The sequence below is a fragment of the Heteronotia binoei genome, chromosome 9, assembly GCF_032191835.1.
Source record: "Heteronotia binoei isolate CCM8104 ecotype False Entrance Well chromosome 9, APGP_CSIRO_Hbin_v1, whole genome shotgun sequence".
NCBI lineage: Eukaryota > Metazoa > Chordata > Lepidosauria > Squamata > Gekkonidae > Heteronotia > Heteronotia binoei.
The window spans coordinates 4,556,527-4,681,015 of NC_083231.1; the positions used below are offsets into that span (position 1 = coordinate 4,556,527).

General features: G+C 44.5%; 1 protein-coding gene and 1 non-coding gene across 2 annotated transcripts; one reads left to right on the forward strand and one right to left on the reverse strand.

Annotated features, from left to right (window-relative positions):
* Positions 1-18,274: 18,274 nt before the first annotated feature.
* Positions 18,275-101,060, reverse strand: CRACR2A (calcium release activated channel regulator 2A). Its single transcript, XM_060247270.1, has 17 exons — positions 100,866-101,060; positions 91,918-92,029; positions 90,211-90,385; positions 87,487-87,633; positions 84,212-84,302; positions 80,746-80,841; positions 73,951-74,138; positions 62,441-62,512; positions 59,212-59,257; positions 56,580-56,671; positions 53,193-53,517; positions 48,812-48,944; positions 47,760-47,841; positions 46,712-46,826; positions 37,702-37,803; positions 35,369-35,445; positions 18,275-18,375 (listed from the first exon to the last, which is right to left on the reverse strand). The coding sequence occupies exons 1-17, from the start codon at positions 101,058-101,060 to the stop codon at positions 18,285-18,287; spliced, it is 2,139 nt and encodes a 712-aa protein (XP_060103253.1). The 3' UTR covers positions 18,275-18,284.
* TRNAP-AGG (transfer RNA proline (anticodon AGG)) lies at positions 61,819-61,889 on the forward strand. The gene has a single exon. It is a non-coding gene; the product is annotated as a tRNA-Pro (tRNA).
* Positions 101,061-124,489: the final 23,429 nt, after the last annotated feature.

Below are 124,489 nucleotides of genomic sequence, written 5' to 3' on the forward strand. Positions count from 1 at the left end.
TTTTTAAAAAAATTGTAATTCATCTTTATTGAGATTATCTGATCTTTCACGAATTACCATTGAGTTTGGTGAGCTCCTAAAATTCCTAAAACAAGAGCCTATTCTGCCAAGGTAGGAATGGATTTGCCCTCTGCCTGCCCCCGCCCTGCCGGGCCTCAGATGCCCTGGTCCAAAAAGGCCCCCTCCCAGAGCCCCTGCTCGAGCCCTACTTGGCCCTTGCCTTGACTTCACTGCCACGCTTGGTGTGGTCAAGGAGCTCCCCGTGAAGGGAGGATACAGACACAAATATCAGAGAAGACAACAAAGGTAACCTAGAATGAATAAAACACTTAGAATGCACTTCTAACTCGCTATAAATGCCATCACACCAGTTATTATAAAAATAGCCACTATTTAATGCTTCATCAGAGATATTCTACTAAGTGCATTAACACCATATAAATATATATTCTACAGTCTTCCCAGTAACTCCCTTTATTAAAAAAAAATCTTCCATCAGTTTTGCATTAATGAAATTAGCTTTTTAAAAACCATGCTTTTAAAAAGTATTAAATTGCAGTGACACCTTCTTATGAAACATGGTAAAATGCCCTCAAGTCCCCCCTGACTAATGGTGACTCCCCCTTCCCATGGGGCTTTCAAGGCAAGAAACGTTAACAGAGGTGGCTTTGCCATTGCCTGCCTCTGCTTGTGATACAAAAACCGTAAGTCACTGAATACACTTTGAAAGAACGAGAATAATAATAATAATGAATAAGCAGCTTTTCATAATTTAATCCTAAATACCTCCAGTACTTCCAATGCACCTTAAATAGCCATTGGATTAGAGGAATGCCCAAAAGAGAAGGATTATAATATATTGTTACTTAAAAAAAGAAAAATGGAAAAAAATTAGATATTCACAGACATCAAAGACTGTTCAGAGGTATAAACAATGTATTATATGTGGAATATATATAATAATATAAATATAGATATTATATAACTTGTAGAATGTGTATAAATAAAATATAAAACATATTCAAAGATATTACAAACTAATTTTTCCTCAATGATACCATCACTATTATGATTACAGTTACAGTAAAGAGGTATCATAACATTGTGTTACTTCTTAAAGAATTTTATATCGTAAACTATAGTTACAAACACAAATAATATATTTCAATAAAGCCTAGTAACAAAGTATGCATACGTGAGTTACTAGTTATTCTAACTCTATTGAACTTCTGACAAAAATGATAAACAGATGGCAGTATTTCAGTTGAAGCAACCCCCCTCCCCAATTCATAGTGTTTTGCCCAAACACCAGAGCATCACCTCAGATGGCGCTGATGTTATGAAGTCACTTCTGAGTGACATCATCACATGGGGGGGATGGAACACAACACACAGGCACGCACACACCCCAAATCCTCCTGCCAGGACGAAGAGGGGAGCTGGCAATTCTAGTGCAGAGCTCAGACAAGGTGGATTGCTTGAGGCCCTGCATCGCTGGCTCATCTCTTAGCCACTCCTGTACGACTCAGGAATAGAAGTTGTTGTCACAAATGTTTTTATGAGAGTCTTGTGGCACTTTAAGAATGTTTATTCCAGCATTCGCTTTTGGGAGTCAGGTGTCACTTTATCACCTGCATAATAAATCTATTTATCTGCATTACAGCGCGATTTGGATTTCACGGTCGATTTGGATTTCAAAGGCCAACTGTGTGATGCGTCTATATCAAAGGACTACAGGATGCGCTAGCAGGAGGCTCTGGGAGGGAGAGGCAAAGGAGGAGGATTCAGGACCTGCAGCAACTCATGCTGGGAACAATCCCTTCCAGGACTTTCCGCTGCTGACGGGAAGCTGCCCGCTCCCTCCAGCCTGCTTGCGGCACAAAGATCTCTGTATGAATGTACAGTACAAATTATATTCAGTTATTATGAATTTCAGGGTTCCCCCCACCCCATGCATATTGTATTATTTTTCTTACCAGAATAGTTAAGGGCAGAAGGTTGACTGAGAGTGTTTGTTTGTCGGAAGAATTCTGTTGGTCATCCTAGAACTTTGTTTTGTGGTTGGTGGGTTTCCCTTCCGGTTCTCATCGAGATGATACCTGCACTCGATTGCAAACACACTCATATTTGTGGGTCTTGATCGAAATCTGTGAGACGTAGATGAGCACAATAGTCGAGTGGGTGCTTCTCATTTTGCGTGTGCAGAACAGTTTCTGGCTTTTTGTGTGGTGCTCTGTTCTGCATTTTTTGAGAAGTGCTTCAGGCTATATATATACATATAAAGTTAAAATATATAAAAAGCTAAAAAGTGATTTTTAAAGCACAGCTCTTTGCTCTTATTCGTGCTTTGAACTTAAAAAAAACTTCTGGGTTGATTTCTCTTTGCTTGATTTTGCTTTTGTTACAGATAATGACTATTTTTAGATGTCTAACCAAGCTGGTTATAGAGGGTTTTTTTTTGTTTATTTAAGAACACTGTAAAGTTTTGTATCATTTGAATGTGATGTTTATGAATGGAATTTGCATGGGCACCAGTTGAAGCGTAACAAAATGGCCTCTGAATGTTATGTGTATAATGCATACTTTAGCAAAGACCATGTTGCATTTTTTTCCTTCTTATGATATCATTTTGCTTCACAATAAACTCAGACTTTATATTTAATCTTCAGTGGTTTTTCATTGCTTTTTGTTTCTTTGTTTCTGTTTCAACTCAGATGTATTCTATATACATAAAAGCCCAGATGTACTGGTCACGACTTACCACATCAGCTGTTGGCCCATCAACTGCCACTCAAGTTCTGTTGCATTCAATTGGTTGAGCCTGCTTTTCTCTCGCACCCCTGTTGCCTACCCACTCTCTGTGGCATTTGGAAGAGAAAGTAGGCTGTGGCAGAGAGACAGCGAAGAGATGGGGCATGAAGGTGGCATTGCTGCAGTTCATCCTGCTACTAGCCTCCAGGGCAGATGGCTACTCAGGTGAACAGGTGGGCGGGCTTTCTCTTCTCCTCAAAATGCAACTAAGTGTCAAGGCCTGGCTGCACTGAGAGCATTTCTTCAGAGGCCATGGCAGCTGCCTCTTTTCTGTCACTCCCTCTTCTTCTCCTTTGTCACAGGACAGATGAGGATTCGCCGCAGGACAGATGAGAATTGGGCCACTGGGGAAGCTGCTAGGCAATGACTATTGCTAGGCAACCAACCCTGGTTCTGCCAGTAAAAGGCAGAGGGTGGAGGCCCTTTCCAGGCCTATTTTGGCCTCTGAGGGAGAACTTCCTGCGGCCAGTCCTGACACAGGTTGCCAGTTCCAGGTTGGTGGATTTCTCTAGAAAATTGATGCTAGTAAACTTGCTGGTTACCACTGAAGGATATGGTTGGACTATTTGCCTCTCTGATGAAGATTCACTTGGAAATGATGTCACAGGTCAACAGTTCTCATTGAACATATGAACATATTAACATATGAAGCTGCCTTATACTGGATCAGACCCCCAGTCCATCAAAGTCAGTATTGTCTACTCAGACTGGCAGCGGCTCTCCAGGGTCTCAAGCTGAGGTTTTTCACAGCTATTTGCTTGGACCCTTTTTCGTTGGAGATGCCAGGGATTGAACTTGGGACCTTCTGCTTACCAAACAGATGCTCTACCACTGAGCCACCGTCCCTCCCATTAGAAGCTTATATGTGTCCACTTACCCAAAATCCAGTGATATCAGCACATTGAATAAATTACAAGAAATAAGAAATACAGACATTAATTGAAATTTTGAAATACTTTATTTGGACTTCAGAGGATCAGCATCAGCACTTTCAGTGAGATTGGAATATAGCAATTTGATGAATGTGGAAAACATTTGTTTGGAATATTTCTGTAAGATATTGGAGTGCTACATATCTTGAATTTGCATTTACTGTACACATTGCACTTTATTATCTCTAGAATAAACTTCGATATAAACCTTGTTATTAACTTTGGCATTTAACAATATACATACTGCTTTAGTTAAGTATATCCATGGTTTCTGTTTGGATTGTGCACGATTTAGTCTGTGACTCTCTCTTGCTTGCCCACCTAGAGGTTGGCTACCCTCGGCCTCGGCCTAGCCGCAGCAGCCCCCCTATGACAGCCAGTGTGACATGGAGTCAGCACTTCAGAGCAGGGTCTGCTAGACCCAGGTTCTTGCTGTGGAAGCTGACTGGGTGATTTCGGACCAGTAAAAACCCCCAAGGGACCAAAGGGTAAAGACATCAATAGTTATAGAGAAAACTGTTTATTAGTATCATAATAAAAGGTAAAGGTAGTCCCCTGTGCAGCACCAGTCGTTTCTGACTCTGGGGTGACATCACATCATGACTCTTTCACGGCAGACTTTTTACTTTGCCATTGCCTTCCCCAGTCATCCACACTTTCCCCCCAGCAAGCTGGGTACTCATTTTGCCAACCTCAGAAGGATGGAAGGCTGAGTCAACCTTGAGCCGACTACCTGAACCCAGTTTCCACTGGGATCAAACTCAGGTCATCAGCAGAGAGCTTGGACTCAGTACTGCAGCTTTACCACTCTGCACCACGGGGCTCCTTCTAGTATCACAATGCCCCTGTATAAATTGATGGTGTGGTCTCATTTGGAGTAATGTGTACAGTTCTGGTCACCACACCTCAAAAAAGATATAGCATTGAGAAAAGTGCAGAAAAAGGCAACTAAAATGATGAAAGGGGTTGGAACACTTTTCCTATGAAGAAAGGTTAAAGTGGGGCTCTTTAGCTTGGAGAAATGTCGACTAAGGGGTGACATGATAGAGGTTTACAAGATTATGCATGGGATAGAGAAGGTAGAGAAAGACTTTGTCTTTAATGGACACTCAATGAAATTGCTGAGCAGTTAGGCTAGAATGGATAAAAGGAAGTACTTCTTCACCCAAAGGGTGATTAACACATGGAATTCACTGCCATAGGAGGTGGTGGCAGCTACAAACATAGATGGCTTCAAGAGGGGATAAACATATGGAACAGAGGTCCATCAGTGGATATTAGCCACAAGGTATAGATGGAATTCTCTATCTGGGGCAAGTGATGCTCTGTATTCTTGGTGTTTTTTGGGGGGGGCAACAGTAGGAGAGCTTCTGGTGTTCTGGCCCCACTGGTAAACCTTCACATTGTATCTGAGGTTTTTTGGCCATTGTGTGACAGAGTGTTGGACTTGGATGGGCCATTGGCCTGATGCAACATGGCTGTTCTTATGTTTTTACAAAAACATATAAAAACCTTGTAGGATTCCAAGTGAAGCCTCATAAAATCATTGAAATGACGAATGCTCATGAAATATGACATGACACGTTTTGGCCTATGGAGGTCGGAGGTCAAATACAACAAAGTCCCAGTTACACTTATTAATCAATAAACAATCAATATAGGACCCCAAAATGGAATGCTGTGTGGAAAGACTAAGAAAACATATATTATTATTGATTAATATAATACTACCCAATTGGAAAATCCCATCAAATATTGATGATGCATAGTCTAATTTGATATACTTACTTCCAATATGGAAATGAATGGCACAATTTTTGGGAGGCCACAAATGTCTCTGGCCTTATGTCAGCAGTAATTACATATACTGTACAGTGGTGGGATTCAAATAAATTAACAACAGGTTCTATGTCCTAATGACCATTTTAACTATACCAAAAGATATACCGAAAGGTAGTTTAATAATTCACGCATTAAGTACTGCAATAAGAACAGTAAAAGAGGTAAAGACAACTAGATTATGTTTATGTTATTTGCGAAATAAAAGTGTAGCACCATTCCCATTTACCCTCCCTAAGCCATAGAGAAAACCGGCTATAGCAAACAATGTGGCAGATGTGTTAAGCACGGTGATGAGATAAAGTGTATTATCTCACTTTTTGTCCACTTTATCTCTTCACCTGGCTTAGGCTGTGTCCACACTGGCGTTCAGCCGTGCGTTCTCTTCTTGCGTTCACTGCTGCTGCTGAACGCAAGCAAACACATCACAAATCATTCCTATGGGATTTTATTTAGCTGCATTTGCTTCTATTTTCATTTTATTGGAACCCCCCTTCAATTCCCCCCCAAAAACCACCAACCAGGAAAAAGACTGAACATGAACATATGAAGCTGCCTTCTACTGAATCAGACCCTCCTGGGTCCATCAAAGTCAGTCTTGTCTGCTCAGACTGGCAGCAGCTCTCCAGGGTCTCAAGCTGAGGTTTTTCACGCCTACGTGCCTGGAACCTTTTTATTTTTATTTTTTGGTTTTAAGATTTTATTTAGAACATAAAGTACTTTATCTCAATACGTTGTACAGATTGAAGTTGCTTGTGGGGTATACAGACATAGATAATTTCAACTTACATTATCTTAACAACCATTTCAACATTTCAATCCTCTTATTACACACTCTTTCCTCATTTATTTTAATAAATCCAGCCAGTCATGAAATTTTTTCCATTTGTCAATTGCCTCTCTTTTCGATAAACCTCTTATCATGTTAGAGAGAATATCCATCTCCGCAATATTCAAAATTTTTTGTATTAATTCATCCCTTTGAGGAATAATTTTTTGTCTCCAGACCTTGGCATAAAGAATTCTGGCGGCCGTTAGAATGTAAATGGCGGAGCGGAGCGGCAGGACTTCGGGCTAGCTCTGAAACCTGCCGACTTTTAGCCTTCAGGGGGGCCTGTCCGAAGGTCCGTACTCACCCCGTTGGAGGGTGATAGTACAAAGAAGGGGCGAGGGGAGAGGAAGAACCAGGCTGGCTCTCCGTGTATCCCCCATACCTTATTTCCCGAAGGCAGCAAGTGTCGGTAGACGTCTTAGCTTCAGCCGCTGGTCACGGAGGTTGTGCGTGGAGGTCGGATGGAAGAGGCATGAATTTTTTCTTCCTTTCCTCTTTTAAGTTTTCTTTTTGGACCTGATTTGAAAGTGGGGTCCACGCTATTCGGCTGGTGTTCCCCGTCCGAGTGTGTTGGAAAAGACATCAGAAGGGCGTAAGAGGTGGGCGGAGGCGGCGTGAGAGAGCTGCCGTGGAGTAACGCGACAAGGCAACGTGCAGGAGAACTTCTTCGGGTTTTTTTTTTCCTTCCTTTCTTGCCTTTGATTTTTTATGTTTATTACAGCCATAGCATGAAAGCTCTGAATTGTGGACTTTTTTATGTTTATTTAAAGTCAACGGTGAAGGAGCGGTTTTGACTTATGCTGGTTTGTTTGTTTGACTGACTATCTGGGGCGTTGGCTGGAACGCGGAAGTAACAGCGAAGAGGCGACGGTGGCCCAGAGAGCTCAGTCTGAAGCGAGAAGAGCAGAGAGAATAGGACTGTGAACTGTTGAGCAATACTAGTGAAGGAACTTTAATCGAATAAATCTGCCAAGTGGACTATCGGTCTATAGAATAAGAAAAAGGACTTTACAAAAATAGGTTTATATAAGTAGACTGTGTGACGCTATGTGATGCTATTTTGGCTGGCTGGACATTACTCTGTTGGCCAGATATTACTCTGTTGATAAAACCAGTGGGAAGTACAAGATATAAGAACTCTCTAGTGAGCTGTGGTAGTGGGGTTCAGTCCTCCTTGCTTGCTGTATCGAACGCTGGTTGTGTAAGAAGTTTATAAGTTAAGACAGTGAATTTTTAAATGCACTATTGCACTATTGAATACGATTACTGCGTTTAGTATTGTGGAAGGTATTAATTGAAAAAAATAAGCGCTAAAAGAATTTATTTTGACTAGTGCTGATAAAGTGTGATTATAGATTGATAGGATGTCTCAACAAGGGAAATTTAAAGCCTCTCCAGGGCAACCTAAAACGGTTGGTGCGGCAATTGCACAAGAATCAATTAAAGAGCTGCAGCAGAGTTTTGCCGAGGCACTTAATCAAGTACAAGTCTCACTGTCTCAACAGATACAAGCGCTGGGAGATAAATTTGATGGCTTAGACTATAAAGTTACGGATACCAAAAAAGACATAGCAGAAGTGGTTAAGATAACCAAATCAATAGAACATAAAATGAAGCAGACTGAAATTAAAATGGGAGATCTGGAACAGAAACAGAATGAATTAAATAATAAAATAGCCCAGATGGAGATGAGACAGGCTGAATATGTGCTCAGATTTTTAAATGTGCCTGAAGAAAAAAGTGAGTGTCTACTAGAAATGATGGCGGATGCATTAACAAATAGTGTAGGTACAGAGAAGGAAGAAGTGGGAAAGGAGATTGACAGTATTTATAGGGTCAACACACTATACGCCAAAAAGAATGATCTCCCGCGTGAAATACATGTGCGATTTGTCCGAAAAGTGATTAAAGAAAAGGTTTGGAAGGAACTTAGGGATCGTCAACTAATGATAAAAGGAGTTAAAATCAAAATTATGAAAGAAGTGCCTTGGGCAATAAGGATTCGAAGAAAAGAATATTTAAAATTAGCTGAATTTCTGCAGGAGAAAGGCATAATTTACAGATGGTTAATCCCTGAAGGACTATCCTTTACATACACCAACTCCAGATTTAGAATAGATTCCCTTTCGGAGATGGAAGAATTCATTAATAAATATACAAAGAATATCCAGGGAAAGGGTTGGTCAAAAAATCATAGAGGACTACAAGAGGGAACCCCACAGAATGATTCTGATCAGTACTCAAAGGAGCGGGAAGAGGGAGAAGTGGGTCAAGAAGAAGAAGGCTTTTACAGAGAAACTAGGTTGCAGAAAAAGAAAAAATCTCAGTGGAGGGAGTGAAGATCAAAACTAAAAAATAAAATAAAAATAAAGTAAAGGTTAGAATCAACTGAACATAATGAAGATAATCTCAGTTAACATAAACGGTTTAAATCTGCCCCAAAAAAGGAAACGTGTTTTTCATCAACTTAAAAAACTTAGGGCAGATATTATCTGCCTACAGGAAACGCATATAAAAAAGAAGGATGAGCATCTACTATTGAACAAGGGCTTAGGGAAGGCTATTTGTACATCTGAGGAGGGTAAAAAAAAGAGAGGATTGGTAACTTATATTTCAGGTGACATACAAGCGGAATTAATTTTTGAAGGGAAGGATGCCCGTTTTCAGGGCATTGAGATTGTTAGTCATGGTGATAAATTTCTTTTAATAAATGTTTACGCACCCAATGAGTCACAAGGTACCTTCTATAGAGAATTATGTCATAAGGTGAGAAACTGTGAATATGAAAAGATAGCTATTATTGGAGATTTTAACGCTGTGAAAGATTCATATTTGGATAGAAGTGTTTTGAACAAGGATAGGGGGAAAACTAAAAGGAAAGGAAGTAGTGTCCTCCCTCAAAATTTTATTAATTTGGCCGAAGACTATGGTTTGACAGATATTTGGCGTATGTTAAATCCAAATAGGCGGGATTACACATACTTCTCAAATAGGCACAATTCCTGGTCAAGGATTGACATGATGTGGCTTTCAGCTGGTATGGTCAAAACATTACAAGAGGTAGAAATTCTTCCCTCAACGATTGCAGATCATTGTCCCCTAATGTGTGAAATGAGAAGTAAGGAGAGGAGATCTGGTTGGCGAATGCACCATAATTTAACTAATAATAAGAGGTTTGTGGAATTTATACAGAAAGATATGACGTTTTTCTTTCAAGTAAACGCACAGGCTGAGGTGTCTCAAACGACGTTGTGGGAAACAAGTAAGGCTTACTTTAGAGGATTGGTTATTAATTTTCTGGCAAATAAGAGAAGGGAAGACGCAAGATTAAGAACCGAGCTGACTGATCTAATTAAAAATAAAGAATCTCAATTAAAGCAAAATCCCTTACAAAGGGTAATTAAAGAGGAAATTAAGAACCTAAAACATAAACTACATTTATTGATGCTGGAGGAAATGGAAAAGAAAATAGCATACTCTAAGCAACAATATTTTGACAACGCTAATAAGCCAGGAAAATGGTTAGCCCATAGAATAAGGATAGAAAGGGAAAAAAGAATAATTAAAGTGTTAAAAGATAAAGAAGGAAGACCTAAAGTAGGTTTGGAAGATATAAAGATGATTATAAAAGATTTTTATTCAGCTCTATATAAAAAGGCTGATATTCGTAGGGAAGAACAAGAAGCTTACTTGAACAAAAAGCCATTGATGGAAATACCGGAAGATAAAATAAAAACTTTAAATGAGCCAATTACTATGTTTGAATTAGAGGAAGCCTGGTCTAAGTTAAAGAAGAACAAAGCGGCAGGCCCGGATGGTATTCCGGCAGAATATTACATTACTTTTAAAGACCTGATAATTAATCAATTCAAAAGTTTAATACAGGAGGTTTGGTGTTCGGCAAAAATACCGGACTCTTGGAGACACAGTAATGTGACGCTCATACCGAAAGAGAAGGGACAACTGGACGACATTAAATACTATCGTCCAATATCTTTGTTGAATGTAGATTATAAACTTTATTCTTTAATTTTGGCTAACAGGCTTAAAAAGATTTTACACACCACAATTCACCCAGATCAAACGGGATTTTTGCCATCCAGATACTTACGCAATAATATTCGTATTCTTGCTAACATTATGGAATATTTGGATCTATGTAGGGATAAGCAGGCTGCTTTTATTTTTATTGACGCGGAAAAAGCGTTCGACAATCTTGACTGGAATTTTTTATTTGAAACCTTTAAGAAACTTAATTGTGGAGGAGATTTTTTTAGAAATATTCAAGCGATTTATGACAAACAATCAGCTAGGATTGTGGTGAATGGAGATCTAACAGATGAAATAGTTCTTGAGAAGGGTACGAGACAGGGTTGCCCGCTATCCCCTCTGCTATTTATTTTTTCTTTGGAAGTCCTGAGCAATTCGATTCGGATGAATGATAAAATTAAAGGTATTAAAGTAAAAGGAGAGGCGTACAAGATTTTGACGTACGCAGATGATATGGTTTTGATTTTGCAGGACCCTCTTGACTCAGCGGAGGAAGCTTTAACAGAATTAATTAAGTATGGTGAGGTTGCAGGCCTAAAAGTTAATAAACAGAAGTCAAAAATTTTAACAAAAAACATGCCCGGTTCAGCATCTTTGGAATTAGAAAAGAAGATGGGCTGTAAACTAGAACATAAAATAAAATATTTAGGTGTACGCCTTACAAATAGATGTAGTACCATTTACGACAATAATTTTATACCGTTATTAAAAGAAACGGAAATATCGCTTAAAAAGTGGAATAATTTAGGACTATCACTTATGGGGAGGGCAGCACTGATTAAGATGTGTATTTTACCAAAGATTTTATTTTTGTTGCAAACGGTGTGTTTCGCTGCTAAGAAGCCGTTTTTTGCTAAAATGAATAAACAGTTCAGATCTTTCATATGGCAGGGTAAGAAACCCAGAATCAGATGGAAAATTCTGTTGGATAACAAGCAAAACGGAGGTTTGGCCCTCCCGGACCTGGAAATATACCACCTAGCCTGCAAGACTTTATGGCTTAAAGATTGGGTTCTTTTAGAGAACAGGCGGATATTAGCAATAGAAGGCTTTGATCTCCAGGCCGGCTGGCACGCTAACCTTTGGTATGTGGGGAAGCCACAGACTTATTTTAAAAACCACTTGATTCGAAAGTCCCTTTTGGAAGGCTGGATTAAAATCAAAAATAAGATTTACAGGGGGAAGACCCCTAGATGGCTATCACCGGAAGAGGCAGTAGTTCAGCCTAGTTTATGGAAAGTCACAAAACCAATTAGATACACTGATCTCTTGGATGATATGGACAAATTAAAAAATAACGAGGAGCTGGCCAATCAGGGAGTGAAAATTGACTGGTGGTTAATGATGCAGATTACTGCGAAATTTAACAGAGTGCCTGGAACCTTTTTAGTGGGAGATGCCGGGGATTGAACCTGGGACCTTCTGCTTAACAAGCAGATGTTCTACCGCTGAGCCACCAGCCCTCCCCTAAAATATCATATATATGAACATCTGAAGCTGCCTTCTACTGAACCAGACCCCCTTTGGTCCCTCAAAGTCAGTCTTGTCTACTCAGACTGGCAGTAGGACCTTCTGCTTAACAAGCAGATGCTCTGCTACTGAGCCACCATCCTTCTCTCAAAATTGAAACTACAAATGCAGCCCACACTACTCAGGGCAACAAAACGAGGGCTGCAATCCCCTCTTAAAGCTGGCTATGCTTGTAGCCGCCACCACCTCCTGTGGCAGTGAATTCCACGTGTTAATCATCCTATGGGTGAAGAAGGACTTATTTTTATCCGTTTTAACCTGACTGCTCAGCAATTTTACTAAATGCTCGATTTAGTACTTCTGATTGTATTGTATGGATATGTAATGCTATCCCTTGGTTTGACAAGAAGAATAAAGATCTTTGGAAATTAAAAAACAAAATAAAAAAAGAACAGGAAGTGTCCGTCCATCCATCCATGAGGGCCATGAATGATGTCTGCTAACACATTTTCTGACATCCACTGAGTGTTTTTTATAAAGTGGGTAGAGTCAGATAGAGTTTTTGCCTAGCAAGACTTCTGAATGGCCACTGGGTATTTGATTGGCTGAATTAAAGGATCTTCGCTGTGTGACTGAAGCTGTGGCAGCCATTTTGTAGCTGGCTCCATTTTGTAGCTGCCATTTTATGGCAGCTATTTTGTGGCTATGCATCAGAATTTCAAAGGTGTCTATAGGCTCAGGGTTGAGGGGGGGCATGATCTATCTAGGTCACCCAGCCCTACGTTTTGCATTATAACCTAACCTGCCTTAAAATTAATCAAACTGAAAGAAAAGACAACTTAAAACTTTCTGAGCCATAGGGGGAAATTGCAATTCAGTTTGGGGCCATGACTGCGAATTGAGAGGGCATCATCTTTTCTCGACAGCACCAACAACAGCTAACAAATTGTCAGGATTCGGGGGTGAGGAGAGAGCTGGGGAAGCCAAAATACTATTTTCTATATCACCCTGGGAAGTGCCAGTATATTATGAACACGAATCTACAAGCCTCGCGTGGAGCCCTTCAATGAGAAAAATGAGCCTCTGAATGTGTATCTACAGGCTTATAGTACCAGTTTTATAAAACTGGTACTATAAGCCTGTAGATAATCACAGGGATGTTCTGGGAGGGGAAACTCTGAGATAATAACAGGGAGGGGAAACTCCTAGTCAGCTTCATGCCACATGCACTCCCCCCCCCCCCTTCCCTCCATCTACAGCATGCAGGAAGAACATCCCTGTGATTAAAATAAGTGCTCTGCAACTACAATAATAAACCTTAGAGCAGAATGAAATAACTTACATTTAAATAAATACTTCTGAAGGTTGTATTGCATACAGAATACAGAGAGGGGGTGAAACAAGGCACTGGAAAGCTGCTGGAGGAAGGTGCTCCAGGAGATCTGCAGTATACAGAAAGGGGGGAGGGGTGGAGAGCAAGGCACTGGAAAGCTGATACCTTGGAGAAAACTTCTCCATATGCCACTGAACTCAAACTTTGCAGTTTGCACAGACACGAGCTAGAAGGACCCAGCTGCTCCCAGATATGCAGCATCCAAAACACACACACACACAAAGGGGGTAAAACAAGGCACAGGAAAGCTGATACCTTAAGGAAACCACTGACTGGACTCAAACGTTGCTATGCAGTTTGCAGAGAGGGAGGGGGACGGTGGACTCATTTGCTCCCAGGAGATCTGAAGCATACAGAAAACACGCATGGAAGGGGCGGGGGGGGGGGTGCGGAAGCAAGGCACTAGAGAGCGGATACCTTGAATAAGACCTAGATGCCACAGGCAAGTTAGGAAGGCAAGGGGAAGGGAGAGGTGGACCCACCTGTGCTGGGTGAACTTCCAAGCCATCTGCAGCATACAGATGCCACTGGGCACAATCATTGCTTCAGAGTCACACAGAAGTAGGGAAGTGGACTCAAGCAATGAGGGGGTGGGATTTGAATGGGGGAAAAGAGGAAGTAGCTGAGCACAGCTACCGGGAAAAGCCAGTCAGTGGAGGAGGTGCTCATCTATTAGGCAGTAAGGAGTGGGGGAGAGATCGTGGAGGGATGTTCTTCCTGCATGCTGTAGATGGAGGGAAGGGGGGGGAAGTGCATGTGGCATGAAGCTGACTCGGAGTTTCCCCTCCCCCCCAGAGGAGGGGAAGACGTGGAGCCTGAGCTTGGAAAGGGGTGAAAGGATGGGCACAAAAGGTGCTTTGTGCTCGGGGGAGTGGTTCAGTACTTCGGGCCTGCAAGCGGGAGGTTAATTTTGCATGCGGGGCAGCAGTTATCAACGTACTCGGAACTAGCTAAGCTTCTCCTCCTCCTTGTACTACAGCGGCTGCATGGATGCTCAAGCGGCTGCTCTGCCTGGTCCATCCACGCTGTTCTTTGGTGGGCCAGAGCCCTCAACTCACAACCGCGCCCCCTACAAGGTGATGAGCCTGGACTGGGCGAGCAGGACGGCTCCCTTGCTTAGCCCTGAAGGTGTTGCTTCCCTTTCCGGCTCCCCCCTTCCTCCTTTTGGATACTTTGCCAGCCTTTCCCGCACCCCGCCACCTGCCTCTTCCGGCTCAAACTTTCTTAAAGTGGCGTCCAGTTTGGCGCCCCCTACAGGCCGGTGTCCTAGTGGCAGGGAGATGAATCGCCTTATCCACTATATCATGTGATATAATTTGCATAGTGCGAAAGCAGGCACCCGGCCAACAACCGGTTCTGCCGAACTGATAGCACATTAGGTATCGGTTCTGCAGAACCGATGCGAACCGGCTGAATCCCACCTCTGCATATACAGCAAATAATGCTATTGTAAATATGAACCTGGAAATACAAACATAAAAATAAATATCACATTGCAACAATTGATGAAATGTAATACATTAAAACGCATGAAAATAAGTAAATAAATAAATACTTTCCAGTATTCATTTCAGTATTCATTTCCTGATATCTATCCATCTATACGGATACATACTGATGTTACATTAGCCCCGATAAAAGAATTTTACTCTTAGAACCTAAATTGGAAGGTATTTATTTATTTATTATATTTAAAGGTTTATGTTTTTAAATTTATTACATTTTATTTTTGGGTCCTATATTAATTGTTTATTGATTTATGTGTAACTGGAACTTTGTTGTATTTGACCTCTGAAGAAAGCCTCTGTGGACTGAAACACATAGGCTGATGGTTGGCTGGGAAGGAGATAAGGTTGCCAACTCTAGGTTGGAAAATTCCTGGAGATTTGAGGGGTGAAGCTGGAGACGGTAGGGTTTGAGGAGGGGTGGGGCCTCAGACAGGTACAATGCCATATACGCCACCCTCCAAACCAGCCATTTCCTCCTGGGGAACCAGTGTTGCCAATCTCCAGGTGAGAATTACACCTGCTTTCCAGATGGCAGAGATTAGCTCTCCTGGAAAAAATGGTTGCTTTGCAGGCTGGACTCTGTGTCATTATACCCTGCTGAGGTTGCTTCCCTCCTGCTTTAGTCCATAGTGTGGGGAACGACTGTACTTTTTCTAGGTAGAGGCTGCAGGGAGGGGGAGGAGATGGAAAACTGAAGTCAGATCACTTCCCTTACAGAAAACAGCCAACTTGTGGCACATACTTTATGGTATGCCATAACACAACCATGCCAGGCCAAAAACACCAGATCACATCACAAGCTCACATTGATGCTAAATGCCGCAAGGCTGAATATGACAGGAAAAAGCACTGCAAACAAAAGGAATGCTGAGCTTCAACATCTGTGTGACCACTGTCATGCCCCGCCCTACACTCCCCCATGATTATTCTTCCTTATCCCCATTCTGGGCCTCTTTCAGAGCTAGGGTTGCCAATCCCAGATGCAGGGTAGTTGAGAGGAAGAGGTGGTTGGGGTGTGTGGAAAGACAGCAAGGGTGGGGGGGGGCACTCACCGGGGCCTCTTTCTGGAGCTTCTATTTCCCCCCACAACAGGCCTAGTCCTTTGGGTCTCCAATACACAGGGCTACATGAATGCTGCAAGTTTATGGAAGCATAAAAGTGTCCAACATGTAGCCATCCCTGGCCCAAAGGACGTCTGTCTTGCTTCAACCAGGGCCAGGGCCTTTTCAGCCCTGGCCCCAACCTGGGGGAATCAGCTCCCTGTGGAGATACAGGCCCTACCGGATTTGCTACCTTTCCATAGGGCCTGTAAAACAGAACTGTTCTGCCAGGCGTTTGGTTGAGGCAAGTGGGCATCCTTCTTCTCATTGCCTTTACCATTGGCTATCCTCCCCCACAGTGATTCGTCATCTGAACTATTATATCTGGGGCATTGATTATACTCCAACCTGCAATATGAGCCCACCCGCCTTTGTTATATAGTATTGTGTTGTGTTGTTTTTAATTGCATTTTATTGGTTTTATTGTATTTGAGTGGTTTTACTAGGATGTAATCCACGCTGAGTCCACTTGGGAATGAGAGGAATATAAATCTACCAAAATAAAATAAAACAAATAATGATGCTGGTTTCTAGAATACCTATTTTTAAAAAGTAAAACAAGTTTCTGTCCCTTCAAGTTCTGGAATGTATGTGGGTGATAGTAGGGTTAGCTGTAAGAATATTATGAATATGTTTGTTTACACATCAAAAGCTACTTGTCCTTTTTAAGAGGGCATAGATTTTTTTTAAAAACCTCTCAATATTTGAAGGTTTAGTGTTACAATATAAGCATGGTGTTCTATCGAAACGGCATGCCTTGTTAGAATTAGAGACAATAACAAGCCATGAGGCAAAGTAGCAGATGATTGCTGACTGTGTGCATTAAGGCAGGATGGTTGGAGGTAGATATACTTGGAAGCAACACAGTGAGTTTACAATGAAGAGGAAAATATTATAAAATGGTGCATCTATCACCTTGGAGGTTATCAACGATTTCCTTACATTTCTCAGGCACATGTTGGTTTTGTTCTAAAGATGAAGTCAGTTTCCCCCACATGTGATGGTCACGTGACCATGCCTAGAAATCTTGGGATATGGTGGCCAATATAATTTTGAAGGTTTGGGGAGGAGTACTACTCAAGGCCCCAGAGGGTTGTTTTTTTTAATTGTGTTAGGGTACTAGATGTATCAATACAATAAGTGGTAAAATACTTGTTAAAAGCTGGAAAACTGGTCTTAGCTAGTTTGTGGAAGACAAAAGTAACTGGAGTAAACTGGATAGGTTGGGGAAAATTTTGGAGATAATGTAGTCAGTTAAGCTTACTGCTTTGGTTAATAAAAAAGAAATTAAAGGTTGGGAAGCACATTGGATTCTGCTATTATGTTATATCAAAAGGATTGTTGGTGAGTAAAAAAGAAGCTTAATTGTGCATATTGGTCTGTATTGAATTATACTTAGTAATGTAAATAGCTTTTTATCTTGCATTTATTTACAAAATTTATATCCACCTTTCAATGCTCATAAAGGCTACCAAGGTGGTTAAAACATACATGGGAAAAACAACATTTTAAAACCTTTAAAATCAACCCCTCTCAAACACATTATTAAAATTAAAAGTAGAGTTAAAATATGTACAAGATATAAAAGCAGCAATTAAAACATTGACTAGGAAGGAGGGATCGCTGAGGGAACGTCAAATGAAACAAACAAATAAACAAAAAGTCTTTCCCCCTCCCCCACTGGCAGAAGACAGCAAAAGAAGGGGAGAGGAGACAGTCCCAAATCCCCCTGCCCATCTGTAGCTGGAGAACCATCACTGCCAGGGGAGGTCTGTCTGAGAGAGGATGTTTATTTATTAGGTTCCATTTTTAAGCCCCCCTCCCCTGAAAATAGGGCTGCCGGGTCTTCCCTGGCTCTCACAAAGGGATCTTTATCATGCATGCCACAACATGCTCCAGGCACAATAAGGTCATTACCAGCATGTGGCACCATGGGGCCAGTGCTCTTTGGGGGCAGGGCTCTTCCACCAGCCAGTTCTGTGGTGGTGGACTGGGGCCTCCAAATTAGGGCTCCTACCCCTGCAGGGAGGCTGGAAACACCACCTGAAAAATGGAGCCTAGGGCAGCACACAACAGTAATAAAAATGTACAGTTGTAATTGACTGGCTGATTTGTGGAATTTTAACACTGTCAGTATTTAGTGATCCCCTTTAACTTAATCCAAGGGCTTTTTATCTTTCTAAGAAGAAAACAATGTCCGTTAAAATTGCTTGAACCTAAGAATAAACTGGAAGTTGAGTATGAATGTAACCAATATGCTTTCGTATGAGACAAATGTGATAATGTAGACAAAGGGGCCATGATGTTTCCTTATTAAATCAAGGGGGAAGCGGGAAAGATGCCCGTCCCCTACTGTCTGGAGCAACACGGCTTCCTCTTAGAACCTTCATGCAGCTGAACCGTCTTCTCCTTCACTTTGTCTTCTTGTTCTTTTAAAATCCTAGAAAGAAACAACAAGACTAATTTGCCAATTTGTCTTCTTGCTCTTTGCAAAATCCTAGAAAGAAACAACAAGACTAATGGTCTACCTACTCCTGCATTCTGTCTGCAACCGTAACCAGCCATACTCCTCTGGGAAACTCAGGGGAACAGGGCGTGTGACTTATAGCAAGTCCTGTTTTTTGTCTCCAATATTCAGAGGAATATTTATGCATTCAGAGGATATTTATAAAGAAAATTTCCTCTAAATGTCTTCCATTCCTTCAGGTTTAAATGACTGATGCTCTTCTTCTGTAGAGGTTTCTTGAGTCTTCTTAAAAAGCCAGTAAAGCTATTGCCCATCAGGGACTTGTGGTATGGAAGACTCTAAATTAATTACAAAAAGAAGCAGCAAGGAAAGATTGGAAATCCTCATGAGGGCATGCAAAGCATTACTCACAAATGACAGTTAAATACATTCTGTTTCACAGCACATGATGCATATCGGGGCTACAAAGAGGTATTTCTGCCACCAAAGCCCCCTGGACCACCAAAGGCTACTTTTGATGACAATTCCTAGCAGCAGCTCCATCCAATAGACTGTCCCCCCCCCCCCCCGCCCCACCTTCCACATCCTGTCTTTTCTAAGAGCCAGCGTGCAATCCTCCACCAGTCCTTTCCTGTCCCTGAAATTTAAGAGCCTATAATCCATACATCGGAATATTTATGTCATTTATAACTGCATAGATAAATGTGACTTAATCACGTGTACTTTTTTTTCTTGCCTGACAATATGATCTTTCATTTCTGTTCTTCTGAAACGTTCTGTAGATGGTCAGTCCATGGAGTAATATATTGGTTATGAAGTTAGTTACAATGGGGGCAACTAAAAAGGACATGGGCAACTGAGTCAACTTAGTATTTTCAATAATGATATAATAAACAGCCATTTTCCAGGAGGGATTCTACTAAAACGGCCTTCCGTCTCAGTGGAAGGTAACACATTATGTCTCAGCAACAGGAAAGAGGGACAATATTTTGGGACTGTCAAAAGAAGTGTTTAGACAATTCAGATACTTTCTGATAAGATAAATGGAAGTGAATGGGGAGCATTTCTGATCAGCTTTGAATGTTAGGGTATCCCAATCTTTTAAAAATAATTGATTTCATACAGATGGCAAAGATTTTTTCCAGTGAGTCCCTTGAATTTAGGCACAGGTTTAGTATGGCAAGCTTTGAACACTGATGGGAACATAACTGATGCTGTGGCAAAGTTTTTGCAGGCTGTCCTTCTTATACACAGTCATGTATTATAACTTAAACTTCTGTTTGACAGATTGATGTTGACTTATTTTTGTATGGATTTTAGTCCCATTTAGAACGTTCTTTCATTTTGACTCCTGCTGGTATGTTTTATCTATTTGTATGCATATATGACTACCTTTACTTTTTTGCATATATCTATATTTTCTCTTTTATCTCTCTTTTAATGCCAATAAAGGTAACTGAACTGAAATGATGGGAAGCTTTGAGTCATTTGGACTAAGCCAAGTTCCCAACCAGGATGCTGGGGCGCCTCCTGCACGAGAACCACCGGCAGTTCCGGATGGTGGAGCGCTGAGGGGAGGGGTGCCGGTGGGTGGCAATCAACCCCCCCATCCCCAGCACCAGAGGGCCTGGTGGAACGGATCCAAGTGCTCGGAGGGCCGAGGGTCCATGAAGATGTATTTGATGAGTAGGGCGGAGAGGGAGGATTTAAAGAAATTTTTGGACGTAAATTTACAGTGGGGATTTATCCAACCAGCCAAATCCTCACATGCAGCCCCGGTCCTCTTTCACAAGAAAAAGGACAGCAGTTTGAGACTGTGTGCGGATTTTAGAGGCTTGAACAGCATATCCATGAGCAAGGCATACCCCTCCCCCTCATAACAGACCTGCTAAGTGAAGTTTCCCAGGAAAAAATCTTCACAAAGCTAGACTTGAGAGATGCATACTTCCGAGTTCGCATCAGGGAGGGGGATTAATGGAAAACCGCCTTCAACACCCCTTTGGGCCAATTCGAGTATTTGGTGATGCCTTTTGGCTTGAAGGGGGCCCTGGGGTTTTTCATGAACTTGATCAATGAAGTGTTACATAAATTCCTCTACAAAGGCGTGGTCTGTTACCTGGATGACATTTTAATTTATTCATAAGACCTCTCCTCCCATGTCCAATTGGTACGGCAGGTGCTGCAGACTCTCTATGACAATAAACTGCTTGCCAAATTTTCCAAATGTGAATTTCACAAGATGAAACTTGACTTCCTAGGGTACCGGGTCTTGGCGAGAGGTCTGGGGATGGACCCCATTAAGGTGCAGGCGGTGGTCAAGTGGGAAGCACCCAAGACACACAAACAACTCCAGAGTTTCCTCGGTTTTGCAAACTTTTATAGAGTTTATAAACAATTTTGTAATAGTCATCCTGCCCCTAACTGACTTGCTGAAGACCAAGGGCAAGGGCGCCCACACTTCAAAAGCAAACGCCAGCTTGAGTTGGTTCCTGGAGTGCCAGTGGGCATTCGAGGAACTGAAAAACAAATTCATTTCAGAGCCCTGTCTCATCCACCCTGATGAGAACAAAAAGTTTGTTGTGCAATGTGACGCAAGCGATGTGGCCTGAGCAGCCGTGTTGCTCCACGAGGGGGAAGAATGGAAACTTCACCCATGCGCATACCTGTCACAAAAGTTAAACCCCACAGAGCGTTACTGGTCAGTATGGGACAAGGAAGCTTCCGCCATAAAATTAGCTGTAGAAAAATCGCGGCATTAACTTGAAGGGACCAGGGAGCCCTTTGAGCTATGGACAGACCATAGAAACCTTGTGTCACTAATCGCTACCCAAAAACTCACAACAAAGCAAATGCGGTGGGCGGGGTTTTTCCACAGGTTCAAATTCACACTGGGGCACATCCTGGGAAGATTAAACTTTCTAGCAGATGCCTTGTTCCACCTACTGCAACACGAAAGCAAACGCGAAGCGGTGATAGACTTTCTGTTATCCCCCACCCAACTCAGTGTGTTGGTCACTACCCGCGCGCAAGAACGTAAAGGGATGGAGCAGCCTGATTCTTTCCTGGCTTCTCTCAAGGAGGCACTGGTGGCTGAACTGCCTGATAGGGAGCTTGACCCCTCCCCTAAGGGGCTATGGTACAAAGGCAATAAACTGTTCGTACCTGAACCACTACGAGCGAGAGTAATACAATGGGCGCATGATTCCAAACTGGGAGGGCACTTTGGGTTTGTGAAAACCATTAATCTAATTCAAAGACAGTTTTGGTGGCTGGGGCTCCAGAAAGATATAGCACAATATGTTACGGAATGCCCAACCTGCATCATGGCAAAGAAGAGAGGGGGAGCTACCTCCGGCCAGCGACAGCTACTCGCCTCGGCCTCTCGACCATGGGAGTGCATTTCCATAGATTTTATAACTGACCTCCCGCTTTCTCATGGGGAAATGGCAGTGTGGGTTGTTGTTGACACATTTTCAAAGCAAGCCCATTTTGGCCAGTCTCGAATTTATCCTTTTTGGGTAAAATAATTGATAGGGCAGTAGCGCTGGAGTTGCAGAGCTTTCTGGAGGATGCTTCTGTCCTAGACCCACACCAATCTGGCTTTCGCCCAGGCCATGGGATGGAGACAGTGCTGGTCGCCCTGGTAGATGATCTCCAGTGGCATCTGGATCAAGGCGGGTTGGCAGTGCTGATGTTGTTGGACCTGCTAGCGGCATTTGACATGGTTGACCATCAGTTGCTGGTCCACCGCCTTGCTGACGTGGGGATTCAGGGGTTGGCCTTGCAATGGCTCTCCTCTTTTCTCCTTGGTCGGGGACAAAGGGTGGCGATCAGGGGACTATCGTCCCAGAGACATCCGCTTAATTCTGGGGTGCCTCAGGGGGCCAGTGCTCTCACCAATGTTGTTTAATATCTATATGCACCCCCTTGCCCAGATTGTCTGGAGATATGGGCTGGGTTGCCATCAGTACGCTGATAACACCCAGCTCTATCTGCTGATGGATGGCCAGCCTGCCTCTGCCCCAGAAAATCTAATCCTGGCGCTGCAAGCCATGGCAGGGTGGCTCAGGCTGAGTCGTCTGAAGCTGAATCCGATGAAGAAAGAGGTCCTTTGTTTGAGTCATGGTGGTCTGGGAAGGGAAATCCCTCTACCAGCTTTTGATGGGGCACCACTGATATCAGTGCCCAAAGTCAGAAGCTTGGGGGTGCTACTGGAGCCCACAATGGCTATGGAGACCCAGATAGCTGCCACTGCGAAATCCGCCTTTTTCCACCTTAGGTGGGCACGACAGTTGGTCCCCTTCCTGGAGCGCAGCGACTTAGCAACTGTGATTCATGCAACGGTCACCTTGAGACTAGACTACTGCAATGCCCTCTAGATGGGGCTGCCCATGTCCCGGATCCGGAAACTGCAGCTGGTGCAGAATGGGGGAAGGGGAGCTTGGGCAGAATGTCAAGAGTCATCCTCACTGTATTCCTCTTGCCATGCTTTTATGATGTAACCCTTTTGCCTGCATGCTTTTTTGCTGAGCTTATTCCACTCCCTGCTCATCCCCCTCCTGCCTTGTTTTGAGAACTGAATAGTCAAGCTGTCTCTGGAGCCTCCAAGGTCAGACACTAGGGAAGTATAGATTAGACAGCTGGACTATTAATGCTGGGAGGGGAAGGGACCCTGCCAAAATCCCTGGTTCCCGCTTGCTTTTGTCACATTTATGCTTGAAATGTAACGGTTGAGGCAAGGGGTTAAAAGGAGAGTCTCTGGGCTAAGATGTCAGTCTTAGCAAAGATGCTGTACTGCCATAGGATGCTTATGAGATAAACTGCTGAACTATTGGACTGTGTTATTCCTTGACTTGAGGTCTTGACAGGAATCAGCTGTTACTAATTGCAGTAAATATGATAGATTCACAGAGTGATAATCTGAATTGATTGCATAGTCCCGTGCTATTGTTGAAATCTGAGGGAGCCCAAGGCTGAGGGTACACTGGAAGGAAGAGAAAGAATCTTATGGAGGGGAATTTGCTGGAGCTCATCAAGAGGATCTAGTGGTCCACTGACTCAGATTGGGGCAAAATAAAGCAATCTGGGGAGAATGATGGCCTTATATAATTTTAATAGAAGCAGAATAATTTTGCCACCTTTTTGGTGTATTTATTGAGAATGATTAATGTTGTTTGGGTCTTTCTTATGGGTCTTATTGTTGGGTCTTTCTTATGGGTCTTCTTTCTAATTTATATGGGGGTTCCAGGATAAATCACAACTAAACACAACACTGAGATATTTAAACTGTCTAACTAAGAGGTGACCAAACTTGCTTAATGTAAGAGCCACATAGAATAGATGTCAGATGTTTGAGAGCTGAAAGACAAGGAATGGAGGGAAGGAGGGAAAGAAAGCAACTTGTAACTTTAAATGCATTCTCCAAGCCACTGATGGCTTGGAGATGTCATTTAAAGAGAGAAATGCCTTCTCCAAGTCAGCCAATGGGATGTGGGGGAGGGCTTTGAGAGCCACACAATACATGTGAAAGAGCCACATGGGGCTCCTGTGCCGCAGTTTGGTCACCCCGGTCTAACTTCTTTGATAGTTTCTGCATAAATTTGCCAGGAACATTCTTTTAGACACCTTGACAGAGAATTTCAAGATCTTTATTTTGGCGAAGTTAATTGTCAATGACTCTCAAGTTCAGAAGACACAAAAGTCATTCATGAGTTTCTTCAAGTCAATCAGGATTTGGCTGAGGAGAACTAAATCATTGGCATATAAAAGCATTGATAGAAGATGATTTGCTAAATATGGTTCACGTGAGTATTATTTTGCAGATCTGGGAAGAATTTATTATATATAGATTGAATAACTGTGGAGCAAGGACACATTCTTGGCTGTACACCTTTTTCAATTTTTATCAGTCTTGGTGATGAATTTGTATTAAAAGTGTTTAAATGTAGAACATTCTCAGTACAGAAGTTCTCAATCAGGACCAAGAACTATTTAGGATTAGAGGTGGAGTTCGGCTTTTCCCATAAACAAGTATGGGACACCAAATCAAAACCTGCTCCAAGGTCAACAAAGGCAGCAAATAAAGCATCTCCTTCAGTTTTATTAACAAATATTGAGAGGATCAAACAATGTTGTGGGCATTTACAGCCCTTCTTGAGGCCAAACTACTCTTGTTGAATTATGTTGTATTCTTCCATCCATGGTTTAATTTATTTGATAAAAAGGCAGCATATATTTTGTTCGATACAGGAAATAGTCTAATTGGCCCATTCTCATTCCCTTCTTATAAACAGGGATCAGGGCTCTTTTTGTAGAAAAAGCCCAGTATGAACTCATTTGCATATTAGGCCACACCCCCTGACACCAAGTCAGCCAGAACTGCATTCCTGTGTGTTCCTGCTAAAAAAAAAAAAAAAGCCCTGATAGGGATAATTAATGCCAATTTTCACCTTTCAGGAATTACTCGTTTGATTTTTATGAATAAGGAGGCTAATAATTCTGCTCACCATACTGGGTCTAACTGAAGGTATTCAACCAGAAGAAAGTAATAACCTGGTGCCTTTCCAGTTTTCATTTGTGTAATTATAACTACAACTTCTCTTAGGGACACTGGAGACCCATAAGGTGGCTGTGAGGTAGGACTTTCCATGATATCTTTAAACATATCTTCAAAGTAGCATTCTCAGTAGGATATCAGATGCTGAGTTGTCATCTTGCTGGAAAGATCCACCCCCAAGAGGAATGGAGGGATGGGGATTATTGAAAACCCCAAACTCTTGCAGGCCCACATGGCTTCACCCTTTAGCTCAAGAAGCACAAGGAAGAAGCCTCCACCCAGATGCATAGCAAGGCTTGCAATCCCTCAGCCAGCAAACTGAAACAAATGAACAGCTCTAGAAGACTCCTGTGGCTGCTGCCTCAAGCTCAATAAACACAAGAGGAAAGCTTCTACCCGGATGCACAACGATGTTTGTGACCAAGCTCCCTCCTCCTCCTCAATCAACAAACTTAAACAAATAACTCTTGCAGACTCACACGGTGGGGAACAGGGAAGTTCAGCATCCTCACTCTCTGCTCCCCACACTCAGTGGCAGCTCAGAAGGGTGAGGACAGGCAGAGCAGGGGGCAGGGGGGAGAGACATGGTCATAGCCAGCAAGGGCACACAGGGTCATGCCCCAGTCAAATCTGTGCTGCTATCTAATCCCACCCCAATCTCCCCCCTTTAATTCCTATTACTTCAGCAGTAGCCATGCTGCACCAACCCAACCAACGGTAACCTTGATTCCTTCCTTCCTTAGCTGAGAGGGGACAGGGCCAGGAGGGAGAGGAAGCCTTGGGGTGAATGGCATGCTGCCCTCCTCCACCCTCCTTCTTGAAGCTCAGGTTGTGTGCCTCTGGGATTTAATTTAAGTAGTGCATGTAATTTAAATTAGTGACATCCCATGCCCCCCAGCACCCCACCCCACCCCAAATTCCTGGCTTTGGGGCTGGGGAGAGAAGAGAGCCACAGGCAAGATTAAGGCCCAGGGTAGGCCGGTTCTGGCCAGCGGGTCATAGGTCTTACACCCCTGGACTCGAGGGTCACCATTTAGAATCCTAAAGCCTAAATTAGTTACAAAGTTTGACATCTTGATCCCTGAATAATTTATACCAAGGTCTTTAGAAATACAATGAGTAGACAGATCTACCAAATTGGGTGTTTTAACAGTCCAAACATCTGGTTTACTGGCAACACTACTATTGTTACAAATTCTTGTATTGAAATCGCCAGCAAGTATAAATATTGCACTAGGATGCAATATTTTTTGGCAGATTTAGTATATAGCATTCTATTTCTCCTTGCATGGCTCAAGGAGGGAGATATATGTTGATCAAGATTATCAGATTATTATTAATTATTATCTGAATAGAAATAGCAATGTTATTGGTGGAAGATTAACTTTTGTTGTATATATTTCTGAGAAATGTACACGGTTATGCCACCACCACTAAGTTGTCCTTCAGTTCTCAAAGCAGTTACAAAACAGGATTTAAAATCTGTTGGAGGGATCTTGTCTAAGGCCCATGTCTTCTGGATCATCAAACAATCAAATTTCTGAAAATGAGAATTTCTGGGTATTGAAGGGCTCTCTTAAACCCAGCAGCATTCCAGCTCAGCAATGGGCCAATTTCAAAGGGTTTCTCCAACTGATCAGTTCTTAAAAAATCATAACCCTCTCTTGCAACTGTGGTTGAAAAATCTGACTTTAGGGGTTAATGGAGCAGACTGAACTTATTTGGATGAAATCCCCTTTTGGTTTAGTTGGAGAGTTGCTAGCAAAACTGAAGGTTGGGTATGAATTGTTAGCAGTACTTTTAAAATATCAACTGAAGGGTCCACTGCTTGATTTTCTGAGGATGAATGGCTGTCTCTATTGTATTCGTTCTCCTTGGCCTCAACTATTGTTGAAAATTGCTAGAAGATACTAATAGCTTGTCCTTTTTTACCTGATCCATCTGCGATAATTTAGTTTTGAGCAGGACTTTTTTTGAGTAGGAATGCACAGGAACGCAGTTCCGACTGTCTTGGTGTCAGGGGGTGTGGTCTAATATGCAAATGAGCTCATGTGGGCATTTTCTACAAAAAAAGCCCTGTCTGAAACAATGGTGTTGTCAGGGTATGTGGCCAAATATGCAAATGAGTTCCTGCTGGGCTTTTTCTACAAAAAAAGCCCTGGTTTTGAGTAGCCCTAGTTTTGATATCAAGGAGCCTAGCTCCACCTGTAGAAGTACATCGGTAGATCCTGGTGAATTTCCATCTATGTCAATTAAATCCAAGGTTATGGATAATCCCAGGAGATTGAAACTATGGTCTTTAACAGAATGCTGGTCTGAACTTTCCTGCTGAGAGTGTTTTTCTGAAGATGATATAATGTAGGAACGGTTGAGAGGCCCACTTTTGACTATCTTTGATAACACAAATAGGGAAAACTCCATACTTAACAAGAAGCTCTTTAGCATCTAAGACTTGCCTAGGGAACTTGGCAGAATGAAAAGTAGGAATAACCCTTTCATGCTTTGTGGAACCAGAAAGAGAATAAGCTGAAACAAGATCAATTAATCTTACGTTAAGATTCTGCTAGCTATTGATCCAAATGACCAGTTCTCATATTAAAAGAGTAAAAGGTTGTATTGGGAAAATATACAGAGCATAGCTTTGTGTTGTGGACAGCCAAAGCCAAAAATGATGCAAGCAACATGGTTACACAAAATTATAGTCAAAAACGTGTGTGCAAAGTTTCTCCCACCAACCAAGCACTTGTTCCCATGGAAGGTGGCACCTAGAGTAATTTAGAGCATCAAGGTCAATGACCAAGTCCTCCTGCTCCATTGCTAGAGCAACACAATAGCTAGTGAGAACACAACCAACTACAAAGCATACTTCCCCCCCTCCCTCTTAGCTGTTAGATAGATGAGTCTTCAAGCAACTATAGGAAATGAAAGTCATAGAATTCACAGGTTCAAGAGAGGATTGAATAAATATGTGGAGCATAAATCCATCAGTGGGTATTAGCCACAGTGTATTATTGGAACTGTGGCGGAACCGGCCCGATTCTGACTTCAGACCCGGTCCCGTCAGCTCCCTATGGAGTCGCCAACTCCTGGAGGGAGCTATGTCTCCTCCTGCCCCTTGGGCTCGCTGCCACCACCTGCTCAGTCTCAGGGTTCCGATTGAGAGGAACAGGACTCCCAATCCCCCTCTCCGTCTATGAGGCTAGGCCTCCAGGTCCTCTGCCACCCTGCACTTGGGTTTCACAGAGACCTCAGCGCTTCTTTGGGGCACCCCTGGAGGATTGGCACCTTATCCAACTGCATGCCCTCCTCCTTCCCCGGGGCCCCCTTCTCAAAAACAGCGTGGTCTAAGCGGTCGGGGATCTATGTGGTACAGAGATGAACTGCCAGCATTCAAAACAGAAAAAACATTTATTTAAAAGAGAAAAATATAGGAAAAGAAAAACACAAAACAAAAACAGTTGCATTTAAAAAGTTAGCACAGCAAAGCCCAGCAAACAGCATAACAAAATAAAGGTGGTTTTTAAACGCATCGTATTGTCCCTGGTCTATACTTGATCTGCCTAAGAGAATGACTTACTTTGTCTTACTGCCTGGATCCTCCCAGGCAGGAGCCCACAGGCAAGCAGCCTCCCTTCCCGAGCGCCTGCTGCAAACTGAGAAACTCTTCCTGCCTAGCACATGGCAAGAACAACAGCCCTTCCTGCCTCTCTAGGAGACTTTCCCCCTAGCGTTGTTGGTTTGGCTCTGGAAGGGAGGGGGGGAGTGAGGGGAAGGCTACAAAGCCGGCTGAATGGATTTACTGATCCCTGCCTTTTTGGATGAAGCACCAACACTCTCAGATGGCGTTTCTCCACACGTCCCCCTCCTTAAATTCTGAGCCGGAGGGGTTGCCTCCTACAGAGGTGACCCCGTAGCAGAATCCAAACAAACAAGGAGAAACCCATTAACCAAAATAGTACACAAACATTACACAAACATTCAGGTATTTCTCCAATAATACACAAAGTCCAGCACCCTAGGTGCTCATGTCCTTTCTGGACAAAACGTTGCATGCTGCATTCAGAAGGAATGTCCAGTCTTTAAGATGTACTCCTCCGTCTCCCAGGACCACCTCTGGAGTTTGGTGCTCTCCCTCCGTTGCTGCTGTGGCTGGGGTGAGTGGCCCCACATCTGAAGTTGGAAACTGCCCAGTTCCCACACAGTTGCCTCTTTATCCCTCATTGGTGGAATGTTCCCTCTGTCCACTCTGTCCTCCCAGAAAACTACCTCTGGTGCTCCAAACAATTGCTGTCCCAGCTTCTTTTTGTCTCCTTCCTTCCTACCTATGTGCACCACCACGGACCTCGCAGAGAATGGCTGTGGCATATTCACCTGCACCACTTTAACTGCCTTTCCTGTCTTCTCCATAGCCACCACATAAGTAGCCTCGTCTAGGCCATCCACAATCACATGGGGTCCCTCCCATTCCACTTTCCATTCACCAGTATGAAGTGGCAGGAAAGCCAACACCCTATCCCCTGTCTCAGCTTCTGAGAACTCCACTTTCTGGTCCCTTGCCATCTCACACAGTGGATCCAGCCTAGGGTCACTTTGAACCTCAGACAGGAACATTTCTGGCTGCCCCAGACTTCCTATCATCTGTTCCTTCAAGCCACCCCTAGTCCCACTGTTTCCAGAACACTTAGCCAAAGTTGGATCTGGGTTCTCCGCCCCCTCAGTTGCTTTTTCAGTGTCAGCCAACTGAGCTCCTTCCTGCCTGGACGGCTCCACCGCATCCTGCTGCCCTTGCGGAATTTGGCACCCCTCTTCCCATTGGGCACACCCTCCTGCAGGGTTTGAAACAGGCTGGTCCTCCCCCTCCCTGGTTGGTGGTGAGGTGGCTTCCCTAAAGTTGCCCTCCTCCCCCCACCTTCCCCTGAGGGTTTGGCTTGGGTTCTCAGTCCCCTCGGTTGGTTTTTCAGCACTACCCAACTGACCCCCTTCTTGCCTGGAAGGTCCCACAGCTTCCCAGGATTCCTGTCTGCCCTGCTTCAAGACGACCTGTTTTGAGAGCGTCTCGGACGATCCCACTTCCTGATCCACAGCTACTTGGTGAACCGGTTCCAACCTAAGGCCGCTCCGGACCCCCTTCTGGAACCGCTCCCGTTCCCCCAAGCCTTCAGCTATGTGCTCCTCTGAGCCCACATTAGCCTTACTGCTCTCAGAACCTCCTGTGAAATCTCCACTCTCCACCTTGGTCTCTTCAGCATGCACATCCTTTATGCTAGACAGGTTCCCTTCCTCGCTAGGAACATCCACAGCCTCTTGCTGCACTTGGGGAAAGCTACACCCCTCTTCCCCTTGGGAACACCCTACTCCAGGGCTTGGGATAGGCTGGCCCTCCCCCTCCTTGGTGACTGCCCTCTCTTCGTCCTCAGTAACCTGGGTTATTTCCCCCTCCCTGGTTGGTGGTGAGGTGGCTTCCCTACAGTTGCCTTCCTCCCCCCACCTTCCCCTGAGGGTTTGGCTGTGGGTTACAGCATTGATAGAGTACTGGCCAACCAACAAATCCCGGCCCAATATCACTGGAACTGTTTGTTCCTTCATTACCCCACATTCAGGATAGGATTTACCTTCTTGTGGAGCCAAACCCCTGAACTGCTTTCGGGAGTGGTCTGGCCCCAGTTTAAACCTTTTAAATACAGTGGCTTTATAGCCTGCAAAAGTTATCCCCCCATCTTCCATAGGCATGCTGTGATAGATGGCTGAGAGTTCTCCAGTCAGGTTGCTACAGAGGTAAGACATATAGTCCTCCTCTGCAATCCCCCACTGTTTGGCTGCCCTCTCAAAGTTGGAGAGGTACATGGAGGGGTCTTCTCCCTCCTTGTACACTGCAAAGTCTTTGGGGGTGACTTGGATCTCTTTGCTTAGTTCAGCTTCCAGACGTAGCACCTCAAGCTCATGGCGACGTTGCTCTTCTTGTTCCCGTCTGCGTATCTCTGCTTCTTCCTGTCTGCGGATCGCATCCCTCTCTGCTTGTCGTTCCTCTCTCTCTCTTTCCTCCCGTCTGCAGACTGCATCCCTCTCTGCTTGTCGTTCCTCTCTCTCTCGTTCCGCCTCGATACGCATTCTCTCCAGTTCCATCTGTAGCCGCAAGGTTGCTTCTGACTGGGTGGGGGCCACCTTTGCAGGTGCCCCTGCATGCTCAAGATGCTCCAACAGGAGGACTTGCATATCTACTACAGTCAGGTTGTCACACTCCAGCTCTTGCTTTGCGCACTCTTCCTGGAGCTGTGGCTTTGTCATCTTCAGGATTTCCAGTTTCTTAGCACGCTCCATCCTAACTAGCTAAACTTTCCCTACTCCAGTTGACCCGAAAAGAAAACAAAACCGCTGTTGCTTCCTCTGGGTGCTTGCACGTATCAAAAAGCAAAAATGCCTGGCCATTCAAGTTCTCTGTTTGTTCTCATCCCACCGCTGCCGCCAAGTGTGGCGGAACCGGCCCGATTCTGACTTCAGACCCGGTCCCGTCAGCTCCCTATGGAGTCGCCAACTCCTGGAGGGAGCTATGTCTCCTCCTGCCCCTTGGGCTCGCTGCCACCACCTGCTCAGTCTCAGGGTTCCGATTGAGAGGAACAGGACTCCCAATCCCCCTCTCCGTCTATGAGGCTAGGCCTCCAGGTCCTCTGCCACCCTGCACTTGGGTTTCACAGAGACCTCAGCGCTTCTTTGGGGCACCCCTGGAGGATTGGCACCTTATCCAACTGCATGCCCTCCTCCTTCCCCGGGGCCCCCTTCTCAAAAACAGCGTGGTCTAAGCGGTCGGGGATCTATGTGGTACAGAGATGAACTGCCAGCATTCAAAACAGAAAAAACATTTATTTAAAAGAGAAAAATATAGGAAAAGAAAAACACAAAACAAAAACAGTTGCATTTAAAAAGTTAGCACAGCAAAGCCCAGCAAACAGCATAACAAAATAAAGGTGGTTTTTAAACGCATCGTATTGTCCCTGGTCTATACTTGATCTGCCTAAGAGAATGACTTACTTTGTCTTACTGCCTGGATCCTCCCAGGCAGGAGCCCACAGGCAAGCAGCCTCCCTTCCCGAGCGCCTGCTGCAAACTGAGAAACTCTTCCTGCCTAGCACATGGCAAGAACAACAGCCCTTCCTGCCTCTCTAGGAGACTTTCCCCCTAGCGTTGTTGGTTTGGCTCTGGAAGGGAGGGGGGGAGTGAGGGGAAGGCTACAAAGCCGGCTGAATGGATTTACTGATCCCTGCCTTTTTGGATGAAGCACCAACACTCTCAGATGGCGTTTCTCCACAGGAACTCTCTGTGTGGGGCAATGATGCTGTATATTCTTGGTGCTTGCGGGAGGGGGGGACACTGGGAGGGCTTCTAGTGTCCTGGCCCCACTGGTAGACCTTCTGATGGCACCTGGGTTTTGGCCACTGTGTGACACAGAATGTTGAACTGGATGGGCCATTGGCCTGACCCGACATGGCTTCTCTTATGTTCTTATGAGTTCAGAGTTCATAATAAGCATGTTACAAAGTTCTGAGTTTAGCATAAACAATACCAAGCAATACCCCTTGGGTTCATGTCTGGTATAAAACATTGCAGGTTCAGCCTGACATTTACTGATAAATCGCAAATCAATTTTATTACGATCTGAGATCAGAATTTGGGATCAAAGTCATCAGCAAACATTTCTATTAGTTCCATATCTTAAATACACTAGATACGATACACGAAACATAAAATACAATACTGGGTTAAAATATTAATACTGGGTCATACACAGGCCTTGTTTTGGGCAGGAGCTCACAGCAGTGGAGCTCCAGAATCTCTACATTTTATTGTGCTCTTTCTTTCTTAAATCCCCCCCCTCCCTCAATACTTGATTCTGGGCTCCATTGTTCAAACCCCCTGGGAGAATTTTGCTGATAGCTAAGATTTGACAAATTTTCTAATATTTTTCTCCATAAAAAATGGGAAAATAACCCAAACATATAAAGCAGACAGATGGAGATCTTCATCGTGTCACTGTGGCCACATAGGATCTGTGGAGATCTTCATCGTGTCACTGTGGCCACATCGTGTCACTGTGGCCAAAAGTATGATGGGAGTAAGGTTTTATTGTGACATAATTCAAGAAGCATTTTAAGGTAGATGCTGAGCTGATATACTTTCATACACCTTCTGGTGATGTCAGGGGTGTGTGGCAGTTGTGAATGAGCTATGCAAATGAGTTGTGCTAATGAGCTCCAACACCTCTTTTTCTACTAAATGACTCCTGGTCATACGTGTCTGTCTACATACCTGAGCACAGAATCTGTCTGCTTTAAGGTTCATTTCATTACAACAATCTCCAAGGAGAGAAATATAAAACTGATTGGTTCTACTTGGGAAACTGGATAAAATTGGAGTAATATAAATATTTTGAATATTCTGGTAAAATCAACAGTATAATAAAACATCCTCCATTGTCTCCTCTCCCATATTGGAGTGGCCTGGGCAGAGATGCTTCTCATACTGAATTCAAGCAAATCTCCCTCCATGGAGGGCAGATGGGAGACATTCAACTGGGCAAGGATGAAGGCTCTGCAATGATTAGGTTATTCCAGCACATAAAAGTAAGTGAGTGGGGTGAAGGTTTGACAAAAGTTCCCAACAGACGGTATTGGTAAACCTAACAGCGTAGATGGTTCCTTGCTCTCTGCTTGGTTCTCCAGAAGAGATATAAATTATTGTATGGAAAGATATGCACTAAGATCCATTGTCGTTTGGAAAGAATGTATAAATTTGCCAGTTTCTAAATTAGGTGTAGCTTTTTTGAGTTAAAAGGTTTTTGTAGCTATTTTTGAGTATTGCATTTAGGTTCTCACTCATTGTTGTTAATGTGCTAAAATATTTTGAAGAGTTTCTGCTGCTAACAATACATGGGAAGCTAACATATTATAACCAGCTCTCACACTGCATTCATTTAACTGGGATGAGTTATTTAAGCAAAGGCTTAATTTCAGTGTTCCCTGAAATTTAGTATTAGAGCTCAAGGGAGAATTTCTTGCTGAGAACTTTGCTGTATAGGCATCAGATAAGTCAGTTTGCATTGCCTGTGTTTTAAACTTTAGGGCAGATATTTTATTAGTATAATTAATAAAAGAATCTAAAAAGTTTTCTTCCCTTGTTGTAAATCAATATTTTCTTAATACGAGGCTTCACTAATGTTTCAGAGGCAAAAATGTCAGAATTAAATATGCATCAAATTCAATATATCAGTATATAAAATGTATTCAATTTATTCAATATATCACATTTATTAGAGTAGAGAGGGAACATGGATTCAAGTCTTCTTTGCTTTGGTTTTGTTATCTCTGCTGGAGACTCCCTGCTCCATCCTTTACGACCCTTTCCAAATTATTTCAAGTTAAAAGTATTTAATCAATTGCCACCAGCCTTGCAATACCAATTATTGATAAATTATGTATAAAAGAATAAATTTAAGATTGAGATTAGTGTTAAGATTACTATAAAAGTTCAACCAACTATATTAGAACATAAGAACATAAGAGCAGCCATGTTGGATCAGGCCAATGGCCCATCCAGTCCAACACTTTGGGTCACACAGCAGCCAAAAACCTTCAAAACAAAACCAAACCAAACCCAGGTGCCATCAGGAGGTCCATCAGAGATTACAATAAAACTCAGTAAAATAATAAGGTTAAACTTACTACTTAGTATTCAGATTTACTACTTAAAACTTCCTAAGCCAAGAGCTTTTCAACTTGACTTCCAGAATTCATCTGGCGTCAAAGACAAAGGCTTTACTTCTTTCCTTCCTCCTTCAGAGGCCAACATACTTTCTGTAGATTGGTAAGTTTTAAAGTTGTTAATTATGCAGTAACAAACACAACCACAGAAAGATGAAAACAAAAATGGTCTGTGTTTTCACTATAACTGGTTTAGGACTTGAAAGAGGAATGTCGGAAGGTACACCCATTAGTTAGATGGGCAAATTTCTGCCAGCTGAGGCACAGGAGAGCTGACTGCCAAAGCAAAAGGAGTCTTCTAATGAAAGGACTTGAACTCCCAACCAGAGTCCTCCCTAGCTAACTTCTCATCAGGTCCTTCCTAGTATAAATATAGGCTAAAATCAAATAGAAGTGGGGAAGCAACATAAATGCTGCAGAGCAAAGCACAGCTGCTCGGTTACCTCCTCTTCCAGTCTCTAGCACACATTTCAAAGTGCCTGTGATCTTAAAATCCTGCCTGACTTTGTTATCTAATGGCACATCCAGCATTTATGCATAGGAATGCCAAAAACAAAAAAATCACAGTCTGTTGCATTTGTAACGTAAAAACTGGCCCTCAAATTTTGGTGCATCCAGTTTTCTACTTATTGTCACAGTTCAGTGTTCCTTTTCTTACCTTGCCAAATGAGTTACAGATTCCTTGATGTTGTGACCAGACAGGGCACTGCATTCATAGAAAATTAAATTATAATCCTAGACAAAGAATGGGGAGAGGAGAGAGAGCTCATATTAGTCCTCCACCAAGAAATAGTGGGAAATTGCAGAAATAAAGGCTGCAGTCAGACGATCGGCTCGGCACAATCTGGCCATGCCTCTATTTTATCCGGTGTTAGTTGTTCCAGAGATGCTTGTCCGAACATGCCACCCTTAACCTGCCTCACCACATGCTCACTGTGTGGTTGGCCATTCAGATTGTTGCAACCACAGAGTGGGTGATCAGGCAGCATCCTTTTAATTTTTTTTTTAATTTCACCCATGCTCATAAGGATGTATCTGAAGCTTCAGATCCTTTCTGACAGCTCCACAAGCCCTCCGCCAAGAGCTGTGGCCCCTCTCAGCCTTCATTACATTGCCTCTCCTCTTTGGAATACTTGGGGGACATATACACATTGTGCAGGTTTACATGAGAGTAGCCCCATTGACTTCAAAATACTCCATCTTTTGTCAATCATGGGATGCTGTCCAACAGCAACCTTTTTTTTTTGCTTACACATTTTGCCTGGGGGGAAGTGGGATGGGGAGTAGGGTTGCCTGCCCCCCACCCCCGCTCCCTACCAATATGGGAGCCTAATTCAGGGACTACTTCCATGACTTTCCAACCTCAAGAAACAGGAGGGGTTTTATTGGGGGGGGGGGGAAAGGATTGTTGCACAAAAACAACTCTCCTGGGGAGTTGACTTCAAAAAGAGCCCTTGTCTCACTGGGAACTGATCTCTGTCATCTGGAGATCAGTTATGATTCTAGAAAATCTCCAGGCTCCCAGGAAGCTGATTTTTGGCAGGAGGAACAGCAGTCCCTCCCTGGCTTTATTTGAAACAGCAGTCCATCATGCAATCTGGCAGTAGACATGTTTTGGGAGTGAGTAGCAGCTGCCCAATGAATTTGCAGCTAAATCCATATAGCCAAAGCGATGGTATTCCCAGTGGTAATGTATGGCTGGGAGAGTTGAACCATAAGGAAGGCCGAATGCAGAAGAATAGATGCTTTCAAGCTGTGGTGCTGGAGAAGAATCTTGAGAGTTCCTTGGGCTGCAAGAAGATCAAATCAGTCAGTCCTAAGGGAAATCAACCCTGACTGTTCCCTGGAAGGTCGGATGCTGAAGCTGAAGCTCAAATACTATGGCCACCAAATGAGAAGGGAGTACTCCCTGGAGAAGACCCTGATGCTGGGAAAGACAGAAGGCAAAAGAAGAAGGGGATGGCAAAAGATGAGATGGCTGGACAGCATTACTGATGTAACAAACACGAATTTGAGCAGACTTCGGAGGATGGTGGAAGACAGGAGGGCTTGGCATGACTTTGTCCTTGGGGTCGCAAAGAGTCGGACTCGACTGTGCGACTGAACAACAACAAAAAATTCAAAGAGTTGTAACTCTTCATGCCAAAGTTATGGGGACTTCTCCTCCTCCTCTGGGAATGCAGGACAGGGCAACAGCCTTTGCAGCTGCCCACAGCCTCCCTGTGATGGGGATTCCACTCCCTAATTCCAAAACAGACAGTGTGAGACTCCATTCCCTCATCAGAATCCAAAGGGGAACCGGTCTTATAGCTATGTATTGCAGGGTAGGTAACTGTCATGGACATTATTCAGTACCTGGGAAGCACAATGAGAACACAAGTCTTCTTCCCACTGGTGGCAGCATCAAATGCAGCATCCAATGCCTTGTCTCAACAAAGCCCATGTAGCCCCATGACTCACATTCCACAAGGTATCCATAACTCCAGGTCACAGAACAGCAACAGTCATCGACTCAATTGTTGTGCAGTCATTCTCATGTACTACCCATGAGCAAAGGATTTCAATTTTTAATTTAAAGTCTCATATAAGTTATTAATGGCATGTTCATCTGCATCTGAAGAAGAGAGCGGTGTTTCTTGAAAGCTTTGGCTACAATAAAATTTGTCAGTCTTAAAGGTGTTCCTGGACTCCTTACTGTTCTGCAGCAACAGACCAACATTGCTGACTCCTCCGGACCTATGAACATGTTCAGTGTGCCCTTCCTTCATACATGACTGCATTGACCCACGCAGAAAGGGGGATGAAAATTTATTGATTTGGAAATTTGTTATGCCTCCTCTCCAGAAATAATAAAAAGAACATTAAAAGATATTAAAATCCAGCATAAAAACATAGATAATAAAAGCAGTCCACACGCAGCTTAAAATAAATTTCTAGACTAAAACAGTGTTTTCATTTTTTAAAAAACACACCTCTGTGTATATACTGTACCTTGGCTAGATGCTCTCCTAGTCCATTGGGGACTTCCCGCTCTTTCTCATGGTCCGTTTTATTCCCCAGCAAGAGGACAGGAATGTTCTCCCCTGCAGCCTCCTAAGACAGAAGGAAGACTGGAAATGGGCTCTTTGCATAGGTGGGAAATAGCCAAAGGATTCCAGTAGGCAGTGGATCCTCTTATAGATAGTTTTAGATGGAGGAAAAGGAATAAAAGATTTGTGCGATTCAGATTGTGGCTGTTACCCATGATGCCCTCTGCCAGATTTTTTTTTTTAAAAATTAATAATAAATAATAAGTGGCATCTCATTTTAACTGGAGTCATGCAGTATTGTTACAAGTTTTTCAGTTAGACATCACTACACTGAATTGGAAATGGATTTTAATTATAATTTTTATTTGATTGTATTTTTATGTTATTGATTTACTTAATTAATACCACATCTTCCTCCACCCAAAGTAGCTTTCTCTTCTCCGCTTTAGGTGTTAATTATAGCAATTATAACTGTTTTAACTAGAAGTGCATTGGGAATGGAGACACAGCATAGAGCAGCAGCATTTCTCTCGATGTCATCTTAAACGCTAAGAATCATTCTCAATGGCAGAATCACAGAATCAAAGAGCTGGAAGAGACCTCCAGGATCATCTGTTCCACCCCCCTTCACAATCCATGAAACTAACAAGTACTTCCCACTAAGTTCACAGAATCAGCATAGCTGACAGATGGCTATCTAGCCTCTGATTAAAAACTTCCAAGGAAGGAGAGCCCACCACCAGTGTTCCCTCTAAGCTGAGTTAGCGTGAGCTAGCTCACAGATTTAGCCTCCAGTTCACACATTTTTGTCTTACCTCAGGAAAAATGCTCCAAGAAGAAACTAATTTATGCAGTAGCTCACAAGTTTAATGCCAGCAGCTCACAAAACTGAATTTTTGCTCACAAGACTCCACAGCTTAGAGGGAACATTGCCCACCACCTCCCAAGGAGGAAACCTGTTCTACTGAGGAACCGCTCTGCCCGTCAGGAAGTTCTTCCTAATGTTGAGCCAGAAAATCTTCTGATTTAATTTCAACCCACTGGTTCTGGTCCAACTTTCTGGGACAAGAGAAAATAATTCCGCAGCATCCTCTATATGGCATCCCTTCACGTACTTGAAGATGGTGATCCTGTTACCTCTCAGCCACCTCCTCTCCAGGATATACATCCACAGCCCCTTCAACCTTTCTTCATAGGACTTGGTCTCCAGACCCCTCACCATCTTTGTCGCCTTCCCCTGGACCTGTTCCAGCTTGTCTATATCCTTCTTAAAATGTGGTGACCAAAACTGAACACAAGACTCCAGGTGAGATCTTACCAGAGCAGAATAACGCGATTGTCAAGCATGGTAAAGCTCAATGGTAATTTATGGTTTTAGGGCCCTCCATAAAGCTGGTCTGTGAAACATCATGGAGGGTCGGTGTAGTATGGCTCTGTTATTCTTTCCCCCTCCCCCTCTTGCTTTATTGCTTTGTGTAGTGGAATAGTGAGAAACGAAACTAGCAGCGGGAGAAGAAGAATGAACACCTTCCCATGCATTCCTACATGGGAGTGTAAGCCATCTGGGAAAGCATGGACAAGACACTGCAGGGCACATTCACACATTGATGTTACAATTTCGTTCTCAGGCCTGTTGGCCTTGGGCGAGAAACCTCCCCCAGTGCTCAGCCTGAGAAGGCACCACAATCTCTTTCACATATTCCCATTTCAAAGCAAAACTACATAACAAAGGAAGGAAGGGGGGAGAGGAACGTTCGAGCTAGCAGCATTGGCATACAGTGTGGCTTTTACCCAGAATGCTTCCCCCTGAACCAAAGATGGAATACAGACTTGACCAGAGTTGAAGCAGACTTGACACTCATTCCCAGATAAGCCACCCTGAGCCTGCTTCGGCGGGGAGGGCGGGGTATAAATAAAAAATTATTATTATTATAAGATAATTAGTGCCAACTTTTGGCGGGAGTTTTGCAGATTGATGGGTATAGAATAGGGCTTGAGCTCAGCTTACCATCCCCAAATGGACGGCCAGATGGAACGAGTGAATGCGCTTCTAGAGCAGTATTTATGGTGTTACATGAATCACCAACAAACCAACTTGGTGGATCTGCTGCCATTCGCTGAGTACGGATATAACAATAGTGTTCACAGCTCAACCAAGGCTTCGCCTTTCCAGATAGTGAATGGGTACGAGGGCAAGCCCATCCCGTTATTGCCGGGGGGAAAGGAGACTGGAGCCCCCACGACTTTTGAAAAATGGTGGTGAAAATTAGGGAAAAGTTGGAAGATCATACAGGAGAACTTAGAAGCAGCCAAGGAAGCTTATAAAAAACCAGTATGACAAATCACACATTCCAGTTTGGGATTTCAAGGTGGGGGATACAGTGTTTGAATCGACCAAAAACTTACCACTGAATCAACCTTCCAAGAAGCTGGCTTATCGGTATTTAGGCCATTCAAAATCAAGCGGGTAATCAATAAAGTGACTGTGGAACTGGAATTACCCAAACTGTTTAGTAAAATACACCCTGTCTTTCATTGCAGTCTTCTGCACAGAGACCTGGGTGGTACCCCTTGGCACCCTCGACCGCCAGCTCCACAACCTATCCAGATTGGGAATCAGAGTCATCATGAAGTGCAAGAAATTTTAGATGCTAAAGTTAAACGTGGAGTGTTGTATTATTTGATCAAGTGGAAACACTTCCCTGCCGGCCAAAATGAATGGGTGGCAGAGCAGAATGTATTGGCCCCTGATTTAATCACCAAATTTTACAAAGCGTTTCCACATAAACCCTGACGTTGAGTAAAGGGGGGGCAGTATGTCAAGCATGGTAAAGCTCAATGGTAATCTATGGTTTTAGGGCCCTCCATAAAGCTGGTCTGTGAAACATCATGGAGGGTCGGTGTAGTATGTCTCTGTTAATCTTCCCCCCCCTTGCTTTATTGCTTGTGTAGTGGAATAGTGAGAAACGAAACTAGCAGCGGGAGAAGAAAAATGAACACCTTCCCATGCATTCCTAAATGGGAGTGTAAGCCATCTGGGAAAGCATGGACAAGAAACTGATAACATTGTGGGAACGTAGACATTTATGATAGTTTATGTGTTAGCTGGCATTCCGTACCCCCTTCTTTGAGGATCCTTTGAAGTATGCCTTAAAAGGATTGTATCAATGTATTTCTAGTATCACTCTCAAGGTCCTGTACCAGGAGAGCATCTTGATTTAGCAATAAACGTAATTTTGTATCTACTTGACTCGTTCTTTTGAAAATCGCATGCTTGACAGCGATATCATCACTTCTCATGATCTGGACACTATACTTCTGTTGATACAGCCCAAAATAGTATGTGACCTTTGTTCTTGTTTGGAGGTTTTTATTTGGACAAGTGTGGCTGCCAACAACCTTTTTAGCTTTTAGAATAGCTGAATTCACATGTATCAGTTCTGGGACTATCCTCAATTAAAAAAGGTTTCCAGTGTGATTAGAAAGCTGACTTGATTGATAGATAGAAACAGTAGTGAGACCCATCTGTGTCAGAACTGTCTCACCTTTGGGGTGGCCAGTCCTTTATATCTTATCTGGGCCATTATGCAGCCCGCCAAAACTACAGTGCAAAAGCCTGTGCAAAATAGTACAAACTGGTTCCCACCAACACCTTTGTTCATTAAACAGTTAGCAGTTTGTCTCTGAGAAGAGATAAAGCATCCTTGAGACAGAGGCTTCTCTCCCTTCTGTAGTGTAGAAACGGGTACTTGTGATGGTTCCAATGGACAGAGCAAAGCCAAGGTGAAGCAGGCACAGTGCACCTGCCCCCATTCCAAAGACACCCAGCATACAGAAATATAAAAACGGCAAAGCCCCTGAACTCCATGATAACAAGAGAAATTTGTCAACTGGAGGGTAATAAATTTGGAAACAGACATGGTAATGCTTCCCACTTTGGCTTTCATTGACTTTATACACCAGTGGAAATATATCTTAGAACACTGCTAATACAAGGACCAAATTCTGTCTCTGATCTGCATATCTTACCTGGTGCTAGAGAAATATTTGGACTGCTACAGGTTTTTGTATTTTCATTGGGGGTCTCCATTTTTTGCTTCTTCCTCCAAGAAGGCCAGAGGGGCAACCTGACATCTGCACTTTCAACCTGCATCCCTGATGCTGATAGGGCAATATCTTCAGATCATGACCTGAGTTATTGCTCTCCATCCTTTTATTTTGGTAACATCCAGCCTTTACCCAAAAGGGAGGTCTTTGACCAGCCACGAGTTGGAATAAACTTCAGGAGTTTCTTTAGGAGCAGTCAAAAGACAGGTTGCTTACCTGTAACTGTAGATCTTCGAGTGGTCATCTGTGCATTCACACTCATGGGATAGTGCGCCTGCGCCGATCCCCGAATCGGTACCTGAAAAGCCCGGGATTTTTCCACGCTCGGCGTCAATGGGCATGCGCAGGCGTCCCAATGCGCATGCTCACCGGTGCCAGCGCGGGGATCCCGCCAGTTCCTTTCTGACCGCTGCGCTGAGAGGTTTACCTTTCCTGTTCCCCGGTCGGTGAGAGTTTTGGCTTTGCCTTTCTTCTCGTTTTCTTAGCCCGTTTCTTATTTTCCTTAGTGTAGATAGATAGTTAGTTAGTTAGTTAGTTAGTTGTTAAAAAAAGAGGTTTTTTCCCTGTTGTTGGTCGGTTTACCCTTCGGGGTGCTCCGTCCTTCTTTTCCCCCAGTTTTTCCCCTCAGACGACTCTGAGCGTTTTTTTGCGACTATTTGTCTATGGACAGTCTATGGACAGTCGCTGGGGGTTTTTCAAGCGCTGTCGTGCTTGCGGAAAAAAGATTGCCCCTCCAGATGGTCATTCCTTGTGTCTGCTGTGCTTGGGAGAGGCACACCGCGTAGAAGCTTGCCCGCACTGTCTTCGCTTCTCTAAGCAGATGAGGAAGAACCGTGCAGCCCGGCTGTCGGCGGCTCTGACCGAATCGGCGCTTCGCCCGCAAAAATCGATGGTGACCGTTTCGACGGACACCCCGGCACAAGAGCATGCATTGGCTGATGCTGCTCCACTGACTCTGACTGAGCTGCCGGAAGAGCGCGGCTCCACAAAACGTCCCCATGAGGGTTCGGTGGACACGCGCACTATCCCATGAGTGTGAAGCACAGAGACCACGAAGAAGATCTAAGAGGTGCTGGGTATCAAGAACTCGTAACTAAATGATGACCTTTCCTGTATTGGGTTGTCCAACTCCCCCACCCCAGCCCGGTCTTAACTACATGAAGTTTTCCAAGAGTGCTTTGCAATTTTTAAGCATGACAAATTTGGTTTGGAATGAAACCTATCATCATTAGTTAAGTAATTTGTCTGCAGATGTTCTTTATAGCTCTGGTAACTAGCATGAAAATAAGTACTAATTAAATTATTAGAACTAATACTAAATTACTATTAATAAAATTTGCACTCTTCTGCATTCTGAAAATGTCTTGCATGCATGACCTTTAAGTGGCTTGCCTGAGTGGCACTTGTGTCAGATCTGTTCCTGTTTAAGGAATGAGTTTGGCACCACTAGCCTGATGAGTCTGGTCCCAAAGTGTTCCTACATGAGTATTTGAAATGGCTGAAAGACCACGATGTCCAGCCAGGTCTTCTCTGAGGATGAAGGTCCAGTGGAGCCTGACACAGAGTATTTCTCAAGCAGCCAGAATGTTCCAGTGGGGGGGAGGGGTGGATTCAGGCCATCCAGAATAATAGAATCATACAGTTGGACGGGACCTCCAGGGTCATCTAGTCCAACCCCCTGCACAATGCAGGAAACTCACAAATACCTCCCCCTAAATTCACAGGATCTTCATTGCTGTCTGATGGCCATCAAGCCTCTGTTTAAAAACCTTCAAGGAAGGAGAGTCCACCACCTCCCAAGGAAGCCTGTTCCACTGAGGAATCACTCTAACGGTCAGGAAGTTCTTCCTGATGTTGAGTCGGACACTCTTTTGATTTAATTTCAACCCATTGGTTCTGTTCCTACCTTCCAGGACCACAGAAAATAATTCCACACCATCCTCTATATGACAGCCCTTCAAGTACTTGAAGAAGGTGATCATATCACCTCTCAGCCATCCCCTCTCCAGGCTAAACATCCCCAGCGCCTTCAACCTTTCTTCATAGGACTTCGTCTCCAGTCCCCTCACCATCTTCATTGCCCTCCTCTGGACTCGTTCTAGCTTGTCTACATTCTTCTTAAAATGTGGTGCCCAAAACTGAACACAATACTCCAGATGAGGTCTTACAAGAGCAGAATAAAGTGATACCATCACATCACGTGATCTGGACACTATACTTCTGTTGATACAGCCCCAAATTGCATTTGCCTTTTTAGCCACCGCATCACACTGTTGAATTCATTTTATTGATTTTAACCCAGTTTTCACACATATTACTGCTAAGACAAGTCTCCCCCATCCTATAACCATGCATTGGATTTTTCCTACCTAAATGCAGAACTTTACATTTATTTTTGTTAAAATTCGATTGGTTTTAGCCCGGTTTTCCAGCCTCTCAAGGTCATCCTGTATCCTGTTTCTGTCTTCTTCTGTGTTTGCAACCCCTCCCAATTTAGTATCATCTGCAAATTTAATAAGCATTCCCTCTATTCCTTCATCCAAAACATTTATAAAGATGTTGAACAAAACCATCCCAGGACAGATCCTTGAGGCACTCCACTTGTCACTCCTCTCCAAGAGGATGAGGAACCATTCACAAGCACTCTTTGGGTGTGATCTGTCAACCACTTACAGATCTACCTAATGGTAACAGGATCCAAACCACATTTTACCAACTTGTCAACAAGGATAGTATGAGGAACCTTATCAAAAGCCTTACTGAAATCAAGATAAACGATGTCTACAGCATTCCCCTGATCCAGCAAGGTAGTCACTTTCTCAAAAAAAGAAATCAGGTTAGTCTGACATGACTTGTTCTTGAGAAACCCATGCTGGTTCTTAGTAATCACATCCATACTTTTTTAAATGTTCCAGGACCGACTGTTTGATGATTTGTTCTAAAACTTTTCCAGGTATAGACATCAAGCTGATGGGTTGGTAGTTACCCGGATTGTCTTTTTTCCCCTTCTTGAAGATGGGGACAACATTCGCCTGTCTCCAATCTTCCGGCACCTCTCCTGTCCGCCAAGAATTCTCAAAAATAATAGCCAGAGGCGCAGAAATTACATATGCAAGCTCTTTTAGAACCCTTGGATGCAATTCATCTGGCCCTGAGGACTTACCGTATTTTTCAGACCATAAGACGCACTCCCCCCCCAAAAAAAAAGTGAAGGGGAAAGTGTGTGCGTCTTATGGAGCGAAGGTACGTACCTTCCTGGGGGGGGCGATCCGCTGCCTCTGCCTCCGATCCGGCGCTTCCCCCGCGCCTCCCTGCCTTTAAGCATCAGAGGTGGAGCCAGGCAGACAGACAAGGAGGAAGCATGCTGCCCTCTCCACAGCCGGCGCTCGCGAAGCGCTGGGTTTGTGGAGGGGGCGGGTGCTATCTCCTTGCCTGTGTGCCTGGCTTCAGCTGTGATGCTTAAAGCAAGTGCTGGGATCGGATGGCGGAGGAAGCGATCCCAGCGCTTGCCTTAAGCATCAGAGGTGGAGCCAGGCAGACAGGCAAGGAGGAAGCATGCTGCCCCCTCCGCAGCCGGCGCTCATAAAGCGCTGGGTTTGCGGTGGGGCCACGTGGAGCGATCCCAGCGCTTGCTGAAAGAAGATGGAGCCAGGCAGGGAGGCGCGGGGGAAGCGCCGGATCGGAGGCAGAGGCAGCGGATTGCCCCCCAGGAGGAAGGTGCGTCCTATCATCCGGAGCGCCTTATGGTGCGAAAAATACAGTAGTTTCATTTAAAGAAACTAGGTGTTTATGTACTATCCCTATGTTGATCCTAGGTTGGAACTTCATACCCTCCTTATATGTTCTGTTTTTGCCATGTTGAGCACCGTTTCCCTCAGAAGAGAAGACTGAGGAAAAGTAGGAATTGAGCAGTTCTGCCCTCTCTTCATTACCCGTTACAATTTCACTTCCTTGCCCTCGCAAAGGGCCCACCATGTCCTTGCTCTTTTTCTTACTCTGAACATAAGAAAAGAACACTTTTTTTGTTGTTTTTAGCATCTTTGGCCAGCCTAAGCTCATACTGAGCTTTAACTTTCCTAACGTTTTCTCTACAATCTAATTGTTTTGTTTGCATTGTTGAACAATTAAAAAAAATTCAGGCATAGTTAATTGGAATCTTGTTCACAGTCAGCATGGCTGTTTTATTTTTCTACTGCTGATAGTGCTGCTATTTAGATTTGTTTTGTGCTGTTATAATTTATTCCAAATACCTTTTAGTGTCATTGGACAATAAGTTAACAAACGTAATAAGTACAGAAGTGGGAAAGTATAATAAAAAGAGGAATTGCAAGCTCTCCAACTCTAATTCTGAAACTTCACAAGCCCTTAACTAGTTTTAATACAAATGTCAATTTATGAAGCAGACAGACACGCATGCTAAAAAAATAGTGCCTTCCGTTACATTCCATTATAGGGAATCAGTGTGGTGCAGTGGTTTGAATGCTGGAGAAATTATCTGGGGAAATCGCTCTCTCTCTCAGCCTAACCTACTCCATAGATCGATGCAGGTGCCTAGCCATGGGGGTATGTATCTGAAGATGAGCGTGTGCACCCGGAAGCTTCTACCCAGAACCAAACTTTGTTGTTCATAAAGGTGCCAGGCTGGACTTGAACTTTGTTCTACTACTCCAAAGAGTTAGTGGAATTACAGAAAAAATGAAGTAGAGAACAATGATGTATTCATCCTTTACTTCTTTGGGATACCAATGGGACAGAAATGAGCATATAACACATTGTTTCCTGCTTTCTTCTCTGGAGGTGAGACTGTACAAGAAGTCTCAAGGCACACCTGGCCTGCACTGTATTTTATGTCTCATTCATCTTACCTCAATGTTCACCAGCCACTGCTTCACAGCTAGAAATGTGTTCCTTGCTGTTATGTCATACATCACAATGATACCATCAGCTTTTCGGAAGAACTGCTTGGCCATGCTTTGATACCTGCAAATCATAACCTCTTAATATAGTTTATATATTTAAAAATTGCCCTACCTTTCCACCATATATGGATTTCAAGGCAGCCTACAAACTTCATTAAAACAAATGTGCAATACAGCTGACAAGAGCAGCTGTCTTGCTGTGAAATGCTTTGTACATTCAAATAACTGCATTTGGGCAAGAAGCTCAACACAACACAAATTTTTGGGCCCAATATTGCTATTTTTGGGCCCAATCTATTGAGAAGCTCATTGAAGAGGACAAGAGGAGCACCTCATGGTTATCGTTTCTTATTGGGTTCCCAGTCCTTTTCAGACCTGTGGTTAAACTTGTAGAAATTTCATCTTGGGTTTTTCTGCAAGTACATTTCTCAATGTCTGCTATCTGTCCTATAGTCTGAACCTATTATTCAATGTTCAAATGTCACTGCCTTGAGTCTGAAGACATAAGGTAAACAGAAATGCTGAGAGAGAGAGAGAGAGAGAGAAAGAAAGAAAGAAAGAAAGAAAGAAAGAAAGAAAGAAAGAAAGAAAGAAAGAAAGAAAGAAAGAAAGAAAGAAAGAAGAGAGAGAGAGAGAGAGAAAGAAAGAAAGAAAGAAAGAAAGAAAGAGAGAGAGAGAGAAAGAGAAAGAAAGAAGAAAGAAAGAAAGAAAGAAAGAAAGAAAGAAAGAAAGAAAGAAAGAAAGAAAGAAAGAAAGAAAGAAAGAAAATTTTTTAACAGTGCTCCTTCTATGGACTTTGATCTCATGAAGCTTGTGTCCTCCTGGCCCCAAGAAGCCAAATGCCACTTCAATTCTGGCATCCAGTACTTGTGAAAGAATTCGTTTGAAAAGAACACACCTTCTGGATGCCTGAATCCAAGAATCTGAGGGGGGGGAGCTCTATAAATGCACCTTCTAGCTGAACAGGACCTAAGAAATGAGCGTGTTTCCTCACCTTTCTTGACCAGCTGTGTCCCAGAGCTGCAGGGCTACCTGACTGTTATCCACTGCCATTGTTTTCACTCTGTAATCCACACCTGCGAAGGAAATGCAGGACAAATTTCATTGCCACATACTTGGTTTAGTTTAAGGGAATCCGTTTAAGAGAACACAGAGTTTTCCAACATGACACTTAAGCATATCTGCATAATTTGTGACTAACCAAACTGAATGCAGCTCTCCAGACAAGTATTATAATCTGTCAGGTGCTTAAAAAGTACCTTCCTGTGCCATTTTTGCAGTCCCACAGCAAATACATTCAACCCTTCATAGACTTCCGTATGCAGCTGAGGAATGCATTTAAGTTAATGGATCACAAGTGGCAATATCCTCCACTGATGTATCCTTCACACAGTCATGTAAAATGAACCTGCTACCTCCCTGTGTGTGTCCTATTTACAGCCTTCAACTTCTAATTAATTACTTTAAAACATATTTACCTAGAAAGGAAGACAACTCTGAATGTGAGACCACCACCCCTTTAAAAACTTTCATAGGATCAGGTTGTATGTTATAAAGGCTGGGAACTGTAAATCTGTAATCTACAGAGACTATTCAAAATGTGGTAACTATTGATATGCTATATGCAAATGTGACAATCCCAGCCAAAACTCATGAGAGTCCACATGAATGGATGTATTATATAATATAGTGGGTTTGTGATGCGTGTGCAGACTCACACGTAGCTTCTCCATTCAGGGAACTTAAATTAGCTATTTTTAAAAAAAACTTTTAGGATTTTTCTGCAAACCAAGGCTATAGAAATAATTCTGTACTTGGTCAACTGTATGGATTTTTTAATCCATACTCTGTGGTCAAGTTCAGAATTAGCTATAGGATTTCCCACTTTGGAGCCCCTTGTTCATGTGAACACTTTTAAGGCAGTTGCCAACATACCTTTTTTTCCTCAGACAAATAACTTTTTAGACATTCAACACTGTTTCTCTGGGAATGCTGGCAGTTACCCCACTTGTGTGCTCATGTCTTGCCTGTGTTCCTTCAACTTACCTACAGTAGCAGCAGTGCCTAGGGAAAAACGATCTTCACAGAACCGCTTCAAAAAGGAAGTCTTCCCCACACTTGAATTGCCCACAAGAATAATCTTGAATAAGCGATCTGGGAGGGAATGGGTCCGCTTCTCCTTTAAGCAAGCATAAACACGGGCTGTTCAGTCAGGAATATTGTATCTGTGACGTGTTACATTGAGAGATTTTATGAAACACCAGTTTTATTACAGACAGTTGTGTAGCAGACAGCTACTGTGGGAACTGCTAGAATGAGAAAAATATCTGACATTTTTTTCAGGCAGATGCACAATGCCTTGCATGGCCTGTACTTTCCTTAAAAACTAATAAATGGATTGTGGAAAATGTTTTACTGAACCATAGCCTTTTGTTAAAGAAATAACATTTCTCCCTGGTTTCAGGTACTTGAAGGTTTGACTCCATTTTGTTTATAAACCCACCTTTTAACTGCTTTTGCTGCTAGTATCTGCAGCAATCCCCAGGTAAGGCTGCAGACCATTATTTCCCTATGTGTCGGTCCTGACCCAAAAGTGGATTGAGATGAAGGGTGTCTCATTATTCTGCCCCCCATTCACTCCACTCCCTTGACCTGGTATGTTCAGTAACTGCTGGGAGTGAGCACCCGCTGCCCCAATCTTGGGCACTTTTATGGAACCCTGGGAACATGCTCTGAGGCTTATGGGCCATCTTGGTGTGCTTAACTTTGTAAAGCTGTAGAAATGAGGAATGTTTTTATTGTTTTGTCTGTGTTTTTAATTGTTGTTTTTAATCGGGGCCTGCTCCGATCCCTCTGCTCATAATATTTAACAGTAGATTGGACTTGCTAATCAGTTCTTCCACCTGCCAAAAGGGTTGCAGCAATACTTGATGAAGCAACAGCGAGCTGCCTGGCCTCGCTCTTCTTGCCTTGGGGAGGAGGCGGCTCTTCCCACCCCATCCCTGGCTCTCACTTTCACTTCCTAACAGATTTTAGATTTTGGTGTTGGGGACAGGGACATTGCAAGGGGCACAGTGGGGAGGAAAAGCAAACATTTATTTTGCACAACATATCCAGGCAACGGATATTAGCCACAGTGTGTGTGTGTGTGTGTGTGTGTGTGTGTATATATATATATATATAGATTTTTTGGCCTCTGTGTGACACAGAGTTTTGGACTGGATGGGCCATTGGCCTGATCCAACATGGCTTCTCTTATGTTATTATGTTCTAAAGTCAGTATTGTCTTCGCAGACTGGCAGCGGCTCTCCAGGGTCTCAAGCTGAGGCTTTTCACACCTATTTGCCTGGACCCTTTTTTTGGAGATGCCAGGGATTGAACCTGGGACCTTCTGCTTCCCAAGCAGATGCTCTACCACTGAGCCACCGTCTCTCCCCAAGCAGGAGTCAAGTCACCACAACAAAATGGCAAACCAGAAGCAGAAGTCAGTGTCCAAAGCCAAAGGGTCAGGGTGCCAAGGAATTCAAACAGGTCAGGAACTGGAATCAGGAAGGAGCTTGGATGCAAGCCAGGGAATCAACTTGTTGCTTCCACGAGGTTGCCAAGTCCCAGGCATGAGTTATATGGGAACCTCAATCAGCCTGCTCCCTGGGTGGCCATATTTCACCTAGTACTCAAGGCTAAGAGATCGGAAGCTTTGGCATGCTGCGTGCCTGCCTTCTGACAGTGTTTTCCGAAGACGGCTGTGCATTCTTGAGATGGAAGGGGGAGAGCTTGGAGGAGACTGATTGTCAACAGCCTGCGGTGCCTGGAATGTGGGGAGAGTGACTGATGGGCCAGCTGTTGGCTCCCCCTTCTCAGGGCTCATGACAATTTGGGAGAAAAGTGGGGATGTAAATTAAGTAAAATGAAATATTTCCAAAGGCCACACTTGGGGGGGGGGGCAGGTCTTCTAGGGAGGGACTTCACAAAACTGTCTGTGGAGGAGGAGGGGAGGGGTTGCCAGCTCTGGGTTGGGAAATTAATGGTGGCTGTGCAGGGCGGTGGGGTGCAAGTAGGTAGCCTCACCAAGGGTGTCAAAAAGCCGGGCACCGACCTGTCTGGCTGAGAGTGTCTCATCCAGCAGCCTTGCAAGGGAGACTGGGTATCTGAGCATTAGAGACACATGACAGGTTGCTTAAAAGCTCTCTTATTACATGTTCCCTATTGTGAAGATAACCTGGCTTAGGATGTCCTAATTCCCTTCATTTCTAGCTCTGCAACTTCCATCATCATTCTGGGGCTGGTGGCCAGTTTTCAAGCACGTAACATTTTTTTCTGAGGAGTTACGCCTGACACAAACAGGCACTTTTAGCTTCCTTTGCAAAAATCATGGCGGGGGGGAGGTGTCTTGGGATAACCTGGCCCATGATATTCCTATGCCTTTTGTTTTTGGCCCTGAATTTCCTCCAATCTTCCTGAAGCCGGTCCAGTCTGAGAGATCAGAACATTCGACTGTAACATAGTCCTTGACTGCAGATGATGGGTTGTTTTGTATGTTCCAGTTGGTAGCTGGAAGCATGCTGGTAAGCTCGTTTTTTTGATTACTTCACACTGGAATAATAAAATGTTCCCTATGTTCCCTTTTCATTGTTACAGGTAGACATGTTGACTGGGGACATGGATAGTAATTTCTAGAATCAATGTATAGCAAGTGAATGTAACACTGGCAGATGTAAAATTGAATTGAGGCCTTTGTTGAAAGTTGGGGGTATTTTATTGTTGTCAATAATTAATTTCAGCATTTCATCTATTAGGGCATGTCCCCATATCCATGCAAATGTCTAAGATATATATAGATGAAAGACAATTAAAAACTGCTGTAATGATTCCACTATGAATACTAAGAATAGTTATAGTTTGGATAGAAAGAATCAGGAATGGGAAATAGACACACATATTTGGAATCGTAATATACAGGTCCTTTCATTCTTCTTGTTCTTCTTCTTTTTTTGGGGGGGGGGGTGGGGGGGGTGGGAGTTGATATGACCAGTTTTTCTCCACTGTGAGAAGAGAGGGCTGAGAGAAGGGGAACAACCCCTCCTGCTCCCTGTCTTCACAAGACACGACAGCCAGGTAGGAACTTTAGAAGAGGGGGAAGGAAGGGGAGCACTGGACATCCTGAGAAGCCAGAACATCATAGAATCATAGAGTTGGAAGGGACCTCTAGGGTCATCTAGTCCAACCCCCTGCACAAGGCAGGAAACTCACAAACACCTCCCCCTAAATTCACAGGATCTTCATTGCTGTCAGATGGCCATCTAGCCTCTGTTTAAAAACCTCCAAGGAAGGAGAGCCCACTGCCTCCCAAGGAAGCCTGTTCCACTGAGGAATTGCTCTAACAGTCAGGAAGTTCTTCTTAATGTTGAACCGGAAACTCATTTGATTTAATTTCAACCCATTGGTTCTGGTCCTACCTTCTGGGGCCACAGAAAACAATTCCACACCATCCTCTATATGACAGCCCTTCAAGTACTTGAAGATGGTGATCATAACACCTCTCATCTTCTACAACTGGCACTGTGGGGAATGCACAGACGCCACATAGATGAACCACTTCCTCTTTGTGACTCAGTATGTGCGGGAAGACATAACTGCAGGCTCCAGAACCAGACATCTCAACATGTTATTATGTAAACTGGGACTGATACTTTATAATGGAAGAAGAAGAAATTGGATTTATATCCTGCCCTATACTCTGAATCTGTGAAGGTCACAATCTCCTTTAGCTCTCCCCCCCCCCCCATCATACACCCAGGTGGGTGGGGCTGAGAGAGCTCTTACAGAAGCTGCCCTTTCAAGGACAACTTTATGGGCGTTTTCGCACTGACCTTAATCGGCAGCGACGCCCCTCTTTACCGCGCAGGATCTGCGCGGATTTCGCACCAATTGCCGCGGAGCACCCGGAAGAGCCGCAAAGTCCCGCGGCTTTTGCGGCGCAAATGGAAACTGGTTTTTGGCGGTTTCCATTTGTGCCACAAAAGCCGCGGGACTTTGCGGTTCTTCCGGGTGCTCCGCGGCAATTGGTGCGAAATCCGCGCAGATCCTGCGCGGTGAAGAGGGGCGTCGCTGCCGATTAAGGCCAGTGTGAAAACGCCCTATGAGAGCTATGGGTGACCCAAGGCCATTCCAGCAGCTGCAAGTGGAGGAGTGGGGAATCAAACCCGCTTCTCTCAGATAAGAGTCTGCATACTTAACCACTATACCAAACTGGCTCTCTAACAAAAATCACAAGGTCAGTTGAACATGCTCTCACCAGAATAGTTCTCAGTGACATGAGCCCCTCATCTCTATGAAGAGATCTGAAAATATATAATTCACACAGTTTCAAACCTAACCCTTTTGCAAAAGCAAAAAGGAAAAAAACCCATATCATTTTGTTCCTTACATTTGGCAGTGCTTCTGTTCCTACTGGCTGTCCTCTTGGAGCGCAAGGGTCAGAAGATGTTTTCATCTGGATTCTGCTCATTTCTGTTTCTGGTGAGACACTTTCTTCTTCTTCTTCTGGCCATTTAGCTAATTGTCTGTCTCCAGGCCTATCAAGAAGCTGTGGCAGATGATCTTCTTCGATTGATATTATCCTCTGGAGGTGCTTTTTCGTAGTCAGTTGTACTTCAGTAGTAGAGTCAGAATCTAATGACATCTGCCCATTCACGCCAAAGGAATCTTTTCTCCTCAAGACGCTGAATGTATCATCTTCTTCCGAAGACTGGCTAGAAAACGATTAAGGAAGAGGTTGCCAAATATTGCATAGTTCTGAACACCATGATCATGGTGGAATTCCTGATACACCTTGAATGAAAAATCTTGGATTTGAACTTTGAGTTCATATTTTGAATGTGAAATTTGAATTTAGAATGAGATAGTATCAGTATGAAATATAAGTGGTGAATGCTACCGCTAGATTTGACTAGATCCTTTAATGCTCAGTTTCAGTATCAATCCCTGTCACACACACACCTTTCGTAGATTTCAAGCCAGCCTCTGGCCTGGGAGTGCCCTGACTAGTCCTGCAGTTGCTGTTGACACTGCTAGAGGAAGGTGCCATTTTGGCCTAGGCTTCCCAATCCCCAGGTCCCAGAGGGGGATCCCCCGGTTTTACAGGCTTCCCCCCTCCCCCAGCCAGCTGGCCGGTGGGGGAAGCCCCGCCCCCAGAGCCATCATGCACCTCCATGAACGATTCCCATAGGGAATGATGGGGAATTGAACCGTGGGTATCGGGGGCTCTGGGGGGGCTGTTTTTTTGAGATAGAGGCACCAAATTTTCAGTATAGCATCTAGTGCCTCTCCCCAAAATACCTACCAAGTTTCAAAAAGATTGGACCAGGGGGTCCAATTCTATGAGCCCCAAAAGAAGGTGCCCCTATCCTTCATTATTTCCTATGGAAGGAATGCATTTAAAAATTTGTGCAGTCCCTTTAAATGTGATGGCCAGAACTCCCTTGAAGTTCAATTATGCTTGTCACACCCTTACTCTTGGCTCCTCCCCCAATGTCTCCTGGCTCCACCCCCAAAGTCTCCTAGCTCCACCCCCAAAGTCCCCAGATATTTCTTAAATTGGACTTGGCAACCCTATTTTGGCCTCACATGACTTAGCAGCATACCCCGTGTCTTTGAGGTATTCTAACTATTACTGCCTCTCTGGCATGTGGTTACCTGCCTTCTCAGGCAAACTCTGCCCTCCAGGAATCTGCCCCAAGTCCACTGGCCTTTACTGGAGCATTCTCAGGCAAGGTGGCCCTCCTCTAACTCACTGGGAAAGTACACCTATTCAATAGCAATGGTTCGCTTGCCTGTGGCTTCTGGGCATCAGAAACGTAACTGCTACCTTCTATACTCTAAAGCTGCCCTTCTCACCTACAACAGAGGAGTCTCAGAACCCCTCTCAGCAATTTCTCTTGGGAACTGCATCCTCTTTATGGAACGCTACCAGTGAAAGATGGATAGATGAGTGATAATTGCATGGGCCAAACTGACTTCTACTGAATAATTTTTTTTCCTGCTGTGAGCATACAACTTATCACCAAAGGACATTAAGAAACTCTTCTGAAATTTAGATTGTGGCAGAATGGTTTGAAATTCAGATTAAGTGCTACCGTTAAAGAAAACTTGTATAAAATGATATATCATTGGCCTATGTGTAGCAACTGGGATCACTTATCTTGAATGGTAGTTGGCAATTTTAGACCCCTGGTTAAGTGTTTACAGCAGCCTGGCCTTCAGCGGGAGTCCCTGAGGCTGGCGGGCCATCTGTGAGCTGTTTAAAATCAGGTGTAGCTGATTAAGGTTTATGGTTCTCCTTAGAGGCTAAAAGATGGGAAGTTTTCTTCCCTGTTATGCTGAGCTGAGGCTTACGCTGAAGGTAACACCTTGGAACTTATTCTGGTTGGGAAGACTTGGATGTTATATTTTCGAATGCTGTTTTGCCTAAGATCTGATGTGAGCAACCTACCTGCTATACTGCATTTTTCAGTTGTATGGATGGCTGGTGAAACTACCAGGGTAACTGGATTAAAGGAACTTGCACTCCAGTAAATCCTAAGAAAAGACCTTTGGGACTGGTCTCTTTATCAGGGCTTGGCAGAAGCTTCCAGTGGCTTTAGGCCCTGCTTATAGAGGCCTTACTCTGGGACTTTGGATTTGGCCAAGGAGCCTGTTCATAACTCTTCCATCGCCAGAGAAGCAGAGTTGGCTGGTGTCTTCTTCCTGTAACCACCACACCAGCCTGGTGGGGGGCAGCGAATTAACCAACTGTGCCTCTCCTGCCGGGAAACCAGGGGAGAGCTGGAGGACAGCAGGCTGAGCACTACAATATGTATAAAACTGTATATCTTTGGTAGACTGGCTACAACGTATACAAAAATCTTTTAAACAAATGTTGGAAATGTGAGTAGAGTGAAGTGATATTTTATCACATGTGATGGACCTATAACACATTCTGGATACAAATCCATTCATTAATACAGAAGATTTTTAAAAACATCAACATATATATTAAGCCAGAGGCTTTTCTTTTAGGACTGATGGACAGTCAGCTTGAAAATAGTCATTGAAATCTCTATTGTTTTCTAAACAAAAACAAAAATAATAAGAGGCCCCCTCAATTCTGCAGGAGTATACTGCATACCCTGCAGTTATGGACAAGTTTACATTGGGACCACACAACGTAGCATCCAGACAAGAATAAAAGAACATGAAAGACACTGCAGACTTGGCCAACCTGAAAAATCAGCAGTGGCTGAACATACCCTAACTCAAACAGGACACAGTATCTTATTCCAGGACACTGTAATGCTGGACAACACATCCAGTTACCATGTTAGATTACACAGGGAAGCCATTGAAATCCATAAACATAAACACAGTTTCAACAGGAAGGAAGAAAGTTTAAAAATGAATAGGGCATGGCTTCCAGACTTGAAAAACAGACTTGAAAATGCCCTACAGTTTACAACAGCACTACAGATAAGATTAGAATTTCAACAACCAATCTATATACAAAAGAACCCCCTCAGGGAAGCTCCTCCATTAGCATGTCACAGCCCAAGAAGCTCCCACAAGATAATGACTCAGCCCTATACCACCTGCCTGAGTAGATAGAAATTACCTGCCTACCAACTTCTTCTCAATTTGACCCAGAGAGAACTCCAGTTTTCTGGGTTACACCTCAGAGGATGCCAGTCACAGTTGCTGGCAAAACGTCAGGTCTCACAATGCCAAGACCACAGCCATGCAGCCTGGAAAATCTACAATAACCAAAAATAAAAAGACTTACCTCTTGAATGAAACTTTGGTATCCACATATTTGCCAATGATTGAACCTGACCTTTGTTTCCTGTTGGTAGTCGGAACACTCTTCCTACATTTCTAGAGAAATATTATATTGATACAGAATCATATAGTTGGAATGGACCTCCAGGGTCATCTAGTCAAACCTCTTGCACTATACAGGAAATTAAGAGATACCTCCCCACTACACACATACCCAGTGACCCTTTCTCCATGCCCCAGAAGATGGCAAAAAACAACAACCCAACAACTCTCCAGAACTCCTGGCCAAACTGGCCTGGAGAAAATTGTTTCCTGACCCTCAAAGGGGTGATCAGCATTTCCTTGGGCATGTAAGAAAGGGCCATGAGAACTAAGCACTGATGCAACCCTTTCTGCCCTCCCTCTCTTGATCTGTCTAAGTTCACAGAATCAGCATTTCTGACAGACATTATTTACTTTTTGCATTGTCTACTGTCAGATGGCCATCTAGCCTCTGTTTAAAAACCTCCAAGGAAGGAGAGCCCACCCACCTCCTGAGGAAGCCTGTTCCACTGAGGAATTGCTCTAACTGTCAGGAAGTTCTTCCTAATGTTGAGACGGAAACTCTTTTGATTCAATTTCAGCTGGTTGGTTCTGGTCCGACCTTCTGGGGCAACAGAAAACAACTCTGCAACATCCTTTATATGACAGTCCTTCAAGCACTCGATGATGGTGATGATATCACCTCTCAATTGTCTTCTCTCCAGGATAAACATGGCCAGCTCCTTCAACCTTTCTTTGTAGGACTTGGTCTCCAAATCCCTCACCATCTTCCTTGCCCTCCTCTGGACATGTTCCAGCATGTTTATATCCTTCCTAAATTGTGGTGCCCAAAAATGAACTACGTGAGGTGAAATCAGAGCACAGTAAAATGATACCATCACTTTGCTCCAATGTTTCCTTTTTAATAAACTCCCACCCCTCTTGAACTCCCTTCTCCTTAAGTATTTCTGGCCATGGGATTCTACCCAGCATAACTTTAAGTTTGTCAAAATTTGCTTTCCTGAAGTGCAACCTCTATGTCTGACTATGCAGTTTTCCCCTTCCACAAGACTCTAAATTCCAAAACTGGATGGTCACTCGCAACAACCCAGGGAATGTACGTAGACGTATAGACTTGTATGCATGAAGGAGAAATGCTAAGCAGCTGCACTCAGAAGTAAGTCCCTTTTTAGTCGGTGGAAGGAATTCTTAGGATTACAATATTTCCCGCTTTCTAACAATTATCTGTTCCCTGATTTGGGTAGTCTAGGCTAGCCTGATCTCATCGCCTCTCAGAAGCTAAGGAGGGCCAGCCCTGGTCAGTATTTAGATGAGAGACCACCAAGGAAGTCCAGGGTCACTGTGCTTAAAGTTGTGAGGCTCTCAAGTCTGTAAGTTAATACTGTATTGAATTGAAGTGGAATACTCCAGTGGAATACCAAGTCAAGTTCTCCTCTGTTATGTGCCCTGCAGAATGTTGCACTCCTTAAATAGCTCTCTGCTGGTGGTCCCTGGCCACATCCAGTTGTCCTCGGTCAGGGCCAGGGCCTGGCCCAACCTTGTAGAACTCTCTGCCAAATACCAGCAGAGCCCTGTGGAATCTGACACAATTCCACAGGGCCTGCAAGGGGGAGATGTTCTGCTGGGCCTTTGGTTGAGGACAGCAACAGTTCCATCTTGGCTGGCGGCCTTCTCTGTTATTTACATCCACCCTACCCTCTTCCTCCCTGCCCACAAAGAAGGCACCACTTGGAACTGGGATCAACCATTTATTCACCATCTGATTGTTGAAATGTTTTAGTAATGTTCTAATTGGTTTTGTCTTGTTGCTGTTTTTATGGATTCTCTACATCACCTAGAGCTTTGCTGTAGCAGGGACTGGGTGAAACAACAACAACGAGGAGGAAGAGGCGTAGTAATTGTTCCATTTGATGTGGGCCCAAACAAAAAATGGCTTCCACCTACAGTAACCTGCTAAAGTACAGCCAGTGATTCCTTTAAAAAGAACTAAAAATTGACAGTACATGCATCCCTAAATATGATTATGACTGTGCTCTTGAGAAGCTGCTATTCATTTCATTCGACAACTTCATATGGCTTCTGTCCTATGCATGCCAGCCATCTATGTCTGCAAGAAAGCTACCATTTTTGTGCAATGCCAATTTTTGCCACATCTGGGGTCTCAGTGGAAAGTGCAGACTCTCCGGACAGAATGGGGCATGCTGGTGTTTGGGCACAAGGGAAGGAAAGAAAACAGCAGAGACTGAGGAGGCAGGTGGCAGGGTTGTGGCTACACACACAAAGTTAAATCATCTAAAATATTGTTTCAGACAATGCTTCCCTCCCCCAACTGTTGTACATCCCACTGTACCACCATGTACAACCAAAAAAGTAGAGGTCAGAACCTTTAAAAACAGGCATGATGTTACAATGCTTTTTTTGGTGTGTGTGTGTGAGGGGCTGCACACACGGTTGCTTCTCCGAGATGCAGAGTATCTTAACTGCAGTTCCCACATAGTTCCCAGACTAATGAATTGAGGTCAGAGATGGAGTTTTGTGGTCCAAGGAGAGGCTAAACAGAACGAAACAAGACAATGGAAATGGAAGGGGCTTACCTGCAAACACACGTCACGTTCATCTTTTAGATATTTGTTCCTTTCTCTGTAGGGTAAAATCAAGATAGCAGTTATATGTTTGTTTAATTCGATTTATAATATATATTCATCTGCCAGTTGTTTGGGTTTTTCCCTGTCAATAGCTTGAGATAATGATTTTTATTCTTGAGATAATGATTTTTAAAAGAGGCCTAACATGTGAAAATGGGCAACTGAAGTTCTTTATAGCATGATCGTAAATAATATCAACTGATAAATAAAATCTTATTCAATTATAGGGACAGGAGATCTTTTTTCTTTCGGCAGTTGGCAACCCTTAGGGCACATATGAGCAAATCACATGTGCATGAATACAAGTGCACCATCACACACAGGAGTGGCACTGTCCACCATCTGATGTGGTGTTGCTGGTGAAGCATATTCGATTATCATATATAATAATGCATTATAGAACAATACAGGGAAATTTTGAGCTCCTTACAGAAAGGGACCACCAAGGAAGCCCAGGGTCACTGTGCTTAAAGTTGTGAGGCTCTCAAGTCTGTAAGTTAATGCTGTATTGAATTGAAGTGGAATACCCCAGTGGAATACCAAGTCAAGTTCTCCTCTGTTATGTGCCCTGCAGAATGTTACACTCCAGGCACCCTAACCAGATGTGATTAACTGACAGACAACAGTTATGCTTTCTAGTGTATGTTTAGCCAAAAAAACAAACTTTCTCATTGCTTTTAAGTGGCATAACAAGACACAGAATTAATGAGCACTACTTCCCTTTCACCATCCACCTTATAACTGCTATTGAGATATAACTGCTATTATAACCTTATAACTGCTATTGGGAGGGACGGTGGCTCAGTGGTAGAGCATCTGCTTGGGAAGCAGAAGGTCCCAGGTTCAATCTCCGGCATCTCCAACTAAAAAGGGTCCAGGCAAGTAGGCATGAAAAACCTCAGCTTGAGACCCTGGAGAGCCGCTGCCAGTCTGAGTAGACAAGACTGACTTTGATGGACCCAGGGGAGGTCTGATTCAGTAGAAGGCAGCTTCATATCTTCATATGTCCCAATGTTGATGAATGTGTTACTCGTGTTTGTTCTGAGTAGTAACTATTTAATTAAATTAATTAATTCCATTTACATCCCGCCCTCCCCACCAAAGCAGGGAGGTCTCTTATTTAATAAGCCCTTTAAAAAGGAAAAGAAAAGAAAGCAGAGTTGATCTCCAAAGCCAAGGCAGGACAGATGATTTCACCGGACACGGACCCAGCAGCAGCCCCCGACAGCCTGGAAAGAGGGACATTCCATTCGTGGCTCTTGGGAAGAGAAAGGGGGTCTTTTCAATATGCAGCGTTGCTCCCGTTGGCCTATGTGAAATGCTGAAGAGTATAATCGTGCTGTGAATGTTGTCACTATTTAATACAAGATGGAAAAAATATTTTTCTTTCCCCATATTAAAGATATGTCTGCTGCCCTTGCTCATCATAGGCATTATTAATTTCTACCATCTGTGATATAGACATTGTCATGGATGTGAAGCTGTTTGTCCTAAGAAAATACACACATTTATGTGACCCTCGCCATAAACAGCCTTAATTGGCACTCAGAAGGGAAGGGGGAGGAGCGGAAGATGGGATGAGAATCTTGCAGCACCATATGGCCAGGTTGTCACCAGAGAGACAACAGATCGGTTTTAATATCCCAGCTTGGAGTCCTAAAAACCAGGGGTGCAAAATACTGCAGTATTAGGTAACACAGACTGGGTGGGAAGCCCAGCCCAAAGAAAGGATTGGCCCCACAAAGCTCATCCCAACTGGGAGGCAAAGAGTTAAAACCATTGATTTGGATAAATCCTGCTGAAGGATGGGAGACCAGGAGAGAGGCTGCTGCGGTGTGCCCTGCATTGGCCATGCATTGGCTTGGAAGGGCAACCTGTTGTGCCAAGACAGGAGAGCAGCCTTTGCGGAGTTCCTGCCACTTCCTGCCCACTCTTGAGATACAGATCCAGCACATTTTGATATTTCATTTTGATATCTCCTATCACTACCTATATATCAGCTATGAGACCCTGATTTGTATTAATAGATTAAGCAGGAGGCTGGGTGGGATAGAATGATTAGAAAAATAGTTCCTTTTTAAAAAATATCTCTTTTTAGAAGCTTGCTCTGGCCGGGGAGGGGTGGGGGCGGGAATTGAAACTACATTTGGCAAAAGGGCTCTGGGTTCCTTAGCAACACCATAAAAGGTGGTATCTGTCCTGGGAAACAGGACATTGATGTGGGCATCAATCTACATTCCAATAGAGAAGCGCCTGGACTGTCACCAAATGGTCCAGAGATCAAAAGGAGGAAAACAGGAAGGCAGGCAATTTTATTGCCCCTTCTAGGGTATCAGAGCATCTCTCCTGGATGGGTAAAACGAGATCTGATTTCACCAAGCCCACCCCTAGTAAGATCTGCCAATGAAAAGGTGCCAGAACTATGAGGCCTTATTTTGGGTCCAATAATGTTTGCTTGAATGTTTAATGTATTAATGCATCACAAGTGGTACAAAAGTTTCTGCAACCCTTTGTTTCTCTGAAGATCTGGGATATCTTGAGGTCCATTTAGGGGAGGGACAGTGGCTCAGTGGTAGAGCATCTGCTTAGGAAGCAGAAGGTCCCAGGTTCAATCCCTGGCATCTCCAAAAAAGGGTCCAGGCAAATAGGTGTGGAAAAACCTCAGCTTGAGACCCTGGAGAGTCGCTGCCGGTCTGAGAAGACAATACTGACTTTGATGGACCAAAGGTCTGATTCAGTATAAGGCAGCTTCATATGTTCATATGTTCCATTGTGCCTCATGGGCTCAGATCTATCCTATCAGTACTGGTATATTTCTTATTAATAAACCTTTTAGATATTTTTCTCTCTTTCAGGATCTCTCCGTGTGTTCCTTAAATTGGGCTGGGAAACACAACGGGGCACAGGGTTTCTGTGCAACACTCTCAAAGGAGGAGCGCCTTCACAGGGCAAGGGGGCTTTGATGCTCTATCTCGCAGGCTGAAGAAGATCACATCTCCCAGCAGTCATTCCCCACCCCAACCTGCATGCACAGAACAATTCAGGAAGTTCAAACATGGAGCTGACCGAAATCAGCCACCTAAAAGCTCTCTGCTTTCTTTAATCTGCTTCCCTTTCTTCCAAGCACAGACCTGGAGCCCTCTCTCTTTTCCTTCCACAGAACACGTGTTCTTCTTACCTTAAGAAATCCAGCTGCTTCAGGAGACCTGATTTCTCCCTCTGCAATGCTTCGGTCACTCTGTAAACCTCTCTAGAGGGAGAAATAGACGCACTATCAAATGCCACTTCCAGTATTACTTACAGATGATGCTACTAAGATCTGTGCTCTGTGCTGCTCACACTTCCTAGTGTGGCCCCAGTTGCGATAAAACCTAGCTCTTTTTTGCTTCACAAAAAAAGTATTTCATAAAATTTACAATATAACAACACCAACAGCAAAATTTGGAAGTATCTCTTACAAAATGGCAAACCACTATTGTAAGCCTGCTTGTGGGGAGGGCAGAATATAAGCCAAAATCTTAAAAAAAAAATAAAATAGATATCTTTGTAAGGTAGTCATGTATCGTTTTCTCCATATTGCAAGTGAAAGACAGCACCTGAGGTTAACAGAATAGTGACTTGGCATTTTGTAAGAGATACTTCGAAGTTTTACTGTTATTATTAACTTCATTTATACTACCTTTCTCACTGAGACTCAAGGATTACAAAATCTAAAAAGCAGTCCAAAGACTTCTAATAAACCATAGAGTAGGACTAGGCTTAAAAAGGTAAAGGTAGTCCCCTGTGCAAGCACCAGATATTTCTGACTCTGGGGTGATGTTGCATCACAACGTTTTAATGGCAGACTTTTTTACAGGTCGGTTTGCCATTGCCTTCCCCAGTCAGCTACGCTTTCCCCCCCTGGGTACTCATTTTACTGACCTCGGAAGGATGGAAGGCTGAGTCAACCTTGAGCCGGCTACCTGAACCCAGCTTCCACCACAATTGAACTCAGGTCGTGAGCAGAAAGCTAGGACTACAGTACTGCAGCTTTACCACTCTGCGCCACGGGGCTCTTGACTAGGCTTACAGAACTGAAAAAAAACACTGCAAATGAAAACAGCCTCCAGGATGACACATGATAATGAAGCCAGGGGGTTGCCAAGGAAAAGGACACCACAGCAAAAAAGGAGGTGAGTAGGGTGGCTTCCCCCTGGGGGTTCCCATTGCAGCTCAGTAAAACAGAAAAGGAAGGGAAAAGCCATTGCAGCAGGTCCACTCAGCAGCCCTTCTATGGGGGCTGACCCTCCAGCAGCAGCAGGAGGAGGAAGAGGAGGAGGAGGACGGGGGCAGGTCCAGCTCCACATTTGCTGGAGCTTCCAGTGCCACAAAATGACACCCCTACTTTGGTTGACCAGGGACATGGCCTAGCCGTACCCAACCACTCTGGTCCCTTTCACCAGTTGCTCTATAGGCACCCTAATCAAGGTGCCTCCAATTTCTTTTGGAAGGGATTTGTCCAAGACTTCCATATCCCCTTCACTGGTCGCCACATCCCCTTCGAATTGGAAACCTAAAAAAGTTGAACGACCAGTGCCATGTTGAGATGGCAATGCCCATGGGTTGCTCCGTGGCTTGCACTGAGTTTGAAACCTTTAGATCCTTTTTGGGAGGGGCCATTAAAGACCGTCCCAGTTCTACCCCGCCCCCCCTCACCCATCACGTGGATGGTTTCCTGTTTGCAGGTCCAGCAGAGAGAGGGCCCTGCTGTGACTTTCATCCTGCATTTTCCAGGCTTTGGCACAGGAGTTGAGGGCCCCTTTGCCCCCAAATAACCAGTCTCTCTACATGCACCTGGTCTATTAGAGTATTTTGCTGGACTCTGAAGCTGGAACTTTCCAATTGGCTGCCCTGCATGCCCTCATGTCTCTTGTGCTGTCGTGCAGGAAATGCAGGCCCCACTCAATTTCACTTGCAGGGTCGTTGCTCCCGGGAGGGCCTTTAGTGCCCATTTAACTAGGTCCACGGAAGGTGCTGCCCACACCTCACATCATTGTATCTGGATCACCAAGGGCATTAAGGCTGATTCAAACATTTGGCCGCATTCCTGCTCAACTTCAGTGGGGTCACTATTTGGCAGCACCCTCCCCCCAAGCTGGGTTCCTCCTTACAGGTCCTCTCTGATGGTTTTGGCCTCTACTTGGCAGGCAGGAGAGTGCCTGGAAGAATTCTGCCAGGCCTGACATCCTCAGGGACCACACGTGCCTTGAGTTCTTTCCAGTCCTGATGGCAGTTCCATTTGGGGAGATTCCTCCACGGACAAGAAAACATGTTTCTGGTGTGACAGAAGCCAGGTGGGTCACCAGTCACCAAACCTCACACTCGGAGCAGGTCATGCATCTTCTTCATCCTTCAGTGTTTGTCACTTAACGTTTGTTTCTCAGCCAATTATGTTGCAGGCAATTTTCCCTCTAAGCCAGGGGTGTCAAAGATGCGGCCTGGGGGCCGAATGAGGCCCCCGAGCAACTGGCTGTCGTCTGCTTCCTTCTCCCTCTCTCTTGCTTCCTCCTGCATCTCAGCTGGTTTTGCAAGGCTTGCTCAATCACACAGGAGCTACAGAGGAAAACCTCAGTTTTCTCCATTGGTTGAGGCTCCTTCCCCTCCCGGTCCTCTGGGGAAGGAAGGAAACAGCCAGAGCTTCCTTTGCTCAGTTCCCTGGATCCCATGGGAGAAATACAAAGAAAGCACCTTTAAGACCAATAAGTGCTAATGTTTTAAGAATGTTTTAAATTAAAAAAAATCTTTAGTCGTGTTTGTCTGTGTCCTTTAAAAAGTTTATATCTCTGCTACCTAATCTTAAATAGGTACACACATGGCCCAGTCTGACATGGCCTGGCCTGGCCCGACACGGTCTCATTTATGTCAGATCCGGCCCTCCTAACGAATGAGTTTGACACCCCTGCACTAAGCTGTGGAGTCTTGTGAGCAAAAATTCTACTTTGTGAGCTCCTGGCATTAAAGTTGTGAGCTCCTGCATCAATTAGTGTGCTCTGGGGCCATTTTTCCTGAGCGAAGGCAAAAATGTGTGAGCTGGAGGCTAGCTCACACTAACTCAGCTTAGTGGGAACACTGGTTGCAGGTTCAAGTAATGACATTGCACACACATTATCTCTCGCTTTCAGGAAAAGAAGAGGTTTTGACACCTCAGGTGAAACATCACGTAGACTCCTTCCTGGAGGACCGGTGGGCCCTTAGAGGAGGCATCTGGTATTTCAGGGAATATTTAACTCCATCACCCCTTCTGCTCAGAAGTCCAACACAGGCCAACATGTAAAGTTCTGCATTTAGGTAGGGAAAATCAAATGCATAACTATAGGATGGGAAGACTTGTCTGGGCAGCAGTCGTTTGTGCAAAAAGGATGTAGGGGTCTTGGTGGACCATACACTGAACAGGAGTGAGCAGTGTGATGCGGTGGCTAAAAAGGCAAATGCAATTTTGGGCTGTATTAACAGAAGTATAGTGTCCAGATCACATGAAGTGATGGTAGCGCTTTACTCTGCTCTGGTAAGACCTCACCTGGAATATTCTGTTCAGTTTTGGGCACCACAATTTAAGAAGGATATAGACAAGCTGGAACAGGTCCAGAGGAGGGCAATGAAGATGGTGAAGTTCTGAAAGAACTCAAAGTTGAACTTGTGGATCTTCTAACAAAAATCTGTAATCTTTCATTGAAAGTGATTCATGCTACGGTCACCTCGAGGCTGGACTACTGTAATGCCCTCTACATGGGGCTACCCTTGTGCCGGACCCGGAAACTGCAGTTAGTGCAGAACGCTGCTGCCCGGCTGTTATTAGGGCTCCCAAGATGGGAGCACATTCGGCCGGGGCTCCAGGGTCTGCACTGGCTGCCAGTAATATTCCGAGTCCGGTACAAGGTGTTGGTTATTACCTTTAAAGCCCTATATGGCCTAGGACCTGCCTACCTTAGGGACCGTCTCTCCCCACACGTTCCCCAGAGAGTACTACGCTCAGGTTCACAAAACCTGTTGGTAGTCCCCGGGCCAAAGGAGGCCCGTCTAAAATCCACCAGGGATCGGGCCTACTCAATAACGGCACCTTATTGGTGGAACCAGCTGCCGGAAGAGGTGCGGGCCCTGCGGGATCTAGGGCAATTCCGCAGGGCCTGCAAGACAGTCCTCTTCCGGCAGGCCTATGACATTAGCTGACAATGTAAAACATCTTGGATGGAACAAAATGTATCTATAGGCCGCCGGTTTTATTCTATCTTGTTTTTTTTTTTTTTTTACTAATTTATGGTTTAATTGTATTTTTAAATGTTTTAAACTGAAGTTGTTTTAATTATTATGTTGTAAGCCGCCCTGAGACACTTAGGTGAGAAGGGCGGGGTATAAATCTCAATATAAATAAATAAATATAAATAAATAAATCTGCCTCCGTTCCTGAGGACTGGAAGGTAGCAAATGTCACCCCCATCTTTAAAAAAGGTTCCAGAGGAGACCCGGGAAATTACAGGCCAGTCAGTCTGACTTCAATACCGGGAAAGTTGGTAGAAACCATTATCAAGGACAGAATGAGTAGGCACATTGATGAACATGGGTTATTGAGGAAGACTCAGCATGGGTTCTGCAAGGGAAGATCTTGCCTCACTAACCTGTTACATTTCTTTGAGGGGGTGAACAAACATGTGGACAAAGGAGACCCGATAGATGTTGTTTACCTTGACTTCCAGAAAGCTTTTGATAAAGTTCCTCATCAAAGGCTCCTTAGAAAGCTTGAGAGTCATGGAGTAAAAGGACAGGTCCTCTTGTGGATCAAAAACTGGCTGAGTAATAGGAAGCAGAGAGTGAGTATAAATGGGCAGTCTTCGCAGTGGAGGATGGTAAGCAGTGGGGTGCCGCAGGGCTCGGTACTGGGTCCCATGCTCTTTAACTTGTTCATAAATGATTTAGAGTTGGGAGTGAGCAATGAAGTGGCCAAGTTTGCGGATGACACTAAATTGTTCAGGGTGGTGAGAACCAGAGAGGATTGTGAGGAACTCCAAAGGGATCTGTTGAGGCTGGGTGAGTGGGCGTCAACGTGGCAGATGCGGTTCAATGTGGCCAAGTGCAAAGTAATGCACATTGGGGCCAAGAATCCCAGCTACAAATACAAGTTGATGGGGTGTGAACTGGCAGAGACTGACCAAGAGAGAGATCTTGGGGTTGTGGTAGATAACTCACTGAAAATGTCAAGACAGTGTGCGTTTGCAATAAAAAAGGCCAACGCAATGCTGGGAATTATTAGGAAGGGAATTGAAAACAAATCAGCCGGTATCATAATGCCCCTATATAAATCGATGGTGCGGTCCCATTTGGAGTACTGTGTGCAGTTCTGGTCGCCGCACCTCAAAAAGGATATTATAGCATTGGAGAAAGTCCAGAGAAGGGCAACTAGAATGATTAAAGGGCTGGAGCACTTTCCCTATGAAGAAAGGTTGAAACGCTTGGGACTCTTTAGCTTGGAGAAACATCGACTGCGGGGTGACATGATAGAGGTTTACAAGATAATGCATGGGATGGAGAAAGTAGAGAAAGAAGTACTTTTCTCCCTTTCTCACAATACAAGAACTCGTGGGCATTCGATGAAATTGCTGAGCAGAAAGGTTAAAACAGATAAAAGGAAGTACTTTTGGGGAGGGACGGTGGCTCAGTGGTAGAGCATCTGCTTGGGAAGCAGAAGGTCCCAGGTTCAATCCCTGGCATCTCCAAAAAAGGGCCCAGGCAAAGAGGTATGAAAAACCTCAGCTTGAGACCCTGGAGAGCCACTGCCAGTCTGAGAAGACAATACTGACTTTGATGGACTGAGGGTCTGATTCAGTATAAGGCAGCTTCATATATGTCATATATGTCCACTTCTTCACCCAAAGGGTGATTAACATGTGGAATTCACTGCCACAGGAGGTGGTGGCAGCCACAAGTATAGCCACCTTCAAGAGCGGTTTAGATAAAAATATGGAGCACAGGTCCATCAGTGGCTATTAGCCACAGTGTATGTGTGTATATAAAATTTTTTGCCACTGTGTGACACAGAGTGTTGGACTTGATGGGCCGTTGGCCCGATCCAACATGGCTTCTCTTATGTTCTTATGGTGAGGGGTCTGGAGACCAAGTCCTATGAGAAAAAGTTGAAGGAGCTGGGCATGTTTAGCCTGGAGAGGAGGCGGCTGAGAGGTGATATAGGTTAGGTTGCCCAGATTCTATCACAAGGCATCCTGCAAAAGAAGTGTTTATTGAATATGCAAAAGAAGCTTTTATATGCAAAAGAAGCTTTCATTGAATGATCAGGTAGCAAACACTAATAACAAGCATATGCAAGACTATGCCTTGCCAGACTGAAGTAAATAAAAAGTTACGAGACAAATATAGATTACCAGTTAACAGCTTCACAACTTTTATCGCCTAACCCTTTTAAAATTATTTTCCCAGGCCTTGGTGGTACCCGTTGTCAAGCTCACAATCCAGCTTTCTAGGTGACTCCAGTTGGTATCAGTCCTCATTGCTAGGCGACAAGGTTAGGCAAGGTCTTCACGCAGCAGCTGGCCCTTTTTCCTATGGCTTCTTACTCCCCAGTGATAATATGCAGTTCATAGAATCATAAAGTTGGAAGGGGCCCCCACGGTCATCTAGTCCAACCCCCTGCACAATGCAGGAAACCCACAAATACCGTCCCCCAAATTCACAGGATCCTCATTGCTGTCAGACGGCCATCTAGCCTCTGTTTAAAAACCTCAAAGGAAGGAGGAACTAAGGAACCTCCGCATATTGGTGACAGCCCAGCCGAAAACCTTGGGCAAGCTGGCAAGGGGGCGCATATAGATGTTGAACATCATTGGTGAGAAAATTGCCCCTTAGGGACACCACACACAAGTGGGTGTCATGAGGAGATCTGCTCACTAAATGCCACCCTTTGTCCCTGACCATGGAGAAAGGAGAACCACTGTAAGGCAATCCCCTGAACTCCAATGTTGGCAAGGCGGTGGGTCATAAGATTGTAATCAACTGTGTCAAATGCTGCCCAAAGATTGAGAAGCAACAGCAGTGCTGACCCACCTTGATTCAGATGCCTTCGGAGGTCATCTGTAAGAGCGACCAATACAGTCTCTGTCCCATGGCCAGGGTAGAAGCCAGACAGGAATGGATCAAGGATAGATGCATCCTCCAGGAAAGCCTGAAACTACTCAGTAACCACTTTCTCAACCACCTTGCCCAGGAACGGAAGGTTCAAGACTGGGAAGTAGGTGGCCAAGACCGCGGGGTCCAATGTTGGTTTCTTTAAAAGCGAGCAGATCACCACCTCATTTAGCCCCTCTGGGAAAATCCCCAATGAAAGGGACTAGTTGACAGTTTCACCCAGGGGTCCTGAATGCCATCCCCACATGCTTTAATAAGCCAGGATGGGCATGGGTCAAGGAGGCAGGTGGTGGGCTTCACTGCAGCCAGGATCCTGTCGACATCTTCCCAAGAGAGTTGGTTGAAGTGGTCCAAAATTGGACCCAAAGACGGATAAGGGGCTTCCAGTTCCCTTACTCTATCAATCATGGCAGGGAGATCCTGGTGGAGAGACAAGACTTTATCTGTGAAATAGTTCGCAAATGCCTCGCAGCCTATGTCCAATTCCCTATCAATTTGTTTCCCAGATGGCCATATGGTTAGTTGTCCTAAACAAATGAGCCAGGCACAACTTCGTAGATGCAATGGAGGCTGCATAAAACTCCCTCTTAACAGACTTCATTGTCTTCTCATAGACCTTTATAAATGTTCTATAAGAAGCTCTTGCCTCCTCATCACGAGTATGCTGCCACACTTGCTCGAGCTGTCTGAGCTGTCGCTTCCTCCACAACTCCGGGGTATACCATGGAGTTGCATTGCAGCAAAGAGGGCACTGGGAGGTGATGTCATAGATGGCTGCAGAGAATCGCAAATGCCAGTCCTCCACTAGTGGATCTAATGACCCACCAGGAGGCATCAGATCCCACAGAGCAGCCGAGGTTCGAGCCCTGCGGGACTATAATCAGTTCCGCAGGGCATGTAAAACTATCCTTTTTCAAATGGCCTACAAGATTGAATCCTGAAATGACATCTAGCCATCTGATATACGTCGTTCTGTATTATAGCACCTTATTTGTTGTGGTTTTAATTAATTAATCTATTTATTCAATGTATTTTATTGTATTTTATCGTATAATGTATTTACTGTAATTCATGGCACTCTCCATGTCTGTGAGCCGCCCTGAGCCTGTCTCGGCGGGGAGGGCGGGATATAAATAAAAACTATTATTATTATTATTATTAGTCACTCAGGGTCCATCTGGCTCCGCGGACAAGCATAAACACTCTTGCCACCTAAACAGGGAGGATGCTGCAAGTCCAACTGGATCTTAAGGGCAAAGTGGTCTGACCATGGGACTGCATCCGCAGCCACCAGATCCACATTTATCCCCGTCCCCAAAATCAGATCTAGCGTGTGGCCCACTTGATGTGTGGGGGCCGATACAAACTGGGTGAGTCCCAGTGTCCCCATGGATGATACTAGGTCCTGGTCCTGCAAAGTCACAGCATCATCAACGTGGACACTGAAATCCCCCAAGACCAGTAGCTTGGGGAAGTTCAATGCCTGGGTGGATACAGTGTCCAGCAGGGCAGGCAGGGAATCTAGTGGTGCGTTAGGCAGATGGTACGCCTACCCGATAGCCAAACTCTCCTCAGCCTCCCACACCAGGCCAACAAATTCAATGCCAGAGCAGGGAGTGCCCTGAAAGAAAAGGATTCTAGAATAAGCACTGCAACACTTCCCCGCCCAGTTGTCTGGGACTGGTGTAAGACCAAGAACCCAGGTGGAGTAAGCTGGTTCAGGGTGACAGTTTTGCCCTCCCATACCCAGGTCTCAGTCACACATGCCAGGTTTACCTTTTGCTCCATGAGATAATCTCACAGATCAGAGATCTTATTATTGATTTTAAAAAGGTAAAGGAAAGGTCCCCCGTGCAAGCACCAGTCGTTTCCGACTCTGGGGTGACGTTGCTTTCACAATGTTTTCATGGCAGACTTTTTACAGGGTGGTTTGCCATTATCTTCCCCAGTCATCTCCACTCCCCCCCCCCAGCAAGCTGGGTAATCATTTTACTGACCTCGGAAGGATGGAAGGCTGAGTCAACCTTGAGCCAGCTACCTGAAAACCCAGCTTCCACCAGGGAGCGAACTCAGGTCATGAGCAGAGCTTAGGACTGCAGTACTGCAGCTTTAACACTCTGCACCATGGGGCTCTCTTATTATCGATAGACTAGGCATTATTGATACACCTGGCATTGAACAGCACTGGTGTTGGAGATGGGTAAACATTCCTAGGTAAACATTCCTAGCCCCACAACCGATATGTCTAGGGATGGAACATAGGTGGGAAGAGGTTTGAGCATTCCCATATCTCCAGACCTCTTTGGAGGTCCCTTCCAACTCTATGATTCTAAGAGGCTAAGACCGAGGGGAAAACATGAAATGGTTGGGCATTGTGAGCTTTTGTATGTAAGCTGCTTCACGGGCTGGTCAGTCAATGGAAAACTAGAGGCTTTGCTCTGTAGCTCCTGTTTGATTGACCACGCCTGGCAAAGCGAGCTGTGATGCGGAAGGAAGCAAAAGAGGGAGAAGGAAGCAAATGACAGTGAGTTGCTTGCGGGCCTGATGGGAGCCCTCTGGGGCCTGATTCAGCTCCCCGAATTGCATGTTTGACTCCTAGTCCAGTAGGAATTGTATGAATGTTTACCCTGTGGTGGGTGCCATAAATCCCAAAAGCTGATGCTTTACCCAAGGACAACATGGCATTTACAGCGTCTTCTGAATATTCTACACGTATAAGGTATTGCTGTTGAATTTCCATGTGCTTAGCTGCAACCAGTCTGGGAGGGCATGTGCTGCTGCTGTGTGCAGGAGGATTTCCCAGGGTGCCACATAGCCATTCACAGCAGGCCAGAAAACCGGGGCCTCCCAGGCCAACACAGAGCCCTGCAGACCAAAATTGCTTTCTTCTTGTGGCTCTGGGAGAAAAGGAACAGGAGAGGAGAGAGACGACATGAGGACCTGAGGGCATGGAGAGGACACAACAGCTGTTTGGTCTGCATCTGGGAAGGAACTCTTCAACTGGTGGATGGATGAGGAGGCAAAGAGGCAGAAAGATAAGGGAGGCTTTAGCCCATCATTACTCAATGGAATCCATTTGCCAGCTTCAACATCCCAGGTCCTTTGAATTGTCTGAGAGACATGAGGATAGCGACATTTCTTGTTTCAAGAGTCTTGCATTAAACTTTGCTAATGGAAATCGACTTTGTGCACAATGAAATCAATCTGTAAAGGTGAGTCAGAAACAGTAGATCAGCTGATCTGGTACTTGCCTTGTAGGTGCCTGCATTGGCGTAGTGGTTTGGTGAAGCAGTTAAGTGTGCGGACTCTTATCTGGGAGCACCGGGTTGGATTCCCCGCTCTTCCACTTGCAGCTGCTGGAATGGCCTGGGGTCAGCCATAGCTCTCGCAGAGGTTGTCCATGAAAGGACAGCTGCTGTAAGAGCTCTCTCAGCCCCATCCCCCTCACAGGGTGGGGAAAAGATAAAGGAGATTGTGAGCTGCTCTTTGGGGTCGCAAAGAGTCGGACTCAACTGTGCAACTGAACAACAACAACAAGCTGCTCTGAGACTCTGATTCAGAGAGAAGGGCAGGGTATAAAGTCTTCTCATTTCTCTTTCTTGTCTGTAGACTGTGTTGAACAGCTATCACACTGAAGAGTTGAAGTGTGCTGGGTAGGTATCTTTCACCTCCTCTCTTAAGTGATCATGAACCCATTCTCCTTTAGGCACTGCTATGCCTTCTCTTCTCTCAGACAATGAACGTAGAGAGGGATTCACCAGCTGAGGATGAACACACACACACAGATCCCATGAGGGTAGAGATGGGGAACCATCATCACGGTTATCTACAAAGACTTAACGTGCCATGAAGAAACGGAAGAGAAGGGCCTTGAACTGAAGGTGATTGCCTTTATAAGCAAACCTGAGAAATTTATCATATGGAAGGAATATTGTGATGAGGAGTTAGGCTTCCATTAAGTCTAGGAAGGCCATGAAGTTATCATTCCTAATGCTTCTATAACAGACTTGCATCATCAAAGTTTGATTCTTAATATGTTGTGTGCAGGGATCGGTTTGCAGAAAAATAGGTGGTGGAGCTCATCCAGGGATTGTTATGCAGCTGCACATACTATTCAATGGACAAGGAGGTGGAACTCTCAGAAGGAGGAGGAACTCTCAGAAAGGTGCAGGAGCTGCGCTCCTGTGAGCTCCCACTGAATCTGAGGCCTGGTTGTGTGATTCTGTCACCTTTTACTTATGTTCGTGTCTCATGAGCAAGAGGCTGAAACCTTTGAACTCTCTCATAATCCATTATATGCAACAACAACCTCATTCATTCCAGTCCATCAAACAGAGAACAGGATTCACACCAAACCTTTCTCTGCCCCCTCTCCCTTTTCCTCTCCCTCTTTGTAATCTTCCTTATGTAAATATGGAATGTGATTTCTTCTTCATAGAATCTGAAGAAGTGAGTTCTGACTCATGCCAGAAGCAATGTTGTTAGCCTTCCAGCTGCCACTGGACTTGTCTTACTCACATTTCCTTTTCTTCCTGCAGCTTTTTGGCCTCATCCTGCAGCATCTGCAACTGTTGCTGGGCAATAATTAACTCCTGGGATGTTCTTTCGACATCCTTGTGCAGCTCTCGGTTTGTGAGCTTCAGCCTGCTGTTCTCCACTTTGGTCTCATGCTTGTCATCATGGAGCTCTTTACATTCTCTCTCCAGCTGAGAGGAAGAAGAAACAGAGGTTATAAAAGCTACCTGGAGGGATGAAACATAAACATGCAAAGAGGCAGCTCAGGAGGTGCTTCCAGGGCTGTCCTTTGCAGTGCTCCAGCTCAGTCACACAGAAGATGCCAGTGAGAAAATCAAAGGGATTCCCAGGTGTGGTTTCCATGTCACGTGGGCCAGGGGGGAAATGGCTAGTTATTTATTCGCTGTATTTCTATATTGCTTTCTCTCATTGCAAAAAGGCATTTGCAATAAAAAGCAAAATACTTTCCCCTCTTTGGACCAGGACTTCCTAGTCTTTCCTCCTCCAGAACAAGAGGTGTTTGATGTCTCGGAAGAGCGGGGGTGGGGTGGGGGGCTGGAATTAAAACAGACAGAGCCTCACAGCAGCTTTGGAAACTGGGTCCCAGGAACAGGGGAATCTCATCATCATCACTGAAGATCTCTTACATTATTTATTTTAAATGTTTTTATGCCATCTTTCCATCTCTTGTAGGTTCCCTGAGGAGGGAACAATGGAAATACTAAAGCAGTTTTAAAATCTTCTCTGGCCCCAGGATGGCACAGGCACCTCGGAGGGGCTGAGGACACTTCAGAAGATGAGCGACGAAAAAGGCAAGCTCTACATTGGGTGAACACATGAGATTTTATTATGGCATCCAGCCGGAACAATCCTAATACTCCAAGAAGGGACACCAGAATAAAATATTGCAAGGTACAGAATATACAAATATGAAATATAAAATAGGTATAAGAAATTTGCTTTAAAAATTTAAAATTGCAATGTTGCAAATTAAGCTGTACATTTCAAATACGCCACTCAGAATTTAGCCACAGTCTTAGTGATAAAGTGATTTTCATCAGATAATAGTTTATCACAGCAATCCGAGACTGTCTGCCCAGGCATCTCTTCTATAAGAAGCTGAATTAGACTATCTTGAACCTCATTACACCTCTTCCCTCTAAGCCTCAGATGAGGCTCAGTAGCTTCTGTCTCCCCAGACTTACAGTCACAAAGGGAGCTCAGCTGAACCTGCCCTCAAGCACCGCAGAGGGGAGGTCTAGCTAGTGTGCAGGCTTTTCTGGACTGGTCTACACCAAGGCGTGTGAGATATGCCATCGGGACTGAACGATATCTAATTTGATTAGGCACTCTGAATTTGGGATATCTGGGGAGAGAGAAACTACTGAACATAGGATGCTTAGATGTAAGCTGGCTTGACCTGCTCCCAGCTCATGGTTAGAATCGCCCTGGGGGAGGGGGGGGGATCCAGGTGATTGTAATTTACTATGCACTGATTTCAGCCATTTAGATTGAAAAGTATCCAGTAATAACAAATGGACTAATCCCTCAGGTTGAAAATTCATTTTAATCCAATAATTTTGGCTTCCATCTTCAAAGTACTAGTTTCTAGTTGTATTAGTGCATTTGGGACACATCTTGGGACCTGAAGGATTGCTCTAAGGCGGGGGTGGCCAACGGTAGCTCTCCAGATGTTTTTTGTCTACAACTCCCATTAGCCCCAGCCAGCATGGCCAATGGCTGGGGCTGATGGTAGTTGTAGGCAAAAAACATCTGGAGAGCTACCATTGGCCACCCCACTCTAAGGAATTTGATCTGAACCCTCTCAAGAGGAGCAAAGCTGGAAGAATATGAGCCAATTAGAGTGTCATAGAGCACAGTGAAGACTAAATGTAGAAATATGAAACACAAATTTCAGGAAATATATCCTTATCAGAACAGGTCAATGAGAGTACTTCATCCCTGAGAGTACCTGGGAGAATGGAGTGGTGATGACCCAAGAATCTGGTGGAAGGTGTTTGAATTCAATTGCATACTCTTTGGCAATAATTGAGAGCACCCATCTGTCTGCAGAGATATGCTGCCATGATGGTAAGTAGGGGTGGAGGCGGATTGGAGACAACTGGGTATGCGGGACTAGTTGTCCAACTGCTGGGGAGTCAAACCCTGTTTAGGGGCCTTAGAGGACTTGGGTCTGGATTGTTGTTGTTGTTCTCCCTGGAACTTGGGTCTATGTTGTAGGCAGACTGTTGGGAGGCTGCATAAGATCTGGACCTCCAGGAGTTGTCAGGAGAGCTCCTGCTGGAACCTTGTCTGGACAGGATCTAGAACAGGATCTAAGGTATGCTGGAGATTGGTACACTCAAGTTCCTAGAAGCTTTCAAACTCCTGTTGATATCTGTTGCAGAATGAAACAGGCCCACCCTGTTGAAGGGAAAATCTTCAGTGGCAGTTTTCATATCAAGAGGCTGAATGAAGCCATGAGTGTTGATGCAGGGCAATAGCTAAGGTGTCTTGGTGAAGGTATCTAAATTGTGTTTAGTGGAGTTAACATCTGATTGGCCACAGCCAAACCTCTCTTCATATTTTCTTGAATTTCTTTCTAATGTCTTCAGGAGGGGTGGGAAGAATGCCTGAGATCTGCTCCCACAGGTCCCACTAAAGTAGGTTAGATTATTGGCATTTTTGATCCCAAGAGCTGGTATGTCAAGCGCGCTCATTTCTGGACTGCATTTTCTATGTAGAGAGCAGGTCATCAGCTCTTCACCTCTCCCCCCTTATTTACTGCCAGCAGGCAAGTAGTAAAACCATCTGGCTCTGAGATGTTTATATTACAGACTGGCCGTTAGTACCCGGATTCACACAGACAGTCCTTATCTATCTCCAAAGAGTTGTGAGAAGGTTTGATGTTTCCAATAGCCTAAAATTCCTTAGTAATAAAATAGATAGTTGCTTAGTAACCTTTGAACCCATGACTTAAATATGCATATGTAGTGTAACCTTTGATGATATCCTATATAGCAACTGTGTAACCATTTGTACCCCATTACTCCCAAGGCTTGTGTCCTTGGTACAGCTCCTGAGTTTCTAACAATAAACCTACTTTTGATTTAAACAAAGGACTTGGTTATTGAGAAATATCGGCGCTTGACATGCAGTAGAGTAGAAGTTCCTTCCAAAGGCATTTAGTTTCTTGCCTTCCTTGTTGGTTGGAGTCAAGGATGCATGTTTACCCTTGGAGGATGATGTAACTACCAGGGAATTGGGTTTGGGGTGGCAGAACAACAACTCTGTCCCTGATTCCTGGACCTTGTAGGTAGTGAGAGGATCTAGAGGATACTGCTGTGGAAGCTGTTTTCTCTCATGGGGGCTGAGTGGCCTGAAAGAGGATGGTCATCACTGGCAAGGCTATGGCTGTATAGGTGTCTTTTTGTACAAATCTGAAGACAAGTTCTGTCACTTCCAGTTGGAGTTGGACGATGGTTAAGCCCAGCATAGCTGCCATTCTCTTAACCAAATTCCCATAGGATTTGAGGTCTTCTCATGGTGATGTTGAGGCATCCTCTGTGACTGGAGTTGGAGGGGCAGATTTAGTAGCCAGAGGATTAGTTGGGTCTGAATCAGAGTCTCTGTTGGAAGAGCTAGATGCATCCTCCTGATTCAATTGGCCTGACTCCAATGGGGAGGGACACAGAGGAGAAGTTTGCTTTGGTTTTGTTGCTGATGGCTTATTGGCATTCTTCCACTTAAGAGGACGATGCTTGGGAGATCGAAGAATGTGCGAATGCTTCAGAAGCATTCTTTACAACACCCCTCCCACCTTCTGTCTAGGATAAAAGGAGGACTCAGATCTTCAATCCTACTTGTGTCTGATGAAGGGAGCTTTTGACTCTCAAAAGCTTATATCCTGAAAACCTTGTTGGTACTCCTATCTAGGGTGCTACAGGACTTGAATGAATGAGAGGCTGATGGGCAGATACAGCTTGATGGCTTGTGAAGATGGGCTAGCAGCTGAAGCCATACAGCTTGGGAACAGCCATTTGGCCAGATAGATTTGGCTTTACAACTGGGAGGGTGGGAATGCAGGCCAGCTCTTAGGGTGATGCAGGCAGGTTGGGCAAGTAGGTTCTGGTGGGCATTTGGCTCCCAGACTTGACATCCAGATTGGTTAATGCCCTTGGCACATGTGGGAGGAACCTCAAAAGGAGCTGTTCTTGCTTGGTGCATGTTTGTGTATGTGTGCATGTGTGAGAGAGAGCATGTGCACTAGGATATTTGGTATTTTTCTGATTCAGGTCTATTGGACCTGTAAAGTATCAGTGTTCCTGAATCCTGGTATTGTTATTGCATTGGGATTCAGGTAAATATTTAGGAAACCTGAAATTATTTGGCTCCATTATACCCTATGGCATTTAAAGTTTAAATGCCTTCTTAGTTCACTCACTGAGTCATGCTACCGCAGTATGACTCTGCAAGTTCAGAAGGCATTTGAAGTTTAAATGCCTTCTAGCTGTGCATGAATAAAAGCCGAAAAATATTGTCTTTTATTTGGGTGTGTCTATTTTGGTAGCCAAATCAGATTGTATAATCTCTATTTGTCTGAATAAATATCTGAAAAAATACTGATAAGGTATTTTTTCCTGGTATTTATACAGCTTGGTGCATGCTGAGTGCACACCCCTAATGTGCACCTGAAGCAGAAAGAGTAGCAATCCATGCCACACAACCATAGCACAACCTCCAGTGAATGGGGGCAGATGCTCCAGGACTGTAAATCTCACCTAGCTTTGGAATTTATGGACATATGGACGTATGAAGCTGCCTTATACTGAATCAGACCCTTGGTCCATCAAAGTCAGTATTATCTACTCAGACTGGCAGCAGCTCTCCAGGGTCTCAAGCTGAGGTTTTTCACACCTATTTGCCTGGACCCTTTTTTGGAGATGCCGGGGATTGAACCTGGGACCTTCTGCTTCCCAAGCAGATGCTCTACCACTGAGCCACTGTCCCTTCCCATGTTCTTTTACCTTCTTATTCCGCAGGCTATATTTACTCTTGAGTTTGTGCCTGGTAGTAATAGGCTGCCTGAAGGCTGAAGGCTGTTATCTGAAAGGAACACCAGACAGAAGATGGACGCCTGAGAGGGTCAGCAGAGGAAGAGGTGGATTCTTCCAGGGGCAGATGTCAGCCCAATGGCAGTCCTCAATAACCAGACTTCTCTGTAGTTTCAGATAAGATGGTTTATTGGACAGACATACAGAGTGGGCATAACACTGTGTGTCAGTTCTGGGTAGCCGGCAGGTGACCCAGGATTATATCATCTCTCCTCTAACCGTTAATTCCCGCCAAGCATTGGTGTGCTCAGGCACTAGCTCTTGTGCCTATGAGAAATTTGATTAAGTGGCCTTAGTTGACATCGAAGAGAAAAATTGAGCAGCTTGGCTCTTTGAGGAAGCCTTGTATGCGAAACGTGATCCAAGTTGATGGGCACATAAGGGAACATCACCTTTGGAGCCAGGATTTATAAGGAATTTGGATACCACACAGGATTAAACAAGAAAGGAGAAGGACTGGACATTCTCTGGACATTGATATACTGTGGATCCTTTCCTTGTGTGAAACTTTTTGATATACTATGTATTTGGTATTATTTGAAATTAACATAGACTTTAAGAATTATTTTGTATATATTTTTATGGTGGGTTTTGTACACAGTGGTTGTCGTTTTCTGCTACAGACTGTGTTGCCATTTTGGAGAAAATGGCTGCCTGCCCTCTCCCAGATACACCCCCAAAGTCTCCAGGTATTTTCCAACCCAGACCTGGCAGCCCATTTCTCCACCAAGCCCGAACTCATGACTAATGGACTGAATTCTATTTGTTGGGATACGTTAGACAAATCTCTCCGTTTGCATTTTATTGGTCTCATGAATAACAAATAACAACATATAGTTTAGTAGGTACACAGATGTGATGACCCTTGACTGATGGCAAAATTATTTGCTTTTCCCAGATTCCTCCCAGAAAGACAGCTGTCAGTGGGTAAAACCAAGTGCTGGATCCAGCCAGCTTTCCCACCCAGGCTCAGTTCCCTTTCTTACTACAGTCTCATGTGCGTTTTGTTCATGTGGGCCCTCAATTCCCCAGCATGGCCTTTCTGAAACTCCCTCCTTTTTTCACCGTTGGGAAAGCCAGTGGGATCCAACCGAGAACACCTGCAGCAAGTTCTTGATGCTGCAGGATTTGAGGGCATCCTCCTTGCTGAGCCTAGAATTCATGGGCTTCCTTACCAAGTAGACCAAATGACGCCCCCTTCCCAGCATTCCTTTGTGCATTCCTTTAGTGCTGTGTCCTGCTGGCTTGCTGTAGCTCACTGTCTGTTCTGTAACTGAAACTGGGATGTAGCACCCCCACTCTGAGACAGCACAAGCTGCCTCCCAAGGTCCTCTCTATCAAATCTGTGGAGACAAAGGAATCACAAGGAACCGTTGGTTCCTAATTTTCTGTGAGAACTTAGTTCTATTGCCAGGGCATGCTTTTAGAAACTTGAATCTGAGCGGAAGGCTGTTCCAGATAAGGTATATAACCTGTAACCTGCACTGAGTTCTTTAGTTCTGACGCTTCCGTGGAGGTGTCTGAGTTCTGTCTCTCAATAAAGGCCTTATCCTTACAACCTGGAGAGTGTCTTCAACTGAGAATGGCTGCAGAGCTGATCCCAGGCAGCCCACGTGCCTGAGTATAGATAGTGACCAATCTCTCCCCCAAGGTCCGGTTTTGCCAAATTATGATGCTCACATACCCTTTTCTGTTTCTGAGCCAGTTGTTCTAGTTCTTGTTCTTTCCCTACGAGCTGATGCTCCAGCTCCTGACTTCGTGATTGAAATCTTTCAGTGTCCTGCAAAAATATAAAGATTGGCCTTTAAGAAGAGAAAAGAGGACCAGAAAAAACCAAAGGGAAAAAAAAGGCAATTTTTAGCAGTGCGTGCAAATGCCAAAAATATTCACTAGTGTATGCAGTGAATGCTCCATCAAAAAAAGTAAGGTTTATCTCAACAGTCCTATATGAACACTATTATTCTAACCCCCACCCCTCCATTGAGGATGGGTCGGCTACTTACCAACGCCCCTGTCTGCCCCCTGGAGACAGCTCTGCTTCAGGAGGCAGGAGATGTGACTGCTTGGACATGAGCCCTTCAGCTCCAACCAGAGACCCTGAGGTTGCAGCACAACTCCTAGCTACAATGGTGGGTTTAATTTTTTTTAATCCTTGACTGTCATGCACTCTGTTTCCAGCTCCACCTAGTGAACAAAGCTGATTTCCAATGTGCTCTATCTGATCTAGCCATGCTGTTGCACGCTTAGGTTACCTGGAAGCTTGAGTACTAAGATAACTTCTGTATGGGGCTGCCCTTGAAGATGAGGATGGGGTGGAATTGTTTTAGAATTATAGGATCATAGAATCATAGAGGTGGAAGGGACCTCCAGGGTCATCTAATTCAACCCCCTGCACAATGCATAAAACTCACAAATACCTCCCCCTAAATTCACAGGATCTTCATCGCTGTCAAATGGCCATCTAGCCTCTGTTTAAAAACCTTCAAGGAAGGAGAGCCCACCACCTCCTGAGGAAGCCTGTTCCACTGAGGAACCGCTCTAATGATCAGGAAGTTCTTCCTAATGTTGAGCCGGAAACTATTTTGATTTAATAACATCCTGTTGGTACTGGCCCTACCTTCTGGGGCCATAGAAAACAGTTCCACACCATCCTCTGTAGGACAGCCCTTCAACTACTTGAAGATGGTGATCATATCACCTCTCAGCCGCCTCCTCTCCAGGCTAAACATCCCCAGGTCCTTCAAGCTTTCTTCATAAGACTTATTCTCCAGACCCCTCACCATCTTTGTTGCCCTCCTTTGGACCCGTTCCAGCTTGCCTAGATCCTTCTTAAAATGTGGTGCCCAAAACTGAACATAATACTCCAGATGAGGTCTTACCAGAGCAGAGTAAAGCGATACCATCACTTCACGTGATCTGGACACTATACTTCTGTTGATCATATCACCTCTAAGCCACCTCCTCTCCAAGCTAAACATGCCCAGCTCCTTCAACCTTTCCTCATAGGATTTGGTCTCCAGACCCCTCACCATCTTCGTTGCCCTCCTCTGGACCCATTCCAGCCTGTCTATATCCTTCTTCAAATGTGGTGCCCACATGGGTCCAGAGGAGGGCAACGAAGATGGTGAGGGGTCTGGAGACCAAATCCTATGAGGAAAAGTTGAAGGAGCTGGGCATGTTTAGCCTGGAGAGGAGGTGGCTTAGAGGTGATATGATCACCATCTTCAAGTACTTAAAGGGCTATCCTATAGAGGATGGTGTGGAATTGTTTTCTGTGGCCCCGGAAGATAGGGCCAGAACCAACGGGTTGAAATTAAATCAAAAGTGTTTCCAGCTCAACATTAGGAAGAACTTCCTGATTCCTCAGTGGAACAGGCTTCCTCGGAAGGTGGGTGGGCTCTCCTTCCTTGAAGGTTTTTAAACAAAGGCTGGATGGCCATCAGACAGCAATGAAGATCCTGTGAATTTGGGGGCGTGTATTTGTGAATTTCTTGCCTTGTGCAGGGAGTTGGACTAGATGACTCTGGAGGTCCCTTCCAACTCTATGATTCTAACTGAAGTTGCAGATGGGGCAATTCTCAACACAACTATTTTCAGCAGCAAACATGCATTGCCACCAACTAGTTCAGGATTTTCAAGTTAAACATATGCTTAAACATTTTAAAGTATTATATAAATATAAGGAATACAGCTCATTGTGGAGAAAAATACAACAGGTCTAGAAAGAGGCTCTGGGTGAATGCCCCCCACCCTTGCTGTCTTTCCCACCTACCCAAATGAAGGCATTCACTCCCCCAACCACCTCAAGGGGAGCTGTTCTCTACCATCTGGAGAGCAGTTGTAATTCTGAGTGATCTCCTGGCTTCACCTGGAGATTGACAACATTGGTTTCCCAGGAGGAAATGGCATTGTACCTGTCTGAGGTCCCACCCCTTCTCAAACCCTACTCTCTTCCAGGCACCATCCCTTAAATCTCCAGGAATTTCCTAACCTTTGGCAACACTATCTCCTTCCCTTTATCTGCCCCTCTGACTTCAGTTTTCCATTGCCTCCCCCCTCCCTGTAGCCTCTATGTAGGAAAAGCAGTGTTTCTCCACAGTGTGCATGTGTGGGGGTGTGTGACCAAAGCAACTTATGCCATTCTTCTCTCCTTCCTTTGACCAGCACATCAACCCTGTGGTGTAGGTTAGACTGAAAGTGTGCGACTGGCAGACCTCACTCTAAAGCCCTAACTCCTATGCCCGCCTCTCTCCAGGAATTTCCCACCAACCTGGAACTGGCAGCCCTAGTCAGGACTGGCCCCAATGAGTTCTGCCTCAGAGGCCTTTAGTGATACCTTTCAGACCAACACTTCCGCTCTGACAATATTGTTAGTCTTAAGCAAAGGATTTAAAATTCCCCTTTTAGCCTGCTTTTGCTCTGCATCTCTCTCTCTGTATCTGATCTTTTGCCACAGAACACCATTTTTTCCCCTTTAAAGAGGAGATAAGGAGGAGTCCTCAGCCAATCAAGGGAAGCCTCTCTCCGGCTGTTTCCCTCCTCCTCCACCCCTCAGCCAATCAAGAGAAGGGTTTCTTTCTCTCTTCTGTGAATCAGTGTGACAGATGGCTCAGCCAATGGGAGAGTAGGGAGAGCCAGTAACTGCCAGGACTAAAGTTGGCTGCCTTTTACTGAAAGAATCAGCTTTGCTGGCTAGCAACAGCCACTCAGGCGGGAGAGAGGAGCAGATTCAACCAATAGCACACAAGTACTCCTGATTGATAGTTTGATGGGGCAAAGATTGATGTACCGTAGTCCCACCCAGTCCCAACCAATCAGGGTGCTCTGTTTTGCCAAGATGAAAGGGGTTTTAATATAAAGGACTAGTGGTTGTTTTTGTTGTTGTTATGGATGACAGCCCTGAAGCAATCCACAAGAAATGTTGCAAAGGATGGAGGATTACATTCCTAGTAACCAGGACTAGATGTACATGTTTTTTAATGGGGCAAAATTAAAAAATGATGCCCCCGTATGGACCCATTCTATCTTAGGGGTTCATAAAATAGAATAGACTTCATACCCAATTTGGTGCCCCCCCTGGCAGCGCCCAGGGCAAGCACCCCCTCTGCCCCACCCTAGATCTGCCCCTGCTACTAACAAAAAATGCTTACTTTCAGGAGAAATTTCTCTTTCTCATTTTTGATCTGCTGTTCCATTTCTTCATACAGGTATTTAATTTCTTCATCATAGGCAGCAATTTTCCTAATCAAAAAGAGAAATGATGGTAGATCTGTGTTGTGATACTCGCAGACTTTTTAAAAAAGTGAGACCAACTATTTCTGTTTTTGATAAGTGTGTGACAGTCTCAGGGGTGGGGTAAAGGAAGGTCACTGGCACCTAGGGAAGGGGCAAATGAGTACAGGGATGGTGAACACATCATTGTTTATTAACTTTATTATGAACGAGCGATTAATATTATTATTTTTATTGGATTTGTCAATTGGGGGCATTATCCACCTCCGCACTATCCCTAATGTCATCACTCTCACAAGTAGAAGTCCTCCTGAGGCATAAAAAAGGACAGGATGGCAAATGATTTCTTTGATGTGGCATATGTTGGAGGGAGTTCCTGGGTCTTGTATGCCACCATGGACTGGGTTTTAAAGGACTCAAAGTATCTGGGGTGTCCTTATAAGACTGGATTTTAGTTGTGCATCATGCAAGAAGCCACCTGAACCCAGAGGGCATTTCTAATGTCATTCGTGTGCACCAGGCTCGATGGCTCTGGAGATTAAGGGGCTTCTCCCCCCTGATCCTGAGCATCAGGTGACATTGTCTGGTCTCCTGTACATAGGAAGAACAAATGGATAATCTTGGAGCAGCAATCCCGTATTAGAAATAGGGTAACAGAGACACCCCCTCCCTTGTGCAGCATTTCGTTCAACATCATCATGATGCTGAGATGTTAAGATTTTTTTTGTTATATTTAAATATGTAGGTCAGAATTACAACATTGTGAATATGGGCAGAGTCCTTCTTCAAAGACCGGCTATGTAGACTTAATACTATGTTCCCCAGAGGACTACATCAAAGCACAGATCTTGTTTTCTTTGACACGTTTACATTGGGTTGTTAATGTTTTGGCACATTAAGGGGGTTTCTTTAACATCATATTAGGCAGATCTAGGCTTTGTCAATTTAACATTGGTAATTGTGTTAATTTTTTATGATGGCTATTCGTCCATAGAAATTAACATTGAGCATTGTAAGAAGATTTTTAAGTGTTTGCTAGTTTGAAGTATTTTTCCTGACTCATTTGACAGGTATTCTTTTAATCTTACTTTGATACTTTTTGAAATGACTGATATGTGCTGTGAATGGTCTCTGAATGCTCTGTGTCAGTTTCAGTGTGGTTTGAAGTCACATTGCTAAGCAGTTCCAACACTGTGTTTTCCATAGCTAGCTCACTGTGCTGGGACAGTGTCAGGAAACAGCCCGCTAGAGATTTCCATTCAGCTCGTATCCTTTTGGGAATAAAGACTGAATGAGGCGACAAGTAGAGGAATCACCAGTGAAGCTGAACGGACTGTGACTTACCTAAATGGACTGTGGAAAGCAGTAGCCAAGAGCACTTTTAAGTCCAACTAAGTTTTATTCAGAATGTAAGCATTCATATGCTCTTAAACAGACTTCATCAGACAAAATGGGAATGGCAAGCAGCAATTCTTAATATAAGTGGGTAGCGAGTTGGTATGTGGAATCATGGGAATGTTTTTAGCAGATTAAAAGAATCACAAATCTACTAAAAACATTCCCATGATTCCACATACCAACTCACTGCCCACTTATATTGCTGCTTGCCATTCCCATTTTGTCTGATGAAGTCTGCTTAAGAGCATACGAAAGCTTGCATTCTGAATAAAACTTAGTTGGTCTTAAAGGTGCACTTGTCTACTGCTTTGTTCTATTGCTTCAGACCAACACGGCTGCCTACTGGGATCTAAATGAACTGTGACTTTGTGAATTATTTCTTACACTGGTTCTTGGATTATTAATTTTGTAATTCTCCCCATTTGATATAATTTATTGTAAATTATTGCTTTGTATATTTATTGCCAAAATTAATTCAATCATACATAAAGAATACAAAATCTAGGCTGGGTCCAGACGGCCAGTATAAGCTGCCTCAGGGATTCCCCACAACCAGCTCTTGTTCTGCCCCCGCCCTCATCTCGTCTTTACCTGATCAAAAAGATACCACTTAGGAAGTGGGAGCACACCCGTGAGCTGTTTCTGAGGTGACAGAAGTGACCACACTTTGCTGTGAGAGCTCTCTCTCACTTTGACACAGAGTGAACTCTCTATTTCTGTGTTATACCTCTGAGGATGCTGGGCACAGCTGCTGGTGAAACGTCAGGTACTACTATGCCAAGACCACAACCATACAGCCTGGAAAATCTGCAACAACGAATGTTTCTCTGGATTTGGCCTCAGTGTTGAGTTGAGATGCCTGTTGGAAGCAGCACTAGGCAAATTTTTCTCCCTTAGAGCAGCTTTCCAGTGCGATGCCCTGTCAGATCTGGCTTTGGGAGTGAACTGAGTACCAGGCACCTCAAAATACTCTGAATGGAGACATAACAGACACAGAGCATGGTTGTCCTATGGGGGATATTAGAGATGTAAGAGATGCATTTTTGGAAAAGCATTTTCCAGGCCTTGTTATTTGAGGCTGTTTGCTCAGCAGTCTCCTCTTTCTGGTTGATATTCTTAAAATACAGGAAAGCCCTGAAGGCTACAATTTCTTAACCTGGGACTTTGGAGAGGAGAACTTCTCTCCTGCAGAGTAAGTGTGCCCCACCCCCTCCTTTTGCGCTGGAAAGGGCAAGGGAGTAGGAGGAGGGGGAAAAAGTTGCCAAGTTTCAGAATCTCTCAGTAGTAGGCCTTTGTGTGTGGACGGAGTAACCCACGTGGGACTGTACAGGGACCACAAGGATGAACTTATAATTCTGTATCCTTGGACATGCTGGGCCTTATCTTTCAACCTGATCAGAAGCATGAGGGGGGCAGTCCCCCCCCCGCCCCAGTACCATTTTAACTTCTCTGTGTGGGCATGTTCAGTATTAATTGACAACATTTGATCAGTCTATCAATCAAGGCTGTGCTGAACATTATTCGTGAGAATGCAGGGCAGTGATGAATGAAATTTCAAACATATTCATGATTTTGTGAAGAAGGAAACTCACGTGCTACAAGAAACAAGATATTTCTTCAATTGCTAGAAGTTAATTCTTTGCTTAAAAGACCTATGAGCTGAGAATGATCCGTTTGATGCCTACGGGGGGGGGTGGTGGTGGTGGTGGTACTTGATTAACAGAGTCTTTGTCAATTTAAGCCTCAGCAAAGAGTGTAAAACCCCTCTGAGGGCATGATAAAAAGCAGCACTAACTTTTTCAGGGCAGATTCCAGTTCATTCTTCTCGTGGTCGGCTTCTTGAAGCTGAGAGAAGACTCTTGCTAGGAATTCTTCAAAACTGGAAAGCAAATGAGGCTCATCTTTCCTCAACTTTGACCAGAGTTTCTTCACGTCATTCTCACTTTCAAAAGAAAAGAAAGTAATGGTTATGTGCCAGATTATCGGGTACCATGGCTGCTGCCTGGGTCGCCACAGCTCTCTTGCAGACATGAGGGCTCTGGGGACGAGTTTTTGATCTACAAGCCTGGATATCACAGTAGGGCATAGTGGTTTGACTGGGATCTGCAAAAGCCACGGAAGTTTAATGTGTGGTTGTGGGCCACTCACTTTCTCTCAGCCTAACTGACCCCACAGCTGTAACTGTCCTGAGAACAAAGAGAGGCCAGAAGAAAGGTGCTGTCAGCTGTTTTGGGTGTCCCGTGGGAAGAAAAATTGGGTCCAGATATCTAAACAAACAGCATGCCAGGGATTTCTCCTTGTGGTTTCTCTAGTGCCTGGTACTGAGGGTTCATTTAGATCAGAAAACTCACTCACGGATGGTGCTTATTGAGATCGATTCCTTACTAGCCTTTGTCCTGGTCTCCCACTCCTTTTCCCCATGGCACTTCTGCCCGATTGTGCACACTTTGCCACAGGGCTGCAACTTGCCCCGCCTCTTTCCCAAGTTCCCTCTGAGGCTGCAGGATTCTGCAGTTTGGTGTAGTGGCTAAGTGTGTGGACTCTTATCTGGGAGAACCGGGTTTGATTCCCCACTCCTCCACTTGTACCTGCTGGAATGGCCTTGGGTCCGCCATAGCTCTGGCAGAGGTTGTCCTTGAAAGGGCAGCTGCTGTGAGAGCCCTCTCCAGCCCCACCCACCTCACAGGGTGTCTGTTGTGGGGGAGGAAGGTAAAGGAGATTGTGAGCCGCTCTGAGACTCTTCGGAGTGGAGGGCGGGATATAAATCCAATATCTTCATCTACCTCACAGGGTGTCTGTTGTGGGGGAGGAAGGGAAAGGAGATTGTGAGCCGCTCTGAGTCTCTTCGGAGTGGAGGGCGGGATATAAATCCAATATCTTCATCTACCTCACAGGGTGTCTGTTGTGGGGGAGGAAGGTAAAGGAGATTGTGAGCCGCTCTGAGACTCTTCGGAGTGGAGGGCGGGATATAAATCCAATATCTTCTTCTATCTTCTTCTTCTTCTAAAGACAGCGGCTAAGTCCCCTCTCTAGGCTAAAATAGTAGCTGCCACCAGACCCTTTAACTATTACCCACAGCTGCAGAGTAAAGGGACAGACCTCTGGGCCTTTCAGGAAATTATTTCAGAAAGTCAACCCTGCAAGGTTGGCTTGCTGTTCTGAGTTTCCAAACTAAAACATTAACCGTGGGTGAGCAGTCCAAGACTTCTGGATTTAGCTTTTGAGGCTGTAGGAGACAAGGTTCACACCATATACATAAAGGTTTATATAAATATGCAAAAATATTTTAAAAGACCTGACATGTGAAGGAAGACAAATAACAAACTGAGCTTATCCAGTTTAGCTTAAACCTAGTAGCAAATAATTACCACAAGATTCCAAGCACGCGTTAGGTTCAGCATCCAACTCTGCATCTGAAAGATCAGGTATGGCTTTAGCCACAAGAACAGCAACTGAGCTGTGGTCACCACTGACATATCAGCTTGCCAGGTGATTTCTCAGCTAACATCTAGACCAAAAGCTAGCCAATTTATAGAAAAGGACTATGATTGCCTCTGGGCCCTAGAGCCAATCATGATCCAGGAGATGATGTGACCCCTTGTTGCTAGGGAAGGAGATCCCGTGCTGTAGATGGTGGCCTTGCTTCCCAGCATCTCAGGCTGTTTTCTCAGCTGTGTGGTATTTGCCAAATCAAGAAGGCCTTGTTCAGGGTGGCCCCAGGCAGTTGGCTTGGAAGGTCACTCCCTAATGGTCTCTGTGAGGAAATGTTTGTGTCGCCAAAAGGCCTAGTCAAGATTTGTGCTACCCAGCCCTTTTGACCAGAGTTCTGCAAAATCCATGCTACTTCATCTCTACAAAGCCCTTCTGAGAAATCATTTGTATTTGGGAATATCAATATGCTGATCACACCCAGCTCTACATCTCTGTATTCAAGTTGCCGGGCGACAGTGTAGAGGACCTGCTGGCTTGGCTGAGGCTGAACCCCTTGCAGCTGGACCCCTCGAAGCCAAAGCTGAGGCTGCCAAGGAGGAAGGCAGAGGTCTTGGAGGACACTGTGCTTTCCACGTTTGATGGGCTCCGCCTGGCATGCACTGAGGATCCAGCATTATCACCGGAGAAGCTGCAAAAAATGCTTTCTTCAGTCCTCACTTGGCCCAAATATTTGCTCTTTACCTTGACTGGGCTGATCCGGCCACTAGCTATTACAATGCGCTTTTCATATAGGGGTGTCTTTGAATGATCTGTTTCTCGTTGCTTTAAAGATGCCGTTTTTCTTATGCATGTCTTCATTTGCAAGCCACTCCGGTGGCCCCTATGGGGGCCAGAAAGGCACAGTATAAATTTGGTAAGACAACTAAATACATGAAATGCTAAGTCCTTTTAACGTGTGCTCATCATGTTTATACGGGAGGGCAGCAGTAAAATACGATAGTTCAGCCTAGTACTAAATAGAACAGCCTAGCAAGACCTCACATCACATCATTTTCTTGGCACTCTGATGTTTTGCAACTATACTTACTCTTCTAAGACCTTATTAGCACCCAGCTTTTCCATAAGATTCAAAAACTGATGATCTTCCTCCTCCTCCTCCTCCTCCTCTGCGCAGCTTCCTACCCATGGGGAGAGAGGCGCGTTGTCAGGTTCACAGCTGTGCACATCACAAACTGGTAACTTCTGGCCAAACAAAAACTGACCTGCAAATAAAAACAGATTAAGAGAGGGATCCTAAACGGGAATCCTACTAAAATATTGATTCCTCAAAGTCATTGCAAAAAACTGAATATAGCATAAGGGAGAAAAGCGAACAATGAAGCTTCAAACAAAGTTTTTGAAAAAGGGGAAATATTTGATCTCCCTCTGAGTGAAAATGTTGCTACAAGAGCAGAAAGAGAAGCCATATCTGACAATACTTCTTATTAAGGAATTAATTGGCCAATGGAAAGAGAGACTAGAATTCAGTTTCAGGGGTGTTAATAAGTCGAGGGTCTCTCACTTTCAGAAAGGAAAGGATCTGGCAGAGTTAGAAGAATATGAAAGAAATGCAGACTCTCAAAACTGATCTACAAATAAAATGTTCTCCATAATTATTTCCTTTGGTTGCTAAACGCAACAGGCAACTTCATTACACAGCCTGTAAGACATGTAATTCCCCACCAGCGCTGCTCACATGTCTCTGAGCCTGCAATGCCACGGACAGCCTATGTCTTTGCTTAGCAATTACGGGGCTGAGCGGCCTAGACCCAGCCCTTGCAGGAGAGGCGAGGGGGGTCTCTGAGGCCCCCCTCCTCCTCAACCTGCTGGCCCTTGAAGTGGGAGGCAGGGCGGGAAAGGCAGCACACATTGTGGGCAACGAGGGGGGGGGGGAGAGATTTGCAGGGATTCTGGTTTGAGGCAGGAGCCCTACCCCCCCCCCCGCTTGCTTGCCTGTGTGGGATGCATTGGGTGTGGCCACCCTAGAGATTTGCCCTGACCCAGCCATGCCTCCCATCCAGATCAAATGTGCTTGATCACACAAGCACATCTGCCTCCTGCCTGTACCTATACCCCACTGAGGATGGGCTGGGACCGCATTAAATAGCTACCGGAAACTTCCAGGTAGCAAACCTCTAAACCGTATATAGGACACATTTGCCTGCTGTCTGAACTGCCAGACACGTGCTACATCCGCCCTGCCCTGCCCGGCCTGCGCATGAGCAGTCTGAAAACCCCCCTTGTGCACATGCAGTCTGTGCCTCTCTGGCAGCATGGGGGGGGGGGTGCTGTGTGGATGCCGGAAGGGGCACGGATGAAAGAGAACCAGCTTTTTCAGAGCCAGGATAATCTCTACCATTGTCCTGACCTCTCCGTTTGGGCATCGAGGGTGCCTGTGTCCCAAGCACCTCTGACATGAGGCCAGAGCAATATAGCCCCAGGTGCCACATCATGGCTTCTCACTGTTTGGGAGAGCTGTGATGGGCAGAAGGATTAGGTGGTGTGCCTGCATGTGGGGACTGCAGGAGGTGGGGACTGAGCACTCAGCTTCTTCCTTTGCGTGGCGGGAGTCTCCAGTTTTGAGATGCACAAGGGCTTGCGGGGTTATAATGTTACAGTGATGTGCAAAGGGCTGAGAGGCATGGGAAGCTGGAAAGTCCTGTTCTGCTCACGCCACACCTCTCCCACTGCCGGATTCTACACTGCAGGGTGAAGGGAAAGGCTTCTGGAGCACTGTTTGCGTTTCAGAACTCACTGAATCCTGAGGTGAATTCCTCTGGCGTAAGTGAGCCATTGCCATCTGCATCCAGAGTATCAAACACTTTCTCCAGCTCTTCTGAGCTAAGGGGCAATTCTCCATGAAGCCTCTGAAACAGCAAATCATTATTTGGTTATACACATTTTCTGCATTAAATAATGTGGACCTCAAAAGAGATATCAAGACAGAGATTGAAATTATCTAGTTTAACAGAAGAGTGCTTTCTAAAATCCAAAAGCATACCTTCCATCTACAGATAACTTGATGAAGTACCATCTGTGTGCAAAGCATGCTGGGTAGGTTTTTACTGACCATACGTCTGCCTGCCTAATGGCTGTCTTCCCAAGAAGCTCCGTCCTCTCCTTTGGCTGCCAGATGCCCTTTCCCAGATCTTCTTTCCCTGCAGAGCTCTACAGAGGCCTGCTGAACCCACATTGGGCCTGGCCACCTTTATGTCTGGTTGGCAGGGATGGGGCAGGAGGATGGCACAGCGGTTGGCTCTCTTCACTTCTTGCATCTCATGCTGCGTATGGACTGAGTCGGTACGCACAAAAATATATGCACCATTTGCTCAACTCCCTCATCCTTTTCTCTCAAAAAGGACCAAAGAGTCACAAGTAATGTGCATATTGTGTGTTCATTTACACTTGCAAATACCCTGTTCAACTGTGACATCATTTGCACAGTGGTGGACACACTCATTGCACAGATATTGGCACTGGTTCTCTGATGACGCCTATGCAGAACAGATGGAGATTTTGTGCTGAGGGCCAAGGGGAAGACAAAACAGACCTCCAGTTCAAAAACAATCAAGATGATCCGACAGGCATGATGTGACACAGCTCTGCTGCTCCCTGTGAACCCTGGACAAATCCCTAGAGAAAGGAGTGGGGTGGATGACGGCCAGTGGCAGCTCTCGGTCCAGACAAGACTCAGGTGCTCTTGGTTCATCACCAGTCTTCTCCAGGAATGTGCGATCAGCCTATCCTGGCAGAGGTGGGAGGCGGCACGACCCCTGAAGAGGGGAGGATTTTAGTTTATGGATGGTCCTACATCCCAGCCTGGTACGGGAGGCTCAAGTCAACTCTGTGGCATCCGTCACCTTGACCAGCACTGGTGGCCATGAAGCTGATCCAGCAGGCACTTGAACGAGGGTGTTTCTGGTCATTGGGACCAAGGTTATGGAACTCCCTCCCCCCCCCGGATATTTGTCTGTCCCCTTCTGTCACTGTCTCCTGCCAGTGGGTGAACCTTTTGGGGTGTGTGTATTGTACCTGGCATTCCCTTTAATAATCCCCCCCTCGCCCTATGTTTTAAAATGATTTCTCTTTTTAAATCAATCTCTCTCTCATGAGTGTGTGTATTTCATTCTAGCTTTTAATTCGTTGCAAGATACGTTTGTATACTACCCTGTTTTTGAATAAACAATTTTATTAGTAACATATGGTAGTAGAACTATAACTACAACTTATAAAAAGCTTAATATATATTAAGAAAAAGACCATCATTCTACCCCACATCTTACTTTCTCCCACCCCTCCCCCAATTACTTGACCCCCGCCAGTGTTATTTTCTTTAAAAAAACAGATATTAAAGGTACCCTTAACTATCAAGAAAAAAAACGAAACAAAAAAGGAACATAGGGAAGAAGAACCCCCTTCAAGAGTTGTATTGTTATCTTAAAAATCTTAATCCTCAAAAATTGTCCAATGTCCTTTTATTTTCCACTCTTTCTCTACATATCTTCTGAATTTCTTCCACTCTTGGTTAAAAAGTTCTAAATCACAGTCTCTTAATTTTCTTGTTAATTTGTCCATTTCACTCCATGACATAACTTTCATAATCCAGTCCCATTTTTCTGGTATTTTTTCTTGCTTCCACAACTGCGCATACAATGTCCTAGCAGCTGAGAGCAAGTACCATATTAATGTTCTATCTTCTTTTGGAAATTTTTCCATTTGTAATCCCAGCAGAAAAGTCTCTGCCTCTTTATTGAATTCATATCCCAGGATCTTAGATATCTCTTGTTGAATCATTTGCCAAAACATTTTAGCTCTTTCACAAGTCCACCACATATGGTAGAAAGAACCTTCATGCTTTTTACATTTCCAGCACCTATCTGGCATCTTATTGTTCATCTTTGCTAATTTTTTTGGAGTCATATACCATCTATACATCATCTTAAAACAGTTCTCTTTAATACTATGACATGTTGCGAGTTTCATGGAATTTTTCCACAGATATTCCCAAGATTCCATCTTTATTTCTTTATTTACATTAATTGCCCATTTTATCATTTGAGATTTCACTACTTCATCTTCTGTAGCCCATTGTAAAAGTAATTTGTACACTTTTGAAATTAATTTCTCATTATCTCCAAGCAGAACTCTTTCCATTTCTGTTTGTTCTTTCCTTATTCCTTCAGCTTTGATATCATTCTCCATCAAACTTTTTATTTGTTGCATTTGAAACCAATCATATTTATAGTTTAGTTCTTCTGCAGTTTTCAATTCTATTTTCCCGCTTTGTATTTTTAGTAACTGGTTGTATGATAGTTGTTTTTCCTTGACTGTTTTGGCCGTTAACTTTATCACTTCAGCCGGCACTATCCATAAAGGTCTCCTCTCATCACCATATTTCTTGTACTTTATCCACACATTTAATAAGCTACTCCTTATATAATGGTGAGAGAAAAGACCGTCCATCTTCTTTTTTCCATAGTACAAATATGCATGCCAGCCGAATTTTTTTCCATGGCCTTCTAACATTAGAAGTTTTTTATTTAATAACGTTATCCATTCTTTTAACCATACTAAACAAATTGCTTCATGATACAGTTTCAAATCTGGTAATTGGAATCCACCTCTCTCTTTCGCATCTATCAGGACTTTCATTTTAATTCTAGGTTTCCTCCCGGCCCACACGAATTCCGAATTTTTTCTTCGCCATTTATCAAATTGCTTAGCATCTTTCACAATGGGGATGGTTTGAAACAGATACATAATCCTTGGTAAAATATTCATTTTTACTGCAGCTATTCTACCCAACAGTGACAAATTGAGCTTGTTCCACTTTAGCATATCTTCTTCTATTTTACGCCATAGCTTTTCATAATTGTTCTTAAACAAATCAATATTTTTCATTGTTATCTCTACCCCTAGGTATTTTACCTTAGAGGTAACTTCACAACCCGTTAGTCTTTGTAGTTCTTGTTGTCTATTTTTCTGCATATTCTTACATAAGATTTTTGATTTTTCTTTGTTTATATAAAGTCCCGCCAACTCCCCAAACTCTTGTATTCTCATTAACAACAAAGGTGTAACTTGTAAAGGATTTTCATTTATAAACATTATATCATCTGCAAATGCTCTGTATTTATAGGTAAATCCTTTTATTTGTAGTCCTTCTAAATCTTTTTCTTCTTGAATCTGCATTAGTAAAATTTCAAGAGTCATTATAAACAGCAATGGCGAAAGCGGGCAGCCTTGTCTGGTACCTTTACTAATTTTCATTTCATCTGTAAGATCTGCGTTGATGCACAGCCTTGCACTTTGTTCAGAATATATTGCCTTTATCATTCTTATAAAACTTTCTCCAAGCTCCATTTTTTCCATCACTGCAAACATAAAGTCCCAATTTAAATTGTCAAATGCTTTTTCTGCATCCGCAAAGAATAGCGCTACTTCCTTTTCTGGATGTCTTTCATAATATTCTACAATATTTACAACAGTTCTAATATTGTCTCTTATTTGTCTTTTGGGAAGAAAACCGGCTTGGTCCTCTTTTATAAAATTTATCAAATATTGCTTAAGACGTTCTGCCAGAATTCTTGTAAATATTTTATAATCATTGTTCAAAAGTGAAATTGGTCTGTAATTTTTCACATTTGTAACATCTCTTTCTTCTTTAGGTATCAAAGAAATAACAGCTTCTTTCCATGTATTTGGTACCTTCCCTTTGACTCTTATTGCATTCATCAGCTTCTGTAATTTTGGTATTAATTCATCTTTAAACATTTTAAAATACTTGGCTGTATAACCGTCTGGCCCGGGAGCTTTATCATTTTTCATCACGTTGATTGCTGCCTCAATTTCTATTTTTTCAATTGGGTCATTCAAAATTTTTCTCATATTCTCAGTTAATGGCTCAATTTTTATTTTCTGTAGATATTCATCTATCTTTTTTCTCTTTACTTCAGCACCTTTAAACAGCTTGGCATAATACTTAAAAAATTCTCTTTTTATTCCCTCTTGAGTAACTACGTCTCTTTCATCTATCACAATTCTATTAATTATTTTATTTTCCCTCTTTTTTTTCAGCTGCCACGCCAAGTATTTCCCCGTCTTATTTTCTCCTTCAAACGATTTTTGCTGGAGCCTTTTCAAATTCCATTCTACTTCTTTGTTTAATAAATGTCTTAGTTGAGTTTGCAATATTGAAATTTCCCTTAGAATTTTCTTTTTCCCTGGTCTTTTCCTCAGCTCTCCTTCTTTTTTCTTTATTTCATTTTGAATATCCAGTAGTTGTTTTTCTTTTTCCCTTTTATCTTTATTGTTCAAAGTAATCAGCAACCCTCTCATTACTGCTTTATAAGCATCCCAGACCGTCTGAAAATCGATATCTTCTTTATCATTCACTTGGAAAAATTCTTTAGTTTCTTTTCCTAGGAAAGTCACTGTTTCTTTGTTCTGTAGCAAGTCTTCATTCAATCTCCATCTTCTCAATCTTTTGGACAGTTTTGTAATCCACATTATTGGGTTATGGTCAGTGCCAATTTTAGGCAAAATCTCTATCTTTCTTGTTATGAGGCCTAAATCTCTGGTTCCCCATAGCATGTCAATTCTAGAAAATGTCTTATGTCTTGCAGAAAAAAAAGTATAGTCCCACACTTCAGGGTTAAACTTTCTCCATATGTCCTCCAAATTTTCCTGTTTTACTAATTCAAAAAAAGACTTTGGCAATTTTCCTTCTTTTCCACTATTTTTTTTCCCTCCGGATCTATCCAATGAGTTCTCAACTGTTCCATTAAAATCTCCCATTAAGAGTATTTGATCGTAGGTCAACTCATCTAGTTGTTGTGTAATGTCTTTAAAAAAAACATCTTTTGCACCATTAGGTGCATATAGTCCCAATAACAGCGTTTTTTTCCCATTTGATGTTATTTCCACTGCTACAAATCTTCCATCCTTATCTTTAAATACCAATTTTGGCTCCAGGTCTTGTTTAATATAAAAAACTACTCCCCTTTTTTTCTGGTCAGCTAACGAAAAAAATTCCCTTCCCAATTGTTTGTTCCATAAAAATTTATAATCCTTTTGTTTAATGTGGACTTCTTGCAAACAAATTATATTACAATTTTGCTTTTTAATCCAATGAAAAGTTGCCCTTCTTTTTTGTGGTGAATTTAGTCCATTAACATTCCAAGACAATAGTTTGTAATCCATCATGGTGCAAATTCTTTATTTTCTTCAAAAAATCTCCTCAGTTCTCGGGCATTTGTGATCGTGACTCTCTTCCCCTGAAGTTCAAAGCTCACACCCTCGGGGATTATCCATCTATACCTTGTGCCATTGTCTTTCAATTTTTCTGTCAACTTTTTATATGTTCTCCTGTCATTTATCACTTCTTTCGGTAGCTCCTTCATAATTCTCACTCTGCTACCTCTTACTATCAATGATTGTTCAAAGTTTCTCTTCATAATCCTTCCCACCATTTCCTTTGTCATGAATCTTACAACCACATCTCTTGGTAAGTTATTTTTTTTGGCATATAGCGAGTTGACTCTATACATGTGATCATACATGCTTTTAGTCTTATCAGGGTCTTCTTCTAAGAATTCTGCGATTATGTTTGTTATATATCCTTTCAAATCATCATTCTCTTCCTCAGGTACTCCTCTCAAACGTAGCTGATTTTCCATTAATTTGCAGTCGTGAATCGTCACTTTTTCTTGTACTTTCAGCAAGGTGGTATCATGTATTTTAACTTTCTCCTCCACCTCCTGTACTTTCTTGTCTATTTTCCCAATTTGGTTTTTGAGGTCATCCACTTCTTTTTTAATCACTGTAGTAAGTTCTTCCTTCAACTCTTCCATCATTTTCTTAACTCCTTTCATAATCCTGGCTTCCATAGCCTCCATTTGGTCTTGCATTTTATCTAATGAAAGGGCTCTTGTTCGGGGCTGCCTGGGCTCTGACATTTAAGCAAAGAGCAAGGGGGATGCAATTAAAATACCAAAAATTTCCGTCGCACAATTTGCAAGTTTGACTACCAAGTTCAGAAGGTCTAAATTTTCTCTCTCAATTAAACTTTGTTCTGTTTTCTTCTGAGCTTCCCAGGCCCAGATATAAATTTTTGAAGAATTTTTCCCCTTTAAAAAAATGACGAAATTTTTGACCTCACCAATTTAAAATCTGACAGTCAGGTTCAATAGAGCAGGGCTTGCCCTTTCCAGCAAGCCCAATTTCGCTGGTTTCTGAGCCCCCAAAGCAAAGATATTTAACAAAAAAGTCTTTAAAAAATCCAAAATGGCGGCCGCGATTTTTTCTCCTTTTAAAGATTTTTTTTCCCCTTTTAAAATCACCCCAGGAGCCCACCAATAATGTAGTCAATAGTTCTTATCTTCTTACCCTTTTCCCTGTCGTTTCTGTCACTTTTTAAAGTCCCAAATCTTTTTAAAACGATGTTTTAAATTGGACCTCCCAGCAATGGCTGCCGATGTTTCTCTATGATGTAGAGTAGGCTTTTTTCTTTACTGCTTCCTGTCTCTGTCACCTTCAACCTTATAGATTGCTTGACGCACTTCCTGTCTTGCTCAGTAGAGTTAGAGGACTGTTCCAGTATATTCCTGCGCAGTATGGTTGTTTACATTCCACAAATCGTAAGTAGACACAACAATGATTTCTCTTCAATTTTTAGCAGTTTTTAACACTGTCTTTTATGTCAAAATAGTCCAAACTTCACCCTTCCCTTCTTCTACTTGCAAGTTTTATATTTTCCCCTTATTTCCACCTTTAAAACGTCTCTTTAGTCTGTAAATAGCTCCGGAGTGAAAGAAGAGTTTCTGTACCTTTTTTCCTCTGTTTATCCAAGTTCCACTGGTCTTCCAAGACTTTAGTTGTTTAAAAATGTCCCAGAAGGTTAGGATCGTGACGAGCTTATGCCAAATCAATGGCTCTGAGAGATCTTGCAGACGATAATTTTGCAAACTTCTGAGACTCCTCAAAGCCTCAAAGGACCCTTCTCCAAAGCTCCTTTTCAGCCAAGGTAAATCTCTTCTAAAGTTTTTAGTGCAAGTCTTGGACCTTTCTCTCACTGAGAAAGGTAGGCAGTGGGCTTTGGTTTGCCCTCCACTACCCCGAACAAGACCTTCAGCTTGCTCCCGTTACGAGAGACAACTCAGCTCGCCATTTTCCTCCCCGGAAGTCCTATACTACCCTGTTTTTAATTGTTGTTAATTGTCTTGGTGGCTCTTAGAGGGGTGAAAGGCAGGATATGAAAGTGCATCAACCGCATCATCACGGGGAAGGTGATCTTGAAGGTTATTGCAGTGCTCTCTGGGAGAGAACGTCCTTGAAGACTGCCTGGAAACTTCATCTGCTCCAAAATGCAGAGGCCCGATGGCCGTCACGGTCTGAATACAGAGATCCTATCTCCTTTGTACTGCAGTGGCTGCCTGTTGCCGGTGCTTACTTTTACAGCTTGACGCAACTTGGACCAGGGGCTCTTGACGTCTCTCCTACTGTGTCCTGTTCGCCCACTAAGAGCTATATCCAAAGCCCTGTTCTCTGTGCTTCATCCACGGAAGCAAAGCAAGTGACAATCAATGACAGGATTTCCTCAGTGGTGGCACCACAGCTCTTGATTGTCCTTCACCTCGTGCCTACTTCATTGGCTCTTAGGTGCACAAACATTTATTTTCATTCAGGCTAGAAGTTTAAAATATTTTCAGCATTTTTAACAATGCTTTACAGTCTCTCCTCTGGCGTGAATTATTTTATGCTGCTGATTTTATTGATATGGCTTTATCACTGAGATAGTTTTACTATGGAGAATATCTATATCCCACTTTTAGCTTACAGAAGAAGATATTGGATTTATCTCCTGCCTTCACTCTGAATTGCAGAGTCTCAGAGTGATCACAATCTCCTTTACCTCCCCACCCCCACAACAAACACCCTGTGAGGTAGGTGGGGCTGACAGGGCTCTCCCAGAAGCTGCCTTTTCAAGGACAACTGCTTCGAGAGCTATAGCTGACCCAAGGCCATTCCAGCAGCTGCAAGTGGAGGAGTGGGGAATCAAACCTGGTTCTCCCAGATAAGAGAGCTCTGGCTGACCCAAGGCCATTCCAGCAGCTGCAAGTGGAGGAGTGGGGAATCAAACCTGGTTCTCCCAGATAAGAGAGCTCTGGCTGACCCAAGGCCATTCCAGCAGCTGCAAGTGGAGGAGTGGGGAATCAAACCTGGTTCTCCCAGATAAGAGAGCTCTGGCTGACCCAAGGCCATTCCAGCAGCTGCAAGTGGAGGAGTGGGGAATCAAACCTGGTTCTCCCAGATAAGGGTCCATGCACTTAACCACTATACCAAAATGCCTAAACATATATTTAAAGACAAGCCAAAATTTGTCACTGAACTTTGTCTAAATGCAGAAATCCAAGGTATTTGCAAGTTCCAGCTCACACACACACAAATCAGAAGAAATTTAAGTGAAGCAAAACAGATTTGATAAGATCAGCAAAATGTGTTAGCAGGGAACTCTACACAACATTATTGGGACTGAGAACATTTATTTCAGGTAATTTATCAAACTGTACCGCCCTACCTCTCAGAAACAGATAAAGAAATTCTTCCTGGACTTGGAAAACTGGATAGAACTTTGGAGCAGAGTGACCACTGGAATTCACTTGAAGTAAACTTGAAAAGTGAATTGGGATTTTGTTGTTTTACCTGCATGTTATCGCGAGTGATGAACCCTTTGCCTTCCACATCACAAATCCGAAAGAACTCCTGTGCTTTTGTGAAAATATTCAGTTGTGCTCCTGAGGCTTCATTCTCCACTTTCCTCTTTGCTTGACCTCTTTGTGGCCCAGGGGAAGTGCCGTGTCTGCTCCTCTTCACAGAAGCATCTGAGAAAGCGGCCATCAAGATGGAAATTCTGGACCAAAACCTGAGTATGAAATGAAAGGCATGTAAGAGCTCCTCTTAACTGTGCTTTTCCTTGTAGCCTCTTAGCCACCTCCTCTTTAATCATGACCAATTAAAGAACACAAAAAACATACAATCTCTTCCGCTAATTAATGGCAAGATTTGCATGCCAAGGGTAATGTGAACGGGCTGGAGCCAGGGTGATTTCAGCCAACAGCAACATCAACCGGGGGGGGGGGGGGATTTGCCTCCTCCATTGAATGATACTGCCCGTCTTAGCCTTGAACGTATTAAAAAAGACTATGTGGCTCTGGGTCAGAAGGTGAAAGAGCTGGGAGCACAGGTTGTGTTCTTGTCAGTTCTTCCTGTTGAAGGCCATGGCTTAGGACAAGAAAGAAGAATACTTCAAATAAACAACTGGCTACGTTGGTGTTGTCAGGAAAGATTCGGATTTTTGGACCATGGTTTATGCTTTCAAGATGGTGGTCTTCTATCAGGAGATGTTTTGCACCTTACGGCAGTAGGAAAAAGGGTGTTTGGTAACAGCCTTGCTAACCTAATAAGGAGGACTTTAAACTAAATTGTATGGGGGAGCAAGACAATAAACTAAATTGTGTGGGGGAGTGAGACAATAATCCAAAGCCTCGTATGATGCCAGAAATTGGGGATTAAGAACATTATAGATTTACAGAGAGTGGCGCATAATAATAATAATAATAATAATAATAATAATAATAATAATAATAATAATAATAATAATAATAATAATAATAATAATAATAATAATAATAATAATAATAATAATAATATATTTTATTTATATCCCGCCCTCCCCGCCGAAGCAGGCTCAGAGCGGCTAACAGCATTGATGCATACAATAAATACAACAGGTTTTAAAATCACATTCATTTAAAACATTCCAATTAAAATTAACAATCCTAGTGCTACTCTATTAGGTGTAAATACTATGGCGGAATCACTTAAGGCAAATTATCAATTGTTCAGTTAGGAGAAGGCCATCTCAAAAAGGAAGGTCTTGCAGGCCTTACGGAATTGTTCGAGGCTCCGCAAGGCCCGCACTTCTTCCGGGAGCTGGTTCCATAGGTGCGGAGCTGCAATGGAGAAGGCTTGTGTACAGGTGTTCTTTAGTTTTGCCTCCTTCGGCCCGGGGATAGTCAGCTGGTTCTTCCCAGCTGACCTCAGTGCTCTCTGGGGTTCATATGGGGAAAGACAGTCCTTCAGGTAGGCAGGTCCTCGACCATATAGGGCTTTAAAGGTAATGACCAGCACTTTGTAACGAACCCGGTATATAACTGGCAGCCAGTGCAGTCCACGCAGCCCTGGCTGTATGTGCTCCCATTTCGGGAGCCCTAATAGCAGCCTAGCCACCGCGTTCTGCACCAGCTGCAGCTTCCGGGTTTGGCACAGAGGCAGCCCCATGTAGAGGGCATTACAGTAGTCCAATCTTGAGGTGACCGTTGCATGGATCACTGTTGCTAGGTCCCGACGCTCTAGGAAGGGAGCCAACTGCCTTGCCCGCTTCAGATGAAAAAACGCTGACTTGGCAGTGGCTGCTATTTGGGCCTCCATTGATAATGAAGGCTCCAATAACACTCCCAAGCTCCTGACTTGATGCGCCTCTTTCAGTGGCGCACCGTCAAAAACTGGGAGGGGAATTTTTCCTCCCAGAGCGCCGCGACCCACGCAAAGGACCTCTGTCTTTGTCGGGTTCAACTTCAACCCACTCAGCCTAAGCCAACCTGCCACAGCCTGCAGAGCCAGGTCCAGATTCTCTGGGATGTAGTTAGGCCGGCCATCCATTAGCAGATAGAGCTGGGTGTCATTGGCATATTGATGGCACCCAAGCCCATACCTCCGGGCAATCTGGGCAAGGGGGCGCATGTAGATGTTAAATAGCATCGGGGAGAGAACTGCTCCCTGCAGCACCCCACAATCTAATGTGCGCTGCTGGGACAGCTCACCCCCAACTGCCACCCTTTGCCCCCGTCCCTTGAGGAAGGAGGAAAGCCATTGTAGGGCCAACCCTCTAACCCCTATGACAGCAAGGCGGCGGGTCAGTAACTGATGGTCGACCGTATCGAACGCAGCCGACAGATCTAACAGCATCAGCACTGCCACACCACCTCGATCCAGATGCTGCTGGAGGTCATCTACCAAGGCAACCAGCACTGTCTCCACCCATGGCCCGGGCGAAAGCTGGATTGGCAGGGGTCAAGGATGGAAGCATCATCCAGAAAGCCCTGCAACTGCAACGCCACTGCCCTCTCTATAATTTTACCTAAAAACGGTAAATTAGAGACCAGTCGGTAATTTGCCAATTTGGCCGGGTCTGCTATACTCTTTTTCAGGAGGGGGTGGACCATAGCCTCTTTCAAGGGTGCTGGAAAATGCCCCTCTGAGTGGGATCTATTTATGATGTCCCGTAAAGGACATCTAAGCTCCCTCTGGCAGGATTTAATCAGCCAGGAGGGGCAAGGGTCCAAATCACAAGTTGTTGGGCATGCAGTCGAGAAAATTCCGTCAACTTCCTCCAGGCTGAGTGTGTCAAAGTGATCCAGAACTAAATCAGAAGACAGGCCCGGAGCCTCAAGTTCATGTACTGTATCTAATGTAATAGGCAAGTCCTGGCGGAGCGACGTGATTTTATCTGCAAAATATTTCACAAAAGCCTCACAGCCTATCTCTAATTCTCTCACGTTTGGTCTGCCTTGAGGCAGAGTAGTAAGGTTTCCAATTATTCTAAATAATTGTGCCGGGCGCAAATTTGCAGACGCAATCCTAGCTGCAAAGTAATTTTTATTTGCAGCCTTGACGTCATAAGACTTCATAAACATTCTATAGGATGTTCTCGTCGCTTTGTCACGAGTATGCCGCCACTGCCGCTCTAGCTGTCTGAGCCCTTGTTTCAGCTGTCATGGCTCCGAGGTGTACCATGGAGCCAGCCTCACACGAGGGCGCAGAGGATGTCGAGGAGCGATCTTGTTGATGGCCCTGGATAGCTGGCTTTGCCAGGTCTCCACCAGGTCATCAAGGGAATCGCCAGTGAGCCAGGGATCCCACAGAGCCATTTGGAACCGTTCCGGGTCCATCAGGCTCCGCGGGCGAGCCAAAATAGGCTCGCCGCCCATACAGGGTTGAGGCGGCGTCTCCATACGGGCCTTAAGGGCTAGGTCATCTGACCATGGCACCGCTTCTGCCGCGATATCAGTCACCAGAATCCCGGACGCAAAGACTAGGTCTAACATGTGCCCAGCCTGGTGCGTAGGAGTCGTAACAAATTGAGAAAGTCCTAGTGCCGCCATGGAGGACACCAGGTCCATCGCCTGACTTGAGGCGGTGTCATCGGCGTGGACATTGAAATCACCCAGGACCATAAGCCCTGGGTATTCCAACACCCAGCCCGCCACCGCCTCCATCAGGGATGGTAAGGCGCTGGCTGGTGCGTTAGGCGGACGGTACACCAGCCAGATCACCAACCCTTCTCCAACATCCCACGCCAGGCTGGCACATTCAATGCCTTCGATCGTTGGGGCCGGGAGAGCCCGAAAGGAGTAACCCTCCCATATGAATAGCGCCACCCCTCCCCCACGCCCGTTAGTCCGAGATTGGTGAAAGACCGAGTAACCCAGGGGGGTCATCTGGGTGAGAGCCACTGTCTCCCCATCTCGCACCCAGGTCTCGGTCACGCAAGCCAGGTCCACGTCCTGCCGAAGCAAGAACTCCCTAAAGGTCGCGGTCTTGTTATTTACGGACCTGGCATTGCATAACACCAATGACGGGGACGGGCAATTCCTCTTGGCCCCACTACCTGTCACTGTTGGGATGGGAAGTAGACTGGAAAGAGGCCGAGCACTGTTTTGTCTCCGCCTCCTTCCTTTATAGTTCTGTCTATTCCCACCGTCATACCTTCCCCTCCCCAGGAGCACTGGAATCTCCTGGCCAAACATCCACACCTATGCCTGGTATGGTCTTACTATTATTATTAGGTGACCTCCCTTTCTCACCTGAGTTGTCTTAACTCACAGTTTAGATTTCTGTCCCACATTACGCTTGGTAATGTGAACTTGCAGGTTTCTATGGAAACTTAACCCTCAGGATGCATAAAACATGGATTCCGATGTCTCTACACTAATGAACAGAGTGTGGGAAACAAACAGGAGGAACTGGAAGTCCTAATACGGGAAGGAGACTAAGACATAATAGGCCTTACTGAAACTTGGTGGGTTGACACTCACAACTGGAATATTAGGATTCAGGGGTACAACTTATTTAAAAGGGACAGGCAAATGAGAAAGGGCGGAGGCGTAACAGTATATCTGAAGGAGGTATATACTTGTGAGGAAATATGTGAATCGGAGCATGGCAGCGCAGTTAGGAGTCTCTGGGTAAAAATAAAAGGAGTAAGAAATAACAGTGATATTATTGTGGGGGTCTGCTATAGACTACCAAGCCAGGCAGAGGACTTGGATGAGATGCTCCTACAACAGATTGCAAAGTTCTCCAAGAGAAGGAATACAGTGATCATGAGAGATTTCAATTACCCAGACATCTGTTGGAAGTACAACTCTGCTAAAAATGAAAAGTCAAATAGATTTCTGACCTGTCTTGCTGACAACTTCCTTTTTCCAGAAAGTGAAGAAGGAAACAAGGGGATCTGCTATCTTGGATTTGATTCTCACCAACAAGGAAGAATTGATTGAAGAAGTGGAAATAGTGGGCACCCTGGGCAGTAGTGACCATGTGATTTTGGAATTTACAGTCTTAGGGAAGGGAAAAGCTATATGTAGTCAGACTTATAGGCTGGACTTCAGAAAGGTGGTGGGCTCTCTTTCCTTGGAGGTTTTCAAACAGAGGCTAGATGGCCATCTGACAGCAATGGAGATCCTGTGAATTTAGGGGGAGGTATTTGTGAGTTTCCTGAATTGTGCAGGGGGTTGGACTAGATGACTCTGGAGGTCCATTCCAACTCTATGATTCTATGATTCTGTCTCCGACTCTGCAGGGCATCATAGGCAAGACTAGGTTTTCTCCAGGCGATACCAGAAAAGGAGTGGGGGTATCTTACATTCCCATACCAATTAGTTACTTCTTGTATATTGGCACTTTTAGGAGGTTAGTCATCTTCATTGCAAGCAAATGAGCACGGCCCCCCACATGCCCAGCCTCAGTAGCCCAGCAGCACAGCTACAGTCTGTCTCTCATTCTTTACCTCTCACAGAGGCACACTGGACCCCCTCTCCACTTCCCCATCCCCCACCCCCAACCCTGTGAGGTGGGCCTGGCTCAGGAGCTCTCCCAGGTCCCCCACTCCCCGAGCTGCCAGTTTTCATCCCTCCTGGATTCCCCACAGAAATGGGGAAGGTCTGGTGGAGAGACTGTTTCGGAAACCTCTAAGGGATGCTTTTTGGCGCCCCCCATGGCCCCTTTTCCTCCGTGGGCTAACAGAAGGTACTACAAAGAAGGGAGGCTGCAGTTTTAATGGGATCTCCTATAGGAAAAGAGTCTGCTCCAGTGAACAATAGTTTACTGAGGATTTGTCCCACATCACGTTCTGTTGTCCAAGGTATCAAGTCAAAGGTGATGGGTTTTTGTGGACCATAACATCTGGCTTCCTAGGAAGGTCAGGTCAGGAGACATTAGTCATGTGTCTGGCAGACAGGCACAAATTCATTACTTTCCAAATGCCCAAATTGGCAGCTGTCATCAGAAAGGACAAAAAGATAATGGGAGGTGGGGTGTTGACTGAAGTGTGCCTGACCCATGACTGCTCCACTCTGGGCCATTTGCTATTTGTAATTGGTCTCTAGACTGTATGGACTTGCTTTCTTGTTCTTAGACAAATTTGTAATGGTGACTTTGTATTTTAACACTTCCTGTTAAAATGCACAATATTATTATTTTATTATTTTTCAAATTTTATCTTACTGGACATTTGCATTTTACTCTGTATTGTTGCTATGGCTTTTTTTGCAAATACAGTAACAGCAGACTGACAAGTGACAGAGCAGTTTGAGGGCCTGATATTAGTCCAACATGGCATTTTTGAAACTAGCACAACGCACAAACTGAATGGGCTTTCTAGCTCAGGTTTTTGGTTCAGTGGAGAGCATTCAGACTCTTAAACAGCAAAGGCTTGGAATGTACTGCTTCAATAGGGAGAATATCTTTCTGTTTTTCCTTCATTAATACTCCCAATTTTAAAAGAGTATTGAAAGGGATTAAGAATCAAGAATACAAACAGCTAGGGAAGCATGCTGTCTCCTCGCTACCCAATAATTCTACATTATTTTGGCACGGATGCCTTAAGTCACAACAACCCATATCCCTGGATTGCTGTGTTGCAGCTTGTGTATGGCAGAAACATTTTCAACCCCTTTTTAAGGATTACAGAAACATTGTCACCAAAATTACTCTATGACCAATGATGGATGCCCCAGAACAGCGTCTGGTTAGTACTGGAGAAACTAAAGGGCTTATACTACACCAGTTTGGTGTAGTGGTTAAGTGCATGGACTGTAATCTGGGAGAATTGATTCCCCACTCCTCCACATGCGCCTACTGATGTGACCTTGAGTCAGTCACAAGTTCTATCAGAGCTGTTCCTCTCAAGAGCAGTTTCTGTTAGAGCTCTCTCAGTTCCACCTACCTCACAGGGTGTCTGTTGTGGGGAGAGGAAAGGAAGGAGATTGGTAGCCCCCCTGAGACATCTTTGGGTAGTGAATGAAATAAAAAAGACTCATTTAGAAAATGGAAGGAGGGTCTTATAACCAAGGGCGAATATAAACAAATAACTGGGGCTTGTAGAAAAAGAGTTAGGAAAGCTAAAGCTCAATATGAGCTTAGGCTGGTCAAAGATGCTAAAAACAATTTAAAAGGTTCTTTTCTTATGTTCAAAGTTAGAAAAAGAGCAAAGATATGGTAAGCCCATTGTGGGGACAGGAAAGTGAAATTGCAACAGGTGATGAAGAGAGGGCAGAACTACTCAATTTCTACTTTTTCTCAGTCTTCTCTTCTGAGGGAAATGGTGCTTAACATGGCAAAAACAGAACATACAATGTGGGAAGGAAGTTGCAACCTAGGATCAATATAGGGATGGTACATAAACAGTTTTTTTAAATGAAACAAAATCCTCAGGGCCAGATGAACTGCATCCAAGGGTACTAAAAGAACTTGTGGATATGATTTATGAGCCTCTGTCCATTATTTTTGAGAATTCTTGGAGGTCAGGTGCTGGAAGATTGGAGGTGGGCAAAAGTTGTCCCCATCTTCAAGAAGGGGGAAAAGGAGGATCCAGGTAACTACCGACCTGTCAGCTTGACGTCTATACCTGGAAACGTTTTAGAACAAATCATCGAACAGTCAGGATGGCTGTGATTACTAAGAGCCAGCAAAGGTTTCTCAAGAACAAGTAATGTCGGACTAACCTTATATCTTTTTTTTTTAAAAGTTACTACCTTGATGGATCAGGGGAATGCTATAAGACACAGTTTTCCTTGATTTCAGTAAGACTTTTGATAAGGTTCCACGTACTATCCTTGTTGACAAGCTGGTAAAATGAGGTTTGAATCATGTCAAGTGATCCACCTAACAGTAACCTAGAATTCTATGATTCTATGTTACTGTTAGGTGGATCTGTAACTGGTTGGCATTGGTTTTATCTGTATTGTTTTTGCTGGCATCTGCTGTGAATAAACTTGAACTTGACAGATTGCACCCAAAGAGCGCTTGTGAATGGTACTTAAACTCTTGGAGAGGAGTGACAAGTGGAGTGACTCAAGGACCTGTCCTGGGACCTGTTTTGTTCAACATCTTTATAAATGATTTGGATGAAGGAATAGAGGGAATGCTTATTAAATTTGCATATGATGCTAAATTGGGAGGGGTCGTAAATACAGTAGAAGACAGAGTCAGGATACAGGATGATTTTGACAGGCTGCAAAACGGCTGAAACCAATAAAATGAATTTTAACAGGGATAAATGTAAAGTTCTGCATTTAGGGTCTTAGCAGTAGTCTTAGCAGTAATCTGTGCAAAAAGGATCTGTGGTCTTAGTAGACCATATGCTGAACAGTGTGATGAGGTGGCTAAAAAGGCAAATGCGATTTTGGGCTTTAAACAGAAATATAATGTCCAGATCATGTGAAGTGATGGTATCGCTTTACTCTCCTCTGGTAAGATCTCACCTGGAGTATTGTGTTCAGTTTTGGGCACCACATTTTATGAAGGACATAGACAAGCTGGAAGGGGTCCAGAGGAGGGCGACGAAGTTGGTGAGGGGTCTGAAGACTAAGTCCTACAAAGAAGGAGCTGGGCATTTTTGGCGTGGAGAGGAGGTTGCTGAGAGGTGATATGATCACCATCTTCAAGTACTTGAAGGGCTGTCATCTAGAGGATGGTGTGGAATAGTTTTCTACTGCCTCAGAAGGTAGGACCAGAACCAGTGAGTTGAAATTAAATCAGAAGAGTTTCTGGCTCAGCATTAGGAAGAACCTGACCATTATAGCGGTTCCTCAGTGGAACAGGCTTCCTCGGGAGGTGGTGGGCTCTCCTTCCTTGGAGGTTCTTAAGCAGAGGCTGGAGGCCATCTGAAAGCAATGCTGATCCTGTGAATTTAGGGGGGAGTATCTGTGAGTTTCCTGCTTTGTGCAGGGAGTTGGACTAGATGACCCTGGGAGTTCCTTCCAACTCTATTATCCCTGCCTCCCTGCCTCCCTCCCTTCCTTTTGGCTCTCAAACATCCTATGTTCATGTTTTGCAGCTCTCAAACATGTGATGTTTGTATTCTATGTGGCTCTTAGGTTAAGCAGCTTCAGCCACCCCTGGACTAGATCCTGGTTGTTGAAAAAACACGTACCAATCAAACATGCATAATTCCTAAATTTCACCTTATTTACAGTGTTACTGAAAGGTTTGTTGACAGCATAATAAATGTTATTGTTGTTGCTAGTATGACTGTAGTTTTGCTGCTCCCATTCTGTGTTTCTAGAAGAGCAAGATTCTATATTCTCTAAGATTTGAGAAGAATGGGTCTCATCATTAAAAAAGAAGAAGAAGAAGAAGATATTGGATTTATATCCCGCCCTCCACTCTGAAGAGACTCAGAGCAGCTCACAATCTCCTTTCCCTTCCTCCCCCACAACAGACACTCTGTGAGGTAGATGAAGATATTGGATTTATATTCCGCCCTCCATTCCGAAGAGTCTCAGAGGGGCTCACAATCTCCTTTCCCTTCCTCCCCCACAACAGACACCCTGTGAGGTGGGTGGGGCTGGAGAGGGCTCTCACAGCAGCTGCCCTTTCAAGGACAACCTCTGCCAGAGCTATGGCTGACCCAAGGCCATTCCAGCAGGTGCAAGTGGAGGAGTGGGGAATCAAACCCGGTTCACCCAGATAAGAGTCCGCACACTTAACCACTACACCATACTGGCTCTCAAAGCTAAACACCCAAGAAGTCTTTGCATTCACTTCTTTCCACAGGTTGGACAACACAGACCCAAGAACAAATATTTTCCTTTCCCAATGTTTTTTTTTTTTGGGGGGGGGGGGGCTGGCCCAGGACTTCTGTCACACAAGCGTCTGATCCTCTTTATATAAACGAGAGAACTCCCAAGGTCCACCCAAGGCAAACAAAGCAGCAGAGTCATCTGCTGCAAGCTCCTGACCCTCAGCCTGCCTGCACAGCTAATAATTGCTTAGGGTGGGGTTGTGTCAACGTACAGGAGTTTTCTCTGCATGCCCCCTCCCTCCCTCTGGACGTGGCTGAGAGTGAAGCATTTAGGAGCTGTTCCCAGGCTTTGGGGCTCTTAGCAGCATGCCATCCTCCTGGGGGCACAGAGCCTGCCCAGCCACGACACCACAAGCGAGAGGGCAGGCCACCCAGGTTGCCCTCGCCTTCTGCACCTCCTGTCTGGGTGAATGAAGACAGAGCACCAGTTGCAACAGCCACGGACACTCAGTCCTCCAACCGGTTAGGAATCTACGAAAATCTTCTCCCATGGAACGGTAACAAACAATGAGCTATTGATATATTTAGGACAATTTCATCATAATTTATATAAAGTGAATAGATACAACTACAATAAAATCAAAAGTTATTTTTATTGGCATTCCACAAAAAGCCATAGACATCCCACAGTGGTGACAACAGATACAGCTCCAAGGTCTAATCCAAGTCTGGTATTCTATATAGTTTCAGTCTCACAGTCTCAATTCTCTAATCCAGCGAAGCAATTTAAAATGCCAAAGTTATTTCCAGATGAGTTGAGTTTCTTGCAAAGGAACCTCTCTTTGACAAAGGGGTGTCAGAAATGGGGGGTGGGGGGAGCGTCTATTTGCTGGCTGGGCTCAGCAGAGGTGGAGTCAGGAGTCCAACCCACTTTTTGGACGGATCATAAACTATTTGCACAAGCACTTTTCTTCCATTTTGGCTGCTCTACGCACCTCAACTCATCTGGCAATAATCTTGGTACTTTAAATTGCTTCATTCAGTTGCTATAAGCATTGTAACTTATTAAGGAATAATTTTGGCACTTTAAATTGCTGGGACTGTGAGTCTGAGACCTCCTATTTGTTTGAACCGCCAGATGGTGGGTGGGTGATCTGGGATTAGAACTGATTTCCAAGCAACAGAGATCAGTTCACCTGGAGAAAACAGCGACATTGGAAGGTGATAGCATTATAGCATCCTCAAGCCCTGCCCTCCTCATGCCCCGCCCCCTCCCAAATATCCAAGTATTTCCCAATGCCGAGTTGTCAACCCGACTCATTCCTGTTTCTCCTCTGGTTAGTGACTGCCCTGTTGATCCGTATGTGGAAGACCAAAGTTTGAGTCCAGTCAGGCACCTTTAAGGCCAGCAATGCTTTATTCAGGTTATAAGCTTTTGTGTGCACTCACTGCAGGCACGCTTCTTCTTCCCGATGGGAAGGAAGACAAGGCAGCAGGACACAGCAGCTCTTTCCTGCCCTCTGACTATCTGGCAGAAGAGGAGGAGCTGTCACCTCCACCTGAGAAGGTGGCATCCATGCCAGGCCAGGGAAGGGGAAGAGATGGCCACACCCCACCCTGCCAGGGGGGCCCAATGCCACCACTTAGAGAGAAGGGGCAGGCTCGGGTTTCAGCAGCTGCCTACAGCTGAAGAAGCAATCTGGTTGTCCACAAGATCTTTAGGAACTCCTTCCTAATAATTCCTAATAACTCCCTTCCTAATACTTCCCTGCAATAAAAAAGGCCAATGCCATGCTGGGAATTATTAGGAAGGGAATTGAAAACAAATCAGCCAGTATCATAATGCCCCTGTATAAATCAATGGTGCGGTCTCATTTGGAGTACTGTGTGCAGTTCTGGTCACCGCACCTCAAAAAGGATATTATAGCATTGGAGAAAGTCCAGAGAAGGGCAACTAGAATGATTAAAGGGCTGGAGCACTTTCCCTATGAAGAAAGGTTGAAACACTTGGGGCTCTTTAGCTTGGAGAAACGTCGACTGCGGGGTGACATGATAGAGGTTTACAAGATAATGCATGGGATGGAGAAAGTAGAGAAAGAAGTACTTTTCTCCCTTTCTCACAATACAAGAACTCGTGGGCATTCGATGAAATTGCTGAGCAGACAGGTTAAAACGGATAAAAGGAAGTCCTTCCTCACCCAAAGGGTGATTAACATGTGGAATTCACTGCCACAGGAGGTGGTGGCAGCCACAAGTATAGCCACCTTCAAGAGGGGTTTAGATAAAAATATGGAGCACAGGTCCATCAGTGGCTATTAGCCACAGTGTGTGTGTATATATAAAATTTTTTGCCACTGTGTGACACAGAGTGTTGGACTGGATGGGCCGTTGGCCTGATCCAACATGGCTTCTCTTATGTTCTTAACTCCCATTCATGGGTTGCTTTGGGAAACATCAATAGAATATCAGTCTAGTCAAGGGAAACACAGCTGCCTCCGAATGTGAAAGAGGGCTTTTGAATGTTCACAGGGGTTATAGAATGGCAGAATCCAGGAAGGCTCCTCTGCACATTGTGAGTGCTCCATGGATAGTACAATTCTGTACATGTTCAAAAACCCCACAAAGAATGGAATGCTTGGCATATAAGAACATACACAGAGCCCTGCTAGATCAGACCAGTAGCCCACCTACCCCAGCATCCTGTCCTCTCACACAGTGGCCTATTGGTTATTTTGGAGGGCTAACAACAGCATAGCTGCTGGGGACTTTTCCTGATATTACCCCCTGGTTGACGGCCACTGAATGTGGAGGCTCCTTATGTTCTTTTGTGCCCAACATTATGTTCCATGTGTTTCCTGAATTTGTACAGAATAACACCACACATGGAGCACTTGCAACACGAAATGTGCAGAGTAGCCTTCCTGGAGTCTACCATTATAGAGCACCCGAACGGCCCCGATTGTCCTTGTCACTCTCCTCCGCACCTGCTCCATTCTGTCCACATCCTTCCTGAAGCGAGGCCTCCAGAACCGCACACAATATTCCTCCAGGTGCAGCCTGACCCATGTAGTGCACAGCGGGACTCGGACCTCTTTGAAAGCCGTGCCTCTGCTGATGAGCTCCAGCTAAAGGCTCAGGCAGGAGGTGGCTGAAAGGCGGCTTTGAATTTAGATGCTGAACAGCTGCTGCCAGTCTCAGAAGACAATATTGACCTCAATGGACCAAACAGTCTGATTCAGTATAAGGCAGCTTCATGTGTTCCTATAACTTGTTTTCTTGTTGACAAGTTGGTAAAATGTGGTTTGGATCCTGTTACTGTTAGATGGATCTGTCAGTGGTTGACAGATTGCACCCAAAGAGTGCTTGTGAATGGTTCCTCATCCTCTTGGAGAGGAGTGACAAGTGGAGTGCCTCAAGGATCTGTCCTGGGGCCTGTTTTGTTCAACATCTTTATAAGAAGCCTAGACCTGGGCGGGCCAGGTATAGGGTTGCCAAGTCCAATTCCAGAAATATCTGGGGACTTTGGGGGTGGAGCCAGGAGACTTTGGGGGTGGAGCCAGGAGACACTGGGGTGGAGCTAGGAGCGGGGGGGGGGAAACGGCGCCAAGGAGCGTGGCGAGCCGCCCCATCTCAGAGCGGGTGAAGCCGCTGCGATGCTGCAGCCTCTTCTCCGCTTCACCGTAGCTGCTCCTCCGAGATGGGCTCAGGCTGAGCCCATCTCGGAGGAGCAGCTAAGATGAAGCGGAGAAAAGGCGGCAGCGCAGCAGCATCGCCCGCTCCGGCTCTGAGGTGAAATCAGAGAAGGGGAGGGTGGAAGCAGGCCAGGAGCGTGGCGAGCCGCGAGTCTGGGTCCTAGAAGGACCCAGATTCGCGGCTCGCCACGCTCCTGGCCTGCCTCCACCCTCCCCTTCTCTGATTTTACCTCAGAGGCAGAGCGGAGCAGGCGACGTCGCTGCGCAGCTGCCGCCTCTTCTCCGCTTCATCTTAGCTGCTCCTCCAAGATGGGCTCAGGAGCCCATCTCGGAGGAGCAGCTACGGTGAAGTGGAGAAGAGGCAGCAGCTGCGCAGCGGCGTAGCCTGCTCCGAGATGGGGCAGCTCGCCACGCTCCTTGGTGCCGTTTTCCCCCCTCCTGTTTTTTGGGGGAGTGGGGGAAGAGGCTGGAAATCCTGGGGTCCCCCGCCAGGGCGGGAGGGTTGGGAAGCCTAGCCAGGTAACAAGGGGTGGAGAGTGATGTCAAGTGGGTGGAGTCAGAGGATTAGTAAAAGTGCTTGCTCTGAAGAGCAAAGAGGTCTTCTTCCTGGAAGCTGGGACTGGAAGACAACAGACTGCTACTCTCCAGCCAGTAGCCAGCAGCCATATTTGACCATATGGCTGGGCCTGGCTGGATGCAGGAAGCCTGAAGCAATGAGGTATCATTAGAAGATTTTGTAACTTACTAAGTTTAGAAATGCCTGCTCTGCTTAAACATCTGGTAGGGCAAGTTGTTAAACTAGGGACAGAAGGATGCGTTTCACACCAACTTTTATTTGATCTTCTGGTCGCTGATCATGTGCTGTGCTAAGATTATGTTTGTAACTTTCATTTCTTTTTTTAAATAAACCTTTTACTATTTTGAAGGCTGGCAGTAAAGCTCTGTACCACATAGTTCCCCAACCACCTTAGACCACGCTGCTGTAAGAAGGGAGTCCTGTGAAGGGGGAAGGCACACAGTTGGCAAGGGTGCCAGTCCTCCAGGGCTCTCCCAAAGAAGGACTTTGGTCTCTGTGATAACCAAGTGCTGGGTAGCAGAGGACCTTGAGGCCAGGCCTCAGAACCGGAAAGGGGGATTGGGAGTCCTGTTCGTCTCCATCTGGAACCCCTAAATTGAGCAGGTGGTGGCAATGTGCCCTTGGGGCAGGAAGAATAGCTCCCTCCAGGAGTTGGCAACCCAAGAGGGAGCTGACAGGACTGGGCCTGAAGGTTGAATCGGGCCGGTTTCATCACAGGTCCCATAGAATACAATGGACTCCATACCCAATTTGGCGCCCCCTCAGTCACTGCCCGGGGTCAAACATCCCCCTCTGCCCCCTTTAGATCCGGCCCTGCCAAAAAGGTTGGGAGCCTGTTGTATATGTGGACCAAAGGGAAGACTATTTGTGTGTGGGTTCCTGCCTGGCTCCTGGGAGCCAGAAAGACTGAGCTTGGGGAACTGGGAACAATGGATAGCAGGATCCAAACCCCTGCTGCCCTTCACCAATCACAGGGACCCGGCTGGTTTGAAGGAGCCAATACTGTGCTTGTGCAGGAACCCAGAGTTGTATATAGTTGAGGCCCTGTTGGCCGGTTCTCTTGTCTTATTTGAGTGCAGCCTTATGACGTGCTGTATCGAATAAAGGGCTGTTTATCATGACCACCTTGCCTTTTCTATGCGTCGAACCCATTACATTATAGAGCCACTGGACTAGATAACCTTGGCAGTCCCTTCCAACTCTGCAAATTTATGGTTCTATGATTCTGCCTCTATTTGGCTTGACGGTTCAAATATAAACATAGACAGGACACAGGCTTGATTTCTTACAGCTATTCTTGGACTCTTGCTGTGTGTAACAGGGCAGTTATGAGTCTTGATGTGCAGTGATGCAAAGATCGTGGCAATCACATTTCATCTGTTTGTCACAGAACCCATCTTTGAGGTATGTCTCTTTAGTATCTGAAGAAGCATGTAGGAGCAAATGAGGGAAAGAATCATAATACGCGAAATTATCTGTGCTGGCTTTTCTGTCTTGATTTGTGTGTGTGTTGTCTGGAGACAACACCAGCATTAGTCAAACAAAAGATTTATAATACAGATTGCCAACCCAGGCTCACACAAAAAAATGGTGTGCAGATCTTGCTTATCTTTAAATTCCAATGTAAACTTTCCAGTACTTAAGAAGTGGGCAAACTATTTAAAATTTTTAACTGCGTGAAAATCTAGGCGCTCCTTTAAATTAAGGCCTTTCTCCTGGCGGTGCTGGGGAACACAATAAAGGAGATATACAATAATTACCCCAATTGTGGCTACTTTGCCAGCAATTCAGCATATGGTCTCGTTATCCTCTTTTTTCTTGCTGGGGACAATCTGTTATTACTGTAAGAGTAAATTTTTACAGTATCCTGAATGATTAAGGGGTTGTGTTAAGCAAACATGTACAAAGGCTGTTTGTTTTACTGAATGCCTGGGGTTCCTGCCAGCAGTCAGGTGACTTCATATTAAAGAAAACAGATGCAGTGTAGTGAGAAGCACATGCTGATTTTTCAGTGCATTAAATTTTATACCTTTCCTCTTGGATGGGAATCATAATAAAGCTGCATGATGAACCACTGATACATGGCAGGCAATGGAATGAATACACGCCCTCTCTGAAGAAGAAGATATTGGATTTATATCCCGCCCTCCACTCCGAAGAGTCTCAGAGCGGCTCACAATCTCCTTTCCCTTCCTCCCCCACAACAGACACCCTGTGAGGTAGATGAAGATATTGGATTTATATCCCGCCCTCCACTCCAAAGAGTCTCAGAGCGGCTCACAATCTCCTTTCCCTTCCTCCCCCACAACAGACACCCTGTGAGGTAGATGAAGATATTGGATTTATATCCCGCCCTCCCCTCCGAAGAGTCTCAGAGCGGCTCACAATCTCCTTTACCTTCCTCCTCCACAAAAGACACCCTGTGAGATGGGTGGGGCTGGAGAGGGATCTCACAGCAGCTGCCCTTTCAAGGACAACCTCTGCCAGAGCTATGGCTGACCCAAGGCCATGCTAGCAGGTGCAAGTGGAGGAGTGGGGAATCAAACCCGGTTCTCCCAGATAAGAGTCCGCACACTTAACCACTACACCAAACTGGCTCTCTGGGGGTGTTTGTGCTTTCAGTTTCCTAGGGCAGTCAGGAGGGGTTCGTATTATTTTTAATTGTATTTATTATTTTAATTTACAATCTACCCTCTCCAAATGGGCTAATTTAAAAAAAACATCGGATAGATACAATTCATTAAAATAAACTAAAGCAGCAAAATTTAAATCTATAACTTCATGGTTCCAGCTGTTGCCATTGGGCCTGTAAGGGCCAGACATGGTGGAGCTTCGACAGCAGGGAGGCCAGATGTTTGATGGAGGCCAGCAGCCTCAGCCAAAGGTCTGGTGGAAGAGCTCCATTTTACAGGCTTTGTGGAGTGGCAGTAAATCCTGCAGGGCCCAGATCTCTGCTGGGAGCATGTTCCAGCAGGCTGGGGCCAGGGCAGAAAAGGCCTTGACCCTGGTTGAGGCTAGGTGGACATCCTTTGGGCGGGGGACAACCATCAGTTATTGATCCACAGAGCAGAAAGCTCTGCCTCCGGGAAGAGGCAATCCCTCAGGTATGTTGGTCCCAGGCCATGCAGGGCTTTGAAGGTCAGTACCAACACCTTGAAATGGATCTAGTACTCAATTGGTAGACAGTGCAATTGGCATAGCAACGGCTGAATGTGCACTGCACAGTAGGGTTGCCAATCCCCAGGTGGGGGCAAGGGATCCCCCGGTTTGGAGACCCTCCCCCCGCTTCAGGGTCATCAGAAAGCAGGGGAGGGGGGCGGGGAGGGAAAGGAAATGTCTGCTGGGAACTCTGTTGTTCCCTATGGAGATTTATTCCCATAGAAAATCATGGAGAATTGATCTGCGGGTATCTGGAGCTCTGGGGGGGCTGTTTTTTGGGGTAGAGGCAGCAAATTTTTAGTATAGCATCTAATGCCTCTCCGCAAAATACCCACCAAGTTTCAAAATGATTGGACCAGGGGGTCCAATTCTATGAGCCCCAAAAGAAGGTGCCCCTATCCATTATTTCCTATGGAAGGAAGGCATTGAAAAGGTCTGCCGCCCCTTTAAATGTGATGGCCAGAACTCCCTTTGGAGTTCAATTATGCTTGTCACAGCCTTGATCTTGGCTTCATCCCTAATGTCTCCTGGCTCCACCCCCAAAGTCTCCTGGCTCCACCCCCAAAGTCCCCAGATATTTCTTGAATTGGACTTGGCAACCCTACTGCACAGGGAGAGCAGGCAGTGGGCACACTGCTGCGTTTTGCACCAGCTGAAGTTTCCAGATCAGCCACAAGGGGAAGCCCGCATAGAGTGAGTGACAGAAGTCAGGCCTGGAAGTGACCGCTGCATGGGTCACTGTAGCCGAGTCCTGGGCGGGGGGAGAGGCCGCCAGCTGCTGAATGCGGGCTGGTTCGGGGCTAACTGTTTGGCTCTTTTACCTCCAAGTTTTAGTAAATACTATGCTGGTTTGATAGTTTTCTTTTTCATTGACAATGTGATTTTAATATTTCTGTGAGTTGAGTTGATAGTATTGGGAGTAGGAGATATCTGAACAAATTCCTTTAGAATTAGTTGCTATATTAAGTGGCCTCAGGAGCCATTACAATTAAAAATAAATCAACGTGCTTGTTGAAGAGGAGGAGGAGAATTTTATACTCCCCTTCACTACCAGAAGGAGTCTTGGCGTGGCTTAAAATTGCCTGCCCTCCCTCTCCCACAACAGACACCCTGTGAGGCAGGTGGAGCTGAGAGAGATCTGAGAGAACTTGTGACTGGCCCAAGATCACCCAGCTGGCTTCATTGTAGAGGAGGAGGGGGAGCCACGCCCAGTTCTCCAAATTAGTGTCTGCTGCTCTTAACCACTGCCAAGCTAGCTCTCTTTTAGAGGGGGATCCACTTATCAGGTTTTAATGTATATGATACAAGTTCCGACATGCTGAATTCTAATGTGTTGAATACAATTCAACATTCTGAATTTGGAAGGGCATGGTATTCAGATGCAAATTTCTCACTTCACAACTTGCCTTTAGTAATTTCTTGATTTGGAATGGGTTTTTAAAAACTGAATTGTGCTTCCCTCATTAAATGGGCAATTGCATACATTGTTTAGGAAAATGCAATGATTTGGCAATAGTCTGTGTTGCAGCTAAAGATTCAATAAAGCAAAGACTGTTGGATACTGGTCTATTAGGTACTCTGAACACTGTCCCTCTTCATAAACACCCCCCCCCCCATTTGAACCCTTCCAGCCTATTTCACTGATTTATCAAATTTTGAGTATAAAAATGTCTGCGCTGAGGTATGTCTGGCTACTCTACAATTGGCAACGGTGAGAAGTCATTATAACATGACCCCATATAACGAGCAAGTCTGCTCATGTGGTTTTGTGGTGCCCAAAATTTTCAGCAGACCATGGAAAAGACCTTGGGAAGATTTTATCACAATGTTCAGGGAGGTCATGCCAGAATAAACTGGTGATATTACTTGGTGATAGAGATAAATGGGCAAAGTTTGGAGCTCAAGATATAAAGAGACTTTAAAATGCTCTCATGCAACTTTGGTCAATGAATAGTTCATGGGCTGATTATTAGAGGAATAGGAGACTGCTATTAATTCTGATTCTGGTAGCTATAAAGGTTGTGTTTTGAAAGCTTATTATGTATTCTAATCTTTTAATAAATATTTTATGGGTTTGACTTTATTTTATTTATTTATTTACCCTCGATTTATATCCCACCCATTCCAAAATGGACTCAGGGCAGCTAACAGTCATAATAAAACCAGCATCTCAATTACAGTTGTAAAATGATAACACATAAACAATTTACAATTTAAAACAAAATTAGTGCTATATAGGATCTTAAAGCACAGGCGGATCAAATTATATTAGACCTTCCATTTATCTGTGGTTGGTCCTTCTGGTGGAATTGCCCAGCAGCATAGAAGTGGCAGCCTTCTCTCACTAGTTACTATAGGCCTGTTTAAAAAGTTTGGTTTTACAAGCCCTGCAGAACTGGGAGATATCCCACAGGGCTCTCATGGCCTCAGGAGAGCATTCCACAGCATTGGTGCTGCCACTGAGAAGGCCCTGGTCCGTGTAGAGCCTAGTCTGGCCTCCCTTGGTCCAGGGATAGACAACAGATTTTGAGTTCCCAAACGCAGTGCTCTCTGAGCAACATATGAGGAATGGCAGTCCCTTAGATAGATAGGTCCTTGGCCATATAGGGCTTTAAAGGTCAATTCCAGCACTTTGAAACGGACTTGGTACACAATAGGCAGCCAGTGCAGCTCTTTCAAAACTGGTTGAATGTGCTCCCATTGAGGGAGCCCCATCAACAACCGTGCCACAGCATTCTGCACTAGCTGCAGTCTCCGAGTCAGAGTCAAGGGCAGCCCCATGTAGAGGGCATTACAGTAGTCTACTCTCGAGGTGACCGTAGTGTGGATCACTATTGCTAAGTCGCGGTGCTCCAGAAAAGGGGCCAACTGCCGTACCTGCCACAAATGGAAAAAGGTGGACTAGGCAGTGGTTGCTACCTGGGCCTCCATAGACAAGGAGGGCTCCAAGAGGGCTCCCAGGCTCTTGACCTTCGGGGCCGGAATTAGTGACCCCCCATCAAAAGCCGGCAAGGGGATCTCCGCAGCTCAGATAGAGAAGCTCCATCTTCATCGGATTCAACTTCAGCCTTAGCCAAGATGTCACAGCTTGTAATGCCAGGTCCAAGTTGTCTGGGGCGCAGCCGGATTGGCCACCCATCAATAGATAGAGCTGGGTGCCATCCACATATTGATGGCATCCCAGCCCACACCTCCTGACAATCTGGGCAAGGGGGCGCATGTAGATGTTAAATAACATTGGGGACAGAACTGCCCCTTGCGGCGCACCACATGTGAGTGGGTGCCTCCAGGATGATTCTTCCCCTATCACCACCCTTTGTCCCTGACCTTGAAGGAAAGAGGCCAGCTGTTGCAAGGCAGAACCCCGGATCCCCATGTTGGCAAGGCAACTAGACAGTAGCTGGTGGTCGACTGTATCAAATGCGGCTGACAGATGTAGTAACAACAGCCCTGCTGAGCCGCCTCAATCCAGATATTGCAGGAGGTCATCAAAACCATCTCCGTTCCGTGACCTGGACGAAAACCTGACTTGTTACTGTGATTGCCTTATCTTGTTTTTCTTGCTTTGCTATGGCTTTAAGTAATCTAATAAACAAATTAATGAGTAAAACGTATTTACCCCCACTGCATTTTAAGTTTGAAGTCATTTTAGCATTCAGGAGATATGAGAGCAAACAGCAAGAAAAATGGAGTGTTAAATATATATGCTTTTGAACTCTCTTCTGTTAACTTCAATGGCCAAAATCCCAAAGAAGCATCTTCTATCTCCACCACCACCACCATTGGGTATTTGCAAACTGGGCCATTATCTCCTCTTCAGTTAGCAACTCTGCCTCTTTTAATTACTTTATTGAAGACTCTTGGATGCAAGCAAGGGTCACTGGGCCTTATGCGTCTTCTCAAGAGTCTGTTGGGTCTTCACTGGAAAACATACATGCAAGTCTTCCAAGGACTGAGCCTGCTTAATGATGGGGCTATACTATATCACCTTCCCTCTCGCTATTGAATAACCTGTTGTATAAAGAAGGATTTCTTTTTGTCTCTCCTTTACCTATTGCCCATTAACATCATTGAATGCCTTGAAGTTTTAATTTTATGTGAAGGGTGGGAGAGGTCTCTCTATGCAGTTTCTCCATCCAGTGCATAATTTTAAAAACCACTATCGCGTCCCAGCTTAGCTGCCCTTTCTCTAAATTGAGAAGTCACAGACTTTTCAGCTTTCCCTCATAGGAAATGCTCCAGCTCCTTTACCATCTTAGTTGTCATCTTCTCTGTTTTTTCCAGCTCTTCAACATCCTTTTTGAAATACGGTGACCAGGAATGTATACAGTATTCCAAATGTGGACCCATCATGACTCTGTACAAGGGCATTGCAATATTGGCTGTTTTATTCTCAGTCCCTTTCCTAATAATCCTTCCTTCCTTTATTCATTTGACATGGAGTTCCTCTGCTGCTGCATACAGAGTCTACATTTTCATTATGCTGTCCCCTACATCAAGCGCTCTTTTGACATTGGTCTCAGCCAGCTGAAAAATTAGCAGCTTATATCCCGGTAGGGTATTTTGGCTCCAGTGTGCATCACCTAGCCCTGGAATCCCCACTAAGCCCAAGAAGCTCAGGAGGAGAGGAGAGGAGAGGAGAGGAGAGGAGAGGAGAGGAGAGGAGAGGAGAGGAGAGGAGAGGAGAGATTGTCCTTAGTCCTTCTGTTATGGCTGCTCATAAGGCAGGAGAGGCAGCCAGGGGAACTGGGCAAAAAGACAGGGGGGAGGCAGATTTGTGACACCAGGTTAGTTTTGAGGACTTGATCAAAGACTCTGCAATTTTAAAAAGTAGGAAAAAAGTTTTTTAAATATAAAATTATTAGGTAACATTTTGTATTTTAAGATCCATGTATATTGAAATGCTATATATCTTCAAGGTTAGAAAATAATTTAATGAATTATGTTTTGTTATATACAAATAATGCTATTTCTCCATTAGAACATTCTTTTTTAATTGTGTTCCAATTTCTGTAGACAGTGAATTTTCAAAATTGAAAAAGCATGTTCTCAAGATCATGTAATTTCAGGTGATATTTTGCCTTATTTTCTTTGGAAAGCTGATTTAAAAGTTTTCAATAATTTTTTCTATTTCCATTTTTCCTATATAACAATTTTATTTAACAATGCATTAAAAAGTGATGAAAATTTGAATTTTTCCTGTTGCCCTAATTGTAAATGTAGAATTTGTTCATACTGTTTACTGCAATTTAGTGTTAAATATTTTTTTAAAAAGTTTATCTTTAATGTAGTTGTGAGGTCTGGCCTGAGGGGTGGCCGGGAAGAAAACGGAATTTCCGCTCTCTTATTTACCTTCATCACTTATTGCCCTTCAACGTCTTGTCAGTCCTGCAGTGGGAGGGGCTGAGGGCATCAGTTGGCCTTGATTGGGCATCACCTGACACTTCGCAGCACCAAGCCTCGTTCATCGAGCTGTTGTAGAGTTCAGAGATACCTTGGAGATCTTCACAATCCATTTTGCTTCCCACCATCCTAAATATCATCTGGTACCATCTGCAAACTTGGCCCTTACACCCTCACTCGCAATTCCAAATTCTATATAAACTAATGAAATAGCACTGGTCCCAATCCCCATCCTTGTGGGACCCTGCTGCTCACTTCCTTCCCGCTGTGAGAACCATCCATTTTTTCCACCTTCCTGTCTCCTGAAGTACTTTTTAATACATAACTGGACACGCCATGGCATGACTGTTGAGCTTAATCAGGAATTCACCGTGAGGCGCCTGGTACCTTTTCTGCCTTGGGCTTTTGGGAAGCGGAAGTATATAATGTCTTCCACCAGATCACCCGTGGATCTGCATGCCTGTTAACCTGCTCAATGAACTCCACAGGACTGGTGAGGCAGGACTTCCCTGTACAGAAGCTGGGCTTCCTTTCCTTCTGAGGACTTATCCTAGAACTGCGTAATCTTAGTTTGTTCTTGAACATGTGAAAGGTTTTGTTGCTGTTTACATTAGAGCTGTTTTAAGCCATTCCTCACTTTGTGGACTCAGAAATAAAATCTTCTTGACCCTTTCTATTAAACTGGGACCCCAGTCTCAAGTGGCAAGTCAATTCCGTTGGCATCTTTAACAGGCAAAACTTAAATCATACCCCTTGCACGCTAGCTCTCCAGCCTCCAAAAGGAGGGCCCCCGTCAGGAAGTGGTTAAGCGATTGCATTGCAAGATAGAGAGGAAGTGGAAACAGAGACACACTTCAGCTTCTCCAATAGAATTGTTTAACTCTCTGTCAGTTTATTCCTTCAAAGAACTTTGGATGCACAGTTGGACATCACCCTGACTGCTTTTTGCCCAGCTGTTTGGACTTAAAAAACCCAACTCACCTGTCTCAGAGTTCCCTGAGAGAGAAACGGGTTCTTCTTCTTCTTCCCACAGCAGCCTCGTCTGTCGGAGGTGACAGCTGCATCTAGCTGTAAGGCTTGAGCAGGTTCTCAGGCCAGCCGGTGACGAGGAGGGAGGGAGGGAGGGAGG

What these genes read in the sequence shown, in the direction of transcription:
- CRACR2A (XM_060247270.1), bottom strand. Translation starts at nt 101,060, where the DNA reads ATGGCCGCTTTCTCAGATGCTTCTGTGAAGAGGAGCAGACACGGCACT. An exon ending in ACCAAAGTTTCATTCAAGAG is followed by an intron (nt 53,518 to 56,579) that starts GTAAGTCTTTTT and finishes ATCGTTTTCTAG; the next exon opens with CCAGTCTTCGGAAGAAGATG. An exon ending in AGTGGCTGGTGAACATTGAG is followed by an intron (nt 37,804 to 46,711) that starts GTAAGATGAATG and finishes CTTCTGTCTTAG; the next exon opens with GAGGCTGCAGGGGAGAACAT.